Source organism: Amphiprion ocellaris, chromosome 16, assembly GCF_022539595.1.
Source record: "Amphiprion ocellaris isolate individual 3 ecotype Okinawa chromosome 16, ASM2253959v1, whole genome shotgun sequence".
In the NCBI taxonomy this organism is placed as follows: domain Eukaryota; kingdom Metazoa; phylum Chordata; class Actinopteri; family Pomacentridae; genus Amphiprion; species Amphiprion ocellaris.
In genome coordinates this window covers 10,131,983-10,244,387 of record NC_072781.1, presented here as the reverse complement: position 1 = coordinate 10,244,387, position 112,405 = coordinate 10,131,983, and the positions used below count along the sequence as shown (strand labels likewise).

Sequence of the window (112,405 nt, the reverse complement as noted above, 5' to 3'; positions counted from 1 at the left end):
TGCTTCCAGTTACAATGCAGACGCCTCCTTTTTCCTGACAGTATTTACCGGCTCTAACGACTCGCTCTGACTTCTCGGACATTAACATACCAGGGTTCTGCTGCAAAGCTTCGAAAGGGCAAAGATTTGTTTCATCTCCTTCGCTTTGTAAAATCTGAGAGGCAGACTGTAAATATACACAAGCAATGATGAAGAGAGGAAGAGGTTGGAGTAAAAAGTTTTATTAGAATTAATCTGGACTGAAATGTGAAGGAACCCACTGCTTTATTAGTCTGTTAATAAAAGAAACTGATTATCTGTGTGCACTACTATGATGTAACATGCAAACGGAGATCAAAACTATCATGTGGACAATAAGAATAAGGTGAGGGTTATCTGTAATTTGGTGTACTTTTCCTTCCATTAGTAGGTTATAGATATTCATTTCTGTGGTGCTGGTGCAGCCTCTGCATGCTTTCGGCTACCGTGCTTCTATTTATCACATTTTGTGCAACACAGACAAATTGTGACCCTCCTATGCGTCAGGGGGGAGTATCCAACAAGTGGCATTTTAACAGCAACATTGACAACAATTTCCAAAATGTACAATGTACAAAATTACAAATAAATATGCCTCTTTTTAAAAAAATCCATCCCTTCTAGTTTTACAGTAAAATAGGCTCACATAGCATCGTTTAAACATCAACCTTGGCACTTTCATGGTCAAGATCCCTATCTATTCCTTGACTTAAAGAGAAACAATACATGCAGAAAAAGAAAAAAAAAACATCATTATACGTTGAGTTTGGTCTAATAAGTTTGCATCGGACGGAGGCAAGGATGCTCTCTGCACACAAAGAGCTACTGTCTGAAGAACAAACGCTGCTCAGAAAGACGGTGCAGCCGACAATTTTCATTCCAGTTGTGGGGAAGCAGAGCTGGTGGTGCAGAGACTCTCATGCCGTAGCCCTTCTCCAGCCTCGCTTCTGGCTTCGCTGTCCACTAATGATCCTGGATTTTATTTCACTGCTCATTAAAAAAACATCTTCGCAGCCAGTCTTGCCATCTGACACCAGTCGGGAGAGACGATGGTGTCCCCGGGAATGAAATTAAGACAGATTCAAACTGACCTGTGCTCATCAGACCTGAAAACAAAAGAGAGAGAAAAATATTCAGGCATAAATGACAGCAATGTGTCGCAGTCGCAGCTTTGCAGTCAGCATCAGACCTGACTACATGTGGCCTGAGCTGGACTCAAACATGTTTTTGCTATAAAAACTGCAAATCAAATAAAACTCCTGTCGCCTTGTTCACCTTGTGGTGTGCTTTGAAAGGGGGTCAAAGGGCTTTAATGAAGGCTGTTAATGTGTGAAGTGTGCAGCTACATCCGTCTCCTTTTATGTCTTTGATCAGTGCCACTGACTGCAAAGCTTGGATCTTCAATCGCGATGCCTTTCAAACTGCAGTATCTCTCACCATGGCACCCTAGATGAGTTCAATTCAATCAAATGTGCACCTACCTACACAGGGCGGTGTGTGGAAATGTATGATTCCGACACGCATGTTTAAAAGGATGTGGTGTGAACATGAATTGTTTTTTGCGTTTCTACTCTTGAAGTACAGTAATAAAACGCAAAACCACACCCTGAGCCCGAGGGTATGAGAAAATAATTGGTAGCTTGAGAGCGTTAGGGAGTGTAAATCTCCACAGATTTCTAACTCGCTCTGTTTCTCCAGTGAGGTCAGCCCTGTCATAAGACAAGTGTTTAATTAATGCTGCGCTCTGACAGAAGAACAACAGTAAGATGCAGCAACAGCAGATTGATATGGAAAATAAAACAATCAGTGTGAGACTGATGAGATAAATCGATGTAAACATAAATCTGTGGTGCAGGTTAAATTAAATCCTATCGTAACTGCAATATTTAGTAGTAATTTATTCACAGACAGGAAATAATTTGTATTGATTATTTTTACGCAAATATGTGATTTCTACGATTTTAGCCATGGTTTGTTTTAATATCTTCCATCATTAGACTTCTCTTATTAATGAATTATTCCATTCCATCAAAGTGAATTTCTCCGAGTTGACAGTATCTGAGAATGAATCGCTGATGTTTTCATTTGGGAATCTCTGCTCTGAAACTTTTCAACAAACAACAAACAACCCAGCTGCCAGATCAACTAGCTGTAAATGTAAATGTAAAGCCAGTGTTTTCTCAGTACGTCTTGCATGGACTCAGACTCCATGATCCATATCTTTAAGTGCTTGTTTGGCAAAGTGCCTGTACAGGAAGCGTGTTGTTAAGACATAAAAACTATTAACCTTGGATGCTCCTGGCGCTCGCTTGGCCCCGCAGGCTGTCATTCTGTGTTATGATCCCATGCAGGGCGTCACTCAGTGGTGGATTCAGGCTCAGCTGAGACACAGTCAGTGTTTTCTCTTCTGATCCATTGCGGTAAACAAGGTCCAGCAGACACAGCTGCAGCCTCCACAGTTGCAGCTCCTCAAACTGAGAAAAGGGCAGAAACTTCTTCTGGCACTATAGAGTCCATCAACGTTTCCAACGCGCTTTAAAACTGATATTTAAAGTGCATTAAAATCAATACTGACGCAAGTTATCTATCAATACTCGGTGAAATAATCACTATTTAATACTCTTTCAATTATTTAAAGGTTTCATTAACGTATTACCTTTTTGTATTTTTTAATATATTGTGAATTTTATACATAATAGATCCTTATAATGTTAATTTATGCTTTGGTGTTACCCACCTGTAGGAATTAGTAGACATGAGCTGAAGATTATTATGAAGGCCCACACATCAGGCAATATTTAACAATTTATGAAGAATTGAGAGCCTCAGCCACGACTTTAATTAGGGCTCTAATAACAATACAGCAATTCTCATTTCTGCTTGCAAATATTTTAACCTACATACTAAATGCTTACCAGCAAACGTTTTTTTTTTAACCATTTTGGCACCATATATATTATATATGATTATATGAATTTAATATGATCATTAATAATTAAACAAGGTAAATTATGATTAATATAAAGCAATGTAATAAATTAAGAAATATATCATTGATTTAATAAGATTAATAGTAGTATTAAATAATGATTAGTTCACCATTTCTCATTTATGGCTGGTGTAAAGTGTTATGTGCAGTCATGAGTTACTTCTTTTCTGTTGGTTAAGTCCATTTAAAAAGTGAAAACAAACCACATTCCCTTGCCCACCCCGTCCCTATTCATACTGAGTGAATGTCATGTTTTAAAAATGCATAGGCCATCTGTGCACTTGTCGGTGCAAACAAGCTTTGGCTAGCTGCACCCCAGTCTGAATACTCTTCACATGTATTTATATTCCTGTGCAGCTCCTCTCCTTGTTGGAGTCTGTCTATCTTGCTTTGTTCTTTGGGGATCAGAGATCTTTTGGGGGCTGAGATTTCAGCCCTGATGCTCAGATCAGACCACAGTCTGGCTGCACATGTTCGTGTGGGCAGTATCGAGGTGAGGTAGATTACACTTTATCCTGGTTTGTGCTTGGCCCTTCACTGGGATTTCTCATTTGTTATGTGTTGGGAAATAGTTTGGAAATTCAGGATCAATGGTTAAAAAAGCAGGAATGTCTCAATGTGGACAAAAAAAAATCTAAAGTAAATAATGAAGATAAGACTCTTTTGTTGCTTTAGTCCACAACAATAGTGAGTCATGTGACAGGCACCAAGTAAGAACACAGCAGTCCACCCACTACATGGGGGAGCTACACCTCTCTACACGGAGCTCTCGTCCGGCCTGGGCAGCAGCTGAGTGCGTTTCCTCTTCTCTAAGATCTTGTTGAGCTCCTCGGCGAAGGAGTGGCAGAGCGGTGACGTGTTTTCAGAGTCACTCTGCCTCAGCAGTACATAACTGTTCCCGTTCATCCTCCTCAGGACGCTGGGCAGCGTCGCCGACAGCCCGTTGGGGAAGTCGCATCCCGGAGAGGAAAGCTGCGATGTGGGAGGAAGAGGCGGGGCTGGGGGAGGAGGCTCCTTGTTGGGTGAAGAGTGACCCTCACCGGGGACGATCTGCAGGAAGCCTCCATCCTGGATGTTGCCGTTATGCAGCTTTGAACCTCCGTTACAAATGCCGTTGCCATTACAGTGACTTGATATTGTCTTCAGCTCCATATGGGAGGAGCTTCTGTGCTGTTTTCTGTTCTTGCTGTGACTCTTAGTGTTTGGGTAGGCTGCAGCCGCCGCACGCAATGAGTACTTTCCTCTGTTGCCGACTCGCAAACAGAAGCCCACGTAGATGAGAACGACAGTGAGGACCACACACAGGCCTCCGAGGATGGTGATGAGGGACAGGTACAAGGCCTCCATGTTCCTGGAGGAGAGTAGCTCTGTGTGGGTGAGGAGAGGTGCCACAAAGGGCCTCTTGGAGGAGGAAAGCTCAGTGGGTCCTGGTAGGGTGGCGAACATTGTGTAAGCATCGCGAGTTGGCTCAACAGGTGGGGGAGGGGGCAGGTCCAGGCGGATGGTGACATTGTAGGTGACTATGGCCACCTCGATGCTGTTCTCGACGGCGTGGCAGGTGTACAGACCGCTCTGGTCCTGCCGGGCCTCGATGATCAGCAGGCCGTCGGTGCCCGTTCTGAAGCCGGAGTTGAGGTCGTATCCCTGCACCTCATCGCCGTCCAGAGTCCAGAGCGGCGTTGCCAGATTAGAGCTGAGCTCGCACTGCAGCAAAACGTCATCACCAACACGCACCGAGCGGCTCCGCTGGACAACATCTGCAACACCAGCAAACCCAAGTGTTTGAAAACACAGAGAGAAAAGTCTAATTTCACAAGGAAACTCACAACTTAGCCTCTCACACATTACATATGTTAATTCCTTCGATTAAATTTATCAAAGCCTGTCCAGAGTTACTGAGGCATGAACTCCAATTGCAAATCTTTAATTCCTGCCGTCATATTACCTCGCACTGAGCGAGAACGAGGGGGCAGACGATGCTACATTTTATCAGATTGAAATTGAGAAGTGAGAGAAGGCATTTGCCTGCCTTGAATATCAAACAGATTTCCCTCCAGAGGTGGCAACAATGTGATTAAAGAAGGGAGGAGAGGATTTTGCCAACACAGTGCGCATAATCAACTTTTAAAGAGGCCTTCATGCCATCTGATGACAGCTATGCATCTTTTGAGTCTTTGCTAATGTTCTCTATTTTTAATATCCCTTTCATGTATTAAAAGCAAAGTTTTTCAAGCAGCACATGAGATTTTTGCATACCATCTTGTGTGTTCTCACATCCTATGCTGCCATGCTGGACGTCCTGGATTAAAGTGGATCTGAAAAAGTGAGAAAACATAACAATAAGTAAATTGGTTTGTCACTCGAACAACAACAACAAAAAAACAACCTGTATTTATAATGTATAATCTATTTTTTCCTATTTCAAGTTCAGTTCCTTCTGATCTATTCATATCTCTCCTATCATGTATTCCTTCTATAACTGTTTTCCACTGACTAAGCGTATCTGTCAGGATTAATCAGTACACTCGAAGCACACAGCTGCACGCTATGTTTACTATCACAGGCAGCGTCAAGTTTCTGCCAGCATTGTTGTTACGCAACAGTTCTGAGAGCTGACACTGTGTCAGGGCACGGTGATACTTGAGGTTACTGAAATCAAACACTCAAAAGGGCACCTGCAGCGCTTTAATCGCCTGACTCGACCACACACAAACACACACTCACCTGTCTGCACGTTTCATTACGTCCACGCACTCTGCTCCGTTCCAGGCACAGTGAGGGTCCCTGGCAAAGATGCAGTCATAGCAGGAAGTATATCTGCGACAGTTAGAGAGGGGCAGCTGAACCACACCGGATGGAGAGCCCATGTACACACTCATCTATAGGAGAGAGAGAAGATTTAAATACTCCAGGACAGACTATTCATGAAATTTGTGTGTGTGATGGTGAGACATGCTACCTGTTTTTCAGATATCAGCAGATGGCTAACAGGCTGTGCTTCTTCAAACAGTTGAAGCTCCTCTATAATGTGCAGCTGACCTTTGATTTCCACGGCTTTGTGTAACCAGCCGTCATCTGGGTGACACATAAAAAGGACAAATGTTAGAACTAAAACACCACGCAAACACAAAGTAGTCTGCACTACAAGCTGAATGAAATGCACGTCTGTCTGAAATGTTTTTTTTAGATTGATATCCAACCTTTAACGGAACTTTTTATTATTATTCATTACAGTAAGCAATCTTACAAAAACTTGAAACTATCCTCTTATTTGCCTTTAGTTCTTATCATTGTGACAACATTGCTGAGTGCAAGTGACTTCACAAAGTTTCAGGAATCTAAGATATAGAGTGTCGCAACAGCAAGATGCACATTATTTTTGTTTTGTTATCTTGCAGATTTGCAACTTGCATTTGTGGAAGAGCCTCCTAACCCTCTGAACCTTGAGTAGTTTCTGGGCATTTTCTTGCTGTTGTCACATTTTTCCCTACTTAGGACTCATTTTTTACAGCAATATATAAAGTCTTGCACCTCAATTGAAACAGAATCTTGTATCAGAGAAAACTCAAACAAGTTTTTTGGTAATTATGACATGGTTACTGTATCATAAATCATAAAAAAATGCATTTTCAACATGCCCACAGGTTTCACCAATATTGGAAAAATGGTGGCTGTAGATACTAAAGACACATGGCTACTTAGATTTGTAATTTGCTTGTACATCTGTTTACTATCTGCTTTGTGTAAACACAGCCTGCAATTCAGCCCAAGAGTCCCTAAATATTTGTTATGTAACTGTTGGGCACAGCTGAGCCAGTTATGGCTTGCTGAGGAGTACAGAATTTTTTATTTTTTACAGAATCTGGTAAGATAAATATCACAATTTTAAGCTTATATTTGGTTATTTTCTGACGGATTGGCACATCACAGATGGTTTGAGGACTGACGAGCCCATCTGTTTTTGCAGTTTTTGTTTCTGACAAACAGTGTAGCTGTCACAACAGTCCAAAACATAACCCCTCATAAATCCATTTTTTTTTGGCAGATTTTGTTAATTTTAGAATTAGCCAGTCTTTTCATTTGCAGTCTTTATACTAAACTAACTCTCTCCCAGCTGTGCAATAACTTCATATTTAGAGTACATACATGAGAATGGTATCAGTTAAGACAATGAATACTTCCAAAAATGTCACAATACTCCCCAGATTGCACAATTAATACTGGATATGAATTCATACACACCTGTGCCCATGTATAACACATGGTAGGTTTGTCCATCTAATCCTTGCATCATGTGTACAGCCATCTGTGTGTAGTCTGTGGTCCTCCTGAACAAAAGGGGGCGTCTGTCTGAAGGTTGCACCTGCTGGGACATCAGAGGATGCCTCCTCACAAAATCCAGTACATCATCAGGCAGGGAGGTGGAGACGTTGACGCCCCTGGCCCTCAGCGCATCAGTGATACACTGTCGGAATAAAAGCCAAAGTGAGCGACAAGAGGTGGGATGATGAGCTAGTAACAAGGCATGATGTGGGCTGCAGGGAAAAAGAGATATTTTTTGGCTCATTTGTTATAAACTTGTCTTTAAATAGAGGCCAAGACTGGAAGGCTGGGAGGATGTCATGAGGCTTAGTGAGACGGTCTGCTGGGAAAACTAGAGGATCAAGAAGAAAATGCGAGCCTGTGGAAGACAGTGTCTGGGGAAAATGCGACTTTTCATTTAGATTACAATGAGTCTATGTGAGTTCGACAGCCAACTTGTGCTGACATGCAGGCGACTCAGCTCTCTCTACACCTGACTAAGGAACAACTTTGCTTTCTATCTTTGTCCTTTTCAAATGACTTCAGCCGAGTCCACTAAGAGGCTTTCACGCTCACAAGTTAAAAGCCTTGACCATTTCTACTTTTCCATTTAATAGCAAAGTTAAAATTAAGTCCTACAAAGTGTTGAAGTGACACTGCAGTGGATAATGTCTGCTCCTGCTGGTGATGCCACGGCCCTGGCGGTTGCACTAAGCCATTGTCGCCAAAGCTACAAGCTGGAGCTAATCGCCATGGAAATGTGTTTCAGTGACATAAGCTGGTTGTATTTTGAGCCTCCTGCTTGAGGCTGCCACTCATCTTCCCTATCACTTTCCCTCCATCTTTTCCTGAGCTTCCTCCCTTCTTCACTTTGGATCAGTTCCATCTCCTCTCTATTTGAGTTTCTACTTGGAGGTTGAAGCCGAGGGAGACGTCATTTCTTTGCTTCATCTCATGTTTAAGAGGCTGTGCTGCCTGCATGTGAAGACGTGTGTTTACCGTTCCAGGTCGAGGTTCAGGGATCTTTCCAGTGTATTCCTTCCACTTAGAGCCAGAGTCCTGGTTCTCCATGTAGGGTCCTTGAAAGGCCTCTTGGACTTCAGGCAGAGAGAACCGACACACTGCAGATGCCTTCACGTTTTTCCTACAGACATCAACCCGCACAGTGAGAAAGACCAGAGCACAAACCACGAACAATAACAGCACTAAACCCAGGGTTGCCATAGTGACAGCAGTAGCAGTACAGTAGATCAGTGGCTCACCTAGTCAAAGCGATGGAAAGAGACAAACGGGAGGGAAGCACGGGAGGAGGGGGGAGGGTTCAAACACTGACAGAGACAGTATGAACTGATTAGAAGTCATACATCTCAGAGAGGAGTGGGGGGAAGGAGGAGAGAACAAAATGGTTTCAGAGAGGTGTAAAAAGAGCTGAGATAAGAGAAAGGAGATGAGGAGCTGGACGAGACAGCAGCATCCAAACAGAACAAAAATGCTAAAGATTGTTTACATTTTCTACTTTGTGAAGTATTGTGCTTTGGCATAAAACTTGAAATGTTGACCCCTGCAGTGAGGAGGTCTGGTGACTTTGTTATGCTGTGGTGGGAATTTTGGTGGCATAGTTTGAGTCTAATTATCCCTTCAGAGAGAAGGCTTACAGAATATCAATACTAAGTTCTTCATAGTAATCACTTTTATTCTATGATAAAACATTTCTATCCCGATCGGAGGGATCTTTTCAACGAAATTTGGTTAGACATCGCTCCACATTGGCATCATCCAAACACCAAATGAGGGAATATCTTTCGGCAGAACAGTGATTTATTACTTACACACTTAATTTTTCCTTTAATATCTCACCAGTTTGTATTTTCTACAAAGAACCTTTAATGTTTTAATAAAGACATTGAACCTCAGTTTATTATTGCAATCTATGGTTGGCATATTTTCCTTCAGTAGTCATTTGATTTCTTCACATATCACACTTTAAAGTCATTTTTCCTTATGGGTGATACACAGGAAAACATGAATGCACATAACAGCTGCGCTGAGTAACTGCTTATGGACACCAAACACATCCTGCTGCTGCTTTACAGTAAAACTACTGAACTGTCAAGGAAAGGCAAAGGGAGGGTTTGATTGTGAAACATTAGTTAACCATTATTGTGAAGATATAAAGACATAAAGTAATAAATTACTTTGGTAACCATTTTAAATCCATTTAAAGAGCAGCAACAGTGAGCTGTTAGTTTAAGAGCTATAGTCTGCAGTAATCAACTTATTATTTTTAACCAATTTCCTTGTTAAAACAATATATCTTGGTAGTGTTGCAAATAGAGACACCAGTTGCTAAATGAGTATATGCTGTTGTATTAATCCACTTGCTGTTGCCATAGTAATCACAGGTTTCACTAAATGAACAAGTGAAATCTTGATTGCAACTTTCCAAAGGCCATGTAAATCTGCATTTTTAATTAATATTCTCTCCTTAGACTTCTGTAAAACTCCACCAGTCAACTTCTTTTCACATCGTTTGGATAAAGAGGTTCTTTGGGCTTTGTTTCCCTCCTCTTTCATCTCGTCCCTTCCTGTCTTCTTCGATTGTCTTAATGTATCGATCGCTGCCTTTCATCTGTGTCTCGCTCATTTACATTTGCATCCTCAAAGCCCCCGTCAGCCAGAGATCTTGAAAACACACAGATTCCCACTCACCACTCCAGGCCGAAGATGCCGTAGAAGAGCGTGTCCTGCGGCGTGCGTCCAGGCATAACAAACACGCTGCGCAGCATGTTGAAGTGGAAGTCGTACTCGGGCAGGGAACAAGTCAACCTGGTCTTGAGGAACGATGTCCAGCGTTTCTGGAGGGTTAAATGGCCTCCTCGGTCGCCCTGAGGAAAGAGAGGGGGAGGAGAGGAGGAGGAGGAGGGAGGGAGAGAGGGTTACATGAGGTAAGAACCTGAGTAAAGGAAAAACAGATTTTGGCTCAGGCTGGCACACAAGAGGATGTGAACCTCCTGAAGAGCACAACAGATGGTGAGGGAAAGCAATAACGATATATTCAATAAGGTTATGGCTTCCCATAGGTAAGACTCCCCTCTGCAATCTACAGGTTTGTGTGAGTGTGTGTTTGCACTCGCTGTGCAGTGAGCTTCTAAGTGGAAGTGACAGCCACACAAACAACCCATGAAAACACATCTCAACTTCCATTCATGATTGAAAAAAATGTTTTGACAACTTCACAGTGGGGAAAACTTGACTCAAGGCCACAGTTCTTTTGGAAACCAAACAAATAACATCATCTTGCCTTTTGATTTGAACTTAGAAATGTATTCAGCCTGTGGCAAAATGCAAATGTCACATACGCCGCCACAAGGCATTTCTATAAAGATGAAAACACAAATATGCCGCCATGCTTTCAAAGAGAGTGTTTGTGAACGGGCTTCATTTTAAGGGGGAGAAAACAACAAGGTTATAACACTGTACAGCTGGCTCTTGCCATTTTCAACTTCTTCCTGGGCAGTAGGAGATGTAAATCATTCACATTTCAGGCAGCGGCGGATGCTAAACAGTCTGTGTCTCACCTGCAGCCATCCATCCCTTTCACTCTGAGCCACACTGACTCAGCAACCAATTCATCAGCTGCACAGTCTGCTCCTCTAATTACAATGGGACCTTGTTCCAAATGCATTCCCCATCCAGCTCCTCATCTATTACAGTGCCCTCTCCTATCATCAACGAAGCCTTCGCTCATTCTAGCCTGATGGAAGGTTTCACTCCTGGTTGCAAAATGTCTCCTGCATCTCTCTTTAATCTGCGCTCACCTTACAAACCCGAGCTACTCGAGCCACCCTGCTGCGGCTGTAGGTTGTTGTCTGTTCTTGGCTCGTCTCGGTGAAGAAGAAGTAGATCTTATCGTCATCGCCAGTGCTGCTGCCCAAACTCTCCTTCACAAGTGCTGAACCCACGAAGTCTGCCTCTGCAAAGGGGAGAAAGAAAAATTGACTCACACTGTGCTTTTTTCTTGTTGGATAAAAGTCTTTTTCACCTCATGTGAAGCAATTAGCTGAATAGCATGAACCTTTAATACCATGAAAGTCAGTATTGCAAGTGTCTTGTCAACCCCCTAATATTCCACCTGTAGCATCTTGCCAAAACAAAAACAAAGTCAGAACAAAGGCAGCTGCCAGTGAAGATTTTGTACCGAGCAGCTGCATATTTTTAATACGAAGGGGAAAGACATGGCACCACTAGTGGTACAGGACATATGCTGAAAGCAAAAGGTGAAGCGGAAGATGATTACATGCTTTAATAAGCTGTGAAACATCAGAGAGAGCAGAGCATTTTAATAAGTTTTTAAATCATTTCAACTCAAAACTGCATTTTTAGAGGAGTCTGTGGCAGGACTATGACACACAGTCATGCTATTGGTTCTGTGAAGCTATTCTTAGGTACACCTATGCAGCAAGCTATATGCTGTATGCACACAGCGAGCAAGGAATGTTCCCACAATATTACCTACAAGTTCTGATACTGTTTTAGATTACATTTTTATTCAAATAACATTTTAAGGATGTTTATCATTAAAGTATGTTCCTGTGAGATAAAAAGGTAACTACGACATGACATTTTAACTGCAAATTTGAGGATGTTGTCAGACGATGTTACCTGATAAACAAGGAAGAACAATCTGGAACTGTCATTTGAAAAATGTTTTTTGCATGGTTTTCTGTAAAGTGGTATATTAAAGGTAGGAAATTTTGACTGCAATATTCTCAGGATGCTTTGTGGATACTGTTGAGCTAACACATCTTTATGTATGTTATCTTCTATAAAACTATCTCACAACTGCTCAGGATAACAAAGAGAGGATGTTCTCAATATAAAAAAAAAGGATTCTGACCTGATACTGGTGTTAATACCACAACACTTGTTAAAAAGTCAGGGAATTACCAAAGAATCACAATTCATCCTAATAATCCTAATAATATGAATGCCTATGAATCACTCCAATTGTTACAATATTTCATTCAAAATCACATATGTCAACCTCATGGTGGTGTTAAAGGAAACGTCAGGGGATGACTAAAGTTGTTAAGGAGCATTGCCTTGAAAACCATGAATGTTTACTCTCAGATGTACGTCGCTTTGGATGAAAGTGTCTGCTAAATTAAATTGTAAAACTGTCTGTACAAAATGTCATGACAATCTGTGCAGCAGTTGGTGTTTTATTTCATTCTGCAAGTGTTGAAGTGACAGACTGGGACTAAAAAAAACAGATGTCAGTTCAGGGAAATCTAAGCCGTATTGTTTTAAGAATTACTGGAGCAATCAGTAGTAGGTGTAAAGAAAGTTAATGCATTATTGATCCACTGAAGCTGAAGCAGTGTGTAAGTTGCTGAGGATAACCTGAAGTTATCTCACTCTCCCACCAAACCTACAAACATCATATAAAAGAGCTTTTATCATCCTGGGAGAGTAACTCACCGTTCAGCCAGCGCGTGGGAGCATCTTCTGTCTTTAGTGTGGGAGATGGAGAGTTGCGGCGGATATCTGGAAAGCTCCTAAACTCATACTGGGAAGCCGTATATATCTGCTGGTCTGAAGGAAAGACGCGGTTTGTCAGGTGTTTCAGTTGTTAAATGGAAGTGACTGGCAACTGTTTTTAGACCAGCTTACCTATAATGAGGGCAGTGTAACCTGTCGATGGGCCATAGGGACATTTGTCTTTGCCCTCTTCAGGCTGAGATGAAATAACAAACCTCTCCTCATCCTACGCAGAGAATGACATTTGGGTAATGAGATAAAACACGTAGGTTCAACTTGAAATTTTAAAATATATAGGGATTTCAAAACGTATTCAGTAAACACAGCATGTAATATTGCACTTGAACTGCTATAGAAAGAAATGTGCATGTTACGCATGGACATACTATGAATGCACAGAGGGGACTGAAGGCATGAGTCCCACACATGTAGAGATGAGTTGAGTTGAACCTTTGGAGGAGGCGGATGTGATTAAAACACTCCGTCTGAAAGAAGAAGGAATAAAATATATTGCAGTGAGGAATGAATATTAATACATATGAGAGAATAAAACACAAAACGATGAAGAGGAAGGGCTGAGACTGAAAGAACTACTAAGTGCCTACCTTATTGTCTTTTCCCTTGAGCAGGCAGAGACGTTTCTGCTTTGGGGAGGCCTCCCACTCAATCTATAACACAGCAAATAACATACAGTAAGACTGAAGGAGAACACTCAGAGATGGATGAGTTCATATCACTGACTTACACAAAATCTTTGGCAAAATATCACAGATCTTACAGTGGATAAGCAGATGAATGATTTTTTTTTTGCTTTAATAATTCATACTTTAGGAATTCTGTCTCCTCTGTAGCAAAGAAAGTCAGCTTAGCTCATTTGCATTTACAGTTTAGCAGGAGACAGAGGAGTGGTTGCAATGAACACACACACACCTGCAAATTACACCTCATGACATGGACAACCTGTATTACCATAACTAGCATAACAGTTTAATGTCAATCTGTCGCCAGCTACTAAACAAACTGGTAGTAAACAAAGCAGCACGACAAGTCAAAGATGCTTTTTTCAGTTTCTATGGTGTTGTAACCAGCTGAGGACAAAATCATAATCAAGCTGTGATTTCAGCTCTTGCTGATTTGGTGACAGCTGTTGCTACCAGAGGTAATGATGAGGATATCTCATCAAATGCAAGTCCTGGAGTTATGTTTGAAATGAAACTGGATGGAGAAGACAGATGGTTTGAGGGAGGAGTGAAGGAAGACATCTTTGTTAAACTGACACAGCCATCCCTGAACAGAAGAGAGGTTCTTCGATACCATTTATATTTAATTTTTTTATTAACTTTATTTTATTTTTATTATTTTATTTATTAACTTATAATGCAGCCCAGTGATCTCTTTGCAAAAAGTTTCACAACCAATAACATCTTGAGTCATCCGTGACCTGGCAGTTTCACAACCATTCACACCTTGAGGCATATGAGGGTTGTTAATGGGTCATTAGCCGTGTAATTAGAAAGTGAGAATAAATACCTGAGACTCTCCATCACGCAGTTAGAACTGAAGAAGCCTCTTGGACGAAGGTGAAACAACTCATTAGAGATACTTATGAAAAAGACGAAGACCCTAATTAAAGCTCAACGTCTTCTTTATAAATAATGCAAGCTATACTTGTATAGAAGCAAATGTGTTCTGTACTGAAACTATGGTCTGGTCTGGTTTTATAGATTTTACAATTATTTGACAGACATGCATTATTTCCTGGCGTGTTCACAGCCATTCATTCGTTGCAGTAATGAGGGACCCCATAACTGACAATGTAAAATTCTGTATAGACTACTGAGTGAAGACACATTTGATGACAACAGATAAATGAATTCCAGACATAAATAGCATCAAAAATTAGGCCTGACACTGACAATGATGATAATGAGAAGGGGAATGGGGGCAAATCCTTGCAAAATCCTCAACTAAGTCTTATGAACCTACAATATTAAATAGAATCTGACTTAGAGCAGCCTCTTTGTTCAAACAGACCCTTTGTTTAGACTGTCATCACAAAATTGTGCAGAATCACTGTGCAACCATAAACATTAATTAAAAGAGAACATCTCAAAACATGACAAAAATGTGTACAAAATACAGATACAGTTTTAGAAAGTTCCATTTGGCAGAGTTTTAACCCTATGATTGAAAGGATTGAAATTCATTCTATCTTTTAAAAAGATGCCCAAATGACATCATTTACTAGAGGCAAACACTGTGGAAACAGGAAAAAATCATCAGGTTTTCAACTTTTCAATAGTTTTTGAACAACTCGTCTGTGACTTTCCATTCTGTTTCAAAATGGAACCAAGTCTAACCTCAAAATTACTTCATTCTCGACGTGTCTTATTTTTTTAATGGTAAAAATCACTGTTTACACTAATCAGATTATGTAAAAACTAAATATTCAGCATTCCTCAGCGAAACTGTGAAGCCATGACTGACTTGTCTGTAATGAACAGACACATGAAAATAAAATCTGGGATTTCTCAGCTGAACTGCAGGCAGTGTTGAGCAGATAAATGACAAGCATGGAGATAGACGGAAGATGTAAGTAGTAAAATGTCTATGGTATATACACCACCGTTCAAAAGTTTGAGGTCACCCAGACAACTTCATGGTTTCCATGAAAACTCACATGCTTATCCATGTGCTAACATAATTGCACAAGGGTTTTCTGATCATCAATTAACTTTCAACACCATTAGCTAACACAATGTAGCATTAGAACACAGGAGTGATGGTTGCTGGAAATGTTCCTCTGTACCTCTATGGAGATATTCCATTAAAAATCAGCTGTTTCCAGCTAGAATAGTCATTTACCACATTAACAATGTCTAGACTGTATTTCTGATTAATTTAATGTTATCTTCATTGAAAAAATGCTTTTCTTTCAAAAATAACCCCAAACTTATGAACAGCAGTATAGATTCACCATTTTTTTCAAGCCATGGTTTTGCATTTTTTCCATAAAGTTGTAGGAAATTGTATTAGAGTGACAGGCGCAAAAAGACGGTACAGAGGGTGAAACTGTGAGCTTAAAATACTGGCAACGCTGGTAGGTACACATCATGTTATGCTAATTACTGAATTAATTAGAAACGGCTTCTGTGTTAACATATGTGGATGATATTAATATGGATTCTTTATCTATTTAAAGTTACAGTGAAAAGATACAGCAGTCGGTTCTTCAGTTTTATTCTCATCAATACATTAATTTATGCAGTGAGCTGCTCCTGTGGTGTGACTGCAAGTTATTGTGTTGAAAACAATACAACTACACACACACAGATGCAGAAACACACAAAGGGGGTGACGGGGGGAATAAATACTTCTGCCTCAAAAAGAAATGTTGTTGCCTCACAGAGTTCCTACATTGTGAAATGCAAATGACGCCGTGGCAGCGTTAAAGATTCGGTAGAACACAGAAACAAACAAACTCACAGAGAGAGCAGAGCTGGCTGAGATGTCAGAGGCATTGAGGGCGAACACAGACCCTCGGGCCCCGACGTAGAGACGCTCACTGTCAGCCTCCAGCAACATGGTGCTGTAGTTGACTGCAGAGGAGTGGAAACGCCTGCAACCCTGGAGACCTGAGGAGAGGAGAGGAGAGGAGAGGAGGGGAGGGGAGGGGAGAGGAGGGGAGGGGAGGGGAGGGGAGAGGAGAGGAGAGGAGAGGAGAGGAGAGGAGAGGAGAGGAGAGGAGAGGAGGGGGACTGTTGTTAATGAAGGTGACCTTTCATAACCCCCTGACACTCCTCCTGCTACGTCTATTTATGCAAAGAAGCTCCTACCTAATGCCCTTAAAAAAAATGCATCACACACATTAATATGCCACACATGCTCTCCTTTCTTTAGAGGCTGAATCAGTGGTCTGATATCTGGAATAATTTTCCATTCAGAGGAGGATTGGTGAAATTTTAGAGATGACACACTCAGAGTAAGTGGGAGAAAAATGATGACATCAACCCAGTTTAGGCGTCTTTGTGCGATATTGGACAATACAAATGGTTTTGTGCATCTACACACATTACCACCTGGGTATATCTCAGCACAAACGCCGTCCAGTGCTGCTATTGATTATGGTCTGTCTCTATGGGAACGACCAAAGGTTCACGAATAGCATTTTTCAGAGAAAAAGCATCCTTTGTTTTCATTCATGCTTTCTAAAACACTACAGAAATAGACATCTTTATTAGCTGTAGTGATTTTGGAAAGATTATTGCAATGTGTACATGCACTGAAAAACAATTTGTATCATTTGGATGTTTATGTGATAATTTTAGCAAAAGACTCTGAAAAAAAAATCCACATACATCTGTGGATCTATGCATAAATACATCTCCCTAAATGCTTTTCGAAAGTCACAGCCACCAGGGAGGGGCATATTAAAAGCTCCAGAGCGAGAGCATTTTCAATCTAACTTGACAGCATGAGAATGAAGGGTGAAACAGAATTTCATCTTCTGTGATGGATTTTTTGCTCTATTATTTTCGAACGCTGGTGCAAAGTGGTGAGAAGACCTTGTTCTTTGATTCTGAGGGACTTCCTTTTATCTGAGATTCTTTTTTTAGACTGTGAGAGAAAAATTCTTGTATTCAACTTGACTATATTGTAGCTGCACAGAAAACCTTACAAGGCTTCACAATCCCTTGTGTTTAGCTTGAAATAAGAAAAATACAATAACAAAATGGAAAAGACACAATAGATTTAATACAATACCTTTCAGGAAATAATCCCCAATGTTTCAGGTCACAATTCATTAATAAAAATGTACCAAAATGTGCAGATTTTTATCCTATGAGATTATTTTGTGCTTTTTTTCTCTTAGACATTGTGGTTAATCTTTTTTGTAACATGCTCACAATGACAGTGCTAATATACTAATGTTTACCATGTTACATCATGTTAGGTCAGCTTGTTAGCATGCTAACAATTGTTTTTTTGCAGTAATAAGAAGTGCAACAATGGCTGATCTGTGGAAAAGGCTGTTTTACACTGACTATTTTACACCTGTAGAACAACTTTATGGGTTTTTTTTAGGGGGAGGAAAAATGCATCTACAACAAGCTTTTACCTCTGAGAGGCCCTGAAAAATATGCTGTGTGTCTCGACTGCTAAAACTTTAAATAAGTGCCATAATTTCTGGCCTCTCAATGATCTCATCTAACAATAACATTCATTCTAATACCGCCATCAGCGATGTAGCATTCATCATATAAGCTAAAATAACAAACATTCCATTGTTCTGTTTAATAGAACTGGAGTAACATGCAGCAATTACTATTTTTATATATTATAGAAACAACGCAGTCGAAGGTGCTGGATGCTACACCGCGATGGAAACAAAGACTTCCTTTAAACATTCATGCTACCTCGTACCTAAGTCCTGACTCCTAAGTTCCTGCTGTGGAAAACTGTCTACAGCTTTATTTTTGAAAACCAGGATATTGGTTCAAGTATATTAACATTTAACCCTGAGTGGAATATATGGTCCGAGATCAAGGTCTTTTCTGCAAAAAATAAGCAAAGTAAAGGAAAAACAAGAGGAAAAGAAAAAAACAACAAAAGCATATACAAACAAAGAACATAGCTAAACAATACCAGAGCAGTGTCAGCGAAAGTGAATATATTTACCAAATTTCAAAACACTCAAAACCACAACTGCCAACCTAACAGAAAATTCAAGTTTGTTGAAGTCCAAGATGTTTCAATCTGGACTAAACCAGCACATCAGCAGTCCTCCATAGTACAGCTAAAAATACCACAAATTTGGTGATTCCAGCATCATGATTGTCAGGATTATCAGCTTTTCTTTGTTTTACGTACAGTAGCACTGGTCAGACATTACATTTTATCTCCACTGTGAACAATAAAAGGATTATGCTTATCACACACAGCTCTGATAAAGGAAGAAGAAGGCTATGAAACACAACATCCAGACCCTCACTACTTTCTGTGGATTTCTGTGGTTTGAGGTTTCTTCTCTTTGTGTACATGTCGCCCCATCAGGCTCTCCGGGCTATACTGGGATGCATCTGTTTGACAGAACACAATACTAATGAGGTTCAGTCACACAAACACTCAACAGTAGAGAGATATACTGTACTGTGCAGCACGAGCACACACACACTATCAGAGCATGTTATAAAGTTGTCTGCAGCAGTCATGAGGTGCTGGACAGTTACGTAAGTTCTAAACATACAATCCATCAGGACTCCACTAAGCCTGGGTAAACATTGCAGCAGTGTCAACACTCGCACATGCACATACATCAGTGGAAAAACAGGCAATCCCAGCAACATCTAAACAAGACTACGTAAAGTCGTAATTAAAAGTCTAATTAAAACATCTGACGTGACTGATGCTGAGCACGTTTCATTATCAGCTGTAGCGGAATTTTGACAGCAATGAAGCCACATAAACACAAAAGACAGCCACATTTCATGCCATCAGTGAGCACGGTAGCCACACAGAAAAGTGTCAGACTTCCTGCGTTCTTAGTCAATCCACTTCCCCCTGAAGACTGCATGGTTATCAAGTAAGCTGTCATTAAGATTCCTATCAGCTGCTGAGAAACACAATCCACTCTGCTCACTTCAGCAGCAGCAGCAGCAGCAGCAGTCAGTTCCCATCCAAAGCTGCTCCTGGGCGATCAGGTGTCGACTTTTTTTTTTTCCGTTATTCTCAGCAGGAGGAAGAAGAGTATTATCTGTCTGGGATTTTCAGAACAATAACTTTTCCTACGTGATATGAGTGTCTCATTTTGGGTGAGGACGATGCATTATGGTGCAGACAATGTCTACACTTCCTCGGTGTAATCCAAGCATAACGACACACAATAGCCTGTGTGTGTGTGTGTGTGTGTGTGTGTGTGTGTGTGTGTGTGTGTGTGTGAGGGCCTGACAGCTGGAGCCAGGTAACTCAAAACAACCAAGTTGAGAGCGTGACGCAGCAACGGGAGATTTATCTGGGCTGTATTACAATGAGACAACATCCCAAAGCACATTTTAGCTTCAGCTTATGAGATCGTGTGAGAAAAAGGTACGTTTGAGTTCATCTAGAAGGAAAGGAAAGCTGTGAGCACAGCACCGAGAGAAGCCCAGATGATACTATTTACTGAGCAAACACTTGGAGGAACCTCAGCTGATCTGCACAGTACACCGTGTCCAGGGACACACATGCACACACACACAAACACGCACGCACGCACGCACGCACGCACGCACGCACGCACGCACGCACACGCACACGCACATGCACACACACACACACACACACACACACACACACTGAACCTCCAGGTATTAGACTGTGACGTGACAGTCTTGAGTGTCAGGGCTGTTTACGGTTCAGAGTGTTTTGACGTGCAAACAAACTGTTGGTATTGAATAAAGAAAAGTTAAACGTGTTGACTGTCAAAGTGTGAGAAGTTTTGACAGGTGGAAATAGGGGGTGCTGCAATAAACCAACATTGACAATAATGGTGAAAAACGCTTCAGGTGGCTTGATCTCCAACCCTTCAACATCTAAGTTACCTCTGATGGCAGGCAAGTAGCAGCTCTTCCTCCACTGGTGTGTAAATGTGTGTGTGAACAGGTGAATGAGAAACCTAGCTATGATAATATCATAAAAAAGTCCACCACCAGTATCTGTATCAGTGATACTCCAACACTGGAACCACAACCAGTACAAATATGGTTACTATCTCTGTCTCCACCTCCATACATTTATATTTTGAGAGGAACTGATTTGCTAAAAAGGAGAAAAAAACACATAACAAACAGTTAAAGATGAATTATAAAACACTTATTTTTTCCTTTTGGCTCCAATAATCATGCCATTCTGATATCTCGACAGCTCCAATTTAAAATCAAGGTGTGTAATAAAGTATTTAGATGTATTACTAGTTTTCACTCTTTTTTAACAACCTGCTCCCCCTGCTTTTTCCAGCTATTAGCCTTTCAGGAACTAAAAATGGTGCTGAAATCAATCAAATTTATAATCCTTAACATAATATTCCTTTCCCTCCCCTAAATTTTTTAACTTGTTCAATTAGAGAAATAGCAAACTTCCAGTGTAGAGAGAACTGGTGTGAGTGTGTGACGGTGTGTGTGCGTAGATGCGTAATTTTTCCACCCCACACAGGTTTGGAAGCTTTGCCTTGAGGTTGCTAAGAAACACAGCGATTAAAGGGATCAGGGGTACGTTTTCATATCGAAGTTTTCTCATCAGGATGAGGAAAGTAAAAGTAACAAAGACTAGAGCTGGGGAGGATAAAGGAACCAAAAGAGGGTAGCGTAACCGTGAAAAGTAGAAACTAATAAAGAAAAGTTAAAACAAAGACAAACAGCTTAAATGTAAAGACAAAGAGAGGGAGAGTGAGAGGAGGGGGAGTGGATGAGAGAGCAATGGGGTGGCAGAGAAGGAGGTGAGTCATGTAGGAGGGCCTGCAGGCTGGACTGATTTACAGAAACTGAGATAAAGCTATCAAGAGAGGTTCGTATCACAAGGAGTAACAGGGGGAGAAAAGACAGATAATGAGTGTAAGTAGGCGATATGCTGTGAAAAAGACAACTGTTTAGAAAATGAGATAAAAACAGGGATATTGTTCTACAAGTGGATCTAATAGAAGAAGCAAATTTGGGCGCAAGTGGAGATGTGAGAAAATTTCTTTCACACGTCTTCGCATCAACAAATAAAGTCCAAGACCAGATAAGAGTCCTGCTTTAATGATGCACGCCTCCCCACACATGCACAACAGAAAAATGCTGTATACGACTGTCTTGCGCCATAGTACAACGGTTGTCATGGTTACGGTGCTTCTCAACTAGTGGTGTCAGACTCCAGGGATCCAGGAGTAAGCACTTCACTCATCTGCCTCTGTCTCTGCATCACCTCAGGCTGCATGCCATCACACGCAATGCAAGTAAATAATAATCACAGCTTGATAAGGAAACATCACCATGGCTGACAGAAGGGGCAGATGAGTGCATATTTCAAGTCGGTGTGCACATGCATGAGATCGAGAGGAGTGAGAAGAGTCTCAGGGATAATGTGGGATGCAAGAAAGTGAAAGAGAGGAAGGAAAAAAAAGGAAAACTGGAGGACAGTGGCTGCAGAAATCTTGAAGAAAATTAACATATCAAGAACTTCTTTGTAAAAGTCTATCATTAAAAACTTGACGGCTACTATTGTAATTGTTGTCTGAATGTAAAGCACTACGTGAATACTGAGTCACTCAAACATGAGTCATCTTCAGGTATTTCACGTCATAATGTGACTGGTGACTCATTTGAGCTATGTAGTTCAAAGCAGCTTAACGTTTGTCAACATGGACAAGCGGCACATTGTTAAACTGGTTAGATTTTCCACAGTTCAAAGGTTCAGTTCAGTCCTATGCCAAAGGTTAGCGTCTAGAGGTGTGGAATTTCATACAGGTGAGGTCGACAAGATGTAGATGGTATGAGGTGATTTGCATAGTTGTGGCATAAAGTGCATCCTAGTTACTGGTATTTAAATGTGACACATTGGAACTGGTGTAGTGTAAGTTGGGTTTTAGTCACATGCTAAACAAGCGCACTGTCAGAAACTAGATGTCTTTACTTTTCAAATTAAGTCTCATATGTGCATTTTGGCCTCATAGTGTACCCAGTATAAGCTTCTATTATTTAGGTATTGGATTTCAGTGAATTATATTTACATAGTGCACACACTATGTAAGACTTCTCAAGGCACCTTGCATAATTATATTATAGAAAGAAACCTAATGAATCCCACAACCCCCTTTATACAAAGACTAGTGTGTAAAATAGCAGAAAATTCCAATAAAGGGGCGGATGTTAACTTTGAAATAGTTCAGCGATTTAGGGGAGAATCAAGCAATTTTAAACTGTAGACATTTTGGCAGTAATGACATACACCACAAACTGATTTTTTTTGCACAAAACCATCTGCGTCCTTACCGCTGCTCAACACAGTGACACGTGGCGTCACATCCAGGTCCAGCGGCGTCCTAAACGGGTAACCAGCCACCGTCCCACACCAGCAGCTGAGCAGCAGAAGCTGCAGCACGGAGGATCGAGCTCCACGCATCTCCACTGAGCGCGTCACGGGACAAACGCTGTCCGACCACAGTGTATATGTATACAAAGGCATTCACACAAACATATTCACCCTATGACTCACACACACCTCTGCACGCACACACACCCACGCACTGAGACAAACACTGGCAGCCTCTTTCACTGTGCTGTAGAGAAGACTGAAGACACCTGAAAAAAATAGAACACACACAAAACCAACAGTGTTAGCAGTCTGTGACACCTGAAAAAAGTCAGAGGAGAAGTTGAAAAAGAAGAAACGCTGGTGCAGCAGAGTTCAAACACATTAAACAAGCTGATGTGGAGGATTATACGAAGATGACGACAGAGATATGAAAGAGATACAAAGTGCACACGCTCAATGAAATATTGGGAGCTTCTGCAGATCAATATTTTCTCTGAGACCGGGCTGCCTTTGCATGCTGCAAAGAGTGGAGTGTGTGTGAGCAGCTGCTGCCGAGTCTAAACACAAGACTGAAAATATCATTAACCAAACAATGACTGTCAAACAGAGCTACGTGCCGATATCACGAGCAAACACTTGAGGATTAAACTGCGATGTGGAGCAACGCCGATCGATAAGGCGTGAGACCCGTTCAAACTGGCAAGACATACCTGAGAGCAGCCGAATCCTACGGGTGGAAAGATTGTGAAATATGATAATCTCTAAGATGTGTGAGTGTTGTGATATGAATGCCAATGTTGTTCCAGCAGAATAAGACCCCTTTTTGGAGGAGTGGAGGGAGTGATGGTGAGGGGAGGTGGAGGGAGGAGGTGTGTGTATCCCATGCACCAGTGCACACACCAACACTGGAAATACACCGACAGACACTCTGTGGAGCATCACCAACCTGATCCAATTTTATCTGGGGGAATGGTGACATCTCTCTTCGCCTTACTCTCCCTCTCTGTGTTTCTTTTGAGAAAACACACACACACCACACACACATAGACACACACACACGCACACATACGCACACATATGCACACAAGCCCTCCAACTCCTCTCCCAGTTCCAAATGTAAACAGTTACACTCTTAAGTGCTTTCTATCAAACAAAGCTCGCCTCCAGCAACCTGAAGAGCTGAACGTCCAGAGAGCCTGCTTGATCCTTCTATGACGCAAACCGACGCACACATGTGCACGACCCAGATCGATTCACGCACACATGCAAGGATGCAACAACAATAAGAAAAAAAAAAAAAAACGGTAAAAAGGTGAAGCCATTAATACAAGAGACTGCTCTCACAGAAAGCCCCAGCAGTCCCTCAGGGCTGACACCATGACAACGGCTGGTTTGAGCGTTGCATAATGTTACGGACGAACACGGCAAAATACAGGTGTGGACGCAAGGGATACTACACTAAATGTGATGTTAACAGCAGGTAGTAGCAGTAGGGCAAGGAATCACAGGATCATTGTATGTATTAGACATTCAAACATATATATTATTACACCCCGAGGACATTAAAGCCATGTAGGAATTCCATGGACTGCTAGTACTACAGCAATCTACAAGATTATAATCCTTAACATGCAATGTCAGAACACCAATATACAGAATATATAGAATGTAACTGAAGCCTCTAGATCCTAATGTTTTCAGGTTGGTGTGTGTTAAAGGGTTATCCCATTTTTATTGTTTTTTAATGTTTTAAGAAGAACACAGTGGTGATTTTGCATGGTTTAGCCCCTTAACAAATCTGATTTACTTTACATTATCGCTGCACATTTTCCACAACAAACTAAATCAGTTCTTAGATTAATTTTCTACCTTCCTTGTGGGTTTCATTTAGCTTCCCTGCGAAACCTACAGGAGATGTAGGTAAAATAAAGGTGAGGCAGGTAATACATCACACTAGACATTTATTACATTTTTTTTCTTCTTTTTAATAAAATTGCAAGGTAATGCACTTGTGAGTCGGGACTGTTCTAACAATCAATCCATGTTGGGCCAGCAGCGAGAAAGTATTATAATCTGAAGATATGTTGTCAGGAAGAAACAATAAAAACAAGAAGTAAACAAGAATGTCAAGGAAAAGGCGATGCAAATTTGTAATTAACTAACAAGATGTTTGTTTCATCATAGTATATTTGATACTTTTTGTGTTGTGGACAAAACAAGCAATTCACAAAAACACTGCAAAAATAATTAAGATTAATTTATTAGTAAAACTGTTGTTTGTTTATACTCGTATTAAAAAGATGAACTCCCTGCAGCTGACTCTCAAGCTTGAGATGTTGGATTTTCCCAGAATACAAGAGACAGAAGGCGTATGAAACACAGTCCCTGGTGGCAAATTTATTACTTTCACAAAAAAAAAAAAAAAAAAAAAAGAAAGTCTGGGATAAAAGCGCAGTCAACTAAATCTTCACAGTGATGGATTTTAAGTCTCTGCAAAGGGATATTTTTTACTGTACTTCAGTAAAAGTGAAGCTGCGGCTTATGGTTTGAAAATGTAAAGTATATGTGACTTGAAGAATTCTTAACAGTCCTCTAGGGGTTGTGAAATATAAACTTCAGGATCATCTGAAAGCCTCTCGCTGAAAGCAAAGCTGCTTTTATGAGTTCCTCAAGTGCAGCCATTTGGGAATACTACGTTTTCTGCTAATCTTAACAACTTTTCACAGGGTTTACAACTCTGTGCTGCTCCCAAAATAGCTTCCGAGGACACCAAATATTCCAGTTCTCTCTGCTGAACCCAAAACCCTGTACAGGTGTGTCAGCTGCCCTCCCAGTCTTGTCTAAGCTCCTCTCAAAAGGTGGCTGAGGAGGTGCACTGAGGGGCTCATTTATCTGACTCATGCACACCAAATCACTCAAATGGGCTGTCATGGTCTGAATTCCTTCAGTCAGTCAGCCATAGTGGTCCTCATGTGGTCTGATAATCTCTGCAGGAAGAGGGGTCTATTCACATGGAAATGGAACAGCAAAATGACAGAAAGAGAAAAGAAGATATGAAAGCAAAGAGGTAAAATACTGCGAGAAGGTCCAGCAGTGAAAAGGGAGCACCAGCAATTGTCACATTCCCAATTCTCTGTCATCTAAAATCAATTATTCCTGCCTTGCTCGGAGTAACTCTGAATGCAGAAGCGTTCAATTGTTAATTGGCCGCTGAACGCAGCAGTCAAAACTTTGAGGCAATGTAGAAAGAGAGATGTAAAAATGAAAATGATTCAGGCCCAGAGGAAGCGACAGCCACTCCACGGCTCATGACCTAACCTTTCTAATCTGTCTTCCTCCTGATCTCATTGCAAGCTCTCTGTCCTGTGACATTCATTCAGGGAAATGGATTTTATCAGGCAATTATACAGTGTCTATAAACCCGCCCTGAATAGAAGAGACTGGAGCGCTGCAGTGACAGCTCCATCAACAGACAACATTTGTCCCAAAGGACTCCAAACTCTCTGTGTTTTGAGTTGAATATGCGTCTATGTGACAAATGGTAGAAAAGATTACAGTCACACCCATTGAGCTACGCTTCAAGTGACAGTCAGATTGCTTTAAAACACTCTTGTTTCACAGACAGACAAAAGGAAGCCAACTCTACTGAACTCCGTTTGTTCTCCGGACTGCAGCTCTATAATCTATACAGTCACTTAGTGAATGGAACACTGAGCACTTTAAAACCCACCTTCCACACTGGAGGGTTTTTTTTGACAATACAACAAAATAAACAAAGCTGTGCATGGTCAGTGCGTTACCAAAATGCCATTATTTATAATTGTGTAGCTTCTTTTGTAAGTTTTTCCACTCGCTCTGTTGCTCGGGCAGTCCAAATACTCCAACAGTTTAGTTTCAGGCCTAAAATTCATCATTTTTGCGGCTCTAGAGAGAGACTCTCAACAGCCATTACAAATGTCATTTGAGGAAATGGGAGGCTTACAGTCAATTTAGACATGTCTTAAAATGGTTTAGGAAATAAAAACCTCTCAAGATTAGTCAATTTCATCTACAACATGTAACTTAACTCCTAAAAGTTGCCTCAGAGGGCTTCACAATCTGTAATAATCTCAATATTTAGATGCTCAATTTGGTGAGGAAGCTTGTCAAAAAAAAGAAATAAAGAAATATAATACAGAAAAAGGGAGAAATGTATGGAAGAACAACAGAGGTGGAACTCCTCTTCAAGGACAGACAGATGTGTAGATACTAGGAAGCCTCAATAGAGCGCAAATCAGGGCTAAAACTAGTGATTATTTTCACTGTCAATTAACATGATGACTATTTTCTCAAATAATTGATTAGTTGTTTGGTCTGGAAATGGTGCAAAATGATGATCAGTGCTTAGCAAAGCTCAAGATGATGTCCTAAATTGTCATTGCACATCCCAAAGATATTGAGTTTACTGTCATAGTGAAACTAAAAAACCAAAAATGCTCTAATCAGAAAATCACTCAAACTGATTACTAATTTAACAGGTGATAACTGTCAAATCATTCCAGTGCAAATATATATTAACAATATGAGCTTTTTTCCCCCATAAATACACAATGTTTGAGGCGTTCAAGTGCAGATGTAGCATAGAAATAGACATCTTTTCATTGACAAAGCATGGTGACTTCAGTCTGAGCTTTCTTTTTTTTTTTTTTATTAAGGTTCATCACACACTTTGGATCGAGCAAAATGCAAAAGTGAGCCTACAGCACTCTAAAGAGCTAAAAGCAGCAGTGAAGTCATCATAAAAGCTTGATTATGACTGACCAGAAAGTACCCAACACTCAAGCCATGATGATTTTATAGGCAAGTAGATAAGTGGGTTCACTGAGTTTCCCTACTGGCCCAATGATTAGATCACACACACCATCAATGAACAGCAGATCAGTGGCTGGTCACCCATCTTTTAAAGATCAATCATCAGTGTGTGTTTACAGCTCATTCAGTCTAATCAGAGCTGCTCTGCTGGCTTTGTGCCATGTGATTTCTACATAAATTACAGGCTTTGTCCCCATCTCTGCTGATAACTGGATTGAAGGTCTCTCTCGATGCAATAAACACAGAGGCGTGTAATGGGTCACTGGGTGTTTCTGTGCAGCAATTAGCCAGTTTAACACACGATAGAGAACACCTGTTTGAACTGGGCAGGTAAATATATTCGATTAAATGAATAACATACCAGAAAAGCTGCACAGACAACGCATATTTTATATTATGAGAAATATTTATGTACAAAAAATAAGAAATATGGCCTAGAAATATCTACACTTACTGTGGGAACAGTGTGGAAGCATCATAAAGTGCTACAAAAAAAAAAAAAATCAATATCTCTATCTGTGCAGCGGTGGTGTAATATTCAGTGTGTCTTACCTGAATTCGTGCAGAAATTCGTCGAAAAAAATTGATATACACGTTTCCCAAAGCTTCGGATAATCCAGCTGGACTTTAAACGCCTGGCGTCCACTCTCTGAAACATAAAAACACCCACTGAGAGACACGCAGCTCCGACTGTCGACTCGCTGCTCCTCCACTCATTTGCCGTCACAGGTGGCCCGCCCTCCCACGACGCTCACTTTAGTGTTTCTCTCCGCCAACCTCTCAATAAGACGCCGGTTTTTCGCTGTGCCACTTTTTTTCGACTGTATCCTGACGTCCGCACAGAGGGAGTTGCGGTTAAGAGGCAAAGTGTGGAGTAAAGGTGGAATAAAGCAACCTGTCCCGTCCACAGCTGCAGGGCGGCGCTGCACTGACACCCAGCGGCCACACGAGGAATTACACCCAGCAACTTGCTATAAATTCAAGATTCCAGATTGAAGACCTTTATTTATCACAAACACAACTGTACAGAGTATAATGCGCTGTGGAATGCATCGTGCACCTGTTCCAGACCGAAACAATAAGAATAAATGCGTGTTTTTATTATTTATCCTTATCTATCTATCTATCTATCTATCTATCTATCTATCTATCTATCTATCTATCTATCTATCTATCTATCTATCTATCTATCTATCTATCTATCTATCTATCTATCTATCTACCTATCTATCTATCTATACATAAATACATACAATACATACAAGATAAAACAATAATAATATAATAATAAATATAGCACATTTCATAACTTTAAAACTTAGAAAACACCTGAAAATTTAATTGCACATTGTTTTAGCAGAATTATAAAAGACATTTCATAAAAATGTTACTATAGAGCCTGATTTACTTCATCCCTTTTATCGATAATGGAGATAGATTTGCAATGATTAATGAATAAGTTGCCACCTAGTAAATTAATCACACACTGTTTTATCAATGATTATTCACTTTAAGCAATTTTTTAAAGAGAAAAAAAGTCTAAAATCTCTGATTCCAACTTCTAAAATTTAAATATCCTCTGGTTTCTGTTCTCTTCTACATGAGACAATAATATGTTTAGGCTGTGTACAAAGCAAGGCTTTTGATCATCTCTAACTTTGCAAAACACTCAGCAACATTTTTCACCATTTTCTGACATTTTACAGACCACACATCTAACTCATCAGTCAAGAAAATAAATGCCACATTAATTGATGGATAAAAATTGTCAGTTGCAGCTCTAGACTGAAACCAGTGCTGCTTTGGTTTATCCTGACAAAAGAAAAGTAAATGGGACTCTCTGATATTTCACTGGCATTTAAAGCAAGTTTGTGAATTCATTCAAAAAAAATTATTACTTTAAAGTCCTTGAAAACTTTTGACTTCAAATGTACTGTTGTAGTCATGACTAGAAAAAAAAATCAACTTTTCATTTTAACAGTGGGAAAAACACATTAAATGGGGAGATTTGGAAAATGTTGAGCATCAAACACTTCATTTCCTGCATTCTAGGGAAGTTTTGTCCACCAATTTGTTTATTTCTGCATCTATTGATGGTGGAAATGTCTTTCTATATGTAAAGGACACACATTTCAAAACATAATGGCATTTAAAGCAGTAAAGTTCTCAAGAATTCTGTAGTGCTTTCAAATGGTTGTTCTCCTGTAGTTCAGCTTTTCTCATTTAATATTATCTAACTGAGTCAACACATGTAAGCTGGACTTACTCTTCTGTCCTCCTGTGTGTTTTGTTTGTGACAGCTTATTGTCATCAATGCCAAAGTCATTCATTTTAATTCACTTTGATCGTGTACATCTCAGCTATGCTGCTGAAGCTGACTGAAAACAAGAATACAACACATTTTTCCCATAAATGATTAAAACATTGATCAGATCTATTAGCGACCTGCCCCTGGAGGTGCTGTCTACAAAGAACATTACAGCAGTTTCTTCTTGTCTTTATTGAGGTGGACAAACAAAAACAAATTCTCAAACAAAAACTGATGCTGAATGGATCAATCAAAAAGTAAAACAATCAAAACTCTGTGTCTTACTTGAAGAGCAGATTTTATCCTGCTGGCAAGGTGGAAATGAAAAGTTCCTTGTGTTTCTCAAGAGACATGACAAAAATAGCCATTTATACACACACGAGCACACACAATCCTTAAAATGTGGATTATAATACTGTTAGACTATAGATTGAATTGAATACAAACTTCTCTAACACATGATCACATTTTAAACTGTTGTGGCAAATTGAGAAAAACAGTTACACATGTCAGAGAAATGGAGCAAATTTTGCATTTATTTGGAATCCTATTAAAGGCCTTCTGATGACTACAAGTACAATATAGCTTCTTTTTAGGTCTTTTTTGGTCTCCAGGAAGGAAATATCTGGCTCTTTTGCACCAAAATGTTCAAGCAGCTTACTAACTTTGTCTATCTGCTGTTTGGTGCTGGACGGATTATATCAGAGCTGTTGAAAATGACACTGTGGGGATTGAGCAAAACTGAAGCTGAGGCTGTAAAATCATAACATTCACACTGAGCTGAAAGATGCAAAATTAGTTCTGTAGAGCTGATGGGAGCTGTGAAGTTTGGGTGTTTAAGCGGATGATCTATTTTAATAAAATAAAAATGTTAATATTAGCTGCTCTAAGTTTTTCTTGATAAATGGTCAAAATTAAACTAATATAAAAACATCTTTTTATATTGTTTTTGAAGAGCGTACAGCCATGACTATATAAACACTACTGTTCAAAAATTTGGGGTCACTTAGAATTGTTATTATTTTTTGAAAGAAAAGCATTTTTTTTCAGTGAAGATAACATTAACTTAATCAGAAATTCAGTCTAGACATTGTTAATGTGGCAAATGACTATTCTAGCTGAAAACGGCTGATTTTTAATGGAATATCTCCATAGGGGTACAGAGGAACATTTCCAGCAACCATCACTCCTGTGTTCTAATGCTACATTGTGTTAGCTAATGGTGTTGAAAGGCTCATTGATGATTAGAAAACGCTTGTGCAATTATGTTAGCACATGAATAAAAGTGTGAGTTTTCATGGAAAACATTAAAATCTTGTTTAATTTTGATCTGTAAACCAATACGGACAAACCAAGCCAGACTTAAACAACATTTAGTTGGTTTTCAAACTGTAGTAAGAAAAAAACAAATACATTTTCACCACATGAATTGGAAAAGGTTTAAATATAAGCTGATATATGCTAATTGCAGATTTACAGAGGGTGGTGGATGTTTGTAAGACAAACTAAAGCTGTCACTGTGGCTTTTGCTCTAAGTTTTATCTTTATTAAAGCATTGTGGTTGCTTGTGGAAGTCCCATTACTCACATTCAGACATGCAGATATAATTCCACGTGCGGCTACTCATCTATTTCTTCGCCTCTCTTGCATCCAGGCCCTTGGGTAAAAATATGATTCTTGCATTTCTAAATGAGCAGAAATTCATAGTGATGCAGATCTCGCAGCCCAGTGAGTGTGGATGTTATGTACACAGGAGCTCAACACTTAATGAAGGTGCCTGTGAGGGAAACTGGCTCCATCAGTCTCCCCAGTTCCTCTTCCCAGAGATGCACAAACGCAATTAAGTAAGATGCCCAGAGGGGATGTACAGTACATGGGACTTTAGCTATTATACTGCACACAGCACCAGTAAACCGATCAGACCTTTATCTGTGTGCACACACCCTGCGGGTCTTTGCAGCGCTCATGAAAACACAAAGGGCTCATACTAGTGTAGTGGAGAGATCAATGAGAGCTCTGATTAGGAAAGGAAACAACAGCAGCTATCTGTCATATTACTTATGACTGCCTCTCTCATTTATACAGAACTTTTAATCCATTATGGATGTATGTATCAATTATGAATACAGTTAGTCATGTTCGGTGGGCAGTGTTGATGTTGAATTCAGCCTTTTATCTCAGCTCCTTACTCCAATCCATCAGGGGGATTTGTGCAGCGTAGGGATTATGTCTCAAACATCCAGCTGCATTAACCCCATACAGCTCTCCAAGGGAAACTGCAGAAGAACTTCACTGAAACACGCGATGGAAAGAGTTTCGCTAATGCCCGTCACCATGGCAACAGTGGTCCCCAAAGCGGTTCTGGTGTGGTTTATATGTAGACACACAATAGGTATGCTACAGTCACATCACAAGGTGCAACTCTCTTGTCCTGGAGTGTCCTTGTTAACAATAACGATAGAAGTTTCAGAATCATGACTTGACTTGGATATAAGTTGCATTAACTGAGGAAACTAATTACTTTCATAATCCAGCCTGAGATTATGATCATGCAAAATTGTACCACTACGGATCATTATCTGGTTTAAATGTCTGTTTGCTTTAGTCTTAAATATCTATCCTCAGTTTCCACAACTGTTCATGGTACTAGGAGGATGAAGCCTACCAAATATAGGAATGGTGTGTGGTTGTCTTTAGAGCTTCAGCAGAAGGAAAATGGACTTTAAGATGTCTTAGCTCTCACCCAAGAGGCATTTTCAGTTCTAACTGCTTGACGGGAAATCTAAGATATACATTGTCAACCCCAAATCAAATGGCTAATGGCCCAAAAATTAGCTATGACACAAGTGTGAATGGTTGGGAAAGTAGGAATGACTGAAGATATAGATAGTGGTGGAACCTTGTAGAGTGAGATCTCAGGAATGCATTGTAGGTACCTGATAAGTGACGCTGTAGATGTTTAGAGATGGTTGTTCCAGTTTAACACTCCCTTCCAAACCATTTGTCTTTACTGTCCAGTGGTTGGAGAAAGGCGTGGAAGAAGTCATCAACGCTAACCTGGAACACCCATCACTAAACAAAAGAGGGGGGTCTATGCTATCCCTTAGAAGATACATATAATGTAGTCTTGACCTGGCAATCTCACAACCATCCACACCTCGAGACCTCTGGGTCATGGGGAGTTAACAGGTCATTAGCCATGTGAGATGAAGATGACAATGTATATCTGTTGCTCTCCATCAGTCAGTTAGAACTGAAGAAGTGTCTTGGATGAGAGTTGGACCAAAATCCTTTTACTAAAGCACCCAGAATTAGCACGATCTGTATGAAAGACAATCTACACAAAGGCATTTGTGTTTAAGACTGAAACGGCCACAACTATCTCAGGAGTTGGAGAAAGTTTGTTGACCCTCTTGCTTTATATTTCACATCTCCATAAGATTAAAAAAAAACCAAAACTAATTGCCTCCCGTGACTAGCTACATGAAAATCTAATTACATTCTCATCAGCCTAGCATTAATTTTTGTTTAATACTAATTAGAAAAAATTAGTATCCACACTCAATTAAGGCAGAGGGGATGGTAAACGTTGCTGATGTGTAATGTTATTGCTAAAGTTAGTCGCTAGGAATCTGTGCATTTGTGCAGTCTTGTTGAATCATCATCTGTGTAATTTCTGTAGCATCACTTGTAAGCCTTTCCTTGTATCTCTAAATATCCTATTTCCAGCCCATGTGGACGGTAGAATCAGCACAATTACAAAGAGTCTCAGATGAACCTCCTCTGAACATATCACTTCAGATTTATAATTTGTTTACCCTGCAGAAGATATGAGTGCCACAAATTACCATCATGATGGTTAGAGAAAAACAAATACTGTACACTAATTACTATATTATTCCCTTTGCATAATACTGCTTGGCTGTATGCTCTCATTCGTAGAGAGATGGGTAAAAGGAATTATATTTCAGCAACACTGACACTGAAGTCAAAGGAAGGAGGGAACATTCTTTACTGTCTCCAATGTCTTGCCTGCTCCAGTGTTAATAATGTTTGTTGGGATTGGCTTTGACAGTAGCACAATTAATGCAATATGGAACACCTGGGTAATTAAAAACACCTGTCATCATGTCACCTCATACAGAAAACAGAAAATGGCACACATGCCTACAGGAATTCAACAATGTTTCCACTAATAGCTGCTATTTGCTGTGTCCTCAAAAAAACTCAGACTGTGTGAAAACTCACTGAAAAATTCTTTGAAGTCAATAAATGTTTCCACAAAAAGCTACAAGGCCAGTAATTTAGAAACACATCATTCATCCATTCAGCAGTGTTTATACTACAGATAGAGATTTATTTTATTTAAAATAGTTTTAAATCCATTGTGTTAAAGTGGGATTCAGCAAATGTCACTCGATTTTGCACATGCTAGTCCAGCTACAGTATTCTCTTTGACTGCCTGTTATTTTCCTAAAGTGACAATACAGGAAAACAAAATGACACATGCCTACATACAGTAGCTTGTTTTAACATTTCCATTCTCTGTAACTTTGTAGTTCGACTCAACTGCAGTTCAGAGACAAATATTGTCTTTTTCACTCCACTGCATTATTTGATATATTTGATAACTTATGTCACGTTGCAGATTCTTAATAACACAAAACACAATCAACAGTTAAATAGAATGGAATCTTACAGATTTAAACAAAACTTTATTGATCTCTGAGGAGGAATTCATAAGCTCCCCAGCAAATGAACTATAAAAAGTGGTACCAACTCCAGCATTGAAGTGATGAACACATTAATGCATCAATAATTATGATCCAATCATTTATTTAATCCTAAAAGATGCCATTCAGCATGAGTATTTTAAATTTTGGCACTTTGTAAATATTTTGATGATTAAACTTGTGTACTTTCATATACATTAAAATGCATGACTTTTACTTGCAATGAGTAATTCCACACTGCAGTATTGGTACATAAGCCCAGGATCTGAGTACTTCTTTCACCTCTGGATATCGCTTCAATGTACTTGCATGAAGCTGTGATATGTGGCAATAAAACAGATGCTCAGGAATCGTTTTGTTAATGTCTGTCTGAATCAAGTGCTACATTCTGCAACACTTGAGGTGATTGTTTGTGGAGGTCAAAGCTTCACCTCCTGTCCAGCAGAGGGCAGCAAACATACTCTAACAAGGGAATAAGAGCTCTTTTATTTGCTGAATGTAGACGTAAGTCAAGCGTTTAAATAACATTTGTTATCAAGTTAACAAGTGCAGCATATATGAGCAATATGCATGGAGTTGAATTAATCCAATACAACATCAAACAGGTGCCTTTTTGCTATTATGACCATGAAGTGAACATTAAATAAAATTGCATTTGTGGTCAGAAACAACATAAGATGACCTTAGTACAAAGTATTTTATTGTCAATATTTGAAATACTACAGTACACTTGTGGTTATAGTTCTGACAAAAGGGCTAAGGAAAAATGTAACAAAAATAAATACATCTGCACTGACATATGTGATGAGTTGAGTTTTGAGATTTTGTTATATATATTTTTTTGCATTTAAGACATGATTTGACTTGGACAATGTTGTGACTTTACAATACAGAGTGACAGCTCTTAATGACTGCTACAAAACGGCAAGGTTTCTGATATCAGCCTTGCTGTCTTACATTACTGGACTGCAATGGAATGGCTGTAATAAAATCTTAATATTCATACTGCATGGTATCTCCTTCTTGTTTAAAGGGTCTCTTATGAGTGTGAAAGTCAGTTTTCATAACAATATAATTCCTACAGTCACGTTTCGCTAGTTTGTGTGACAGAAATAAATGTATACATTATCTATGGTATCTCAACCACATGCCAATGCAGGAAAGCAGACTGGCTTTCTGGGTATCATCGACCACAGAGTGAACAGCAAGTGATCAATCGAAAGCTTCATCACCGTTTTCCCACCGCCATTTGTTTAGCCGGGAAAATGGTGACCACAACTGAAACTGTACACCTCCAGTGCAGTTACACAGAGGCACAGTTACTCAGCACATACAACAGGAAACAAGCCCCTAATGATTGTCATGGTAACAGCATTTCGAAAGCATCATCATCCACTCATTCACCTCATGCAATGTAGAGGCCCAGGTGTGTTAGAAAATAACCAGTACCCCTGACGACAAGTTTTAAAAGACTAGTCAAAAGAGTAAAAATCACTTTCTGGGGATAAAAATACCGCTTGTTCCATTTACATCCCAACATTTGAGTTTCTGTCACTTCGGAAATAGATTCAGACACTAAATACAAAAACAGTGGAATAAAGGAAAACGCAGCGATTAGTGTCTTAAGTACTCAGTACACAGTGTGGCCTGGGAAAATAAGCAAAGGAGAATCCCTCTGTTGAAGATAAAGAAAAGTGCCAGGAATTGCTGATCCTTCATATTGTTTGGTCTGTCCTTGTTTCTTCATTTCAGGAGTGCCCTTTTCTTCCCCAGTCTGTTAAAGCCTGTGTGTTTGTATATTGTGTGTTTTTTTGGAGAGTTCTGCCAGACTGGAAATGTGCAGGGATCTTTGTGTTTTAAGCCAGGGATCTCTGTCTTGGTTTTATTCTGGGGTAGAGCTGTTGAAGGCAACAAGAACACGTGTCAACACTGCAGACTTGTACATAAACAAACACACACACACATCACTACAATTATTGTGACTCCCAAACTCACCCCTAAGAGGTTGCGGGGAATGTAACCTTCAGTGTCGCCCATTCGTGCCCACCACCATTCAATCTCATCCTCGTCTTCTCTGCGGATGATGGTCATGCAGTCTCCCTCACGGAAGGAGAGCTCATCTGGGTTCTCCCCAGTGTAGTCCCACAGACCGTAGACCACACCTCTGTTCATGATACCCATCTTCTCTTGCACACCTGTTGAAAGACGGATGTAAAATCCCATAGAAAAATAATTAGCACATTGAAGCCTTAAGCACAGTAGATAATACACAACATTGGAAACACAGGAAAATGATGAGAACTGATAAAGGAATGATACAAAATAGATTTTACTGACCATAAAGGAACTGAGAGCACTGGGTATAGCCCTCTTCCATCTCTTCACATTTATCAGCTGCTGTTTGCATGTCACTGTAAGTCATAGCAAACACTGCTGCACCAGACTCCACCAGGAACTTGCATACTTGGACATTGTTGCAGGATGCAGCGCAGTGCAGAGGGGTCCTAAATTAAAGGGATATTTCAAAAGAAACAGAAAGAACAGAGAAGAGGAATATTAGAAATTAAAGAAAAACATTTATAACAGTGAAGAGTAGTGCTAAGCATTCAAGATCTTGAATATAACAACTAGATTTCGGTAACAGTCAGAGCTAAGCGCACAACATTCATGTTGTTCATACAGCAAGATTTTGTTCGGACTTATTAAGATTCAACTTGAAAAAAATTATCATGTGAACTACTTGTTTAACAACTGTGTCAAATCAGGAGTGAACTCACCAGCCATCACTGTCAGCAGCATTGACATTGACACCAAACTGAACCAGAAACTTGACAATCTCTGTGTGTCCAGCACAGACGGCGTTGTGTAAAGCTGTGATTCCTTCATCATTGGGCTGACTGGGATCCTCCACCTGTGATTGAGACATTGTGATAATGGGGGACAGACTTAGTAAATAGTAAAAAAATAGTAACCTCTTTTTTATCTATCTATCATATATATATATATATATATATATATATATATATATATATATATATATATATATATATATATATATATATATATATAGAGAGAGAGAGAGAGAGAGAGAGAGAGAGAGAGAGAGAGAGATTACTATCACAAAAACAAACAACGAACAGCAAAGAAATTTAATTAAGCAAAACTTCAAATACATGGCATACGTTTTCTGTGGAGAAAAGAAATGTCTTACTTCATAGATGATTCTCTGAACCAGGTCAAACTCTCCCTCCAGAGACGAGTCCAGCAGCAGAGCCAGTGGGTTGAATTTGACTCTCATGCTGTGATCGATGCGTTCAGAGCCAGGCTTGCGCAAATTGGTCCTCTTTCCCTAAAGACACAATCATGATTTCAGATCACAGAAATTATCCTCAACAGTCATTATAACCATAGGAGAGAACTGTAAATCTCAAACATCAGCCTGCTAAAGTCTTCTCCCGAAGTGTGTCCTGCTGAGGTGTCCACTCTCAGTTGTGCTCAGTCTGGACTGAGCAGAGGAGTGACTTGTTTTTCCAGCTCTTAGCACATCGCTAATCCCATTTATGAGCAGAAAAAAATGAACTCATTCCTTTTAAAACCTTGATTATGCAACATGATTAGGGACAACTACCATCCACAGAAGTAAAGTTCTTCAGTATTTAAATTGGTCTTAAGTAGTGGGGACAAAACGAGGAATCCAAGGGAATATGGGTCATAACACTGATTTCTCATTGGTTTGTTCTTTCATGGAGAAAAAAAACTGCCAATTCACTATCAAAACCGCTTAAGGAGCAGCTTAGCAACAAGAAAATTCAAACTGGAGTTTATTTTCATCTCAGAGTGCGTCTTAGTAAATGGGGGAAAGTGCTACGGGCATCCGCTTAGTGTGAGCAGAATAAGGCCCATTTTCAGCCAAAACAAAAGCAGTACTGAACAGGGATTTTTCAATTATATAACATCAGATCAGGTCACTGCTGTTCACCAGCATGTCACAGAAATGTAGAATACGCACAAACTCTAACTCATGACCTCCCCCCCTGTGGACCTAACAAACAAACATGTGAGCGGATTTTAAAAAACACACGTAGCACATAGGCAAACAAGGGTAATCTCTACTGTGGACTCTGATGACCAGGACCCTTTATGCCATCAATGTAACAGCTTTGAAGAACAAACAGCTGAGAGTCACATATTAATTGGGATTCAGGAGTTCAAGGTAGTGATTCATACCGGTGGCAGAGTGACCTGTCCAGTGACCTCAGGTGCCTTCATGTTAAAGGTGTCTTCTCCCAAGCTATCCTGCTCTGCTCCACTGGGATAAGGGGGTGGTGGGTAGGGAGGGAACTCTTCCAAGAAGCCTTCTGGAGGTGGAGGTGGAAGGTTGGGCATCGTATCCTCCAAATCAGCAGGGGGTGGCGGGGGGAAAAGAGCATCACCTGGCCTAGGGGCTGGATGGGATGGTGGAGGAGGGGGGATAATGTCCTCACTCTCTGGGATAACTAAGGGTGGTTTGGTCTGTTCAGCAGAGACTGGCATGGGAACATTAGCACCTGGGATGTGAGGAGGAAGCTGCCCTCCTTCTAAACTCTGTCCTGCTTCTGAAGGGCGGTTTTCTGAGCCACTCTGAGGGCTTGGACCATGTGGCCCCACAGATCCATTCGCTGCCTTCTCTACTTCACCAGCGTATGTGGGAGTGGTTGGTGTGGTCACAGTGGTTTCCATAGCTGCCAGTGTGGTCTTCTGATAGAGGAGTTTCTGAATGTTGGGTCCTGCGGGACCCTCTGGTTCTGTGATGGAGCTGCGTTTTTTCAGGGGCCTTGGGGCGTTGTAGAGCTTCTTTCTCAGGGCTTCCAGATCACCATCACTCTGATGCCTGTAGGGGTTGGAAATGAAGGGAAGCAGCTTGGTAGGGCTGAGGGGCCGTGGGATGCGCTCTGTTTCTGGCGGTGGGCCCTCAGACGCACTGGGACCCGCATTGTTGGCTCCACTGTGATCGACTTCAGCTTCTGGGGCAGGGGAGCGACGCTCTAGGTAGGGGTTCTCTAGATGCTGAGAGCCTCCACCAGGTATCACTGGTTTACCATAGACTACAAACAGAAAGAGGAAACAAGTTTAAAGACTGTAGAGATGCAAGCTTGTGTTAATTATTACATGAACCTTTCTTGGCCTACTTTCACTTCTCCTCTCCCTGCTTTGATTTGTCAGTTTAGTGAAACAGATTTGTTAAACTTGCCCTACCGATCATAAGTGACAAAACCAGTAAATATGATAGCATGCTAATTAGAGGATGGAGCCTCTCTATCACAGCCTTTAAAATGTACGAATAAAATGAAAGTCATACTGCAAATTAAGCATTACATATTGTTTTTAACCCTGACACCTGACATAGCTAGACTGTGAGAGTTTTAACAATTATGACTGTAAATCTCGTTTGTACCAGTTTGTCAACCTGCAGCTAATGGATAGTTTGTATTTGACATAAATTATTGGTTCAGGGCAACACTGGTAGACAATGTTTAACAGAGTCATTTACTGTTGTCATTATTTGTCTTTGAAAATAAGCGTCTTCAAAGCCAAAAACTCATAATGCTGAAATGACAAAGTTTTCAGTTTTTTAGATGTAATACCAGGTTTGTCTATATTACTGTAAAATTAATTAAGTAAATTCATATTAGACTTCTTCTGCACAGCTTTATGTATTCTCTAAAACAAACGTATGTGATTTCTGTAATTTGTCTTTTCCATGTCTCTTGGTGCAGGAGGAAGTCTCTAGTGTAATTACCCAATTCCTACCGTTTCATTTAAAAGTTTTTCTAAAATAAAATTGTATTCTTCCTCCAGAGCAAGTGTGTATTACAAGAAATTTGCAGGACAGTCTCAGAGTGTTTTAGAAGAACTGCTTCCATTTTATTTCCACAATTTAAGTCCATAACAGCAGGTATGGTTGCCTGTGACCGTGTTTGCTAAGGGGAGATGTAACAGATGGCTTTGCCTCTCTAGCTGCTCCTCTGGTCAGTGACGTGTGAATATTTTCTTGTTGAGTATGTTGGCCTGCAGCAGATTTACCTTGCCCTGAATATAACTCAAGTGACACAGCATACTACTTTACTTTACCCTTGTTTACAACTAGACTCTTGCGTTTAGATCTGACACAGGCATAACATATTTTTTATACTCAATGGTGAGTCTTCAGCTTTAATGTTCCTTCTGCTCAAAGGGACACAGAACCCTCTTTTCCCTCCTCCTTTTCTATATGTAATACAGCTAAATGCATCGTATAACCAAAGATTGTTTAACCACTGGATGCCCTGTTGCATGGTTAGATTAAACACTAGGTTTACAGATAACAATACAACAGATGTTCTTACCGCTGACAAATCCATTGGTGCGGGTTTGAGCCCTGTTCAGAACACCCTGCACACTAGGCTGGAAGGGCTTCCCTGAGCCAGACTGCTGCGTGTACATGGAGTAAATGGAGCTGGCCGCTAACGTCTGTGGCTTGCTCAGGCTGGCATCTTTGGACGAGGGCAGCTCTGGGGTAAAGGGGCGTACTGTGGCTGCTGGTGGAGTGTCCTGCTTGGAGGGAAGGGGGAGTGTCTGGCTTTGGGAGGGTGGGAGAGGGCTGCGGCCCTGGGCAGCTGTGGGCTGCTGGCTATGGGGCTTGGCTTTAGGGAATGTTCCTGTGTTGAGGCCGGGTTTGCCGTAGGGCACAACACCAGGGCCTTTTGGTTTGGTGGGGACAGGGGGAGGCACCTTGACTGGAGCCTTGGGAGCAGACTGAGTTCAGAGAAGAGAAAGACAGAAAATTAGAAGCTCGAGTGCATTTTTACTGGTAACAAATGAATCTCAAAAGGGACTTTTTTCCTGTGATGAAACAAGGTGTGTGTTTTCCATTTCTCCTACCTGAGCATCCCTGACCAGGTCATCACTGCTCTGGTTTTTGCGAAGGGAGGTAGTTGGAACCTCTGTTGGCTCAAACATGGAAAATGGACGCACCTTCCTGTCTCTCTTCAGTTCTGAGTCATCTAACCACAAAGCACATGCAGAGGCAGAAATCAGTTTTGTCTCATGTTCAGACATGGTTTGATTCTATGAAGGGACAGAGCATAACCCCTTTTGGAAGCATTTGTTCTGTCTTATCAACAGCTACAGTTTTTGGAGTAACAGGAAGAAATTACAGCTCTTTTTCTGTGGAAATGCTATATGTGCATATGGTGTTAGCATGCATGTATGTATGTTTCTTACCTTGTTCTGCATTAGAGTTGGAGTGAGAAGTCATTCGTGGCAGTGTTGAGGCTGGACCATGACCATTGCTGTTGGATTCTGGACCTGAAGAGCTCCAGTCTGCCAGTTTGGACGGCTGAAGACCTGAGGGACCAGCAGAGGATAACGGAAGATGTACACTTTTGCATACCACAGGATTTTAAACAGAAAGACAGATAAAATAAAGCACCAACACACATAGTGAGAAGCGGTTTCAGTCATTGTTTTACAAACACAAAGTTCACAAAGCTTTGTGCCGTGCAGAGTCACAAAGAGCAAACAATTTAGGGTTTTTGAGGGGAAAATACTGCATATTTTGTAGCCTTTTTCCTCCCCCTTTGTTCATCGTTTGCTGTTTTTGGTTGGCTGACTAAGACCAAGCCAGATGTCTGCAGATATTCAGTCTGATGAGCCACAAAAACATGGGACTTTTTCAACAAACAAGAGTAACATAACATCAAAGATAGTACAAACGCGACGATTTCCATCACAGTCTGCAGACTGTAGCTAAGTGTTTCCTCTGAAGAGGAGTTGTACAAATACATCAAGAAGCACACATTTTGCAGACAAAACCAGATTGTGTTGGTCACAATCCACACAGAATGTCAGTTCAAGTGAAGGTTATGTGTTTGTTCCAACTGACCCATTTAGAGCTGCAGAAAAAGAAGTGAGAGAGCTGAACAAGCACGCTTTAACACAGCAACAAAACAAGCAAACAGGACCAAATATTCAGCAAAGAAATCATTTAAAAATGTTATCTTTTCATCTCTTTCAGTAAAGACAACTCATAAAGAGTTAACACACCTAAAGCTATTGAGAGGGACATATGCACACACATACAAACACAAGTGTGTACCTTTTCTCTTAGCCCGCAGCTCTTTCAGAGGCTTAAGCAAGAACATGGCTTCTGAGGCAGATGCATTCAAAAAGACAAGAAAAACAAAGTAGCCTTAAAGCTCCAGATCCCCCTTTGCTCTAGACATGATGTTGGTTTGGCCCAAGCAAGGGCCCCCCCCCGCCCAGGGGCCATGCAGTGACCAGCACAACCCCCAGGATCCTGCCTGATACTATCCCTGGCAGAGAGGAACTGCGAGTGGGTGTATAGTAAGAGTAGATTCTTCTGCATCTCCGCCCATCCCTATCTCTCTTCTTTCTGTGCTGCAAATCAACTCAGCATGCAGAAATAATTGCGTGCAACAACATGACAGACTGAGGAAAAACCTATTACTTTTACTTCCTGTATGTGGATTTTGCTTTAAATAGGAAAACACAAGATCAGGAGGAGGTTAGAGGGGGAATGAGGGAGGGGGCATCCCTTCTGCTGTTGTTCTACAACGACTAATTTTGGTGTTGAATCATTCATATTTAATAACAGTAGCACACTACTGGCTCACTATCCACTGAAGGAATTGTTCAGGGCTAAGAGAAGAACTCAGAGATGGAGCACATGAGAAAGAATAACTGTGTGGAGGATGGCATTAAAAATATCTTCAAATGTTGCTCTGGCCTGTCATAGGTTTGGCTAGACTTTCAACTCCATTACACAGGACACGTGTTACTGCAGTCCACAGGGAGGGGGTGCTGCTGCAGCAACAACTTACTCTGTACCATCTTTCAAACTTGATTTCAAAAGAGAATAAGGACTTCAACCACACTCAACTTGATTTTGTTTTTATTTGTAATGCAACACATTCTGTAAAATTACCTTTCAGATCAGGTGTTCTGTATGTGTTCAAAATCAATGTCAGGCGTGCCCAATCATCGTTTTCAGGTTTTAAATCAGACATTGAAATGGTAGTTACTGAGGACTAACCTGAAAATAATGCTGTAATAAAGTCTAATCTCTAATCTGCCTGGTGAGTCAATTCTTAGTTTATCTACAACGTGTTTGCTTTTAAAAAACAACTAAGCTAAACATTGAAAGCAGAGCAGAAGGAACTACACTATTGTTATATTTCCTTACCGTCTGTTAACAAAGGGAGCATTACTTGAAATATCTACTATATTCATTGGGTGCAAATAACTCCCTACACACACCAAAGACAAGAGAAGAATGAGCTTATGTGAAGAAAGGCACAAAGAGATGGCTATAAAAACACAGGTTCAAAAACAGTTTCACACACTGCAAACCTTATCAGCTTTTTCAGAAAATGTCAGCAGAGTTGAAAAAAAGATTCTGATGTTTAAACTCAGCAATGCTACATCACAACACACCAACCAGTAGGTAACAAGCTACCTTCAGAGCTCAAAGCGACATCAAAACCAGCAGCTGTCTCAGACTCGTCAGCTCCTGCTGAAGGCAGTACAGTGTTGTCACATTTCCATCACAGAAACATAGCCAACTGAACGGTGGCATTAACAAAAAACACAGGGAAAACTAATTGAGAGCACTTAGTAGTTGAGAAGCCATTATTACTGAAAATTGGAGTTTCATTTATTTAGCTTTTCTTAGCTTTACTCTGTTGTTGAGAGGGCTGTTGCAGACTCAGCAATTGCCACTTTTAGCTACGTTATATGTAAATCACAAATGGGACAAAGTGGAAGCCTGCTGCCAAGTCAGAGATCCGAGTCATAGTCTGAAAGGAAAAGGCTTGAGTTACGAGGTGAAAGGCTGCAGACAGTATGTTGTATCTGGTTGCTCACCTGTCCCGGCCTTGCTCTGCGGGTCGTGGGCTGGTAGGGTAGCAGTGCCGTCTGGGTAGGCTGGTTTCACAAGCAGATCGTGTCTCACTGGGCCCCGGGGCATAGTGGACGACTGGATGTACGGACCGACCGCTGCCACACGAGACGGACCTGACTGCTGTCCAGCTTGGCCATCAGAGGGCTGCTGTAAAGTGAAAGGACAGGAAAGAGAAAGAAAAAAAACAGAATGCAGAATATTTAAATATTTTTAAATATCGTGCACTACAGCGGAGAGAAGGAAAGAGAGAAAACACACTATTCAGATACAAAAATGTGTAGATGAGGAAATGGCAACCAAAACCATAAACTGTTGAGATAAGGTGAGTATCACAGAAAGCATGCTGAAATGATTAACATTGAGACACTAATCAACAAGAATAAAAGTAACAGCAGCACACTAAGGCTGTGATTTTCATTGCTGAACAAAACAAAATATGTGTAGGATGAAACATGGGAAGGTAATTTTGATATTCTTAAATCCTTTCCACTAAGAGGGTAAAACTTTGGCCTGTGGGGGGCACCAGAGGAGGTCATGTTTTTCCTCAAAACATTTTATTCTGTTGAACATATCAGTATTCAAAGATTTACAAGGGAGTTTTTCTTCTTTCTTGTGGGTGGTGCTAGAAGAAAGGTCATTTCAGTGAGACACTCAGTTTTTGAAGTGCACCGTCATGAAGAAACTGAGAGAAGTAATAATTTATACCCATGATTTGGTGGCCTATTAATACATTTACATGGTTCTGTAAACACCATAACTGTGTGTAAATGCCACAAACAGGCAATCACCCATACTTTTTGTGACTTCTGCTTATTTATTCCTAAATTAGTACAATTCTTAAAGAAAGCACATGGAATGCAGTTACTGATGTTATGTTTATCAAGTATTTATACTCTCTTATCTGAAGAGCACGGTGTTTTTTATAAAGCATGTCGCAGGGGAATGCAGTTTCAATACACAATGATTTCTTAGAGTGTGGGTTACAGGTGATATAAAATACATACTGATAGCACAACCTTTAATATGGTAAATCTAAAAATGAATAATAGAAATCTTGAAGTTAGAAGACAGTGCTTTCATCATTGATACAATATCTTATGGAGGGATAACATGCCTTTATACATCCCAAACCTAACAAGCTGACTAACTTTCATGTCAAACTTGGTTTAAGTTGTTATAACTCAAATCCTACAAAAAATCTTTTTTTATAGACAATGGCAATATGAGAAACTGTGCCTTCAAAATGAACATGGTACACTTTGTTTGAAACAAAAGTGAAACTAATACAAAAGCTAATGGAATCTGAAATGCCAAATCACATTTAAAAGATAGGACTGAAAAGAAAACAGATACATATGCACAGCTCCAATACTAGTTTAGTTACCTGAAGATGAGTGTCTTTTGAAGCCCTCTCTTTACCAGGATAGCCATTCTTGAGAAAACAAAAGCACAAACATGCAACAGCAGTTCAAATGACCAAATAATCTCCCTTTTCCAATCTAATATTAGCCTTTTCTCAGTGTTTCCTGAATTGTGTGACAAAGATGGTGTGGGATGGCTCTCCGCTGGCAGCTCTCAGACTACCTCTCCTCAGTCAGTACGGTTAGATGTGTTTGTTGGGTGATGTCAGCCAGGCGCTTGCTGTTTGGTTGGAGGAGAGAGCAGTTTGGATGTGGTGTGTCTTTGTGCTGGTGTGAAAAAGGCTCACTCATTACGATTCTAGGGAGGGTGTGGGTAAATCACCTCCTCTCTAGGGCCTATTCAGGTCTTCATCTTGAAATCACGCACGCACACACACACACACACACACACACACACACACACACACACACACACACACACACACACACACACACACACACACACACACACACACACACACACACACACACAAATGCTAACACACATGCAAATACCTCTATGTGCTGTCCCTACTTTTTTAAACATATAAAGGGGATATTAAAAGAGAAGTTGTTGTGGTTTAAAGTAGGACACAAGTTGCGCATACATCTTAAAAAAGCCTCTGGCAGAGCTTCACAGGGATATGCTAAAACTCCATTATAACATTTATTATTAAAGTTCTAACTTATAGGCCACTTTAGATCTTGTACACTGCATTTGTTTAGTAAACACTGTATACTAAATACTCCTAGGACTATTTTTGCATATACAACACATGAAAACACAATTTTTATAGTTAATAGACTCAATTTTAATTTGGTGGAAAGAAGAAAAGTTATTACTGAAAGTCAATAAAACACCCTAATTATATGAGAGAAAATGGACCTGATTAGGAAAACATAATTATAAAATGGCACAGAGGACAGGGTAAAATGACTCATGTAATTTAAAAAGGTGAAACCATGAAATCATCCATCATCAATCAGGATGATTAGGTTGTATTTTCACCCTCATATCCTTGCTCTAACCACACAAGCATTTAACCTCAAGCAGTGAACATGTTAATTTTTCTTCCTCACAGTCTGTTTCATCAACTAGTCTGTGGACTCTTATTCACAGTCTCATGGCAACTTGTGTCCAAAACAACTCCTGGAAAGGGGAGAGAGGAGTAGAGGATCAGGGAGACACCCAGGAGCGAGCTCAGAACCAAAACCTTAACACGCGTCTTGGCCTCACCAAAATCTGAATTATTCAGCCTGCTGACTTCTACGATGTGTTGAATCCTGCTATGTATTTTATATAGTTTTTTTTTTTTTTTTTTTTTTTAATTATTTTTAGTAAAATTGTCTTTTATTTTAAGAATACTGGTTATTCAACTTTTGTTTCTTTCAAGAGTGCAACCACAGAAGATAAAATCTCCACTGACATTCCTGAATGTCTGATCATCGTCTGCACTCATTACTCCTCTCTCATCTTCAGGACTTGTTTCTGCCAAATGGGACTGAAAATACAGCTGAGTGAGGAAGTGGGAGAGTAAACTCGGATGCAAAATATGTTAAATGATCAGAACAATGATCAATCCCCACCAGCTTTCTCAGAAAGAACATCAAAGAATAGAAAAAGACAGATAGGAAGTGATTCTTCCATCGGGTGAGGGGGTCACATTGTTTTCCCACACAGAGGACAGAAAGTTCGAGGAGTCTTACGCTGACATGGCTGAGCTCTGAATGCCGGGGAATCTGAGGCTTCCGGAGGTAAGAGAGATACAAACAGCCCTTATTATAAGGCCACTAGGGGGAGTTTGGTTCAAAGCATTTCTGCTAGTTTTTAGATCATATGAATAATGGTATCCTGACAAATTGTGACAGTCACAGTAAGAATTAAGGTTATGTCGATGTTTTTATGGTATTGTGTTGTAATAACACTTACAGGCAAGTTCTCTTTCTGCTGCAGGGCTGCCTTTTTCTTCCACAGCCGATCTCGGAGTTCATTGATCCGTTTGTCCATAGCAGCCACCTCCATGTTTCGCTTGTTCAGGCTCTCTCTCTGCTGCTGCAACTTTGAATTTTGATCCTGGTTGAGCTTGTTCCTCAGCTGACCATCAAGATAAAACACAGAAGAAGAGTTAGTATAACATCTGTGTTCATTTAAAACAAATATCATATTAATGTTAAATTTTTTTAGATTTTTGCACACCTGTAGCTCTTTGTAGAGGCGGTCCAGTTCAGCCACCGAGCTCTGGTTGTCATGGAAATTGTCCATTTTGCCGTTTTTGAGCAAATCCAGCTGTCTGCTGAGTTCCTCCACTTTGGACGCAGCCATCACTAATTCTCTCTGCTTCTGCTGAAACAGGTTGTTCATTTGCTCTATCTCTTCCACTGGAAAGAAAAGGTGTGCAACAATGATGGAGAAATGAGAAGATGCAAAGAGGGACAAAGAATATAATGAAGACAGGAATTGGCAGAAACACATCGAGTCTTGACCTAGTTTAAATAAAATCTTTCATGCTACCACTCACACAATATTCTGAGAAGACATCCCATCAATATTGACACAGTCAATGAGCTCACCTAGTTTGCCATTGCTGAGGCGTTTCTGCTCCACCTGGCCCTTGAGGGCACGGACCTTCTTGAGACGAGTTTCCTGATTCTCAATGTTCTCTCTGAGGCGCTGGAGCTTTTCCTGCTCAGAGGCCTGCTGCTGCTGACGTTGCTCCTGCTGCTTTAAGAAGCGCAGTCGCTGCTCCTGCAGAAAAAAAGACAGGAGACTGTAGGCATTGAACAAAAGTAAGAAACTTAAACTTAATTAGACAAACGCATTCCAAGGGTCCTTACAAAAGACCCTGAACTATATAATCTTGCAAGATGTTTGCGGGTTTGAAGTAAAAGGGCCACTGGCTGTTTAAAGAAAAATTTTTCATGTGCCTGTTTCTTTAAGCAGGAATACATTTCAGTCTTGAACTATGACGTGGTATGCCATAAATGTGACAGTGCTCTCCCAAACAGGTTCCAAGATGAGTACAACACTGCCTCGATCCAGAACTGCTCAGGTGATGCAGAGTTAATTACACATGAACTGTGTTTATGTGTAATTAACTCCTTGGAAGATACATTCCTTGGTTTGCTTCATTGTCCTCAGGCATACAGTACTTGGAACTGAATGCGAAAGTGTCTCTGTAGCTTGCCAGACATATTTAATGAGTGAAACAATGAGAATTTCACCATTTACCTTTTCAAAGTTGTCTTAATACAGTTAATAGTCCTGAATCAGCAGAAAATAGACATTTAGGGGGCCTCAGCAAGAACCAAAAATATGCGTAGGAGGAAAAATTCTCACTCAAGTAATAAATTATATTGTGCCTGTTTTCTGTCAAGTGTCTTTCTTATAGTAACCAATAAAGCCTGACCTAAGTAAGAAACCAGTCATGAGCGAGAAAAGAGACCTTCAAATAGCAGATGTACTCTGCACAGTGAGAAGCCAAAGCAGGAAGCTGTCTCAGGCTTCTCAAATTATAAACACTTACAGGCACCCACCATTAATCTCACCTGTCTGTCACAACCTCCACTCCATATACTCTCACTTGTCAACTTTGTGAGTGCACTAGACTTGTTACAGTACCTTTGTGTTGTGTACCAACTCCCCTGTCTCATAATAATCCCCTTTTTAGTCTTGTCCATTATTTTTTTCTCTCCAGATCTGGCTTTTACTTTCATCTCCACCACGTAACTCCTTCATCTCTTGTATCTACTGATCAATCTAGTGGACCCACTTTCATCTTGCATTTTTTTATGCACCTTGGAAGCGAGGAGTTGTTGTTGAACTTCTATCTGTTGCTGCTGTCTGGCAGCCATCTCTTGAAGCTCGGCCAGTGTCATGTCCATCCGGGGTGTTGCCACCTAGGTAGCAATAAACAAATACAAAGGATACAACAAAAATGATTAATCCTTGTGTTGTTATACGAGGTGAAATCATTATATTGACAGTCAAAGTCTAAATCAAGACTAAAGTGTAGCCCTCAAGCTTAAGACATGTGAAGACTTTACGGAAGCATTATAGTTCTTTAACCATCATATTCAAACCTCAAAAGAGATTAAATGTAAGCCTTTTGTGATTTCAGAATTCATGATACAAAGAGTGCTTTTTTCTCAAGGTATCATTCTCAGCTCAATAATGAAATAACAGTCGTGTCCATGTTATGGTTCACTGATTAATTTGTAATTTGCATTTATACACTGCAGGGTGTGTGAACTGAATCTAATTAATTAGTACCCCATGACACATTGTCAAGTTAGCTTGTCACGTATAAAACAACAACACAACAGGTCACAGAATTTATGTTAATATGGAATATATGACCCACATTTTTACAAGGAGGAAAATGGAAATGACTTAGTAGCAGGTTGTATGATTATTTTGATTAATACAAAGATCACAATTATTTCTTATTTTTGTTCATTCACTTTCGGAACGAAATACTGTATTACATTTTCATATTTAAAAGAAATATGGCAATGCTTTCACTTTTATGGTGTACTACAATTCAGCTAATGTACACACCTTTGCATCAAAATAAGACTTAAAATAAAGTTCTACTTCACCCAAAGTCAGTATACCTCCCAGAGGCAAAATATAAATAAAACCATACCCAAAAGGGTCATTTGTTGAATGTCAGCTTATCAATAGACACTGCAATTTTCCAATTTTCTCTAAACACTTCACATGTAGGTTATGGCACTAGTCACAGAATAATTAAAATCCAATAATCATGCAGCCCTGCTAAGTAGTAATGTGGCAGTCTTTTATCTGAAATGAACCAAGAACATGAACTGTAAATTTAATGTTATTCAAATGATGAGCCCTTGCAAGTGAAAACAACTCCATGACTTCTGTTCTTCTCCACTTTTAAAATGATAAAATATGATTATTGACTGTGCGGAGCTATGAATTATATGCTGTTAGTGCTAAACACATAGCTAAAAAAAATTCAACCATTTGTCTAAAAAGAAGTTAAGCACTCACCCCATTCTCCATCCTTCTGTCTGGGGGACCCTTCACTCCATTCCTCTTCGACTCTGGGCCTCTTGACCCTCCTGAGTAACCAACATGATAGAACAATTCATCAGACATCACAGTCTATTGCAGAGCTTGAGCTAAGGTGACTTTTTATTCCAATTTAGTCCAAGCCAAGAACCAGCAAACTGCACAAAGCACTGGACTTTACAGACAGCTGTGAAAAATGATCGGAACTTCCTCTTGCCTTTTTGCCAGTCAGTGTCTCTAACAAACAAGCACTTAGGTGCACAGGTTTCTCTAGACTTGCTGTAAAGGGCCACGTACATCAGTAGGCAACTAGAAGAAAAAAGGCTGGCTAGCACTGAATGATCTTAGCTCCTTTGGGAAACAACTGGGATCAGTGCTCTTTGTGACTTGCAATAATCTCAGGATTTAACCTCATACATAATCGTCTGTAGGTGGGTCCACAACTTTGTGTGTGCGTGTGTTTGTCTGTCTACAACTGTGAACTACTATCCAACCCTGTCGCTGGCTTGGGTCTGGCAATCCATATCCTATCCTTAAAGCGCTCGCCCATGACCAAAGCCTTTTAGCTTGCATAATGGTTTTAGATAACCCTTGACATACAACATGCATGGTAAATACCAATTGAGTAAGACAAAGTGTAAATATAAGACCATACTAAACTAAATAGTGGTAACTAGGTGTGAGGTTGCTGAGCTATTGCAGTTCAGCAAAAAATACATTTTATCCATTGACCTGGTGAAAAAGAAAATTTCTGCACAGCATCAGGGAAGGTTAACAGGTGGACTGACTGCACACTGGGACTGAGTGTAGAACTAAGGACTGCCATACAGTAGTCCTATAACCAATATGAACACCACAGAAATAGTAAACAAATTAACTTGTCTTTAATCAAAAATACAGTAATAGAAAAGGGTGCTACAGAGTTGAATCAAAAAGACTGCTTGGAAGCTAAGCTAACAGTGTGGGAAAACAAGAGCAGGCTAAGATAACAGGAAGGGAAAACAGCCATCTAATCCCTGGGCCAGACTCAAGCTGTGAGGGGTAAAAAGGCTTAGTTACGCAACTGGGGGCTGAGAGGATAGCGCACGACTAAAATACTAGACTTTTCTGTGTTCCTAAGAAAACTGAAAAGTAACAGGCTTATGACGATGTGACTGGGACACCCTGCTTTCAGCCTGGTCTCCAACAGTACGGCTAAATAAGGCTTTTTCAAGGATTTGAGGGGCTGGCTAATATAAAACCCTTTCCTGGCCAAAGAAAGTGATAAGAGAACCATTTTCAAACCTCTGTAAAGGAAACAGAAGAGGTGGTCTGATTCAAATTTTAAGCTTTGGATAGGCTGTTAATGTATATTTCTGAGTGGATGTGTGTCTATTTAAAGGCAGCAGGCATCTCTGGAGGTTACAATACTGGTGTTAAATGTCTTTTCTCTGATGACAGCTCTTGCCCAGTCATGACTGATGTGAGAGAAGTGACCATAGAAAGTCTTGCTTCCATTTCATTATATGTTGTATATTTTGGCTGGGTGTTGTGTTGCAGATAGACACTTACCCGATTCCCTGCTAGGGGCTCGGTTGTGACGCAGAAAGAAGCGCACCTCTGCCCTGTGTTGTCCCCATCGCTGGAGCACATCCAGCATTCTCTCCCCATCACCTACAGCTCTCTCTGCAGAAAATAATACATAATAACAGATCAGTGCTCAGTTGTAAGGTTAAAACACACCCTTAAAGTCAATACGGAAACATTTTCATTATATTAAGCTTTGCAAGGTTAAAGCTGGTGCCAATACAAATGTAGGTCAAGTGTGCATGTGCTGTTTGTTTTGTGAATCCTGTCCAACATACAATGAAAGGTGACTCATTTCATCAACTCAAACGGCTCATCAACCATTCTTTGGACATTTTGTTCGACTGGCTCGAGATTATTTCATTACGTGAATGGCCTAACACATTACTGCCAAGCAGAGGTCAGCCAAACTGATCTATCATAATGTCAGGAGTAGAAAATATATCAGGAAGTACAATATTGTACAGATTATTAACAACTTCATATCTAAATTATATGCAAAATGTGAATGTTGTTTTTTCTTTCCAGTAGTCAAAAGTGGCCTGTAGTGAATGGCTGCAAAATGAGACAATCTTTTCAGTATTTAGCAATCTCTTTTCAGACTACTTGTGGAAGTACTCAAACACAATAATTGGCACTTTCTTCGCTCTTACGGCAGCGTCACCATGGAAACAGCTATGAAGTCTGGCTCCTTGAGTTGTGATTCTGAATAAATCTCGACTCTTAGATAAGGGACAGGGGAAAATGAGGCAGGCATCTCAACCCCCTCCCCATATCCAACCTGAGAGATGTGCTCGAAGTCTAGGTACTTGTGTTTGTTACAGGGATTATGGACTCTACTTCATTTGCATTGCAGACTCCAAAGAGATAATCCCTTTAAAAAGAAATCAACAAGCAGATGACCACACAGCTAATTCTCCATGTATGGTCTACTACAGAAAAGCAATTTCACTCTAAACAAAGAAGGAAGACAAACTAAGTGTCTACACAGTGACTCTTGTCCCTTGCGCAAACTAAAGAGCATACAATTGAAAATTTCTTGTTCTGCGCTGTATGTAGACAAAGAAAGATAGCACTGGGTACAATGGCACTGTGACTCACCAGATCCACGCCACATCTCAGAAAGGTGGCAGTCTGTTTCCCCCGGCTCCTTGCACAACTCCACCACGTCCCGGCACAACGTCTCCGGGGTAACGGGGACCTCAGTAAAATGCTGGTCATTGTTACTGAGGTATACAGTCAGGAACATCTGGGGGCAGCAGGAGGGAGAGGGAGAGGCAGATAGCCAGACTGATTAGATAGAACTAAATAAGAATACAAGATAGCGTATCCTGGTGGAGTCGGTGTGAGTGGAGTCAACACCACAAATCTCTGTAATTGGTGTCTGATTTCCCTATGGTTCAGTGTGTGTGTGTGTGTGTGTGTGTGTGTGTGTGTGTGTGTGTGTGTGTGTGTGTGTGTGTGTGTGTGTGTGTGTGTGTGTGTGTGTGTGTATACAATATGTGTGCTTCACTGATAGTAATATCTGTTTCCCAGGACTCATTCCTCTATGTCAACAGAGAAATCAGAGGACAGCTACTAGAATTCCATTTCATCCCACACCATCTAACTGCTAACTAGTGCTGTCACCACTGTGAGAGATCCCTCAATCCCAACACACATACACTAAATACCCCTGCCAAGTGCTCTGAAGGAACAGACCACTGAGGAGCTGGATTTGTATGTCACTGGCAGATGGCAGAGACTGGCTTACTACAATCTTAAAAGAAACAGGCAAACTCAATGAAGCTGTTCCTGATAGAAGTGAAATGTAATACTCTGCAGCTACTGCAGAAGAAAAACACATTAAAACTGAGCAGAAAATTGAGCTGTCTATCAGCAAGGATCCCAAATGCTGACACACATAATAGCTTCCATTCTAACAACTACTATATTACTTACAAACATTATAAACAAACTCTCAAATCAATATTTAGACAGGACACTGTTTATTTTTTTCTTTATAATAGGCACCAGGACTCCAATTTAATTAAAAAAATTAAGGGCTAAGACAAACCAAAGCCTTGACAGTCAAATTAAAAACGCACATCAGAAATGTCAGTATGATACTCTAAAACTTAAACAAAAGCTGACAGTTGACATAAAGACGAAAAATTAGTGTCTGTGTAGTCATAAAAACATATCTGCATAAGAGACTTTTAGGACTGTGCTGGAATATGCATCTGTAATCTCATCACACAATATTGGTGGAAGCTTTGATAAAGTCGCAATAAAATCAAAATGATAACAAAGGTACCCAAGGCATGGAATGCACTGAACTTAATGAACCGTTGTGTTTCAACCCCAGGTTTTGACAGAATGTAAAGACAAAATTATAGTTGTATGTAGGCTCTAAGCAGAGTCTGCCGTAACCAACACAAGTGGTCTTTGCCATTGTGAGTATTTATATTTTCATGCTATTATGTCTGCGGTGTCCAGCAATTTCACTGCTAAAAGACAAGACGCCAGTGGGGGTTCTATGCCACTCTATGAGGTTGTGTCATGTACATCAAACAATGGCGAATGAAACGGTGCAGATTATGTTGAAGTTGTGGCCTATAATGAACAATAGTTACTTTTACTTGAATTACTGCAATGAAGTAAAAAGAGATAAAAAAAAAACATTATTAGGAGATGATGTATATCATCTCTGTCAGCAGGTGATTTTTGTCGACTATAGAACTTTTTGAACTATGACAGCAGCAAAGGATGGAAAACACATTAACAATAAGTGAATCATGTTGCTGAGGTCTGTGTTGATGTGATGTATTCACCTACATTTCTTGGGAGGTAAGCATCAGGCAACCCTGTAAGGTATGCAGGTATGCTGTACTTACAGCGTAGATGATTCTATCCAGAAATATAATCCATGCTTAAATCTTTCACAGTGACCTCAGTAATGATAGGCCAAAGACTACAGACTATAGGTAAAAAAGATGGATGTAACCTCTGGATCTGGAAAATTAAGCCAAAATGGAAGTGTCTTAAACAGGTATTATTGCTCATGCCCAGCAGGGGAGAAAACCTGTGGTTGCAAAAAGATGTCCAACAGCTCAGAAGTCTGTGAGAAAATGACTACACTTCTCTCCAATTCCTTAATAAGTGTATTGTCTCAAACGCTAGTTTCAAGACCAACAGTCGTACTTAGAGTAAACTAATGATAAAGCAGGGTATGTTTTAAGGGGTGCTACTTTGTGATTGACAAGTCGCTACTGTATCACCATGTGTAGTGTCCCCGGGTTCTCCAGGCAGATCCACCACTTACTCATTACACAGATGGACATAGAATAACCTGAAGGGTGTGTAATTGTCAGAGAAGTATTGTTGTATACATGCCCCGAACCTCCAGGTTAGACTGTCAGGTTTTTCTATTCTGAGCTACCATGAATGGCCCAAAGGGGCCATGGTGGGAACATCAGGTCAATAGGGTCACAAGCACAAAGGGCTTGAGGCGGGGGTGGCGGTGAGCAGAGCAGCTGCAGTAGTAGTGCAGAAACAAAAATCTTTGGGTTGCTTTTTAACAGTGGGGTGAAGTGTTTAAATGCACAACAGCCTTAAAAGAAATGTCTTTTTTCCCCTTTTCTTCTCCAGGCGAAGTTTACTAAGTGAGTAGGCAGGTGACATGTTGTCTTTGAAAATCTCCTTAGCAACACATACAACTACAGAAGATTTGTTTTTCATGGTGATGAAGTGAAGGTGGAAGCAAGGGGTAGTGGTCTGACTCAGAGGACCTGACTCAACTGGTTTGTTCCATACAGATGTAAATGAAAGATCCCCATCAACAGAGCGAATCAGCAGTGAGTCATCAGTGTCCGTAATATACAGTCCAGAAAGCTGTAAACAGGTACTGCCCTTGTGCTCCCAACCTCACTCTGTGGTAGAAGACCACCCTGGAGAACAAAGCAAAAATCAGGACCTTTTCTTTTTCTGTCTGCTAATCAGAATAGTTTTGTATGTAGCTGACAAACAAACTAAAATCACTTAGCATAATAAATGACAGTGGAGGGCCTGTAATTAAAAGAAAACCTTAACTGGCATCAATTTCATGCCATCTGCCTTTAGCAAAGGATTCCAAAAAAGTCATTCAGAGATCAGCACAAGAGTGGCTGACATCATCACAACTTCCCAGAAATGTAGGACATTCAAATGACCCTGTTAACATTTGGAGAGTGAGAGGGAGGAATGAAAGAAAGTGAGAAGACCGAACCATTAAAGTGGGGAATATAGTCTTGGTGGGGCTGTCACCTGTGCTGACAGCCAGCTCTCCTGAGCACTAAATTTAATGATCCAGGGCCATCAGTATCCAGTCCTAGCATTCATCTACAGGAGTTAGCACTTTGCTGTTGACCTTCATCTACCATGCACATGTGGTCACGCCTAGTGTGCTATAATACTGCACTAGTGCAATATACACATAATTAATTAAACTAATTAAGGCCAATTCTCATATTCATATTGCTTTAACCTTTTACGATCCAAGTTTTAGTGGGGCTTGCATTTTAGATTTCTTCATGTTATTTGGGAAAAGGAGTAACCAAGAAATACAATTGGATAATATACAATATCTGATTAATATTATGTTGTTGTTGTTGTTAGTAGTAGTATTATTAACAATACACTCTTTTTGAAAAAAAAAAAAAAAGTCCGCATATGTGGATGCCAGGTCTTAGGAGGTTACATTTTTTTAAAATATGCAAAATAAGCTTTGGAAATATATTATTTTCTCTTTCATCTTCTGTTTCTTTTTCATGGGCTCTGTTCCTGTTTAACTTTTCATCATCAGCAAACCAGTGTGCCTGAGAACTAGACAACATGTAATTTTTCATGCAAAAACAGATACTATGATATCTAGCATAGTATATCAAAATCATAAAAATGTCTGTCTATGCTACATTAAAGAGGTGTACCTAGACAGACAGGTGAGAAGAATACCCTCAGCCCCCATTTCAACTCAGCGAGACAAATTGAGAGCTCATTAAATATTCATAGATACAACAGCAAGTAAAATTAAACAGCTCAATAATAGCCTGATGGGCCCACTGCAAAACAGAAAACAGTAGCTCAATAGCTAATCAGAAAGCATCGCTATATGAAGCCTTATAAACCATGGAACAGAGCAATATTAATTTAGTTTGCAAGTATATGAGAACGTTTGAGAGAAACGTGCTTTACTTGCCTTCTTTCAGTCAGGTGTAAAGTGGATGACAGAAGGAATTCCTGAATTGCAGTTCCTTCCTATCTGAGACAGGGCAAAGAGATTGCCCTGGGGAAGGAGAAGGGACAAGCTGCCTCTGCTGCTGTGGTTCACTGTTACAATGATAGATTTCTAATTCCATCATAGCATCAGTGAAGTCATAGCTGTCTCCCAGGGTTTGGGACTGGTGTGACAGCTCAGGATCGCACACTGATAATTATAGCCAATGCAAAGAAATATGGCTTAATGCTGCAGCGTGCATGGTAGATATGCTCAAAGCAGACCAGCTATAAGGCTAGGTCATTGGGGCTATATCTCGGGGATTAAGATAATCCGCTATACCAAAATATAGCCCTTTAACAGTCTACTGGCTCAAAATTCAATAGCCTGCAGCAAGGCTACACCCACATATACCTTAGTACAATATAACAGTACAAAGGTCATCACTTTCATTATCAGCTTTACATGTTCAGTACTTTGTATAGGTTGTTTAAATCCCCAAAAAAATCTTATTGCAAGAACTTGAGCTGAACAAAAACCTACAGAGTGCTGGGGGTTAATTGTCCATGCTTAAGAAATTCTGTTCAAGACACACACAATAACACAGATAGGACTGTGTGTCTCTAAGAGATGAAAGGCTGTAACATCAATCTCTCACACAAAAGACACTGTAATAAGAACACATCTAAGAGTAGGAGAGTGACTGCAGCTGGCAGTGCTTGACCTGCTCTGCTGTAAAAGGTCTGAGAGGTTGAAAAAGAGACACTGTAAAAAAGAAAGAGATATACCCTAACAGTTGTTCTAGGTTATTGCTTGGAAAGCGGATTCTTTGTCAGTGACTTTATCTCGCATGAAGTTAAATAAGCTGCAATGCCTGTAGGGAGATGCAGGGCTATTCTGTGAAACACTGTATAGTGAAGATATAAGCTATTAAGTCTACAGATGCTAATTTTTCCATTTGCTGTGTAATTTATATCCCTACTCCTCTTAAAGCCCCTAAAGAAGATGCCATTGATTGCAGTCCTGAACAGGCTTTTCAAGCTTCTCCAGTTGTTTAGACAGAGAAGTCTGAGATGACTTAAGTTTAAATATCCGCAGTGTAACCCTAGCCAATTACAGAAAGGAATGCTGTGTTGTTGTGTGTGAATGGCACTCCCACTGATTGTTCAGATAACATACATGTAGCATGCAGCAACAGACTAGCGCACTAAAACAGAGCATTTGGCAGGTACTTGTCTTGATGTAAATGTGTTAGGACAGGTCGAAGGAAAATTCAGTTATAAGAATGATCCTTTGATAATATTACTTCAAATCGTCCTAAAACCATATCAATCCTTGTGTCCCTCCTTGAAAATCCACTTTCCTCTCGTGAGGTCAGTTCTACAGCACTAGTCTCTCAAGATCATTTGCCAAATGCAATTGGTTACATATTGAGTTAAGACTGATCAAAACTGTGTGCCTCTGCAGTTTCCTGTTTCCAGGAATAGACTATTCACAAGGTTTTATACCATAATAGAATTACTTTGCAATATCAGAATAACTAGTAAATGAAAGCCCATCCTGTCACAAGGGATTTACATCAGTACAACTAAAAACACCCAGAGCGAAAACTGAGATAAATCATTATTTCAGAATAAATCATACGTCTGTGCCGATGTTCCCTGTAAGAGCAGCAAGTAAATGATTTTAGTTTAGCAGGTTTACCAGTACATACACTATTTTGGGCCACAATGTTTCCCTATTTTAAGACTGAAACTTGCCACTGTATCTTTTCATCCTGGTCAATACGGTTTGAACTGGAACTCCAAGATTGTTTTGCGATTACTGGTCAATTCATGTATTGTTCAGATTATAAACAAACCAACCAACAAACACACATCCACACTCCAACTCAGTTGTCAGAATTATAAATATATTTGTAAATACACTGACTGAGTAACGGTTCCAGCTTTGGGTGCAAAAGGTCACAAAACTCAAAGTTTGAATCGCAACACCGCTTTCAGTGACAAATCTGATTATTTTTCAGATCAGCAAAATAATAAAGTAAAAGAGAAAAAAAGTTAGATAAATAGTATCATGGCTCTAACTGTGAAATTCTTTTAACATAATCCCTTTATGTGAACACACAACTGCTTGATGTATTGCCACTGCAAGTCTGCATAGAGAATACAGGAATTATTCATCATCAAAGCATAGGTATGTTTGCACAGCCATTTCACAGCCTGTAGGCAGGATTACACAAAAAATACCAAGCCAACTTTCATGAAATTTGGTGGGGAGATGCAGCATGGCTAATAAAATTTTGGTGCAGATCCAGATCACTTTCTTTAAAATTACTCCTAACTCTTAATAAGACCATAGCCTGTTTCACTTTGTGATGATTAAACTTTCCTTGCGTGCTGAACTGTGGCTGGAGATCAGTACAGATCATGGATCAGTAACAGTCTGTTACACCTTTAGCTGCAGCTTTACTTCAACTACAGTAAAAAGGCTGAAACTGTTAAGAAAGGTTGCCTTCTGCTGATATGCATCTGTCAGTGTAAAAGTTAGTCAACCATAGTTTTGTATACTTTACTGTTGACTTTCAGGGTAAACGTTACTTCTCTCTAAATAGCATGAAATAAAACAGTGAAGAGTAAATGGTTAATAAGAATATACACCAGAAATATAAAATAATTATGTACAATTTCAATAAAAGTAAAAATTTGTTCAACACCGAGTAGGGAAACTTGCACTATGCTTTCTAAACAAAAGAGCATAATGTACCTTCCTTGAAGGAGCAGGGTTATAGTCAGAACAAATAAGGGAGAATGTCAGGCCGGTTTGAAGCAATACATTGAGATTGACTACCACTTATACGCAGCATGTAATCTAATGCCTAGGGGTAAATGGAAAAGCTGGTAAAGTGGACAGTGTGAGGCAGTGTGACAGTGGCAAAAGATAACAGGGGTTATATCTTCAGCTATGCGTGGGGGTTCTTCACCTTAGGGCTGCTGGGCCTTCTGTCCACACACACTTTCAATTACAGATATTGCTGTGGTAAGCGAATGAGTCAACTAGGTCTTGTTGATGGAGTCACCTTTGAATCTAATTACCACAAGTTTATAAGATACTGTTGCAGCATCTTCCAGTGCATGTGCCTTGGTTCTCCCTGCCACGGCTTCAAAAGTTGACACAGTTCCAGCATAGCAGTCCTTCAAAAAAGGCAAGGCAGCAGAAAACTCCCATATGGCTTTATGCATTATTTCTCTTTCATTCTCTCTCTCCCTATGCTGCATTAGGGGGATGAGAGGGCAAGTGAGAAAAGGTCAGGGGTAACAAACAGCAGAAAGCATAGGGAATCTGAAAACACAGTAGCCTCATTCAGCTGCAACACTCAGAAAAAGCCAAGCAGCTTTTACAACACACTGAAGCTGCAGCAAGCTGTGACTCTTCAATCAGGACAACCTTTTCTCTGTCTGCACTGCAGTACTTAGCCTATCACTTTATAATCTTCACTCTTGCAATACTCTTCCATTCCTTGTCTACATGATGAGGCAGTTCCTACTCTGTGCTTATCTGGGAGATAAGCAAAATTGGAGCTAAAATTAAGCAAAAGGCAGAGGATGTATCCACTTTTTCCAAGCCTTCTTTACGGTTGGATGAAGTTGTTCCGAGAAACACCAAGGCCACAGGAGCTTGAAGGTTATTACAGAAAATATACAGAAACTGAAAACTGCTACGTAACTAAATGACTTCCTGAAAATGTAACAAAACAGCAAGTCTGTTGTATGGGAATTTCATGTATGAAAACAATTTATCAACCCTTATTTCATGTGAGATGTGAATAGGCAAGAGGAAGCAATTCAAAATGTGGCAGACACACTAACTGGCTTCCTAAAAATGCTCACCGAATAATGTCTTTGTGGTGTTTAATCTGTCATATGCAAATGCAGTAAAGCAGGAGAGTGAATGACTGTAGGAGGGAGAGTACAAAAGCCCTTTTCCACTGCAGGAACTTTTCCCGGGCAGGGGAATAAAATTTGTTCCTGGGCAATAGCTTATTTAAAAAAGGCATTGGAGCAGGGCATTACTCACACAGCAGCAAGCACTTGTTGTCAGTAGCATAAAAATTGGGATTTTGAATGACTTTGAATAAAAACTCATTCAGACATCTTAGCTGGGTTTAACAGACTTACATCATCAAATATGGTAGATATAAAGACCCAAAAATTTTTTATCTAACAACATAAAAAACTGCTTCATCATTAAAGCTCAAAGTCACCTTGTGGGCTGTATTATATTATGCAATACAAACAGCCTTTAACCTTTGCCACTCGTCTAACCAACCCCAAGATGGGTAAGCGTAAAATGACTCTTAAATCTTAACATGTACAATATAACGCCAGACTATTAAGGTGGTTATGAAAGACAAGTTCGCTCTCTCAAGTGCTACCTTCCTCCCCTGATTACCATGACTTGCTGTTTGAATGTGTCTGCCCTACCTCCAGGTAATGTCATTAGCAATATTCACACCACACCATTGATAAAGCAAAAGTGAATGTTTGCACTCATGCAAAAAAAAAAAAAATTCTATGGAAAAAAAAAAAGCCACCGCTGCCTTTTGTCATATTAATTGACCTTATCATCATGGATGGGTTGGAGCTGCAACAAGGATTGCACAAAAGGAACTTCTGACATAACCTAAATCCCGCATGGCTTGTGTGTTCCTCATGACTAGACTAGGAGATCAACCTTCAACAATGCTGTCATTATGTCTTGACACAGCAAAGCTGAGTATCTCCTGAGCTGTACCACTTTAATGCATTATTCCTTCTTTTATATTTGTTGCTCATAGATGTGAGTCATTCAGTATTCCAACATGGTAAGCTGATACCTGCTCAGGTGACTGGCATGGTTCCTCTCAAAAACCAGGCTAATGCTATGCTGCCATTGTGGCACTAATGCACTGCTCTGTCAAATGGTATAATTCAGGAAAATTATTCAGCTTCTTTATAAGGTCATTGTTTGTGAATGACCAGTATGGTTGAGCGTTGTTTTTAATTTCTGCTCTATAATGAGCCAATCAGAGTTGTTAGAGTCCTATAATGATATAAACAACCTGAATGCTTTGAAACATGTACTTTTTACACTACTCATTATAAGCTAATACTGTTCCAGTTATGAGTCTTCTTGAAACAAAAGTCAAAACATCACATGCCCTTGTCTATCACGTATGTGACCATCTACTGACGTAACCACCGCAGCTCTCCCACAAAGTAAACACAAAGCCTATGGTGGCCACAGAGAAAGCCTACTCGGGTTTCTGTTGACACACACAGCAAAAGCAGGCTTCCCAGAGCATCATCTCTCCTTCCCACCATCGAAACACCACCACAAAGTCAAGGAACAGTGAGATTTGTTGTGGTGTAACCAAGACAAAGTGCAAATGCGTACAGTCAAAGAATGCAAAACCAAATAATGTGGGCGGTTCACACAAAAGTATATCTGCTTAAAAATCAACACAGCAAGCAACTTGTATCATGGGAGAGGAATGAGGATGTGATATGGGATTTGTGGCTACAACATTTGAAAACCAAAATCATACAGAAACCTTTCCCCAAACATATTTTCCCTGTTTGGTTTCTATTGTATTATACTGCCAGAACAGTCTTGAATATAATGTAACTCAACAAAAGGCCCACCAAGATGAAATACAGGCAAATAGACCTGCAGAGAATTCAAATCTAAACTTGGCATTAGTAAGTGTCTGCAGAACAAAGGCTGGTTCCAGTAGAGATAACAGCAAATCAGGAGTAAATGAGTTATACGATGTTATGGTTGAATAAAGGGTGAGCATCTCTTATCAGGGTGCTGCCACAGCACAGGCACACACACAAAGCACTCTCAACAGCACGCTGTTGAAGAGTCCCTGCAGCTCATTGTGTTCAGGAAACAGTGACCCCCTATTTACCATCCCAGCCAGCAATTATGACACTCCATTCTTACTACCCTCCCAAAGCCCCTGGCCTGCACAGGCAGGGTCACGGGCTATTGGTGTAATTTATAAGACAATACCTCACATCAGACATGGCTACACAGAGGGCACTTTGTGTTTATCAGGCGAACACCAGGAGCTGTATCTCATTCAAACACACCAAAACGCATATAGAGATATATTCTCGGGTGACAGGACTGGGAATAAAGGGGGAAATTTCTAAGGTCATGTGTTGACGAATAAAGAAACAGATCCTGTATTTAAGGGTGAAAATTTATATCAGTGAGAACTGAGCTTGTTGATAACAAATGACTACGTGCCAGCGGCAGACTGAGGTCATGCACCAGACAGGAGTCATCTAAATACGACCATGTCTCCGCTGCTAAGATGAATAATTCACTGATCAAGCTGTTTTACTGGACACTTTGGTCTGAGGAAGGAAGAGCAACAATAGTAGAAACTGTGCATAGATAAACAGCACAACAATCTTTTTTTTTCATTAATTGTTAACATTATTGTAAAAAACAAAAAAAACCAACACTACCTGTGTGTTGTAAAGCATGTGAGCTGACATATGTCTTTGGAGAAAACATAATGGAAAGAAAATCAAACAGAGAGGCAGAAGGAAAAAAAATACTACAATAATAACACTACAGTTATGGCTGTCCTTTTGTCTTTAAATATATGGCTACAAGGGCCAATAGGCACTATTTCTGAAATGATCGATTAATTAAGCAATTAGGCCAACAACAGATAATTAGCTGAAAATTATTTTGATACAAGATTAATCATTTTAGTCAGATTACCAATATAACTACTCTGGTTCCAACTTTGAACACAATGAGGATCTGCTGCTTTTCTCTATTGTCCTTACTGTAAAGTAAGTAACAGTATAAGCAATGTCAATCTAGGATACTGTTTGGCACTTTTCACTATTGATTAAATATTTAATTAATAATTAATAAAGACCAAAAAATTATAAGTGACAGATTGACTGTGAGGATATTTGTCAGTTACATCCCTCTCTGCAATGACACTTTGAGCTGAATAAGCTGTAGATGTAGTAAACTCTCGCTGGATTAAAGTTTTACTAGTTACATAGTCTTTGATCTTTGAATTTTGCTCCTTTACCGGAAGGCGGGAAGAGCCACAAGAGAAAAGTAAAACTGCATTGCTCATTAGGCTCCATTTCTATTTGTCGGGAAGGTTATTTCTCTAGAGTGCAGGCACACCACTGTCCGCTGCCCTTCCCTCCACACATCAGAGAAGTGCTGAAAGATAGAGCCTTGAACTGCAGCAAAGGCAATGGACCTCTGATGATGATGAAGACGATGGTGATGACATGGCAGGAGTCCAGAGCTGAGGTTAGCCGAGTGCCAGCCAGACTTGGCAGGTGCCTGCTGCTTGCTGTGTGTCCTGAGCAGGATTGATGTATTATATATGCGTACTAGCAAAGCACACAACAGAGTAGTACGAACGAGTGAATGCATGTGCAGTAAGTTAATGACCATCTTTTGAGGAAGATGTCCCAACTGGGATACACAGATGGTGTTTTGACGCAGAGGGTGACTACGGCTGGTGTATGTGTAAGAAAATCGTGCATGCGAGGAACATCCCCTAAAGCGAATACATTAGAGTATAATCACAAGCAGTCACAGATAATAAACTTCCCAGCAGCAGCAGCTTGTGTTGACATGGAAATGGCACAAAGTAGCAACCGCATCAACTTGCCACGTCTATTTAAATGTCCAGGTAACACACCGCGGCAGCATTGCGGGGTTAATGCGGAGATATAACGCCGTAAACAGACACACTGCAATACGGGACGACGTTAAAACTTAAAGAGGCGTCAATTAAACAAACTCACCGGCATCATTTTAGCTTCGTACCGCATTTAGCTAACCCAACACAGCATGAATCCCCACTGGCAGTTTCGACGAAAGCGGTGCGGGACTGACGATCACTTTAATCCCAGAGCCTAAACCCGCGACAGGCAAGGCTACTTTCTCCTGCTTCGGGGGTTCCGTCCTGCAATGAAAACAAGGTACAGGGTTATTTTTTTGACCGAAAAAATGCCAAACAGTCAAACCCACTCGTGATAATCGCATCCCGTGTCGTGGACCTGTTGCTACAAATAACAAGGCCTCCATGACAAAAGTTTCCGTTGTAGTTGCGCGAGCATCGCTTCAGAACTTTCTAACGGCTCGTTGGTAGCAAGAGGCGCTTCAAAATAGCGCTAAATTTTTTGAAAAATAAGTAAATAAACCAAATTACAACCTAGTTAGAAGTTATTTGATATTTTTTCCAGCTTTTACTCACCAGAGGACGTGTAGGTAACCAGCTCGAAACCCCGCTGACTGACAGTGTTGCTCGATAGCTCGCAGCCTATCCCGGAGTGACGTAGCGGGAGAAACTCGGTCCACTGTGGAATTCAGGCTCCGCCTCGATCCGGAGCTGAAACTCCCCCACCGGCCACGGACATGTAATGAAGCTCGCTAGTGCCACAAAAAAAAGACCTCAATATACTCGAAAGTTTACTCCACTCCGACACTACTCACTTCATTAATTATTTACAATAGATTAAACTCACAGGAAAAGCAAGAAAGGTAGGAATCACGAGCAGGTAAGAGGTCTCACTCTGCTCATAATAGACAACTCAGAAGGTAAAGTTGAAGTGGGTGGAGTAAATGGCTACCAAGTTCACCCTGATGTTTGACAGATTGACCTCTGTAACTTTTAAAATGAGGTTTTAAACGAAGGACCCAAATCTATCAAAGCTACATCAGAATATCCTTTATTGACAAGTGGGTTTTCACATACGAGGAATTTGTGTTTTGGTGCATTTCAATAATTCAATTCAAGTCAATTCAATTTTTTTAAAAAAAACTTTATTTGTCCCCTGAGCCCAGTTCACAGGCTACATGCACAATTGACCACAGAACAGTAGCAACAGCTGTATGATAGTTGTAGCATCAACATCAACATGGAGGCATTATTTTCCAGACAGATTAAACAAATGTTGCAGGACAAATACGGAGCAAGTGGTTTTAAGGAAAATTAGCAGTGTAGCAAATCTGAAGAATTGTAAAAGTGACAGATTTTTTTTTTTTTTACATTGTACAGGAATGTGCAAATTATTCACCTGATAATGTGCAATGCATGCAATTCTTGCAATTTTTTAAAAATTTGAAACCTTAAAAGGATATGATCACATTTTTCAAGTGTATCTTAAAGTATTTTTTGCCTTGCTAGCATGTGCATATAGTGATTTTCTGATCATTTCCACCTTGAAACTGCAGTGTACCAATGACATTCTCGAAAACAAAAATTCAAGCTTCCTGGGTTTCATTTTTATTTTTTTATTTTTTAAATTTTCTATATTTTATGGATCCTGCAAGGACAAACTCTTCTCTTTCATTTTCAAAAGTAGATTTTGTATGAAGTGTCAAAATCTACAACAGCTACATCAGAACTAGGTTTATTGCCAGGTGGGTTTTCACATACGAGGAGTTTGTGCTTTAGTACATTACAGTCAACATGAAGATGTAGAAATTGGTGAAGAAAGTTAAAAACATTTTTAAAATGCAAGTAAGCATTGTGAGGCAAATAAGCTGCAAGCATTTCAAGCCAAATCAACAGTGTAGCAAATCCAAGGCATCATAAAGTAATTAAAAGTAATAGAAGTGCAAGAATACATGCAATTCTTCCAATGTGTATCGGAAATCTTAAGGTACATGTTTACATTTTTTAAGTGCGTCTTTCAGTTATTTTTTTCTCTTGTGTATTTAGTTTTTTTGCAGAATAAGAAGTAAATAACACGGCTGAGCATTTCCGTCTTTAAAACTGTAGCAATGTAACAATGACAGTCTCTAATACACAGATTCAGACTGGCTTTGTTAAATTTTTAATTTTTTCTATATTTTTTTACCTTTCATATATTTGTTTGATTGATCATGCAAGCAAGGGATAACTGCTTTTTTGTTTATCCCATCTTGTTTGAAAGCAGGGTCAGCCAATGGTGCTGCTAGAGCAGATAGGATTACGGACCTTGATCAAAGGCCCAACAGCTTACAGTGCTGGGGCTTAAACCCCTGACCGTTTGATGGATCAGATTTTTGGGAACAAATCCTTTGAAGGTGAGCTGGTGGGCTCGAGCTGCAGCAAACAAGGAGCCAGCATTTGTATGTGTTAAATTTAAGACAGTTTCAGGCATGAAGGGCTGATTTTCATGAAAAAAAACAAACTTTTAAATATGTAACTTCAATACACAGAGGTGAGTTTTTATGAGTTAAACAACAACTGAAAATGTGTACTTTAAACAAGCTATGTTCAATCTTTGACAGTTTTACTTACTTAAAGTGTGGGTTTAGCGTGAAGTTTCCACATCTATGGTAGCTACATACAGTTCCTGCAATTGCTTGATACATTTGTCAAGTGTATCTTAATACAATACTTCCATATTTCAGTTTTTAATATTTCCAAATTATTTTGCGTGTAATCAAATAACTTTGTGAGAACCTGAGGCACAGACGTGGACAAATAGAGGGTTAATTGGGTCCTGTTTTTTACATAGCACATTTGAAACAACCAATATTGACCCAAGGTGCTTTCCGACAAGAAATAAGATTAATGTTACACATTTACATAAATTTACATATTGACGTCCATCCCCCCAATATTATTTATTTCACAAATGTACCTAGCAAATTTATATTAAAGTTAAAACCCAACAATACTTTTTATTAGACAAATTTATCTGACTAAATGAACTATTAAGGTTATTAACCCACAGCACTGTCTACTAATTTAAAAATTAAGAATATAATCCTGTAAAATTATATTTAAACTAATGGAGTCAAAGAGTCTCTTTGAACAAGCACTTTACTGCACTAAACAGTTTGATCTGTCCATGACTAATAGTGATTCAAAGTCGTTTAGGTTGTCATAATTTCAGTCAAAAATATCTGAGTTCAGTATTTAAGTCTTTTGTTGACAAATCATATCAAAATCCAAAGATTTATACCATTCGAAAAAAGCCTATAGCTGGATTCTTTCAGACGTTTAGAAGGGTAATGTCAAATTGTATCTTATGGAGACTGAATACTTTTTGACTGTGTTCCAGGCGGGAACAAAGAATGATACAACTTAGCAAAACAACTACTTCCTAACCAAGAAAAGAAGCATTGTTTATAAATGCAAAGCATTTTATATTGAAAAATAGATTTGGCATTATGAAATGAACAGTTATGTGAAAAAAAACATACAGCATCATGAACCAATAAATGGTGAAATAATAGGATTGACTGAAAGTTAATAACTGGTGACTACAACATCACTATTATTATAATCAACCAAGCTATTGAATTAGCTATTTTGAAATAATCTAATCTATACTAAAATTTAATTTCCATTCTGTAAATATAATGGTCATATAACAATCTAATGAGCTGAGGTTTAATCATATGTATAAAAAAGAATGACAACATTTTTAATTACTTGTCTGTTTATTTGATAATTTATTTCACAATGTACACCATTGATACTTTGGGGATTCTCAACCTAGACACGTTTTTAAATTTAGAAGTGATTTCTCTTTCACTATATAGACGATCTTTAAAAACCCTGGTTTCGACTACAACTCCCAGAATTCCAATTCAACGGCGAGTCAAAGGTTCAAAACTCGCTCGCAGCAGCAGCAGCAAAAGTAGCACATTACCTTGTGCACGTTGGTACCTCCCTGCTCGTCCGCTGCTCTCAGTCTTGCAGGTGTTTTGCATAAGGGAGTTACTCACTTTCGTGTCCACAGAGAGACGCTACCTGAAGCCATGGCTGAGCAGGTGGCCGCCATGTGTGAGCAGCTTATAAAGGCTGTGAATGTGATGATGGACGCAGAAACTAGCCAAATTTACCGACTGGAGGCCCTAAAGGTAGCATCGTTATGGGTGGCTAGCTAGCTGCTAGTTAGCCGAGCTTGTCGTGTGTTGGGTGCTGTGGTAAATGTAGGACAATAACGTGGCTGTTGTCGCTAAAGAAACTGTCAGTGTTTATCAGGGGTGTCTTAGTAACAGCACCGCTCGCACTCTTTGCCAGTTAGCATTAGCTATATTTACAGTGATGATGGCCATATGGTTTGCGAGCTAGCCGGTATGTCATGATCATAACCTCAGCCACCACAGACATTGTCGACTCATCCATTCATACACATGCTAACATTTGGTTTAACACTGATAAACTGCGGAGGATTGTTGAAGACATGTTGGTTTAACAACGCAAACGAATGTTATGTTGCTAAAGGCAAAAGTATCTTAACCTGGAAAGGCTAGTTGGTAGGTTAGCTTTATGCTATTCAGGTATTTATTGTAATGTTTGCGAGTTAGCTGTTGCTGTCTGACACATTACATGGTAATATTAGCTTCATTTTACCGTAATTTTGTTATAGTGTTCCGTTTAGGTGAGGAAGTTGTTCATAAAATAACAATGTTTTTTCTCCATAACAGTTTTGTGAAGAGTTTAAAGAGACAAGCTCCTTGTGTGTCCCATGCGGCTTACAATTAGCTGACAAAGCCCAGCCAGCTGTAGTCAGACACTTTGGTTTGCAAATCCTGGAGCATGTCATCAAGTGAGTCGAACTGGATCCAATATTACAAAACATGGCATAATGAAAGCTCCAAATGTGACCCAAAGCATATCTTTTTTTTTTTTTTTTTTTTTTTTTGCAGATTCCGATGGAACAACATGCAGCAACAAGAGAAAGTCCAGTTGAAGGAGTGCGCCATGCAGCTGCTGTCAAATGTAAGTGTTACAGTAGTAGGATGTAGCATCTATCTTATGGTTAAAATCAAACTGGAAGGCTCCACATGTTGAAAATAAAGTGCTATTTTTGTCATTTTGCTATAGACTTGGAGGTGCAAACTGAAGCTGTTAAGATATGAAGGCTTTTGCCATTCCTCAAGCCCCCATTAGCTAGATGGCCTCCCCACTTTACAAGCCAGTAAGAATATAACTGAATTGTTATGTACCAGCTGAGGAACCATTAGTCATCTACCTCAAACTTTGCATAATCCTGTCTCCTCACTGTCTCACCGGCGCTTGCAAGATAATCCATTCTGAAAAAGCAGCTGCCCCACAGTCCACCGGGTTTGTTTATTTTCCAGTGCTGCATTTACTAACTCTTAAATGTCTCTGTCACGAGTACAGCATGCTAAATGTTCTGCTGTTGGTACCAAATGTGAACACAAGTCTTTATGGGCTCTCAGCATCTGAGAATTTAATGATCCAGTAGGTTACTTTTAGTACTGATGGCAAATAAACAACAACAATAGAAAAATCCTTAGCACATTGCCTTGCTAAAGTGGCTAACATTACTATTAGCTTTGATCACATGCCCACAGATCAGAGCTCTGTGGAAACTGTAATGCTGAGGCACATTCATAAATGGTGGACACTTTATGACTGAGTTGAAATCAGTAAACAAAGTCTCGGTGGAGGTTAATGTGTTTCCATGTCTCTTGTTGTGTTTTTGTGCACCCAAAACTTAGCCAGTGGTGACATCTATTTCCTTTTCTCCTGCTCTCTGTGCAAACATGTATTGTATTATGATGCGACCCAGTTCCCATTAAAGTTGTTCTCATTTACATATTTCTCTATTTTCATTGTCAGACAGCGAAACAAGTATAAAATAGTGACTGTAACACAGCCCATTTAGACTGTATAGAAGCTGCTAATTCAGAAAATTTTCCTCACCTGCTGCTCTGCAACACTAAAATACAAGTTAACAAGAGCTATGTATCAAATCCAGTGATATTTCCATGTAAAATCACCCCTGAGAGAGAAAGGTAGAAGTGATACAAAGACCTGGTCTCATCCACTCTGTTTTGCTCCATGCTGTCAATCAGGGAGCAGAGAGAGTTTTCTTCCTGAAGGGTGCCTAGACAGCAACAGCTCATCTACAGACACTGAAATCAGCTGTTTATGACATGGCTTAAGCCAGGGGTTGTACAGTCATGGTGGAATCATCCTCCTTTGCAGTGTTTAAGCAGAAAATTGAAAGATTTGTATTAGAAACACAAAATGAGACCTTTAAAGATACAGTTATAGACATTTATCTGATTCTTGTTACTGTTTTTGTTTTTTAGGGTACTCGTACAATCCTGGAGGAGGAGAGCCACATCAAAGATGCCCTGTCACGAATCGTAGTGGAAATGATAAAGAGAGAGTGGCCTCAAAATTGGCCCGACATGCTGACGGAGATGGAGGCTCTCACTAGCCAGGGGGTGAGGAACTTATACTGTGTTTCATAACTGCATATCACTTGTTTCCTTAGCCAGCAGCATGGAATCATTTTGAATAGGATTATGTAACAACTCGCATGCAAATAAGTATTAGGTGAGGATTAGTCATATTCATTTTCATGTGACTTCATCATGTAAAGTTTGCCATTTGTAGATATCATCATCTTTTAACTATGACCCTGACGAACTTCATTATTGTTCCGCTTCATTATTTTATCAGTGCACGAAGATTTTCAAAGTAAAGGCCCTTCTTTTAAAACTGTAGTTACACATGTTTTAAGCTAGATGTAAATGAATAATGTTTACCGAGTTTCACCTGTGCCCATCACAGGAGGCACAAACAGAGCTGGTCATGTTGATCCTTTTGAGGCTGGCGGAGGATGTGATCACTTTTCAGACGTTGCCCAGTCAGCGACGCAGAGACATCCAGCACATGCTCACCCAGAAGATGGAAAACATTTTCAGTTTCATGATAGCTATTCTGCATATTAATATCGAAGACTATCGGAAACAGGTCAGTGTGGTCTTAACATTATTATTATTTAATTACTAAAAATGAAAATTTTACAGTAAAGTGACTTTTAACACTTGTCTGGTTTTTATTTATTTATTTTTTTAAAACTAGAAAGCGATACCTGGACATGAACTACAGGTGAGGAAAGCATCACTACACCTTTGTTCTAAAATTAACCTCAAAAAACTTTGGTTGCTCTTTTGTCGTTGTTTACTCTCACCTCTTTTTAAAAAAAAATTTTCTTTTCAATTTCCCACGCGCAGGCCAGAGCTCACTGTCGAGTCGCTGTGGCTACGCTGAATACACTCGCGGGCTACATCGACTGGGTGTCCCTGGTGCACATTACGTTCAGAAACTGCCATCTGCTGGAGATGTTGTGTTTGCTGCTGAGTGAACCGGAGCTGCAGCTGGAAGCAGCAGAGTGTTTGCTCATTGCTATGAGCCGTAAGGTGAGTTGCAGGGAAAACGTGTGTTGAGAAGGCAGACAGTTATAAAGAGATAATTAATATTTTATCTTTGCATGACAATGAGTACAGTGTGGTATATCATATTAGCTAATATTATACTTTGTTGAAGTTGAATCAAGGGAGAATAAGTGCCTCAATTCATAACCTGTTTATTTAACGTATTACTCCTGAGCTAAGAGGTTTAAAAGAAGATGCCATCTTCTCTGAAATATTAGACAAACTTTTTGATTTTGCAGTTTTTCGAGTTCTATAAGTTCCACAAATTTCATCAATAAAGCTGATGCACTGAAGATATTAATAAGCACCAAAGCTGTAATGTTGATCGGGTTGGTAGGTATACATTCATGCCCCTTGTCTCATTTAGACATATCAGCTCTGAGAGATCCTGCAAAATCTAATAGAAAATTGTGAAGCTGTTGCCACAACTAATTCAAAGGTTTTAATAGCTTTAATTTTTGAGTCTGAAATTTTGCAGATCAAAAAAGGGAAGACGAGAGCAACAGGAAAGGATGAACGTGTCGTCCCTTTTTACTGGTGTCAGGCTGTCGCTGCCACTACTGTGCAGGACATGACAGTGATGGATGAAGGAACACAGGTGTATCTGGTAGGATAGGGCCATTGTGATGGAGTTCAGTGACCCCAAGGGTGAACAAAATGCCCATGAGAGCAGGCCATTGTATTGCCAGCTGTGTGACAAAGTTGAATTTCGGATACAGTTGTGGGGAATATCCTTGTTAGTTCACAGCAGCACAGGCAAAAATTTTCTCTCAGTGTGGTGCACAAAGCTGTGAGCCACTTCATAAAAGTCCCAAGCCAGCAGAAATCCAGTCAGTTTGTGTTTCTGTTACGTCACTTGGCTGAAGTTATGCCAGCCCATGTAGGTGGCGGCAACACTCACAAACAGGGATAACATGTATACACTTAGTAGTAGCCTTTATTGTCTTGAGTACTCCAGCTAGCATGATCTGGTTTCTGAAATAGGGAAAAGATGTTCACATGTGCAAAGACAAAAATGCGACACCTCAAAAACCAGGTTATAACTGGGAAGTTGATGTAAAACCAGTCAATATTTGTGGAACTGTTGCTCAGATGAGTAATGCTATGGTTTGCTTAGGTTCAACCTAGAAAAGTCTTTGTAGGTAGACAAATAACTAAGATTAACGTAACAATAGCAAATCATGTGCGTTGTCATTCTGCCACAGGGCAAGCTGGATGAAAGGAAGCCGTTCATGCTGCTGTTCGACGATGTGGCCATTCACTACATCCTCTCTGCAGCACAGTGAGTATAGCTGCTTCTCTCCATCATTCTTCTATACAGGCTTCAGCTTATAATTTTTACTGCTATTTATTGGTTTGTGTCTGTTTACAGGTCAGCAGATGGACTAGCAATATGTAAGAAATCCCCTGACTCCCGGTAAGTAATGTCATATATGTACCCTGTCTGAGACACAAAACAGATGCGAGTTTATTCAGCACAGCTGGCTGCAACTTACTATGTGTACCTTCAGAGCAGTGGAGGTGGTGGAGCGGCGCTACATCTTCCTGAAGAGACTCTGTCAGGTCCTGTGTGCTATGTCGGTCCAGCTCTGCTCTTTAGTGGTGAGCTTGTCCTCATTTGGCCTCATGTTATTTCTTGTGTTTACACTGTCTTTTATCTCAGTTTGGTTCTCATACAGACATTATGTAAAATCATAGAAGTTTTTTTTTAGACTTTATCTGATGAATCACTTGGATATGTGTTCTTCCTATAGGGTTCAGATGTCGAGGTGGAAATACCTGCAAATTTAAGCAAATACATGGAAGCCATTTTAGCCTTCACTACACATTCCAGTCAGGTGAGATGAGTGATTTTTTTCACATTTTTTTTTAAACTTCAATTCTTCTCCTCTGAATCCTTTTGTGAAAGACTGCATTAGAGTGAAAAAAATCCATCTTTTGTAATCTTTCCTGCAGTTTCTAAAGTCAACCACTCTGCCGACATGGGGAGCTTTGTTCAGACATGAGACTCTGTCAAAAGATGCGGTTGTTGTGGAGATGGCAACCAAATACCTCAGAGTATCTATGACCAACCTAGTCAAGGTGAGATGTTGGTGTATTTGACGTCATTCGTGCTGTGAATTGAAGCCAAACAGGATGTTACTCAGTGTAATATCTCTGCATAGTGCTGGATTCAAATCTACATTTGAAGTCACACATCAAACCCTGATAAAAAATATAATCTGATAAAAGAGGTCTGCAAAGACCTTCATGCATGCTATGATCCTGTTCCACATATCATATTGTATCATATGTTGGAGACAAGCTGGGCAGGCAGTCATCCAACTGCTGGAGTCTCTTTAGAAACAAACTTATCCTGGACAAAAAAATCAATGCAATACCACCATTGCAGGATTTTTAGATCAGCATCATCTTCTGAGCTTTGAAAATGTTATTTTCAAATATGTTTCTTTTTAAAATAAAAAAAAAATAGCTTAAAGCTAACTCTGGTGAAATACATCATATGACAACATTTATGTTTAATATTGTTCATGGTCCCTTTTTAAATAAACCGATTAATGATAATAATGTTGTGTTTTTCTTTTGTCTTTGTCTCTCCAGGGTGGGTTTCCGTCACGAGACGACAACCCAAGCTGCGAGTACTCCCGTGTGGACTTTGACAGCGACGAGGACTTCAACTCTTTCTTTAATTGTAAGTGTTTTGGACTCAGTTTTCTTTCAGTTAATGTTCAATTGTATTTCATGCATTTTTAATGGCATGTTTTCATGCTTTGCAGCTTTCCGAGCGCAGCAGGGAGTGGTTTTGAGGAGTGCGTGTCGCATTGTTCCTCTAGAGGCTTTCCAGATAGCAGCAGAGTGGTTACAATATCAGATCGCCAGCCCAGTTGATGCTGGAGACGTCACATGTAAGTGTTTGCTCTTACAATCTTGACATGCTGACACAGTGTCACAGAGGGAAATTGATCAGTCTTCTCAGATGTGTTTTGGTTTATTCACATTTGTGGTGGATTTGGTTAATTTAACATGTAAAACCAGCAGAATTGTGGGAATTATTTGGGCTTGGAAAGAGTCACAATTGGTGAGATGAGAGAGATCTGCAGCAAATTTGGGTATGACTCATTTTGATAATGTCATTTGCAGAAGTGAGTGTTTTTTGAACATTTCATATGATTCACTTGAAGGACAAAATCAAAAGTTTCATTCAAGTCAGTGATCATGAGATTTTATATGCAGTGAGTGAACTTTTTACTTCTCACTTTCCTCTTCTGTAGCTAAGACTGCAGAGGGCCTGTGTTCCCTCCTGTCTCCATCAGTGGTCCAGTGGGATGCGATGACTGTCTTTATGGAGTGCGTAGTCTCACAGATCTTAAAAAATCTAGAAGAGGAGGTAATGAAGTCAGTTTTTAGTTAGAGAACAGAAATACTGTGTAAAAAAAAACAAAAAAAAAAAACACTGATTGTAGTTATACTAACATGAAGGTTTGCCTCACTCTTCTTGAAACTATGTAGAAGTTGCCCATAGATGAGAGCATGGAGCTGCTGCAGGCTGTGCTGAACTACGACAGCAAAGATCCGCTCATCTTGTCCTGTGTGCTCACTAACGTCTCGGCCCTCTTCCCATTTGCCATACACAGACCACAGCTCATCCCGCAGGTTCTCTACAAGGTCAGCTGAGTTGTTATTCATTACTACATAATATTTAGGTGTATCTACTGCACATATATTATTGTTACTAGCTACTGACATGCAAAATGCATAATGTGAATAATAAGAATTTGTTTATTAGTGTGTGAGATGGTGGCAATAGCTTGAATTATATTATAAATCAAAAGATAATAATGTTACTTACCTTCTAAATGTAGTTTATATGTGTTTTCAAACTCAATAACAAAAGAAATTGACCTTGTGACATAATTTAGCTTGTTTTATAAGCTCCAGCACCAAGTTTTAAAATGTTCTTCAGAACACTTCTTTTTCTTCTGGGTGGCAATGACCTCAGAATAGCTGTTGTTTTCTCACTACAGCTGTTTAAAGCCATCACATTTGAAGTTAATCAGGAGAACAAGGTAAGTTGCCTTCACACAGCCAGATATGGGCATTTTCACCCTGTCTTTCAAATTCAAGATCAAAGGAAAAAATATCCTCCTCCTGACATCTTCAGGTGCCTCGGACTCGAGCTGTGAAAAACGTCAGGAGACACGCCTCTTCCTCCATCATAAAAATTTGCCGGGATTATCCACAGTTCATCTTGGTAATAGTCTTTCTATCCCAGTTAAAGTAAAACATTACATAGAGCTGAAAAAAAATTTAACTTGAAGTACACCATGCTGATGAAAAATCATGACGACGGTTTTGACTGTTTTATTATATATTTTTCTCCTACAGCCTTGTTTCGACATGTTTTACAATCACGTGAAGAAGCTGTTTTCGAGCGAGGCCTCGTTGACTCACATGGAGAAGTTTTCACTGATGGAGGCTCTGGTGCTCATCAGTAACCAGTTCAAAGACTTTGCTAAGCAGAAGGCCTTTATAGATGAACTGATGGCCTCAGTGGTCGCAGATTGGACCTCAGATGAGATGAGACTGTGCGTTTTGAATTCTTTCCATTTCCTTTAAATTGCACATGATAAGATTTAATGTCATGACAAATAATTGCCTTCTCTCTTCTTGTGTTTCAGTGCCCTATGGGATCCTGTTGCCTTCCTGTCCTTTGTTGGAGCTGATCAGGTGGTCACAGAGTCGCAAAGTACTGACACAGATACAGTGAGCCTTAATAGGGGACGAGTAAGTGTATAGATGATGATTTTTGGCTGAGTTCCTACTACAGGAGTTTTGTTGATTATTTACTCCCATTTCACCCCTACCAACAATCTGAGGAAAAACTGTTGTGGCTTGCTCTGACCCAATGCTCGTCCCAGATGACTTGCGGATCAGATTATTTCAGAAGTACCAGCGGCAGCAGACACTGTTGCCAAGCAATGCTAAACATTCTAGTCCTTGAGGCTAACATTAGCTGCAGATAATAAAACTGATACTTAAAATCTCAGCTTGAGTTTTCAGTGAAGAATAGACAAATCCTGTTGACAACACCCTTCCAACCATTTAATTATCCAGACTCATTTAGCCTTCTGCTTTTTTGTTGTTTTTTTTTCCACTGCAAATTGTCTCACATAGACTTCATTCTGTCTGCTTCCACACGAGCTCATGTGAGGTGATGCTCTGTTTCCTGTGTGCTCCCTCTGGCATGATAATATCTTTAGTGTAGTGTGCACATGGCTGAGATTGAAAGTAAGAATATTTGGGAAGTTTCCCCTCATGTGCATGATGCAACCCAGTTTCCAAATCTGTTGAAACTCCTGTAGTGTGAGCCCAGCTTCAGTATGTATAAGGACGTTTTAGACAATTTAAGAAAAAGAAAAGAAAATGTATAATGTTGACAGAATGCCCAGACCCTGCAAGATACAGAGGGGCTAAAATCTTAGCACCATTCTAACAGCTGTGTGAGACAGTAAATGAATGCTTTGGTGCTTGGAACTCAATCCCAATGTTAGATTGCTAACATGTTGGTTTATAATGTTCAGGATCTAAGTTTAAAGTGACAATATGCTAAAATATTTGTCTTGCAGGTGTTTGATCATAAATCACAATATTGGACACATTAAAAATGTTTACCTGTTGACACGACATGAGAAATTTCACGCCGCTCTGTTAAATATTTGCTAAGATGCTCCACTCACGACCAGTGTGGTGTTCTACGGAGCTATTCCACAAGAATAGATCAAAATTGGCTTGGAGTCAGCTACAGTAACAGTTTCTCTCTCTTTCTTGATCTTCCTCTAGCTGTGTTTCTGTTTGTATGCCATGTTGGCGGTGGTGAAGCGGGCACACTGGCCTGCAGATCTGGAGGAAGCCAAGGCTGGTGGCTTTGTGGTGGGCTACTCCCCTGCTGGAGCTCCCATCTATAGAAACCCCTGCACCGCCCAGTTCCATGTCCTGCTGCCCAATCTATTGGCTCTAATCAGGTACGCATTTTTATGTCAGAAACCATTGTTTCGGCCATTTTCCTAATCCAAAACACTCACCTGTGACCAATCTCTTTTGTTTGCTCCTCACTGCAGGACTCACCACAGTCTGTTCATGCCAGAGAACATGTCTCGCCTGAGTGAGACCTTCTCCAGAGCCCACGAGGTGATGGATGCAGAGAAGAATGTGGTTCTTGGTAAGAGAAGGTTTCTTTCTTCAAAAGCGTTTTGCTCCGTAGTGAGCCATCATGTGAAAAGATTGTGATTAAACCTTCTCAACATGTGTTTTCTGCAGGTCTCTCTCAGCATTCTCTGGATATTTATGTCTCACCTGTGTACAGAAGCAGCCTGGAGCGCATGCAGGGATTTTTCACCTCAGTATATGAGAACTGGTGAGAACTGCGTTGTTGTAGTGATCCCAAACCGATTTTTTGTTTCTGTCGTATATGCTGCTGCACATTAAATATCACTTGCATCTCTGTCCTCTTTACTACGGTAGCTTCCAAATCTTGGGAAATGCAGGTTTGTCCCTGCAGCAGGAATTCTACACCATTGAGCGGTTGGCTGAAGGAATAGCTGGCTCTGCTTTTGTCTCCCTCGACCACGTGCCTGACCACAGACTTCGCACGATGATTCATATCCTTATTTGCTTTTGCTTCATTTGATTTACCAGGTTTTTCCGTTGCCATGCTTCTGTCAGCAGTTTGGTGTCGCACATTTTTGTAGAAGGTTTTTTTGCTACACTCGTTTCGAATCATGCTTCGGTAACGCTGAATTTCCTTGACAAGTGTACGTCTGTTTCTGAGGCAGTTGGTGCTATCATGTCCTCAGGAGTACTATGAGAGTCTACTCTGCCCTCTGCTGGGCCCTCTGTTCGCCTACATGATGCAGGTGAGGAGCTCCGCACTTCCTGTTCTGTATCATTAATCTCAGAATTAGCCACACTTTATTCGCTCACCCATGATTGCTTTTGTTGCTGATTGTCATGGCCTTGCTTCTGCTTTTTACTACAGAGACTCAACGTCAGGTGGCAGGTCATCAACCAGAGGACATCTATTAAGTAAGCATGGTGTAATGTTTTTAATGTTACTGTGTATATTCCTTCATACTGATTGAACACTCAAGTATGAATAATGGAAATCACACACTAATACCCCAAATACAATTTGCGTTTCACGTAAGAACTGCAATCTTTTATATGAAAGCAACCGTTCATTTTAATGTGCTTTGTATTTAAAATAACTTAGAATCAACAATATTTTTTCATTTATATATAAATATTTATGTATAAACTACTTAGATTTTTAATTTGTTTCCACTGTCTCCAATCTGCTTTATATCAACACAGCCTGCAGTTCACCCATACAGTCACTGAATTTTTGTCACATGACTGGTTACAGCTGAGTCAGTCACAGCTTCTTTGTTGTGCAGAATTTTTTTGTTTTTATTCTTTTACAGAATCTGGTTTCTGCAGTATTTAATTGAGATGTGGAAAACAAAATAATTTTAGTTAAATATCATAATTTTCCGCTTAGATTTGGATGATTTTGAAGATGGAACTCCATGTCACAGATGAATAGTTCAAAGACTGAAAATCTGACTATTGTTTCTGTACGGTTTGTGGCTTCAGGTTTTTTCTTTTCGTTTCAAAAGGGTTTTGGGGTTCAGAGGGTAAATGCAAAAACAAAGCTTGATTGACACTGTTCGGATTTCTTTAAGGTGAACTACATCTTAAGATACAAATTAGATTTGTGTACTTCTCTTTTTAGCGGTGAGGATGAGGAGGAGGTGGTCTGTCAGGAGAGCCAGGTAACACAGGAGATGTTGGAGGAACTTCTAGTTCGCCTGCTAACCAGGGAGGTGCTGGATCTGCTCAGTAAGTATCGGTGTTTATGGTTACAGCTCCCACTTGCAGTCACATATATAAGTATAGCATGTACAGATGGGTGACAAACTAAAATAAACATACAGAGTCGGGTTACCTTCATAATGTGCTCCTCCCAACAGACACCACTACACAGAACAGGAAAAACTTATAGTCCTGCAACAGCATATCAGTAAAGAACCAGACATCTGTGCATTTATGAGTGAGTGAGTGAAGTGGCTTAACCTTATAATAAATAATATAATAAATTAGTACATGGAGCTAAGTGACAGTTCTCTGCTTTTATAATGTATCTGCATCAAATAAATGCACACATTGTTTTAAAAAATGTTACCTAAAAGTATTTATCACATTTGTCCTCCAGTGTAAACAGGTGATTTTTTTAAAAATAAGATGGAGTTGAGGGTTTAACAGTGAAAGAAGTGAGTAAACTAGCACTGGATTAATCACTATGTTGCAGACATTTTGCATTTGTTGGCAAACATAGTGATCAAAGAGAAAATTTATTGCAAATGTGAATTATATTTATTACAATTACAGTTGTTTTATGATAGCAATATAATGTCCCTGTATAAACTGACTGTAAAGTGCAGCCCAGGGCCTACTAATCCTGCTAATGCACTTTAGTCACATGGTGAGTTGGGTTTCTGCCAGCTATACAATCTGAAAGTGGTTTCAGAACACACTTGGAAAGTGCATATATCAGCCATAATTCCTGGATAGAGCTGAGATGCTACATCTTGTGGTAGAGAACCGTTTTCCTTCTGGTAGGATTTGTTTTGAGCGATTGACAACTTCATGCCTGAGTTTAGAAAAATAGTGGTTAGGGAAACGGTGCCATTAATTTGATTGGACTGCACTTTATTGTCAGAATTTTCGCAAGGCAAGCATCCAAACAGGACACTACAATTTTTCAATCAGCTGCAGTGGGTTCAGTTGCTTATCCGGTTATGTTAGATGGATATGTTTTCTTTAAAAGTGACCAGTAAAGGATCAGACCTCTATTGTTCACACTCAAATGAAAATAGCCAATACAATGTCTGCTGAGGGGTGTTTTGATGTTCAATATTGAGGGGGCAAGAAGAAATATGAGGTGTGAGATTTTCAGCATGTAGCACACAACTGCCTGATCAGCTTTTACTCCAAGACTGGAGATAAAGTGTGGAGTTGAGTTATTACAGGTTCACAATACTTCATTTCCTCTCTCGTAGCCGTGAGCTGTATTTCCAGAAAAGTGCCTGAACCTGCAGCAAATAAGGAGGAAATGGATGGTAAGAGTCCAACTGGGTAAAGTTGAATCAGCACACTAATTTTTGTTTGTTTTTAGTCTGATAAGATTCTTAACATTTTGCTTGAAATGTGCTCTCACAGAAGAAGACATGATGATGGATTCTGTGCAGACGACGTCTCCAGCGCAGCCCACTGCGGAGCTAACAGAGCTGGGAAAATGCCTGATGAAACATGAGGTGAGCCTCAGACACATCACATAACATTCAGAGAACAGCACAGCAAGGGATCACTACCGAGCCCCAGGACGAGATTTTTAAATACAGGATGGTCGATAAGCTCAAACATTAATGGTTCTGCTAACGGTACTTTAGGAAAGTACGAAGAACGTTGTGTTGCACATTCTAGCTCATCACTGGAAGACACGTGTCTGATGTGTATGTTTGTATGATATGCTTTTGCTTTCCAAGTCCTAAAGGGTGTTCGGTGTGTCAGAGTCTATAGCTCCGACACACAGTACACCTGGTGTCTGAGGGGCGGAGCAGCTCCATCACTCACCTGCAGCTCTGTGCAGCACACAGAAGACAAATGTTCAGTAGTCTGACTAAACCTCACTACAACTGATGCAGAAAATGTTCGTTACCACAAGTTGTTTGCATCTCGGAGCAGAAACAATCTATTGAAACTTTGAGTAATATTCATCACGTACAGACGGAGCAACGTTTGACTGCAGAGCTTGTAGTTCATCCCTCACTAACCAGATAAATTATGTTTGCTAGCAGCCCAAGCACAGATAATGAAATTATACAAACATTAGCTAATGATTAAAAGTAAGTGTTCTCCAGTCCTTTGTTTTACTGTGGCTGCGTTCATTGATTCGGTCTGAAATTCAGAGCATCACCTGAACTGTTGTTCAGAATTTTAGTTTCACTTTCAGAGCACAGATCAACAGGATTTATGATTTGTAGTCTACAGACAAACTCTGTCTTACTTTATTTTCAGCTGTGCTCCAACTGAATGTTCAACTGTTTTCTTCACTAAACTTTTAAAGTCACAGTAAAATTACTGTCAAAGTCCTGCATTAGTTTTACACTCAAAAGTGAAAAATGAAATGGATTTTATCAGTACAGTCTACTGATATTTATTTAATATTGGTTCAAGGTGGAGCTATTAGTTCTGATATAATGCTGGACAGATCAATGAAACCGTTAAACCTTTGACACTGTCCACAGTGCTCTGATTAGATTAGTATCTATAGGAATTTTAATATAAGTACAGTATGTATGAGAAATCTTTATTCTGATCTTAATTTGTTTAGTTTTTTGTCTTTAAAAACAAAAGCAATCAAAAAGTACCGATAAGAATACCATTAAAGTACCGGACCAGTAAGGAGTATCAATAAAAGTACCCTTAGCTCGGCAAATTCTTCATTAAAAGTTTCACCCCTTTTTTTCCCCTCACAGACCATCTACATGTCCCTGTTGACCCTGTCCTTCACCTTGCTGTCATGGAAGGACACCACAAACTGTCATCGCAGTGCTTCCGTCGTCTGCTGGACCCTCCTGCGACCGGTAAGTGCACATAATGCAACATGTCAACATAAACCTGCATCTTTTTTTTTATGCTTTCATGTTACATTCACATTGGCTGGGTCTGCTTTACATTTTTGTCACTGTCCATAAATCCCATGAAAAGACCAAAAGCAACAGTGCAACACTTCTCTATCCTGTTTTTAGCTTTCCACACCAAATCCTTCTGTTACCACTGAGGGAAAAAAGGGCACATAATTTCCAGAAACAGCTAAGCACAGGAGATTTTACAAAATGTTACTCAAACAGAAGTGAGTATTGCAACTGCTGGGAACTACTTTAAGCCCCAGATTTGGTGCTCTTGCTCAGCAACAGGGTGTGTATGTGGAATAGACTAAAAATAAACCGTAGTGCCCCTGCTCATTGTAATGAAGGAGCCTTTGTTGTGCAACACTGTGGCTCAGTGATGTGTTTTAAACTGTCTTTAGGCAACAGTGAAGATCTGCGACACAGAGGACTGAGCTCCTTCAGACTCTGGATATACAGCAAGCACTTGTTGGCTTAATATCGTTATTGTTACTTTTGGTCTTTTAATGGGCTTTGTTGGACATTAAGAAAGTATAAATAGCAAGCAGACTTTAAATACCAATTTTTGTGGATACAGTTGGAAAGTTTTGTTACCTAAACCCTCTTGGAAGTTCATGAAGTAATGCACTTAACTCAGATATTTGTGACCCTCATGAGATCACACTCGGTTTGCCTAATTCTGTTGTAGAAATAAGTATGGGGCTGGTTGTGTATATTCTTTACATGCAATTTCATTTAGACTCTGGCACCTCTCTGACCACTAAGGCTTTTGTTTTGTTTTAATGGATCCTCACTATATGTGACTTGAAAAGGGCTGTAAAAACTATCTCATCTGCATATTTCTAATGTGTTCCTTCTGCTTCTGCTCTATTTTTCCAGGTCGTAGGTGGTAATCTCCTTCCTGAAGCAGTCTCATGGTTCTATACCAGCGTTCTGAGAGGCCTTCAGGTTCATGGGCAGCATGAGGTCTGTAACTCCACCCTCTGTCAGCTGGCGATGCTCATCTATGAGAACCTGGTGAGGCTAATGGCAGTGATCTCTGCTGTATCTGCTCTTTATTCCTGTCTGTTTGTCCATTTGACCTCATAAGTGAAATGCATAGACATCTCTTTTTACTTCAACTAACTGTTTCCATCACTGATGAATCTTAATCAATCTACAAAAAGTCAGAAAATAGTGAAAATCATATTGCATGTTTTCGCCAACTTTGAGTTAACTGTCATCTAAAACAAAGAAAAGCAGAAAAAGCTACAATCAATGAAGATTTGAGATACTTGCATCATAAATAACTTTAAATAACTGACTGATTATCAGAGTAGTTTCTGATTAAATTGCTGTGGTCATATTGTACTAGCTTAAGGAGAAAACACATTTTCCTTTCATGTGATTTTTTAAATTTTTTTTATTTTGGGGGGGGTTAATACCAGGTCTGGCTGAATATCGTGGCTGATGTTTGGCATTTTTCTGATTATGAGCATTTTTACTGACATATTATTGATAAATTAAATGCACTACTTCAGGTCTGATGCAGCCTCCTCTCTCTGTCTTCAGTCACTCTGTGGTCTTAGAAATGTCTCTCAATCAGAGACGGTAAATACTGAAAAAGACACGCAAGATGGTGCCACATACTAGGAAATTAGCCACAATGCTAGCGGCTAACTTAGCAGGCAGCCACAAATTACTCTGCAAAATAATTTTTAATAATGCTTGAAGATGTGGACTTCAGTGGGCAATAAAAGTGACACAGTGAACAGTGAAAGATTAAGGAAATAGAGAAGAAAATCAGAGAACTGTAAGACAAATTGATCAGTCGATCCCACATAAATAGAATTCACACATCCAGTTATAATCACCCATATTATTAATGAAGAAGCCTAAATATGAATGAAAGGTTCTCTGCTATCACATGCTGTTAAAACATTACATTTTTTGTATATCAGCGCCAAATATTGGTTATTGGCCCCAACTGTTTACCAATGTCTGGCATTGGTATAGAATGCATCACTTCTAATCTCTCTGTGCAACGATCTGTCTGTCCCTCTTTGTTAGCGGCCTCGCTACATAGAGCTGAGAACAGTGATGACCCAGATCCCAAACATCAGTGTGGATGCTCTGGACCAGTATGATAAGAGACTCATGGACCCCAAGGCCCAGAAGCTTGGAGAGAAGAAGCGAAAAGACCAGTTCAAGAAGCTCATTGCAGGAACTGTTGGGGTAATGCCACATTTAGCCACTAGAGAGCAGTGCATCTCCAGTATGTCCCCATGTGCTTCATCAGAAGTGACCAGAGATATTGGCCTAATAGTACAAGTCATTACTCAGCAGTGTGATTCTGGCTGTGTTGTAAATCTTCTGTGCAGCAGCTCAACCGGGCTGTACAATCTAATGAAATTCTTTCTTGTAGGTCTTGGATAGCTCTGTTTAACCTCTCCTCTCTCTGTCCCCTGCCAACAGAAAGCTCTGTGCCAGCAGTTCAGGAAGGAGGTTCATATCCGGAATCTTCCATCGCTCTTTAAAAAGCCCAAGCCAGACAAGGATTTGGTACAGAGCAGTGAAGCATTGGGCCTGGCAGCTCTCTTCTCCCCTGAGCATGACGCCTTGTAAAAACACATGGCGGTTCCGGTGGACTTCATGCTGACTGAAGACGGAGTTATGTGTACAAACTACAGTTTCCCTCTCTGTCCTGCAGCTGGGGCAGTCTACCAAACATATCTGTCAACACTCCTGTTTTCAAGAGGTCATCTTTTCTCATTAGGTACCTTTCTAAATCCTGTTGCCCACTTTTTATCCATTCCATTGCACATACCAATAAAGGAGGTATACAAGCTATGGAAAGTTATAGAAGATATTTCAGATTAGAAAGGGTCTTTTCTCTCTGTCAGATTGTATTCAGTAATCATTAGTGTTTTCTCTGCTGCAGAGGATATATTGAGCCACAAAATACCTTTTATAGAACAATTCTGGCTTTTTTTTTCATTTTATTTTGTGCCTTTTTCATTTTTAGGGACTGTATTTGTCCACAGCCCAACATCATGCACACTAAGCATGCTGCAGGTTTATGGAACGACAAAATCAAACTGAGAACAAAGCTTCAGTTTAATATTCAGTATAAATTCTAGCATCTAATGATTTTCAAACAAGCAAAGTCAGTACAGTAAGTCACAGAAACAGCCTGTTATGCTACTATGAAGCTAAAATTGTATTATGAGGCTTGTGGGGGTGGAGACCTTTTGTACTGAAAAAAATAATCATTTCAGTATTTAGTGTTGGCAGATATGCTGTGTGACCATGCTGCTGCTGTCAAGGCCGTTATATCCTACATTGAAACGAAAGAAAGAAAAATCTTGGACAAATCCTGCTGCACATTTCTCTGTTTACTATTATTTCCTTTGACTGGACGAGCTTGAACGGAGTCACACATCATGAAGGACGTGCTAACGGTACCTCAGGCGTGATGTTAATAATGATGGGATTAAGTTACTTTATCGAAACAAAATGTAAGGAGGAAAAAAAAGCTAAATTTTGTTTTTGTGAATGATTTATTGTACAGCTATCTATTTTGCATATATTATACAGTCGATTAAGGCGATGATGGTTTGCATTTTGCCAATGCTTCATATCAGCACAACCTACACGGCCCAAGTACTGTTTGGAATTGCTTATTTAATGCAGAGTACATATCAAACTACAAAATATACAGCCAGATTTTATGCCAAAACACTTGGTGTAGATTTGTGATAGAGATCTATTCACTTATAAAATAAATAATGACTATTTAGGGGTGAACTCAATGACTAATGTGTAGCTTAATCCAAGTCTTTCAGTTGTTTTCTAGCTGGTCAGTTGTTATTTGTTTTTTACGTGTTGTTTTGTGTTTGTGCTGATTTTGCCAACCAGGGAAAAAAAAGAACCAGCACTACATTCCTTCATAGTCCAAGGAATAATTTTTTAAAATGTTTTTTGGATGTATTTTGCTCTTATGGAGCTGCACAGCAGAGAGGGATTTGTTTATTCAACTATTTGTTGTGTAGATTCAGACCAAAATAGATAGGAGTTATTTTGGCTTGGGGTGAGCTCCCTTTAAATGCTTATAGATGAGTTTGCATATCAGATGCTGTTTGACTGAAAACAGGTTGACATGCTTTCCCCAGGAATAGGAACATTTCTGAAACCTGATTTTGTTTTTGTTTTTTTGTCAAATGAATTTATCTCCGTGTCTTTGTGATGATTGTACACATGTGGCCATTTTTAAAAATGCTTGTTCAACACTAAAATGTATCTGTACAAAGGAGAAAATAGGCTTTTTAAAAGTGTAGTGTGGTTTATATTTTTGTTGTTTTTAAATAAAAAAAACTGATTTCAGTTTGTCTAAAATCTTTGAATTGTGTATTTAGAATACAGATAAATAGTTTGAAAAAAGATTGTGTTAACTGTGTAAGGGACAAAGCTGAAACCTGAAAAATAGCTTCAGTTTTAGCATTTGGATAAAGCACTATCTGGATGACCTAGAAGCCTCACTTTTTCTTTTTTTTGATTCCTACTTATGGGCAAATTTGGTTACTAGTAATTATTATATTTTACACCATATTTTAAGTATTGTGCAAAAGCTGCAACATTAGAACATAGCTAGCTGCTCAGTTGTTGATGATGGTGACATAAAAATCTTAAAAGAAAAATCAGAATGATGGAAAAAAAGATAAACCCAGACATCTTACTTACATAGTCTATGAATGTAACATTCATGCTGTCATAATGTCTGTCAGTAAAGGATGTAAGAGTTTTCAGACCTACACTTTATTAACAAGATAAGACCAAACTCTATTAATCCTTAAGGGATTAATAAGAACGGATATTCCTGGTACAAATATTGCATGAAAATCAAGATTAGATAACATGTGCTTTATTGAAAAGCAGTAAGATATAAGTATGGTACATTACTGATAATAAAGTTAAGACTAGAATAGAAAAAAAAAGTAATACTGGCAATAATTCTGAAAAAGTAAATTAGAATTACATTTGATAATGAAATATTGCACATGAACTAGGTTATGAAATGAAAACAATAGCTGAAAATATTTCTACTCTAAAGTAAATATTTCAGAAATTATTTTGTTCCTTGCCTAATATGATAGTAGAATTTTTCTAAATTATCTTTCAATCATTTATGAAAAATAAAGATATTTTCACCCTTAAGACCAACGCGTGTCCATGTTTTTTGGATATCTGATTTACTTCTTGTAATTAGTGAAGAATCAATGTATTTGAATTCATCAAGACTTAGAGTGCACCTCTTCTGAATATATCATGTAGAAAAATACAATTCGTCAGTTTTTGGACTCATATTGACAAACCTTTGCCCGAGTTTCAGCAGCAGCAGTTCACCCTCCTGCCGCTGGGGGCGGTAATGCAGCCGCTACTGTTTACCAGCTGCCGTAAAAGAGCAGCTAAGAACAAGTGCAGTAAAGAAGAACGATGACCGCTTGGTGGTAAGTGTTGTGATTTATTATTATGGGATACGTTTGGCACGATTAAATGAATGTATGTAGATTTAATATTCACTGTTCACATTCATGCATTCAACGTCTCAACGCCTAAAAGTTTAAACACTGCAAGAGACTCGTTAAATGAAGAGGTTTCCACATTTGCAGCTAATTTGATACCATAAAATACCCAAATTCGTTGTGCCAATGATTGTATTCTAGGGACTTTTTCCTCATGTTTTCCGCTTTTTGCAGGACTTTGCATGCAAAACAAGTGTCTAACTATTCAAATATAACATTTTTGATTAAACCAGATTGAGCTATAAAGTGCTTGTGCTTACAATAATCCCATAATAAGATGAAAACACTCATAAATGTACTTTAATTTCATTCTACCTGATGTGCGTGTTCACCTATGATACATTAAGTATAATTTGTTAATGATATGGAGTAAATTTTGAATGCTAAACCTTTACTTGTAACCAAGTATTTTTGAAGTATGGCATTGCTACTTCTGCTTAATTACATGATCTGTAGCATGGGGAGTTAATAGTCATTTTCAAGTGCTGTCACCGGTTTTCAGTTTTCATTACTGTCTTTTTGTATGTCTGCTTAGGAATTATTTGTGTACCTATGTTTTACACAATCCAGCAGGTTCTTCTCCAGGATCTGGTATATTTGCTGCATTTATTTGACCCTGTGGAATCTTCTACTTCTAATATGTGACACAGGCCAAAAAGCATATAAAACCAAGTGCCCCTAAGTGTTTCATATGGTTATACAGTGTGTTCTGCATGTCCTAGTTCTGCAATTATTGAATGAAGATGATTTGTGTTTAGTTAATCAGTAAAAGCCAGCATATTCATGGATCAAACCAAATAGATGATACTGCTCGGATATTTTGGTCTGTGCATCAGTTTGTTTGCCTGTGACTGAACATGGTGCTTGTGGAGACTAATTCCTGCAGCACAATCAAGTTCTAAAGGTTTAAACAAAGTTCAAGTGTTGCACTGATTGTTTCTGGAAAGTTAGACAATTCTACATCCACAAGCAATTAATTGTTTAAATCATCGAACCAAGTTAGATCATGGCTTCAGTTTTTCAGGTGAGAGGATTTGCTGCTTCACTTTGTCTTAAATGACAGTAAACTGAATGTCTTTAGTTTACTTGATGGGCATTACAAAAAACTGAAAGATGTCCTCTGAGGCTCTGGGAAATTCTGATCGGAATGCAATTTTTAAACGTGATAAACAAGACAATTAATTGATCAATCGAGAAAATAATCTGCAGATTAATCAATGATAAAAATAATGGTTAACTACAGCACAACTACACTTACTCATCACTTACTCGTCCTGTCCATGCTGGCTTCGAAGAGATCCTTTCCTACTGTGAAAAAAATCCCTGCACCCACCTTCAGTATGCTGTCCCCCACCCACACTGTGCACTGTTTCAAGATTTTGGATTGCCAGTGCTTTGTAGGCAGTTTTCCGCAACAACAACAACAAAGGAGCATCTTTTGGGTTATGTCTTTAATGAAGCTCTGCAGTTGTTTTCTTTCCACTAATCCAGATTTTCCTGTCTCTTCTAGGGTTTGTTGTCCATCCAGCAGCATCATCCTCTGCCTGCTTTGTCCAACAACTGTTCTGCAACCGTAGCTGCAAAGTCTCACTCTTCAGTCTTCAAATGCAGTTTGTTTTAGTACAGTCACAGCCAAAATACTTAACAAATCCTAAAAAATCCATTAAAAACTTGAAATTGACTGATTCCACAAAAATACATAAGAAATTTTAAGTACTGGGTCATTTTGGTACCAGTGATCCACTAATGAAGGTCGTGCTTTTTATTGAAAGACACAATTTTTGGAATTTTCAGGAAGTGCAGATGCAGTCCTTCAGCAGTTGATGACACTGCAGAAATACAGACGAACCAACAGCTTGGAAGACAAACCAAGATCTGGGCGTCCAAGGGTTTCTTCAGCAAGAAATGATCACATCCTGATCATCACAGGAGCTTCAGCAGCAGTGGTCAAACCAAACTGGTGTCCAGTGTTCCACCCGCACTGTACGTGACCGACTTTCAGATCATGGCTTAAGGTCCTACAAGGCTGTCAAGAAGCCCCTGATCAATGAGAGGCAGGTTAGTCCAGCGTCGTTGGGCTCAAGCACCCAAGAACTGGACAGCCAGGAACTGGAACAAGATTCTGTGGTCAGATGAGTCCAGTTACCCAGTTAGGGTACACAGAAAGTCAGGCGAAGCATTATCTCCAGCATGTACACTATCTATTGTCAAACATGGCGGAGGCAGTATCATGGTTTGGGGATGCATGAGTGCTGCTGCTGTTGGTCATCTCGCTGTCTGTGATGGCACATTGGACTCTGCCAAGTATTGCCCCTTGCCACACCTCCAGGATCAGTAGAACTTGGCTGCAGGAGTTCAGTATCCAGGTCAGGTCAATACCCGGACATGAGCCCCACTGAAAATCTGTGGAGGATTATCAAAAGTTCTGTTTCAAAGCATAAACCAAATAATTTAGAAGAATTAAAAGCAGTAATTCAAGAAGAATGGGAAAAGATTACTCCTCAACAGTGTGAAAGACTCATGGGGAACATGTCAGCCAGGATTAGAGATCTACTGATGCTAATGGCAGGACTACTAAATATTAATTTGATAATGTGATGGTTTATTAGTTATGTGACGATCGGCGTACGTTTGTCTGTTTGTCTTTCTGTGCGCAACATTACTCAAAAACGGATTTGAATGAAATTTTCAGGGAAGGTCAGAAATGACACAAGGACCAAGTGACTAGTGACTGGATCCATGGATTTGTTAAAGATTTCGATGTCATTGCGAGATAGCTGCACGGCATCACTGTAGCTATAACAAGTGAACACTACATCAGCTGCCTGCCGATGATCACGTGATTGTGATCCTACTGCAAATCCACCGCTGCGGACTTATCGGGACTTATCCGGTGGAAATCATACGACTAAGCAGCCTTGGCGAAGTATTGCGCTCTCTGAGTGCTTTTCTTGTTTGATGGTGTGGTGGCTTATTAATTTTTGTTCAGTTTTGAACACATTCTATGTTATTTGTTGACTTTGATACTGACAACGTTGAGAACTGACATTGAAACTGTCAAGAATTTAGTTTTTCTTGTAAACAATAATATATATATAATTTGTATTTGTTTGTATCTGTCTAATCCAGCAACACCTTTTGAAACACAAAAAGGATTTTTCCACAAATATTTCATGATAACATTTGAGACTGTGTAAAATTTTAAAGGTGTCCGAAATTTTTTTTCCACCACTGCAATTCAACACCCTTGGACTTTGGCGTATATGTTTAGCAGTTGTAGTACCTACAAAATAGCAGTGATCCAAGTCTTTAATATCAGATATGTACAAATACTTCATTCAAAGTCTAAATGTAAAGAAAAAGTGACTTAATATGAAGTAGAGGCTCTGCTGGCACCACTTACAGGTTTGAGTGCAAATGGATGGATCTATGGTTTCACCACATCTTCACATTTAGGCTTGCTGTCTTGTTAGGAAACTAAATAGTTTCATAAATATATGTTATGCAGACTGTTTTGTTTCAGGATTCCTGTATTTTACAGCGTGGTTTACACCTCTAATTTTCCAAGCCTGTGGAGTCTGCATCATTCCCACAGCATGATATTCGAGTTGTGCATGGTGCGCCTTGGTTTATGTGTTTAGTTCACACCAAACATTGCATTTAGCACGATGAGCCCTTCAATGTTTCATTAGGCCTTATGGTGGCCTCCCACACTTGTGCCCTTCTCACTCGGGTTCACGTGTTTTTGAGGATGGATTCACTGCTGTGCTCTTTGATATGCATATTTCAAGTGATGCTCTAGGAATTTTCTTATGTCATGCACCCTACTTTTCAGTAGCCTCATGATGCAATGGCTTTGAGTTCATAATGTAATTTTTACCATATTACTAAACAACAGTTGGCCCTGCGGATAGGATAGAGTTGAAAGTAAAGTATACAGACTGTATATAATTGTACACCATTATGTGATGTCCATTCATCCTAATTATGCAACTTTAGTAGCAATAAAGATTATTAGCAACTATTCAACTGTGTAACTGATCTAATGGAAAGGCTTGTTTAGTGTGTGACATATACACAACCCTTTACATACCAAATATGCCTCCGATAGCTGCTGCTGGATTCCTAAAATAATGTAAAACTTTCATTATTATATCAAATGAAGTGTGGGACAGAATTATTGTCAAATGAAACTGGATTTCAAATACCACATTCAGATTATTTTCAGAGAACTATGCAAATGAAGCCAGTTTGAATAATCTGAATATTTTAATAAAATATCCAACATTACTGAGCAAGAAAACTAAGAAAAGAACCAAAGTCCCATGATAATAAAATAACACTAATACACAATGTCTGTTTGACACAATTACTGGAAGCCTTTAGTAATATTAGACTGCTGCATTTTTCTGATAACAATGACAGCCTGTGAATGATTTATGGCCAGAACAATAATAATAATAATAATAATAATAATAATAATAAAAATAAGCAACTTAAAAAGTAAAAAATAAAAAATTTACATGTGGATGTGAAGTTTGTGCCACATTCTTTTGGCCATGTAATGTATTTATAATTTCCTAACATTTTTCTTGTACCTGTGTGGTATATGTAGTACTGGAAACTGTGTTGAGTTGTAACCACTAGTATGAGTCAACTATCAGCTTATCAGTTAGTTAGATTTGTGTTGTGGTAGCAAGATACAGAAGCTCAGCAAATACAATGCAAACTGAGTAAATCTATTTGTTGGACAGGAATCGTAGCAGAACAGCTAATAAAACACTGCAGCCCTCACAACAGTCTTCTTTTCCATTGTTTCTGTGGAGTAAATTTTTCATACATTTATTTTAAACTGTTCATACAATCAGAGAGTGTGTTGAAGATAACACAAGCGAAGCATTCTCTTACTTGCTGTACTAAGTTGTGTTACTTGTGTTCTCTGCTGTCATTTCTTTTTCAAACAACCACCGGCCTTTTTTTTTTCTATCAAGTCTGTAACAGAAGTTTGAGTTTAAAAAAAGTAAAAGGTTAAAACTATTTGGTAAATGTTCAAAGGAAATACCAGATTGTCATGATTTAGTAATGATGATATCTTTAAAGTGTGTTGTAGAAATTGTGGTGCTTCACACAATCTTGTTTCATCAAAGTTATTCTGTTATGTAGACTGTGCTAGACCTCTGTGTATTATCATTTGAATATCAAGCACTGGTATCACCTTAAAGTAATCACATTATTTCTAAAAGCTAAAGAGGAGCACATTTGTTTGTATGTAAAATGAAAATATAAGAGTTTCCATTTACTGTTTTAAAAATACAGGTTCCACACCAGGAATTCAGTGCAACAAAAACTGATAGACCTTTCATTACTGAGATTCAAGTCCGATAATTTTTAAATACTTAGTCCACTTTTACTTCCGGCTCAATCCTCCTCAATATTGGGAATTCCAGATTTGTTTTGCTCCACCTTTCTCTTTCACATACCCAAAGGTGTTGTTGTGATTTCAAGTGAGGCAACATACTTGACCAGATCGTGGTTTCCACTTTCTTTCACTTGTGTAAATTTGGATTGTTGTTACATTGGCATATTCCTCCTTTGCCAAGTTTTCTGCAGACTGGGAATCATCTTGACAGACAGTATTTTGGTATACACACAGACATTCATAGTGCCGTCTATAATTATAGTGTAATGTGATAAATGGAAGCTCCCCAGTGACACTGGGTTCATGGCAAACATTCTGGGCACATTTAAGCCAGACAAATTTATCTTGGACTAACCTGACCATGGCTCGTACTACCAGTAATTATCAGGCTTCTTGTCATGTATTGTGGCAAAGTTTAATTTAGTTTTGTGCCGTACAGGTTGATGTTATGTCCTTCGCACTGTCTGAGCTGCCATAGAAACTCTTAATTTCCACTGCTAACCACTATACCAAGTCTGACGCGTTTTGCCCATCTGCCCATATGTTACAGTATAAACAGCTTGGACACAGTGGTATCAACACACTAAATACATGAATATAATAGCTGTAGATAGGATATAAGATAGATACGTACATGTGCAGATAAATATTGGTATAAATAGTATCAGTGTCGGCACAGATTTGCACAAATGTTTCACAGCAGCAGCTATCGTGTGTCTCCCAGCTTCAGGACCGACTGCAGGAGAATGGAGATAGTGGAGTCACCCTGAAATGGAGGGAGGGAGGTTTTCTTCAGTAACTCAGCCTACATGTTCACTCAGCTCCTCAAACACCTGACTGAAGAGTAACAGCGCCTTCCTGTGTTTGAATGTGTATATGATTGTCTTTATGAAGAGAGTATGTGACATTTTATGCAGGCTGAGAGCTCTTTCCTTTAGTTACTGTGAACTCTTTTTACCCACTAGCTTTGTGAGTGGGTGTAGTTTTACTTGCAGAACTCACTGTAGCGACAAATTAGCATTTTAAAGATACAATCCTGCATACTGACTGTCACCACCTTCACCGGCCTGTACAGTTTATTCTCTGTGTCTCAGGACAAGCGTTCTTTATTCATTTAATGCCTGTTATCTTCATTGTGTTATCATGTGTGTGATAATAAATAAATACAAGTTTACTGCTTGGGTGTAGTTATTCTCTGGTAAATCCGGAGGTGACTGACTGACATATTTCCCCTCCTTAGGATTGTGCTCACTCAGTTTTCTCACGTTGGGCTCGAGCTATTAGTGCAGAGAAATTGTGGCTTTGATACAATACCTGATCAAATTAATCGATACTGATAATGAAACAATACCACAGCAAAACCTAAAATATGAGGAAAAGTAATGGAAATGAGATGAGACAGCACAAAAGTTGAAATTCTTTTTCCTTACTGCAGATTTTAATCACCCATTTTGACTTTTGCAGGAAGTCAGGTTGTGAGTAACTCTAATTCCAGGGGACTGTCTCTCACTTTTTAAGCACATTAATAATACTACTACAATAATAAATATTTATTAGGAATTTTTAGAGCCTAAATTATTTTAGGAGAGTCTGTACTCAACAGTTTATCATTTTCATGTGGAATTTAACCAAATGAAAAACTAGAAAATGCGCTCCGATCACAGACTTCTGCCAAGAATGTGTGTTGAGTCATTTGTGCTTAGTCTACTTCGGGGCACTACGGCAGTGTGCAGGTTAATAATCCTGGGTTAAATTTCATCACTGGGAAGTTAGTCATACATGTTTATTATTTTCACATGTTCAATGAAATTTTAGTTTGTGTGCAATGAAATGTTTTCTTGTTTGTTTTCTCATATATTTAGGTGTGTTTTTAACAATGAATTTGTAGATTTATAACAAATTCATAGATCATTGTAAATAACTGGATTAAGTTCATAGTGTTATTAAAGCTTTTACATAGTATGCAGTAGTCATTCATCCCCTGTATATTATGTAGTCTCTTTTATGGTTAGTTTTATATGTCTGCAGCTAGATGTCACTTAATAAACAGCACAGGTTAATAATATTGATAATAATGTACACACCATTTTTATCATTACCAGTGCTGATGAGTATAAATTGATTATTATTACTGGTGTTGCTGATATGCATACCTAAAAAACCTGACTTTCAATATTCTGCAGTGACATGAGTTAACATTACCAGTGTGATGTTCGGTGAGTTAGCTGAGAAAAATAAAGCCAAATTAAAGCATTGTAATTGCTCTCACTAAATTGCTTCATCATCATCAGACGGTGAAAAAAGTTTTCTTCTTACAAAATGAATCACACCTATTTGGCTTACGTTTGAAAGCATGATTTAGACGGGGGCACTGTCAGTCTAGACAAGACCACTCTCATCACGATACAAAAATTTCATCAAAGGATGAAGGTGATCACACAGAACAACTTTTTATTGATCTGCAGCAAAGTGGACCCAAATCCTGTTAGCAAAATGTCCCCCCAAAAATATAACAGAGCTACCAAATCTCCTGATCAAGGGCTCAGGTTATTCTACTTTCTGAAAATGTGTATTCTGGAACATCTCACAGAATCAATCCAGTGTCTCAGCCCCCAGCTTCATACAATTCTATAAACATGAACATCCTTACTACAACATACAGAAGAATAAATATAGAATAATCAAACACAGAATTAATGACACACTCACAAACACAATATCTCCTGAGAACACTTTACAGACGCTATTCTCTAAATGGGACATTTTCATTGTCAAAATGGGACCCTTTATATTTTTACATAAAAAAAACTAAATGAAATAAAACAAGATAATTAATGTCACCATTTTAAGGTCTTTGTGAAAATACAGAAACTCAACTGAAATACTCATGTGGGCCAATAAAATGTATTAAGCATTTGTGTCACCATCTGTTTTTGTAATGTTCAAACAGGGCTTTCAAAATTATTTTGACCTTCATCATCACATATGTCGTCTAATGCATTCACTTAAAAATATTCAGATGTTTCATGTTCATTTGAATAATCATATATATGTTAGAAGAAGAAATAAAATACCCACTAATAGCTAGCTGGATTTTTTTTTTTAATTGGTGTGGTAATACTTTTAAGTAGGGGGCTAAAACATAGCTTTTTAGCTTTGCTATCTGATAGCATACTTGCAAGAAATTATATTTGATCCTGTTTAGAAATGGGATTTCATATAAGACAGCGTGTATTTTTTTGATCCTCAAAAATGTTTAAATTTTTTCCCCCCAACAAAATGAGCAGTGTCCCATTTTAACAATACACAATTGGTAAAGGGGGGCACTAACACAATTTGCATTTTTTTAAAGTGCAAAAGGAGTCATTTTGATACATTATTATATCCCATTATAAAAAATAAAAAAAATTATCAAGCCATGAATATTGTTTTTTAGACTTTTAGAAGCTAAGCTGTTTCTATGTGAAAGCACTTTACCATTTGATTTATCACAGTGACTATGATATTAGGTGTGCCTGCATGTGATGCCACACATACTTTTATAACATCATTACCATGCGAACTTTTTTTCCTCCTTTTAAAAAAAATCCAGTAAGTTTTTAGCAGTGCGTAAGTGTTGACTAGGGGTTATTTTCTGTATTGCTTGAAAAGATACTAATTGCAAAGCCTAACTGTCCCAATTTGCTAGGCGTCTCATTTTAATAAGACTTACCCTATAAGGCACCTGTGAATTTTGTCTAAATGTTTATAGTTGTATATCTAATTAGGTAATAAATACAAGTGTTTCATAATGTTTTACCATACTACTGTGATTTCTATGAGTCTTCAGAAAGTCCACTGTGGATCAAAACATCGTTGTATTTGTCTTTATGATTAAATATGTGTTATTTCCATACTTGTGATTTTGTATGTTTTTGTTTTTCAGTAGATTTGCCTGTTTTCCACCAGCAGCTCCAGCTTCACGGCAGCTTAGCAACCCGGTTGCCGCGCAACGACCCAAGTTTGTGTTGCCCTCGCAGCGGCGCCGCTCTAAAATCTAATCAGCAGATTGGACTCAGGTGTGCGGGTTAGCTAGCACGTTTAAACCCCGCTCTGATGGCGAACCGACACAGACGCCCCTTGTAGCTACATAGAAACAACTTGTTGGTTTTAGGATGTTTGTCTGGTTTTGTTTTCTAGTTTGTGCTTCCTTCACCGGCTGGTTGGTGACCGTCGGACAATTTATGACCGGCGAGCCGCACTCAGTTCCGGTCAACAACAGTCAGGTTCTGACGGCAGCTCGGTTCGCTGTGGTTGAATTCAACAAAGCCAACACACAAGAGCGGTTTGCCTACAAAATTATGAACATTACATCAGCCAAAATGCAGGTAAAAGTTAACTCAGGAGGTGTGTGTGTGTGTGTGTGTATATGTTTATTAAAGTTGAACATATGTCAAGAAGTGCTGTCATTTTGTGTAGATAGTCGCGGGGATAAACTACATCCTGGAGGTGAGGCTGGGACGAACAGTGTGCAAGAGAAACGACACTGCTGACAGTGAGCCCTGTGCTCTTCACCCTGAACCCAAGGCAAGTTCAAGATTTCAGGTGGTGCATGACTGAGAAAGTGACCGAAGAGCTACCAGCTGTGCACCTTACTTTGCTGCAAGAGTTAAAGTGGAAGGACTTATTTGCCGTTTATTTCAGGAGCGCCTGTGTCACTTCATCGTTACAGACGTCCCGTGGGAGAATTCACGTGTTCTTACTCGGAATGAGTGTCACCCAAATAAAAACTAACACCCTGATGTGCTGCCAAGTGAATACTGAAAGATACTGAAATTCTTTAGAGTGCTTATTAGCATAACGTGCACACCCTGAATTTATAACAGCACGAGCATAAAGCAATGATTTTATTGGCTGCCAATCTATGCCACTTGTTCCAACACTGAGCTGAATAAGTTCAGTGACCTGCACTCACTCGGCATTGTATAGGGCAAAAAAATGGCATAATTATTCCAGTGAGTGACCGGGGCAGCTTTACTGTGCCTCATCTCTCAGTGTGTGTCCTGGCAGCTGTAAGGCTCTGGTTGCGTGTCAAGCTTGGTCAGACACATGGCTGCTAAACTGAGATGAGGCTACACCTCTCCACACTACAACCGCAGTCTCCAGAAGGGCTCTGTATGGAGGATTACAGGCATTTTCAGATTACTGCTCAGCAAGACTGAACTGTCTGCTGCTCTGACCCCCTTTTTTTTATTATAAACAGGGTGAAATAAACAGCTCACTGATGGCGTGTATGTTTGAATAAAAGCAAACGGCACAGGGAGAAATTGTAAAATGTGTGTAGGATATATTAATGAGCATACTTTGGGGCAGAAGTGGTGTGTGTCTGCAGATATCTGATCTAGTACACTTAGAAGCTGCATTGTGATCGCATTTGCAAGAGACAAAATGTGGGGGAAAAAAAAGGCTAAAATGTGTCGTTCCTATTAAATAAATGAGATATTGGTAAGTGGCGTGGGGGCAAAAGGGGTTGCGTCTGTTTGGCTTTGATTACAGTAAACAGCCGCATGGATAAGCGGTTCACACACCCTCTCACCCAGCCCATAATGTCTCTAATCGTGGATGTCTTAATCAAACTGAGCGAAACATAAAGAATTGGCTGGCACTGTGCATTCGGTAGCAGGGGTTAGGAATGTGGGGGAAGGGGGCTACTCCTTAATGTGGGATGACTAACATTGAAGCTCCAGTGCCACGAGTATGCCCTGTCCATCTGCCATTCCACTCACCCACCCACCCACTGACACACTAACAGGTGCATGCACGCAGATACACGTGTGTTTTCCGTGCACGCGCTCGCATTCTCCACCCAGCACTCTGGCCCTACCCCTGTCCTCACTTAGCCTGGGCAGCAGATGGTGAAGGGGGGGTAAGGCTTGTAGCACCCCCTCCTCCCTCCCTCCTCCCTCCCTCCCCACTCCAAGCCACCAGCCCATCACCCCGTATTTTTTATTTTTTTCCTCCCGCGAACACCACCCCACCCCTCTTTGTGTTGTTGAAGAGCCTGAGTGTTGAAAGGCGAGCCCCAGCTTGTCTCCCCCCCCAACAAATCCTTGGCTGGCTGCCATTGGCGGGACTCAGTCAGGTGTCCTAATGCTTCAGTTAGGGGAGGAAACGCTGGTTAATCTGCCCATCGCGTGCCACCAGCCATGGCCTGGCCTCTTTGTGTCTGGCACCCCTCTGATCAGTCCCTCCACCCCTTCATCTGTCTTTCCCCCTTCTCTTCCAACCCAGTTTCTCTACCCCAAGACGTGTCATCCTTTCTTCAGGATCAAGCCCCCTCTCTCCTCAAGATGTGTTTTCAGCTACATTCTTTACAGACAAATCCAGCAGTTTTGGCTGTTGTCCTGCACCACTGTTGATGGATTTGAACATTTCATTGTTGTGATCAGTCACTGAGCCCCTCTTTGTTTTCTGCTGACTCATCGCAGGCATCCACTGTACCTGCAAATGCACCTTACAGGATTATTATACTCTTCATCATTATAACTTGTGGTGCTTCTCGCCTGCGGTCCATATTAAGGATTTTCAGTGCATACCATGAGTTAAGATGTAGAACTTGAGCCGTTAGAAGAATTCACTGCTCCCTTTCCTCTTGAAAACACCATTGTAGTCATGCTCACTGACCTCATTGTTGGTCCCAAGTCATAGTACATCATTACAAAATGCTGTTGGCCATTTGTAATATCAGAGTTGCTTTGTAAAGGAATACCTGAAGTTGATAGCAATGCAAAACTGCTAGAATTTGAAGTGAAATCTACATTAATGCTCCGTAAGAAAGGATCAGAATCTGTCCTTATCTATTCTTTTTTCAGCTTTTATATTTTGCTCTCTGTGTATCATCACATGGCCTCTCACCTATCTGGTGCCACTGAGGCAGCATCACTCAGTGCTCCTGGAAGGTGCACTGCTCTGATTAGGATGAATAATGCGTCGATGCTATTTGGAGGTGGCTGATATGGGACGGTTGCGTAACCAGAGAGGAGTCATTACCATTTGACCCCTGCTGACCTTCTTTTTGATTGACCCCTGGTTTGGTCACCGCTTTAGAGCACAGCCAGGAGTATAAGGTCAGAGTTCAAAGTATCCTCAGCTGTGCTGTCATGGAAACGACAGCGTTTGCTCTTCTGATGGTCAGTGTTAATCTAAGGACAGTGGCTCATTCAAAACAAAGACTTTCATTTGCTGTTATTTCAACTCTCTTATGAACGGTTTGGTGTTCACTACTTTAAAGTTCCAAAACTGCATGTTTTTGTAATTCAACTACAGCCAAACTTGAGGCATTAATCTTTGTGGAGTGATATCAGATTTGATAATATTGACACATGTACGTAATGGCACCTCGTGATGCTCTCTGAGTTGCTTTGCAGATGTGGCTGCAAAACGTTTAAAACTGCCTGTTCCATTTTACTGAATTGTTCTTCTGTGTTTACCTGCCGTTTCTGTATTTTACATGCTGTGTTTGGGTGTTCGTAATATGTACTCTGTGCAGAACAGCTCAGATCCCCCTTTCTTAGCTCGGAGTCCTCCATTGTGGTCAATCGAAACACACCCGCGGTTTGTTTTTCCACTTCCTGTTTGTGACCAGTGTACAGGGTTTCCTTGCAATCAGTGCTGCGGCAGGGGGGAGAAAAATCAATATTTTCAATGTAATGTGTGGCCAATGGAATAGGAGAATGATTTATGTAGGGATGGCTACTCCCTGAATCAGTTGGGGTTTGTGCTTGGTGGCCGGATGAATGAAGGGAAGGAGGGGTGGCGGCACAGCGACCCAGAGCAAGAGGAACTACAAAAGGTTAAAAAAAAAAAGTGCGCTTTGCTGCTGCTGATCGTGGCACCACTCCTCTCCTCTTTCTGCTGTCCCTCTTCTCTCTTTTCATCTCTCCAACACACCATGCTCTCTGACTGTCCCACTTAATCTTAGCGCTGTAGTATTATGAGACTAAAGACCAACGGGACACAACACGCACACCAGGAGTTTAGCAGGTTGTGGACCACCAGCCAGAAACGGCATATGTCCCTCTCCTCTCCAGATTAATGAGAGCATGTTAATATTACTATACAGTGGGAGAGGAGGGGATAGGGGCAAGGAGTACAGAGGGGTGGGAGATGAAAGGTAGAGGGAGAGTGTAGGAGCCAGGCAGACAGACTGAAATTCAGAGGGAAGCAAGAGGAACGAGAACAAGTCTGCGAGGGAAGGAGGGAGAGAGCAAGTCTTGGAAAGAGACAGAAAGATGGAAGTGTGGAGGCGGGAAAGAGCGAGAGAAGCGAGGACATAACAACCATAGAGAAATGTGTGTGTGTGTGTGTTTGCTTTATTGCAGTGGCCCCACCTACCCCTCCATCCTGTTAAGGAGGCACAGTCCTAAGGAGGAGGGGTAGGATGGTAGGATCCCCTCCCTCAGCCACCGACACATACACATACCCTGGCTCATACACACACTCTGCTCTGTGAGGGAGCAGTCGCTGAAGAGCTCTGGATAGACCATGCAAGGTTCTGCAGGTGTCCCACCCTTCTCTCATGACATGGATGCTTTAGGAGGTACTGTTTGATTTTGTTTCCTTCTCATTTTTGTCTTTTGTGCCAATTCTTACTCAGTTTCCCGTGGTTTTCTCTCTCTCCTCGCTCGTTCGAAAATTTCCTCTCTTCATGTTTCAGAGTAATCCGTGAGCCTCTGCTGCTGATGTGTATGTGTTTGTATGAGATTGCATGTGCGTTTGTGTGACACTGAATGCGTGCTTGTAGGGTTGTTTACAAGCTCTACTGTAGCCGCAGGTCTGACAACTTTAGAGAGATTCTATTAGCTGCATGTGTTTCATCTCAGCTTTATTTTATTATCCCGCAATGCATTTTGCAAAACAAATTTTATAGGGTTCACAGCTTTGGCTGCTTGTTGCATTATTTAATCTTGCATTTTATTTTTATTGGCACTCAACACTAAAGGGTGGAGGTAGACATAGCGCATTATGCATGCTCTGTATACACCCCACATATGCGTATTCATGATGTTTGGGTAGAGGCTTTTAGTCAAAGCAACTCTAGTAGAATTACACGGCACCATCTTTACAGCAGGAGTAGTGTTTTTTTGACTGTGATAGTGATGATGGAGACTGTGGAAGAGTTGGAGATGAGCAGAAGGATTTGGGGGAGTTTTTTAGTTGGTTTTAACACTTCACGGTATTCTTTGAACAGTAATTTAATAAGTAGCGAAGTTGTGCAGTGCTGCGTATTTTTTTGTCATTTCATTATAAAGTAGATCTGAGTGTCATATAAAGAACTAATTGGTCCAAGGCCAAACCCAGTTACATGGTTTGTTAAAGAGAAATAAGGTTGATGGCAGCAAAAATGGCAAACATTCACATAACGAGGGTGTGTGTGTGTGTGTGTGTGTGTGTGCATGCGTGTGTGTGTGTGTGTGTGTGTGTGTGTGTGTGTGTGTGTGTGTGTGTGTGTGTGTGTGTGTGTGTGTGTGTGTGTGTGTGTGTGTGTGTGTGTGTGTGTGTGTGTGTGTGTGTGTGTGTGTGTGTGTGTGTGTGTGTGTGTGTGTGTGTGTGTGTGTGTGTGTGTGTGTGTGTGTGTGTGTGTGTGTGTGTGTGTGTGTGAAAGAGAGCACATGTCTTGCATGTAGCGTGGTGTAGTGGCACCTACTACACCCCTCTTCTGTTAATGCTGAGGTGGAGGCACAGTGAAAAGCAGCCCTCATCTTTTACATTGATGAGTACATTCACTATGCGCATTTTATTTCTGTATTCAGCAGAATCTTTAATTCTATATTCATAATAAATCTATATTTTACAATCTTCATTTCATTTTGAATGTTGAATTTTAGTCCGACTTTACTGGGATGACTAAGACAAAATAACCAGATTATTTTGCTGCGTTTCAATGCGACCAATCCAACACATTTCACTCACTTTTGTAGCTTTTGTGAGTTACTTTAGGATGCCATAATGATGGTATTATTCATTTTATTTTTTTGTCAAACAATGTTTAAAGACAGCCCTACTCGTATTATCAGTGCTTTTCAAAATTTGTCCAGGTAAGGTCATCGCATCTCTGTTTGCAAATCAAATTGGTGGCCATTTGTTCAAACAGAACTGACAAATAACCTCTAAATCCATCTTGCAAATCTGTTCTTTCCACAATATCTCCCCCTCATCCCTTTCTTATGCTCATCCTTTAGGTCTAAGCAGCGTTCTCCCCCCCACCCCTTTTTTTTAGGCTTGTATTGACCTGTTAATAGTATTATCCACAGAGCGTGTGGCAGGGCTAGGGTCACATCCCTCTAGGGTTTGGATGGTCAACCCTCTGGCCACGGTTTGGTCAGAGAATGGCCAATAGGACCCAAGCTGTGGTCATCCTTCAATCTCGCTCCTTTCAAAGCAGAGGTCACGTGAGTCAAAGGGTAATAAGTTTAACCCCTCGAGGGGTGAGAAGGCAGAGGTCACAAACAAGGCTATTGGGAGAAGGTTTGCATCATCAATCAGTGGCACTCCTTGTTATATCTCTGCATATCGATGACGTGCTCGTTGCTGCCAATCTCATTTGCATGGCCTGCTAAGCACAAAGGGCGGCCATTACAATCATATAAATGTGAACCAAAGTAACGGTATTGTGAAGAGAGGGAGTACTTTCAGTTTTCATACTGTTCTTGCTTACACCATAATTTTCCTTTTAGGGTTTGTGAAATTTTCACCTCCTCAGTTATGCAGAGTATCCTAATTGTTTATAAATGCACTTCACTTGTATAAAAGGAAATGCAGCTCGGTCAGTTTACCCCAAAAAAAGGCTTGTAAAGAAGAATATATATCGTCTTTGCAGAATTTAGGTGCTGCATTGTGTTATTACGTCTTTGCAGTTTGTTTATGCTAAAAATCACAGTGATACAATAGATTACATTTTTTCAATACTCATCATATTTCAACAACTAGTGTCCCAATTTATCCAAAATGTAGATATACTGTGTTATGACCGCTATAAACGGGGGCTGTGTAATTATTTTGGTCTGTTTTCCCTGTTGCAGGAAAAGAGTTGTTTCATGATGGTTGTATGTGAATGATCGTAGGGTTTTTTCTGAAGGGGTGTGGCCTTGTCAGTGCATTTCCACATTTTCCCTGCCAGTACACGTTGTCACAGCCTCGCATGCGAGTATTCAGTCTTCCAAGAGGATGCTATTAAAATACTGTCCCTCAATGTTATTGTGACAATTTCTTGAGTTCTGCTGTAGATGAGCAAGTGTATTCCTCCCTGTATATCTGAAATGGTGCTGTGCTGATGTTTCAGCATCTCCCAGAGGTCTCCTCTCCCTGGCTGATGTTAGCGATGTGTCAGCATTAAGCTAGGCCTGCCTGCTAGGCTGCTGAGGCCGTGGTGGCGACCAGCCCAGCCTGGCCAAAAGCCAGACCAGACATGTCTTGGCACTAGACAACAGAGACGTGACAGGATCAAGGATTGGCGGAAATAAGCTCCTACAGTATGCAGTATTGTTGATCCATTGATCAACAAATACATATATATCATGTACATTTCATTAGAATTTGAAGGTTAAATATTTTTTTCCATGTTTTTTTCTTTTTCTTTCAACAGTGAACTATGATGGGTGAGAGAGCAGGGGATGAAAGAGGACGTGTGACGAAGATCACAGGTCAGACTCCTAACCAAGACGTCGAAGTTACATGGTACGTCCCTTTGCCAAACGATCCACTCTAACAGGCCCGATGTGTATTACTTTAAGCGATACTCCACATGCGTATTACATATATGGATTGCGGTGTATATATGTTAGGCTGAGCACGCTATGGGATGTGTGCATGCCATTAAGTGTGTGAATAAGAGAGATGTACATGTTGCTCAGTCAGCTATTGCACAGAAAGAGACCATCAATCACAAATGCACGGTAGCTGCATTGCTCTTTTGCTGGTCCCTTAAGTCCTCTCTCTTGGCTGAAATTACACAGCACTTTACCTGCAACACTGCATTCTTCTGGACTTTGTCTCAACCCTGCACCATAACTCATGCAACACATTGGTTCGGTGCCATGGCGAGAGTTGCAGTTGTGTACACAGTCGTACAGAACGTTTCTAACAGGTTTTCGTTCTGTGGTAACAAATGCACAAGGGGAGGTCTGTAATGTTTGTGACTTGCACACTGTCTTAAAATGGCAGAAATACGCAAAATAAAAGAATGAGGGGACCGCTTATTGTGTTCGTATTGTAACGTCACCCCTCTGTAGATATTGTGAGCTGTCTGAGACCATAGTACTGTCTGTTATTCAAGCCTTACTGTTGCAGTAACCACCACAGGCCTTTATTAACCTCCGAAAAATGCTCCTTTTTGTCTGCCTAACGTCTTGTTTTCCCATATTGATAGCAGTTTCTAAAGAAGTCTGTGTGCCCAACTCTCTTATAAATAGCTCATTATTTTTGTTCTAATATTTGACCAATATTAGCATTACCCACATTTTTTATTGTTTTATACCTTTGCCTTTATTGCCAGAATAAAATTTTTTGTTCTGTCAAATATTCTCATAAAATATCCAAGTTTTTTTGTTCTCAATATTTTACAAATTTTTCAACAAATTTTATCAAGCAAGATGTTGTCAAATTTCTTAGCGTTTTATGGTATGGGCCAAACCAAACTACCTTTGAAGGATGAGCATAAAGACCTTGGGTTTAGGATAAGAGATGAAGTAGAGCAGGCTGAGGCCTCAACGCATTTTGCAATATTGCTGCAGGTTTTGGAGAGCACAAGTGATAAGCAGCAGGTGGACTGGTTATTGCGGTGATAAGAGCAGGTGATCGATCATGTGGTCAAGGTCTTGTCTTTCAGACATAGTTTGACCAGCTGTAAGGTTCACTTCACATTTATCTCCTGGACTACGTCAGTAGCTCTGGAAAAAAAACTGCACACCATACACAAGTACTTAAATAGGGTAAAAACCTGCCCGCCTTCTTAGATCTATTTATATAGGTTCAATAATTTTTTTTTTGTCTGGCAATTGTGGAAGCAACACTTTGATTGTTTTTGGTCACTTAAAATGTATAGAGGAATAGAAAAAAAGGTTCATTAAAGGAGTTAAATATCTACCTGTATTATGCACAGGTAGAAGTGTCTATTGACATCCACAGTTGCATAACTTGAAAAAATGAATCTAGAAAGAAGCCGGCTCTCAGACGGCGTCTTACTGAAGTCATGTGGTGTCCAGGTTGTCAAGAAATGCTCTTTATAAAGGTCACATATTACTGCTTGCTATGTTGTGATGTGGCCAATAAAACAGCCAATAACTGATTGTGAAACATGAACTTAATTAGAATGTTTTGTCAAGGGCTTTATCCTAGGAATTGTTAATAGGCATTTAAAGAAGTAAAATAATAAACTAAACTTTGGTGATGGCTTAAAGAGAACCCCATAATTAACAGTTTTAGTAAATACAACAAATACTTGGATAAGCAAACTGATATTGCGGCTTGTGTGTTTGAAAGTGTACATCCTTATAATCTGAGGGCGTGTTTCGAACTTCAGCTCACAGAGAAGCAGAAGATTCTTCATTATAAAAACCTCTAATTTTATGATCCATTCCTAAACATGACTCATGTCTTCAAGTTTATGAGGCAAACTGATCATAAATATAACTGAGACTCAACATTACATAATGACTGTGTATTTTATGAGTCGAAAATAATCATACCACACGAACTGATTACATTTATTTCATAGGGAATTCAAGGGGCCCATTTTTGAATTTTAAGTGGCTCGTCTTAACATTTGATTGTTACCTTGTAATTTTTGCCAATACTCTATTTAGTTAAGGAGAGAAGTTGAAAAGATAATGAGGTGTCGTTCAGTACGATCTGTTAAATCAAGGTGATGAACGGAGACCTTGAAATAACCATAGGCCTATAACAGAATGCTCCCTGGGAAAAGGGCAGTCTTCCAATGGGCCTAAATCGACTCCTCGCTCATTTACATGAGACATAAATTCACATTTAAATGGCAGAAAATTGCTTGGGTGGCTGATACACTGGGGCATATGAAATTATAATTGTAGTCAGCCATGTGTGTGTATGGAGCCGGGTGTGATATAAGATTGAAGAGATGTGTGGAGGAATTATGCATCCAATAACTGAGATGGGATGTAAATATGGTCAGGACAGTCAGTAGTCTGATGTGCTATCGGTCCATTTCATGTGGGACTCCAGTGCAGGGGCTAAATGGCAGCCAGTCTCATGCTGAACTACTGGCAAATTAAAACTGCTCTCCACTATGGTGTGCATCTGAAATTAAGTAACTAGTCTAAATGTGTTTACTTCCCTTGCAGATTTAAGACTAGTGGCGCTGTGGTGAACAAGTTTTCTATTGATTAATCTGCTGATTATTTTCTATATTAATCCCTAAAATATGGCGATGTTGTCAAACATCCTCTTTTTCTCATTACAACAGTTCAAACCCCAAAGACATTAATTTTAAAAGTGATAACACCGAAAACCCCCAAGGCTGGGACCAGAGAACGTGTTGTGGCTTTGCTTAGAAAAAAGACTAAAAAGATTATCCGAATAGTTGCAGAATTTTCTGTTGTTGGATTATTCAGTTATTTGTCCAGTTGTTACACTTCTAAAAGTACTTGTCTTGGTGTATGAATGCATGTTGTTATTTGATAGCAACCTTTAAGGGGAATTTACCACAAGACTAATCAATCTGTGATCGAATTATACATTTTTGTTTCATAAAATACACATTGTAATTGCTTTTATGTGCTTATTACTGTCCTTGTATTGGATATGGCGGTACACTAGATGAAACCACCCTCAGATTTGTAGCTTGTTCTCTACTCTCAGACCTCGTCTGCCCCCTCCTCATCCTACGCTTCCCTTTCTTGGTGCTTTTTTTTCCTTTCACCTCTACAGAAGGGCTCCTAACGGAAAGGCTGGGACAAATACACATGTCACATCAGTTCACGGAGATCCCAATTGTTTTTAGCCAATGTGCAATTCTAAGAGGTCTCTGGGTTGCGTTTCTCAGCATGGCTTCGTATACGCAAGGGTAGTCCCGCATCATTTCACACAACTCTTGCACACCATGCTGCACTTACTCATATTTACTGACTCATATTGAACATGTGTAGCACCGTTCTCAGTAATTTTCGATCTGAATGTCACCACATGTCATTCAGTCCAAACTGGACCATCAACAAATAGTACAATATAGCTCACCAGGAGGCCCCTTACAGACCTGTTTCATAATTTGGGCAGCTCTGTCTATTGTATCGGGCTCCTTTGATAAATTTACCTCCAGCTGATGCATCGGTCTTTTCGTTAGAGGAGGACAATTGCTTGTACAGTGCAGGTCCAGGACCTTAATGAAGTGCTAAAGCACACACATTGACTACAGGGCACAGAGGTTGTTTTTTGCTCCTAACATTAGATGACAGCTAACGGAGCAGACAACACCGTGAAAGGATGGAGACTAAAGGTCATATGGTGATATCATTATTTTATTGTTCAGTGTTGTATGTGAGCATCAGTAAAGCATAAAAAGATTTTTTCAACAGTGAATTGAAATCATATTGATGAGTCATAATTAGGGATTAACTGAAGAAAACGATGATTTGTGGTTTAAGTGGTTGTCAGGGTGAGACCATCAATGTACAGCAGGATCTTGACCCAACATTAAGCTGAACTGCTTTATATTTCCTTACATAAAAATTAATAAAAAATTTAAACTTTAAATATTGTTAAATGTATTACTTACTATGAGAGGACTTGTTTGTACTCATGGTGGAGCATAACACCACTAAAACATTACCAGTATTAGTTTGATTTGCAATTTCTTTGTTTTTTCTCGCAGTACTTTGGCTGTTCTGCTCTTTATTTTCAAGTTTAATCACACAAGACATCTAGAGATGCACAAGACCCAAGCCTCTGGTGTAAGCAGAGAGAGAAGTACAGCGTAGGACAAATTTTAAATATACGGAAGTCTGTAAACTTAAGAACTTAAAAAGAAAAAACTTAAAAGAAACAACTACTCATCAGCTTTTATTGAAGTATTTTAAAACGGCTGTTTTGCTGATATTCCATAGTGCATATTTCCTTACATATTTCCTTTTGAAAACCGAATGAGGTGGAATACAAGCGTTATTGTTTTCTTTTAACCTGGGCAGCCTTAAAACATTTTATAGAAAAATAAGCCTTTAGGTGTTTTTTTTTTGGATAATTTTTTTATTTTAGGACTTAATATCAGATGATTTGAATTATCTTATGTCCTTTCTTAATAGCAGTATTGCATGATTTTATGCTAAACTGTAGGGGGACAGGTTGGGGGGCCTCATGATGTTGGGACAGATGGCATTTAGCTCTAGCTGTGCAGAGCTCAGTGGGACCCGAAGCTTAAGAGGTTAGGCCTGTCAAAACCACTCTGTTCATTCACTGCCTAACAAAGTGTGGACTGTCAGCCTGTTCCGTTTAATAAACTTAAGATTTTTCTTTTGTCAACGCCTGAGCAACACTTTGCAACTCGATGACCTGAATATCCCAACATACATCCTGGCTCAATGGAAAAGATGGCACCTCTGGCGAAAGAGTTACCAAAATGGGTGGACATATGTCTTCTGCGGTCAGTTAAACTGTGGTAGCTCATAGTGTTTTATTAATTAAACATAATAAGCTTAGAACAAAAGATTTTTTGTTACTCGTATGCATGAGTGTGGATTAATATGTGCTCATATTACATGTAAAATTATCCATTTTGTTAGAATCCAGAAGTAAGTGACTATCAAAAACACCTCAAGGATTAAAGTATCATATATATCTCATGTTGATACACCAGGCTAGTGAATCTCAGTGTTTCATTATTTGCATTCTGCTCTTTAGTCGATACTATAGTATGTATACAGTGTAGATGTAGACAGGAAGTGCTGAGAAAGAAAAGCAGATGACAGACGAACGGACATTGTTGTAGTTAAATGATTTTAACCCCTCTGCCACCAGAATGGCTGATATTCTGTATTTTTGTTCCAACCTCTGAATGAAGCCCACCTAAAATGTGAATTTTTCAAAGCATCATGCTTCACCACAAGAGGGAGACATACTGTAATATGCAGCTGGATTCTTGACCACGCTGTACATTCCCCCCAGAGCTACACTGCTGATCTGCAGTCAAAACTGCTGAAGCACAACCAATAGTTTAGTTTAAGTTGCCAGAATATCCTGAATCCATGCGATTCAGCGGTATTGTTGAAGAAATATGTCTAATTGTGTCATTCTGCTCTCTCCTCTCCCCATCTCTCAATTTGTTTCAGTGTTTGCTGAGGTCAAAGGCTGAAGGCTGTTGAGTGGGGACCTGAGTGAGAGGCCGGGGTGACATCTGACCTCTAACTGGGCGTGTGGCTGACCCTGGAGGATATGGATCAACAATGGGAGGCACG

General features: G+C 39.8%; 4 protein-coding genes and 1 long non-coding RNA gene across 7 annotated transcripts; 3 read left to right on the top strand and 2 right to left on the bottom strand.

Annotated features, from left to right (window-relative positions):
* Positions 1-205: 205 nt before the first annotated feature.
* Positions 206-28,544, bottom strand: LOC111564399 (semaphorin-4G-like). Its single transcript, XM_055018798.1, has 16 exons — positions 28,304-28,544; positions 22,858-23,166; positions 16,337-16,485; positions 13,456-13,518; positions 13,237-13,335; positions 12,983-13,076; positions 12,791-12,904; positions 11,128-11,282; positions 10,019-10,194; positions 8,309-8,453; positions 7,250-7,472; positions 5,967-6,082; positions 5,732-5,886; positions 5,264-5,322; positions 2,306-4,764; positions 206-1,124 (listed from the first exon to the last, which is right to left on the bottom strand). Exons 2-15 carry the CDS (start codon positions 23,048-23,050, stop codon positions 3,764-3,766), a joined length of 2,742 nt encoding a protein of 913 aa, XP_054874773.1. The 5' UTR covers positions 23,051-23,166; positions 28,304-28,544; the 3' UTR covers positions 206-1,124; positions 2,306-3,763.
* Positions 28,545-35,470: 6,926 nt separating this feature from the next.
* On the bottom strand, positions 35,471-66,427 carry tp53bp2a (tumor protein p53 binding protein, 2a). Of its 3 annotated transcripts, XM_023263904.3 has the most exons (21): positions 66,269-66,427; positions 65,817-65,977; positions 53,841-53,988; positions 52,725-52,838; positions 51,153-51,223; positions 49,928-50,029; positions 48,704-48,878; positions 48,330-48,511; positions 48,063-48,227; positions 47,840-47,878; positions 46,117-46,164; positions 44,696-44,879; positions 42,035-42,157; positions 41,693-41,814; positions 41,158-41,566; positions 39,020-39,876; positions 38,004-38,141; positions 37,570-37,703; positions 37,130-37,296; positions 36,788-36,987; positions 35,471-36,690 (listed from the first exon to the last, which is right to left on the bottom strand). In XM_023263904.3, the coding sequence occupies exons 2-21, from the start codon at positions 65,841-65,843 to the stop codon at positions 36,649-36,651; spliced, it is 3,447 nt and encodes a 1,148-aa protein (XP_023119672.2). In that variant the 5' UTR covers positions 65,844-65,977; positions 66,269-66,427; the 3' UTR covers positions 35,471-36,648. The 3 variants fall into 3 exon arrangements, with proteins under 3 accessions (XP_023119672.2, XP_023119674.2, XP_023119676.2); XM_023263906.3 differs by lacking the exon at positions 47,840-47,878; XM_023263908.3 differs by lacking the exons at positions 46,117-46,164; positions 47,840-47,878 and having other exon boundaries at positions 66,269-66,426.
* Positions 66,428-69,634: 3,207 nt separating this feature from the next.
* Positions 69,635-88,331, top strand: LOC111564374 (exportin-5). Its single transcript, XM_023263896.3, has 33 exons — positions 69,635-69,876; positions 70,447-70,568; positions 70,669-70,741; positions 72,085-72,222; positions 72,572-72,754; positions 72,866-72,892; positions 73,018-73,203; positions 74,424-74,500; positions 74,591-74,635; positions 74,730-74,820; positions 74,973-75,056; positions 75,175-75,300; positions 75,820-75,910; positions 75,996-76,124; positions 76,491-76,606; positions 76,729-76,884; positions 77,244-77,285; positions 77,381-77,470; positions 77,605-77,804; positions 77,898-78,003; positions 79,060-79,241; positions 79,338-79,438; positions 79,537-79,633; positions 79,741-79,877; positions 80,035-80,132; positions 80,255-80,301; positions 81,011-81,117; positions 82,338-82,397; positions 82,498-82,592; positions 83,817-83,924; positions 84,849-84,986; positions 86,019-86,183; positions 86,424-88,331. The coding sequence occupies exons 1-33, from the start codon at positions 69,775-69,777 to the stop codon at positions 86,571-86,573; spliced, it is 3,669 nt and encodes a 1,222-aa protein (XP_023119664.2). The 5' UTR covers positions 69,635-69,774; the 3' UTR covers positions 86,574-88,331.
* A 1,083-nt stretch (positions 88,332-89,414) lies between these two features.
* LOC129350764 (uncharacterized) lies at positions 89,415-96,124 on the top strand. The gene is made up of 2 exons (XR_008604269.1): positions 89,415-89,455; positions 91,041-96,124. It is a non-coding gene; the product is annotated as an uncharacterized LOC129350764 (long non-coding RNA).
* A 2,924-nt stretch (positions 96,125-99,048) lies between these two features.
* LOC111564394 (cystatin-like) lies at positions 99,049-99,746 on the top strand. The gene is made up of 3 exons (XM_023263943.2): positions 99,049-99,316; positions 99,408-99,515; positions 99,633-99,746. Exons 1-3 carry the CDS (start codon positions 99,104-99,106, stop codon positions 99,720-99,722), a joined length of 411 nt encoding a protein of 136 aa, XP_023119711.2. The 5' UTR covers positions 99,049-99,103; the 3' UTR covers positions 99,723-99,746.
* Positions 99,747-112,405: the final 12,659 nt, after the last annotated feature.

Coding starts and splice junctions, on each gene's coding strand:
- LOC111564399 (XM_055018798.1), bottom strand. CDS start 23,050: ATGCCTTTGTATACATATACACTGTGGTCGGACAGCGTTTGTCCCGTG. Junction 13,336..13,455: donor TCAAGGGAAAAGACAATAAG/GTAGGCACTTAG, acceptor TTCTTCTTTCAG/ACGGAGTGTTTTAATCACAT. Junction 8,454..10,018: donor GGCATCTTCGGCCTGGAGTG/GTGAGTGGGAAT, acceptor TGATGTCTGTAG/GAAAAACGTGAAGGCATCTG.
- LOC111564374 (XM_023263896.3), top strand. CDS start 69,775: ATGGCTGAGCAGGTGGCCGCCATGTGTGAGCAGCTTATAAAGGCTGTG. Junction 69,877..70,446: donor ACCGACTGGAGGCCCTAAAG/GTAGCATCGTTA, acceptor TCTCCATAACAG/TTTTGTGAAGAGTTTAAAGA. Junction 75,301..75,819: donor CTATGACCAACCTAGTCAAG/GTGAGATGTTGG, acceptor TTGTCTCTCCAG/GGTGGGTTTCCGTCACGAGA.
- LOC111564394 (XM_023263943.2), top strand. CDS start 99,104: ATGTTTGTCTGGTTTTGTTTTCTAGTTTGTGCTTCCTTCACCGGCTGG. Junction 99,317..99,407: donor TTACATCAGCCAAAATGCAG/GTAAAAGTTAAC, acceptor CATTTTGTGTAG/ATAGTCGCGGGGATAAACTA. Junction 99,516..99,632: donor CTCTTCACCCTGAACCCAAG/GCAAGTTCAAGA, acceptor CGTTTATTTCAG/GAGCGCCTGTGTCACTTCAT.
- tp53bp2a (XM_023263904.3), bottom strand. CDS start 65,843: ATGCGGTACGAAGCTAAAATGATGCCG. Junction 51,224..52,724: donor AGCCCCTAGCAGGGAATCGG/GTAAGTGTCTAT, acceptor TTGGTTACTCAG/GAGGGTCAAGAGGCCCAGAG. Junction 36,988..37,129: donor GTGCTCTCAGTTCCTTTATG/GTCAGTAAAATC, acceptor GTCTTTCAACAG/GTGTGCAAGAGAAGATGGGT.